The sequence below is a fragment of the Nannobrachium achirus genome, assembly GCF_963921795.1.
Source record: "Nannobrachium achirus genome assembly, chromosome: 9".
Classification (NCBI taxonomy): Eukaryota; Metazoa; Chordata; class Actinopteri; order Myctophiformes; family Myctophidae; genus Nannobrachium; species Nannobrachium achirus.
In genome coordinates, this window is record NC_137818.1 from 63,433,073 (window position 1) to 63,577,251 (window position 144,179).

Below are 144,179 nucleotides of genomic sequence, written 5' to 3' on the forward strand. Positions count from 1 at the left end.
GATTGTGGTTTAATAAATAGCTAGGCTTAGGCCTAAAGAGATTATATTTTAATCGGCAATAACGGTCTCTCCTCTGCTGCACCGTTTAACGGTCCCGTCTTACAAAGTCTCTCTCTCTCTCTCTCTCTCTCTCTGATTGATAGAGTTACATTCGTTTAATGCTGAGAGAGAGAGAGCGCACCACACTCCCGACGATTCCTCTCCCCTCTCCTGCTCTAGAAATAGTTCGCAAATTTATATTAAATTAATGTTTAAATAGCAATTGTGCATGTTAAAGTGTGAAGATTGTGAAACTTGGACGATGCACAGACTATATAGCTGCTGCAACGATTGTATGAGAGCAGGGGGACACGGCCACCTGCTTCGGTGACGCGCAGACAGGGATTTATAGCGTTTTGATAATACCGTGTGGACACACATATTTTTCTACACGGGCCTGTGTGGAGGCCTAGAGGTTTCAAAACGAAGTCAGAAACCCCCGGGGATTTTTTAGGTATAGTCAGGGCCTAAATCATGTAGTGGGGGGGTGGGGCGCGGTCGAAATGGGGAGGGGGGGGTCGATTTTGGGGGGGGGGGGGGGGGGGGGGGGTCGAAGTGGAGGGGGGGTTGAAGAGGGGGGGGGGGGGGTCGAAATGGAAATCTGTCCCCTAGCCGAATAGGGCCAAAACTGAAGTAACACGCCCCCAGGAAATGAGGGAGGGGTCTGAAAATTTGAACCCCGTCATTTTCTGATAGTTTGGTCCCTATAGAAGCCAAAACAGCCAAAAAAATATCTATTTTAGCAAAAAGATCCTATTGGAATACATAGCCGAATATGGCCAAAACTGAAGTGACCCGCCCCCAGGAAATGAGGGAGGGTCTGAAAATGTGAACCCCATTATTTTCTGATAGTTTGGTCCCTATAGAAGCCAAAACAGAAAACAAATCAATTTTAGCAAAAAGATCCTATGGGGAAATTGGGAATACATAGCGGAATAGGGCCACAACTGAAGTGACCCGCCCCCAGGAAATGAGGGAGGGGTCTGAAAATTTGAACCCCAACATTTTCTGATAGTTTGGTCCCTAAAGAAGCCAAAACAGCAAACAAATCAATATTATCAAACAAACCTATGGAAAATTGGGGATACATAGCCGAATAGGGCCAAAACTGAAGTGACCCGCCCCCAGGAAATGAGGGAGGGGTCTGAAAATTTGAACCCCAACATTTTCTGATAGTTTGGTCCCTATAGAAGCCAAAACAGCAAAAAAATATCAATTTTAGCACAAAAATCCTACGGGAATACATAGCATACCGCACTATCGGGGGAACAGAGGGCAGAGATGGGCACTCGAGTTGAAGACTCGCCATTCGTGGCCACTCGAGTGCCAATTTTGGCGACTCGTCACTCGACTCGGACTCGCCCCTCAAAGACTCCAGACTCGACTCGGACTCGAGCTCATAAGACTCGTGGGCATCACGAGTCTTATGAGGACAACCCGTTTAATCCCGAATTTTTCCCAGACATAAAAATATTCATTAGTAACCCTTTGAAATAATCAATCATATTTTTTTGAAATTTTCATGAAAAAGTAGGTGAAAAGGTGTGTTTTATGATAATGTGTTGTATCAACCTATATATAGAGTATATAGTCAATATAGTTATCCTAGAAAGTGAAAATCTTACACCAAAGGCCATAACTACCTACCTACAACCATACTGCATCCCTCATTAAACTACCTACCAGTAAGACACCTAAGGGTGAAAAGCGACCTCGCCCTTTAGGGCGAGGTCGCACCATATCTTGGTCATCTGGCCAGTGATATATATCGGACCAGTTACCCATATATAGAGACCCCTGGTACCCATAGATATTAACAGATATGGGCATAATATTGATGACATCATCAATATTGATGATGAGATTGATGATGTCATCATCATCAATATTGATGACATCATCAATAAAATGGATTTGGTTCCCCTGGCATCACAGGGATCTCCATATCTCCATATATGGGCATAAAAGGGATTTGGTTCCCCTCACATAACAGTGATGTCAGAGCGTGATGTCAGAGTGTGAGAGTCAGCATGATGTCAGAGCGGCAAACCCATAGACCGTAAAAAAAACGTGACGGACGGACAGACACGGACATGATGTGCCGTATTTCATAATAAACTGCGGTTTCAACCATCCACCATTTAACTATCTACATACCATGGTAGTGCATCCTTCATTTAAAGACCTACAGTATCTACCACCATACTGGGTCCCTTATCTAACTACCTACCTACCACCATACAGCAGCCCTCATACAACTACCTACCTACCACCATACAGCATCCCTTCATCTAACCACATACATACCAATCACCATATTGCATCCCTCATCTAACTATACCACACCATACTGCATCCCGCATCTAACTACCCTCTTACCACCATATTGCATCCATCATCTAACTACCTACCTACCACCATAATGAATCCCTCATCTACCTACTGTACATACCTACCTACCACCAAACTGCATCCATCATCTAACTACATACCACCTTACAGCATCTATCACCTACCTACCTACCTACCTACCTACCTACCTACCTAACTACCTACCTACCTAACTACCTACCTAACATACTGCATCCATCATCTAACTACCTACCTACCACCTTACTGCATCCATCATCTAACTATGTACCTCCATACTGCATCCCTAATCTAACTATCTACCTACCAACCACCACAGCAGTATGGTCTAAGTACCAACCTACTACCATCATCCCTCATCTAACTAACAACAGTACCACCAACATACTGTATTGCATCCCCCATCTACTACCTACCTACCACCATACAGTGTCCTTCATCTACTAACTACCAACCACCATACCGCATCCATCATCTAATTACCTACAGTACTTACCATCCACAATACTGCATCCATCATCTTACTACTTACCTACCACCATCTGTGTGGCTGGTTCTACAGACAGGGATCTCCATATATGGGCATAAAAGGGATTGTATGTATGATGTCAGATGTCATAGACGTCATAGGACTTTCACATAACAAATAACTGAGTATAAGCATGTTTGGGGTCTCACAGCATATACAGTACAAGGATCTCCATATATGGGTACCAGGGGTCTCCATATATGGGTAACTGGTCCAATATACATACATAACTGGTCAGATGGCCAAGACATGGCGTGACCTCACCCTTCATGGCAAGGTCGCTTGTCGCCCTTAGGCGTTTTACTAGTAAGTCATCGTTCCACTCATCTACTTGCATAAATTCAGCACGTGCATTCAACAGCCTGGCTTGCCCCTAATAACCTGTTTTCCCCTAGTAGTCCATGTCTGACACATCACAATCACTGAGGACAGCATCTTTCTCACTTTGAGACAATGCAATGTACATGCCTTGTCTGGGAGCAAATTTTCATCCAACATACCAGTAAGACTCAATAATTGGGAGATAAGCGACCGTCAGGTGGCTCGGGGGGCAAGTTAAGGCCCTTTTAGCAGGCTGCAGTGGCGGGGTCCGCCACAAGGTGGTGCTCTATGCACGGCTGTCTCCGCGCCGCCGAGGCGGACGCGTGGGTACCGGCCCCAGCTCTCCCGTTCGCTCCTAGCCTGAGTTACAGCATTTTATGTGCGCTGCCGGCATGTTATGTGCGCTGCAGTGGTGGGGGTCCTCCAATAGGGGGCGCCACTTTTGCATCCATTCTGGAGCACCAGGAGTCGGTGGTCCCCGGGAATTCCCCAGTTAAAGTAAAAGAAAACAGCAGAAAGAGAATAATTTGCTATGTGTATTAGTATGTGTATAGCTACAGTAGTTGCTAATGTATTATCCCACCGGTCACTATTGTTGCCGTCGATATGTTTGTTCGTTTTATGACCACACTGAACACATTTGAGTAATTGCAAAGGCATACACCAATACTAGACATCTTAAAGAAGATGTGTACCAACAATCATGGTCCTATCTTTATGTTAAGATACTTTACTAACATTTTCTTTTTGGGCTTTGATGCTTCCATCCTCTCCTCTTGGTGCAGACAGGAAGTAAACAGCTCTGGTCATGTGACAATTTAAAGTTAACATGTGACACTGCACATATTTGATTGGGACCCTTTAACCTTTTCAATAATTGCTGGAAATGCATGAATATATCATTCAATAACATTTTATAGCCTCATAAATGAAGAAAATAATTACGGTCACTATTGTGACCAGTGGGATTAAACGGGTAATGAATGACTGTCTAGCCCGACAAATATTGGCCTTTCCTTCTCCTTTCTTTCTTCTCCGTTGCGCGGCTGAGCGCTGCGCGGACAGTCTCAGACTTGCAGACAGAGCTGCATGCATCCTTTTATCTTAAGATTTAAATATTAAAACGGCGAAATAAAACACATATGTTTAGCTCATCATCAGCTATTCTACTTCAGTTAACTTGGCATTTGTTTAATCATTTGATAAGATGATAGGATTATCTGTGAGAACCTGCTTTTCTAACGTCGGCTTTCTCTTTTGCGCAGTGCGTCCTCATCATTGATCACCAGCTGCAGCAGAGCTATACTAAATACCTTATTAACCCCACGTAACCTTGTTCAAAGCATTGGCCACGATGCCCACGCAATGTTAGGATTATTAAATGATTTGTTATAGCCTAATGGGGCCGGGGTCCTCTGTACTCAATTCATAAGAATTGTTGAAAATGACACAGCAGCTCATCACCAGCGATCTCTCTCTCTCTCTCTCTCTCTCTCTCTCTCTCTCTCTCTCTCTCTCACACACACACTGACTCTCGCTCTCTCTCTCTCTCTCTCTCTCTCTCTCTCTCTCTCTCTCTCTCTCTCCCCCAGAGAGACGCAACACGCAAGCGAAGCAAAGTCGCACAAAATAAGTGCACAGAAATAACTGAGTAAAATAAGTTGCTTTGGGAACGGGAGACACTTTATTGTGAAGGTATAGAATGGAAAGGATAGTTGTGTGTTGCTGGGTCCTAGTTGTCACACACAGTACACTCACTCACTGGTATCGGTCGCTGGCTTCATGGCTTTGGAATAGCGCGCAGTTTAAGTTCCACAGGGAGGATGGACAGTCAAAACAAGTTGTATTATCAGTTAGAGTACGTTACAGACACTTTGAAACGAGAGGGCACTTTGAGTAAAGTTGGCTATAGTTGTCCAGCCACTGCAGCACACGCATTTGAAAAAACAACAACAACAACAACAACAACAACACCCACAACATGGATGAATGACTGTCTTCACAACACTGGACTGTGCTGTCCTATCCAGAAAGATGAAACACATTATCATGTCAGGACAGTGGAAAATGTCACCGTGGCTTGAACGCGGAATATATTTGAGGAGGCACACATGCTTTTGTCAACTGAACAGCTCCTAAACCAGACGCGGGGACGCCTTTATCTAGCTTGTGAGTAGCCTATACTTTATGACCTTATGTCAGCTGAAAGCTGAAATACATATTTCTGTCCTGCAGGCTATGCAGGATCAGGATGCTTTGTTTCTTATTATGAAGGAAATGTGTTCTCACACAGTAATGCAATGTTCAGGTGATTGAGCAACCATATACGCACGCCGTTGCGCAAATGGTAACGTGGTTAATTAATGTATTTGTGCAAGATGGCCCTAACATTTGTGTAGATACTTATTATGTTTATTATGTTCAAACAGTAACCTATCCAAAATGTAAAGCTTAGGGCTGTGTGCTGCATTTACACGACCTGCTTGTCATTAATGCATACAAATAATATCTATGACCAATATTTTTGTCAGATGTCCAATTTTAACCATGCCGGTCACGATGACCGAGAGTTTAAAATCCTAGCGCAATCACTGAGCTGTATACTGAGCTGAGTACTGGTGATCATGATGAGCCATATAACTTTTTCAGCTGGAGGCTAGATCATTATAAAAAATTATAAAAAAAGATATATATATATTTATATGTATATAAAGACTCGTGACTCGACTCGGACTCGTGATGAAAGAGACTCGACTCGACTCGGACTCGTGCCCCAAAGACTCGACACTCGACTCGGACTCGTCCCTCAAAGACTCTTAACTCGACTCGACTCGTGATCACGAGACTCGTCGGCATGTCTGACAGAGGGCTTCTCCCTCCTCCTTCGAGGGAACGGTGGGCTCACTAATGGGAGCCTTCGGTTTCTGTTTCTCAGACACAGGAGGATCCGGTGCTGCTTGAGCACGACGAAAACATCTCAACGAGAGTGGGCTGGCGACCAGGCCCACTCGATGGTGTCGGCTTGGGGTGTTTGCTTTTAGCATCACGGTTGCCTACCATCTTTCCCTTTCTATCTTTCCCTCTCTCTCTCTCCTCTCAATCTACCACCTCGCCTCACTCCTTTATATATATATATATATATATATATATATTTGACCTTTTAGGATTTTATTTTATAGGATTTTTATCCAACAAGAAATCCAATCAGATTTAATTTGATTCTTGTATTGGAATCCTTCAAGATATTTAAAATATGATATGTTATTTTGGAATCCTATAGAATCCAATACTTCAGCTGCTGCTCCAGGGTCCTACGATGCTTTTCTTCCAACGTTACCAGTGCTGGTTGAGCAGCCACCATGGTGGTGGGGTTGGGTTGGGTCAGATGTTCCTCCTCCTCCACATAGTCCAGGAACACAAACTGCTCTTCTCTGTCTGGGTTTACCATGGAGGTGTAGCTGTTAGGACTCCTGTTCTTGTCAACAGCCTCCCAGGGTGTTGCTCTGTCTCTGTGGACACTGTAGCACCTGAAGCCCCCGGTCCTCCAGACCCCCAGAGCGGCCTCACGGTGGACAGTCTGCCCGGGAACAGAGGCAGGTCGCACCCAGCCTCCCGTTGTCTGCTATTGGTCAACAACGCAGGGCAGGCAGACACACGACAACAAACATGTCTGGAACAACAGACTCTCAGAAGCGGAGCTCGTATTAAAGTGAACATAATGTTGTTTATACTAAAATGTACGTTCATCACACTGAAAAAAGAAATGGGTCGGCGTGTCTGAAATCCAATCAGATTTAATTTGATTCTTGTATTGGAATCCTTCAAGATATTTAGGAATGTGATTTGTTATTTTGGAATCCTATAGAATCCTATAGGATCCTTAGCTAATCCTTAGCTAATATACTAACTAGATATATTGTACTATATAATATGTATATTCCCATTTACCTGTAGGCTTCTGAAAGAAATGAAAGCAAACATAATTGAGCCCACACTGTTTCGTAGGAACAGTATTTCTATTGGTAATATATTCCACCTCTGGGGAGCAGTGACTGCTCATTACCTTGGAGTTGGAAGTCATTCATTGTTAAGTAGAAAAGCCTAACCCTAACCCGCCCGTCCTTTCCCGGTAGCTGCGATGTCCCTGGGACACAGTATAATGTAGAAGATGCAGTAGGTCATCTTTGCATTTGATGTTATGTGTTTATTCTAAGTTGATTTGATGCACATATTTACAAAAGTGTTTGATATTTTATTTCAGGTGAGGATGAGTTGGACAAGTCTCTACCTGCACCATCTCTTGGCCCTACAAGTGTCTACCTCGATAGAGGGAGTTAGCCAACTTTCTGTGACTATTATCACACAGCTATTCTTCGCTGTCTTATCTTCTGCCACCATGAGTCCATTTTGATCACTATCGATCTCGCATTTGTGAGAAATAGACTCTTAATTGCCGGTCTGTTTGGATCATGCTTCAGTCTGGCTAGCACTCCGCCTCTACCACCTCCTCCTGCGTTTCCCAGCGGGAAGCGGGATCCTCGCTTCTCTTGGACATATTGTGATCTCCTCTGGAACCTTTTGCTGGCATGCAAAAGCAGCTGAGATGGGCTGTTCACATCTTAATCCGATCTCTAGTAGGTTGTGTTGAGCATACAAACCCTTCGCCCAGCAAGATGCTGTCAGGGCGAGTAAATAAATACAACAATAACAAAAAAACAACGCGCTTCTAGGGAGAGCTGTAGACGTCGCGAGCGATCACGCCACCATCTTGCCTTAAGAATAGGGTTTTGCTAAATTATGTGCTATTCTTCTTCTTCTTGACTGTGAGTCTCTGTGCTCCCTTGTGGGACAGTGTAGTGTCCACTAGCACGGGGGCTTGGTGGTCTTGTAGGCAGTGAATTTCCTGATGCGCTCCCCCCCTTCAAGGTGGTGACGTGTGGCAGCAGAGGAGGGGTCCTCAGACCCAGGCTGGTGCCCTGCGGCCGGTGGGCCCTGAGCAGCATTCTGTCCCCCTCCACCCCAGTCACAGCAACCCAACCTGTTGAGGACATGGTGAGGTCAGCACTGGCAGTCATGTGACCCTGTCCCTCCAGGGTAAACTCCTCCCACACCAGAGGAGGAAACTCCTCCATGCGCTCTGAGCCTCCAAAGGGCACCCCCAGCAGAGTGTGTCCGGCGTGCTTGAGGTAAACACTGTCAGCTCTCTCCAGACTGGTGATGTGAACTGGAAGCAGGTTGGAGGCCACCACACTCAACCAAATGGACTTAAATCCATTTAAGTAATTGATCCTTCCCACAGCTCCCAGGAACAGGGTCATCCCAGGCTTCAGAACGTATGTCCTGGGAACGATGGCCCTGGTGGCAACGACCACCTTCACCTCATCCTCTCTCAGCAGGTTGAGCAGATCCTGTTCCTTCATGATTCCAGGCGTGTCGTAGAGCCAGTGAGCGTCTTTCAGCTCGTTGTGGGTGAACTCTACCACTGGTACACTGGAACCTGGTCTACTGTCCTCTCCACAGTCCTTTTCACTGTAGGCCAGACTGTTTGGATCAAACTCTACTTGATGTCTGCTCCGATCAGCCTGCTGCACCCTGTCCTGCCTACACAACCCACAAAGTACCCCTGTTTGCTGAAGTGCTGCAGCCTCTTTTAGCTCTTTAAGGGAGAGATCGCCCTCTGTCTGCGAGGAGGCTACCTGCATCCTCTCCTGTCTCATGAACATCCTGTATGGAGTAGGGTTGATGATGGGAAACTTCAACAGGTTCAGAGTGGTTCCAGGCCAGGGTGAGATGGTAGCTTTATGGATGACATCAGAGCCTTTAGACTTGCAGTAGTCAGAGTCCAGCAGGGTGTTGCATAGGGAGGACTTTACAGTGTTGGCGGTGCCCACCAAAAACACGTCTCCCTGGTACCTCCAGACCTCTGCAGGCTGGAGATCAGCTTCTCCACGCCTTAGCCCGTCTTGGCACTGATCATCATTTCACACATTTCCAAGATTTTCCCTAGAACAGTATCACCGTCTAAACACACCTATGTCGTCACTCGTTTCCTTCTTCTGCAGCAGGGATGTCAGGCTTTGCTGCAGTGCTATTTAGTGAGGCTCTTGTATGTGCCAACTTCTTCATCCAGTTTCTCTTTTGCAATCTCCAATTCATTCATTGCATCGTAAAGCATGAATGTCTTGAGTCACATGCAGCTTATTGCCATATTTCCTGTCCATGGATGTGGCCAACAAAGCCATGTTCTGAGGATCTTTCTCTCTGGACACCCATAGCGTGGTGTTGCTGCTGTGAGCAAACACCTCCTTGCTGTTAAAGCCGGCATTATTATACATTTAACTTTGTTGGGACAGTACCAATTATTTACCTCCTTCAGTTTCTCTTTTGCAATCTCCAATTCATTCATTGCATCTTAAAGCATGGCCTTACTTATTATCTTTACTATCATTACTATTGTTTATTCTATGCATAGACTGATGGTGTTTCTTCTCTTGCAGGTAGGACAGCCGGGCACAAGAGGACAATCTTGCCTTGGACTGTCTGTCTCTGGACGTTGCTGTGGCGACGGAGGTGGGGACATCTGCCCAGAAGGGAATTGGCAATCCTATCGGGCGCTGCATTCTCACTGGCAACGGCCACGGACATTGTGTGCAGAGAGTTCTGTTAGCATAAAGCTTCAGTGTGAATTTGGCTCTGTGAGAGGACACATCACATAACTGTCATGGGGGAACAACTCACGCCCGTTTTCTCTCCACCTGCTTATTTGCCTTTCTTTTATAGCTCCTTCAGGAAGAGCTAGTTTGTTTTGTTTGCCTTTGTATAGTACGTTCTTTTCGTTAATAACCTATACTACTTATTTTTGTTTTGTTTTGCATTTCGTTGAACCCTGTAATTACTGGACTTTGGTTTATTGAGCGAGTTGACCTAAATAACTGTACGTTGTATTTCCACCATCTATTTATATTGTACACTATTTATTGTATTTGCTTATCAACCTTTTGTACAAACATCCACCACTAATCTAAAAAAAAGAACAGCAGTAATAAACATTTCTGTTTTAAATATGTCCTGGCTTTATCATGCAACTGAATGTTAATATTATTCATCGCTTGCTTAGTTTTGAGATGCTGTAGGTGCACCTCCAACTCTTTGGCCTTCTGGGCATGACTTCCTTCCATCCTCGTAACAGCCAGACTCTGGGACCCGGCCATAGACAACTCATTACGATGACATAGTTAGTCACTTTGACCGAAAGATTCCTTTACGCAGTCAGTAGCCATCAGCGCAGTCACATTGTTGGCAGAACAGCAAATATGTCTTTAACAGATTACAAAAGTGCAAACCCTGTTGTTATTTTTTAATTTCGCTTAATGCCGCTTTTATTTGCGATTTGTGAACTTTGTTGAACCCTTTGTTGTCTACGGAATCATATCATAGAGCGTATGTTGGCCAGAGATTAATTAACAACCAGGTGAATTAACTACCCGTTGAAGGGGCACCCTGACATTTAAGTTTTATTTTTTTAAGTTGTATTTTTTTCCCTGTATAGTAAGTGAATGGGGCCCAAACTTGAACCCGTGAATTTATCTTGATCCAATAAATACATAATTCACAACTTTTAATATGTTATTTGGATGACCCAATGGATCACAAAAAAACCCTGAATGATTACTATTGCAATTTCTTTTGGGTCAAACCACATATTGACTGGAGTGTATAGTATGTGTATTGTATTCTTCCCAGGCAAAGGAATACCCAATAATTCAGGAAATGATCAACATGGACAACAACATCACCAGATACTGTATATCGAACCTGACTTGTGAGCTAGATTGGCATGACAGGAGCTGTACAAGCTTGGAACGCACATAGCATTCACAGTTGTGTGGGGTCCATTTTTAGCCCAAGGTATGTTTTTCGTGCAAAACAAATGCTTGCATTCAGAATCATGAAAAACTCCTAGTTAGACTCCGCACATTCTGCTTAAAGAAGATTTTTTTGGGGGGTCTCTTTTTTTCCCTGTATAGTAAGTGAATGGGGCCCAAACTTGAACCCGTGAATTTATCTTGATCCAATAAATACATAATTCACAACTTTTAATATGTTATTTGGATGACCAAATGGATCACAAAAAAACCCTGAATGATTACTATTGCAATTTCTTTTGGGTCAAACCACATATTGACTGGAGTGTATAGTATGTGTATTGTATTCTTCCCAGGCAAAGGAATACCCAATCATTTGGCCACAGGAGGATGTCCAAAGAAGCTAAGAGAGGAGTTGTTGCCATATGCCTCCCCAGCTGCAGACCAGCACATGTTTGGCTCTTCGCCAACAACAGTCTCCTGCTTTGGAACTGACCCCTTCTCAACTGAGGAGGACAAAACAGCAGCAGAACCGTTTTGACGAGTACCACCCTGACATTTAAGTTTTATTTTAAAACGTGGTTATTGCTTTGCCTGATAGCCATTTCAAAGGAATATGCATGAACATAAAGAAATACAAGATGACACCGGATATTTTGAACAAAACTGTATTGCATTATTTCAACACTTGTGCTTGTGCTGAGGAGCCTGTTATAGGAGACAGCTCGATGCACAGGAAATGTGTCCTCATCTCATACTGGATCCTGTGTTTTTTTTTGTTTTGTTTTTTTTAAATGTGGACAGACTTCAAAATGTGCCATAAGATGTTGGCAATTGATTGTGGTATTATTGTTAATGCCAAGACAATCTAGTCATTTTCCTCCCCATATTTTTTGCTCATTATCATCAAAGTGGAACTGATTAACTGACCGAGCATGCTGTCTGTTTGGCCCTTTACCCACTTTCATGTCAGCAATGATTACACCATACCCAGGGGGCAAACCAGCCTTTTTTTAGGAAACCTGCATTTGCCCCGACATAAAAAGTTGTCCACCAGAAATATTATCTATGACCCAGTAGGATCACAACCTATATGGACAACCCGGTCAATTTGTACAACAAAGTCCAATATGGCCGCCTCAATATTAGCCCCTATTAGTTTTAATGGGGGGTGAATAGGGCAAAATTTTAAACTGAGGGATATTTCCACGAAACTTCACAGGTTGATCAATGGTATACATATGAACATTTTTTGTATTGCAAGTTTCCATGAAATCCAATATGGCCGCCACAATATGGCCGCCATAATGTAAGGACCCAGAAAATTGCCTCTAACTTCTGAACCAGATGAGCTAGAAACGCAAACTTGGTGTCTATTTCATGGTGTCTGACCATGGGAGACTCAATGGAATAGCTAATTTTATTATTGGGTGTGTCTGGACCTTTATTGTGCATATTTGCAAGATGGTGGATTCCCAAAATAGAGCTTTAACATAATTTCTACCATGATTTTTGACTGCTTTTGCAAATACAAGCAATATGAATCCATTTGCTAAGATTTATGGCACAGAAGGGACTTATACCTGTAATATTTTTGAGTTTGCATGTTGTCAAAATGGCTGTAAACGAGATATTATATTTCCTGTCCGATTCTACTGTATGTAGTTGTAGCAATGACTTCAGATAAAATCAGAGACCAAAACAATGTATCTTAGAAATTATTTTTTTATTAAAAAAAAAGAAAAAAAAAAGAGAGAGATTATCTCAATGAAATAAATGCAACTGCCTTTTTGGGTCTTTCACACATAGACATGCACACCCACACGGAAGAAAAATATATGAACATATATGTTTTTAATATATGCATGCATATATGTCTAACATATATGCCACATATAAAAAAATGGCCGCCTATATGTCATATATGTCATATATGTGTGCATATAGACATATATGTACATATATGTATATATGCACACATGTTTATATATGGTCGCAAGATATATGCACATAGCCTACCAGTCAAAGGTTTGGACACAGCTTCTATTCAATGTGTGTTTGAGAAGCTGTGTCCAAACCTTTGACTGGTATGTACACATATATATGCACATATATGCACAACATATATGTACATATATGTGTTAAATGATACACATACCATACTCTATATATACCTACAGGAATACAAAATAAAACACACAATCTTGAAGTCATTATTAGCATTTATTCACATACAAGCAGAACTCAACTGACACTGATACTGTATGTTCCATTTGAAAACTGAACTGACGACATATTGACTGCTGTAGCCTGGCACATTAATGGCCACACATTGTGTGTGTGTGTGTGTGTGTGTGTGTGTGTGTGTGTGTGTGGGGGGGGGCAGTAATTAACATACAGGCACATACTTACAGAGAATGCAAAATGTCCATTGGTCAGCAAAGCCGCACAGGAACAGTCAGTAACAATTATTCCAGTTAAGTTACAGTTGTCCAACCGCTGTGTCTCTCATTGTATAACATTCACAAAGGACTTTCCCAGTCTCTCACATCTCCGTCCTGGGTAGATGAATCTATCGGATCCTCTGTCTATCCAAGGAAGGTGGAGGGGGTGGGAGGATATCCAGCGTCCTAGCCATTTGCATCCTGGCCAATTAATCCTCCACCCCCTACAAGGAGAACCCAACAACGGAGCCCGCCTTCCTCACCAGTCTGTTGAGTTGAAGGTGTCACTCGCTCAGTTGTTCCTCCCCAGCACGTTATTCCACATTAATAAAAAAAAAACTGTTTGGTGGCAAAACGATCGCAGTCTTCTCAGGAAGAACAGCCTGCTCTTCCCCTTGCTGTGAATCACCTCAGCGTTGTCCAACCAGTCTTGATGTTTCCACCGATACTGCCTTCCATCCAGCTCCGGTGCTATACCGTAAGATTGGAGACAGAGAAGATGAAATTAGCTATAATAGCACATTAAACATGTTTTCCCCTAGCCCATATAGAACCTCTGCTGCATACTGTTATGCACCGCGGGATGGAAAATCATACTCTGGGAGCATGGAACTACCTTTACTTTTTGGATAGAACCTCTACCTCGGCGTGGAGGCATTCTACTGCAGCCCAGGGATATCCGCTTAGGACCTCATCTTGAGGAGCACAACGGTATGCAGCGGAGAGTGAGGTTCTATATGGGGCTAGTTTTCCCCATGTTCGGTCCTTTGCTCAGTCAGTGGGGGATGTTACAATATTACATTAAAAAGTATTTGACTAGACTGGGAGAGACTCTCACCACTGCAACATCATGTTGAAGCTGGGCAGCATTTCTTTACTAACTACTGCACAATGTGTCAGACACATTATTTCCCACATATAACCAATGCAATGGTGACATCATACTGTATATCTGAATATACTTTACAAAACGTGTAAGTGTAAGATAAACTTACTTTGAATCTTTTCCACTTTGGTGGGGTCCAGCATATGTTTGCCCTCGAGCTCTGGAACAACACCATGCCTCCCTGTGACTGCATCCTTCCAGTTCTTCAGTCGTGAAGAATTTGTCAAACAGCTGGTGGAACAGGCGACTGCAGTCCTTCTTAGCACTGTGTTGAATGGCTACCTGTTCCAACGAGAACACAGAGTCCACAGCCAGTGAACAAAGATTCCATGATTAACACATTTCACAAAGTTTCTGCTCTTCAAGTGGACCATGGAAACAGACCATTGTGTGATCTAATTAGGCCTGGTTTACACTGGCAGCCAAACCCAGCCTGAATCAGATCTGTGTCACATCCGGGTTGGAATCTGATTGGTTCCATGTGACCATTTAAGCCAATCGGATTCCAATCTGAATGTGACTCAGATCTGATTTAGGCTGGATTTGACTGCCAGTGTAAAGCAGGCCTAAAGTAAACTTAACTTTCTTGCTCTATCAGATCACAAAGCGTAGTATGGGATATAGTTAAGATAGTTAATCTTCTCACTGTAGTGTGAAATGTATATTGAACATGTTCGTCTACCTCCCAAATTTTTACCTGGACTATAATCGTACCATCAAAAATGTAAAATCCATTATACATTTATACATACCTGGATATAGCTCTTGCACCTCAATGGCCAACACCTAAACTTTTCACATTGGATCTGCCATCTCCATGTCCCCAACCATCTCAACAAGTCCCTGTAGAGCTTGCAGGTGTTCAATGCCTGGAATGAAGAGGAAAAAATATTATGACAATCCCAACATATTCAAAGGTTGAGTACAAATAAGTGTTAAATAGCGCTATATTCTGATAACAGTCATTGCTATGCCATTGCTATGGAATATTTATTTTCTCAGTAGCAGGGATTGTCATGTTCAACGGCAACCTTCTCTCCCCATCTCTCCAGTAAACAGAAAATGTAAAGTTTCAAGTGAGACAAAGAAATGAGCTGACAGAATTGACAACTGCAACACTATGCTTCATTTTTTGTGAATGGTGGGTGACCCAGCCAGGGTAGGGGATATTTATAACAACACACCCGGGGGTCTAGAGTAACTTAAAGAGATATTTCAATTTCAAAATTACTTTTTGTCATTTTAGCATCTAATCAGGCTTTTGGGAACACCCAGGACAGTTTTTGAATTTCTTCATTCAGTATTTAGATTTAGAAGCAGACACATATCAGTCGCTGATTACAGATGAGCATGGTCATCGCATAATTTCAGAAAGGTATAGTTTTAAGGGTGAATATTAGGGACAGTACAGTGAGCCATCTTAAAAACTTTAATTGAACTGTAACCTTACCTAGATAAACTTCAAAAGGTGGTCAATGGCTTGTCGGGCTGAGAGCTTTCCTGGTCTCGTTGCGGCCTTGAGGTGAGGGTGGCATGTGGTGGATAAGGCAAGATGGAGGACATCTCACTGTCCCATCCTGAAAATACAAGGGTGGGGGGAAACAAAGACATTTTTACTAAAATCAGTTTACATTTTGGTTTCAAAACCATCCCCTCTTCCATTAGTATTATTCCTTTAATTCCAGCGTACCATTTTCCAGTTCTTCTGTTGTGGATTCAGCATTATGAAGCAGATCTACATGGTCGCCTGTCTGGGCGAGTCCACAGCTTTGTTCAAGGACTTACTGCATGTAGTGAGTAAGTAGGCCACTTCTGCAGCGATGTCATCACCAAACATCAGACTGAAATCCTGTATCTGCAGACAGGATGGAATACAGACAACATGGCATACATTTTAATGGGTTCACCCTATGACCAGGGATGTGATCTGTTTAAAGTCATTTTTCATTTCTGTTTGACTTTAAGGCAAGACAGTTAAAGAGCGACATACCAGCTGCAATGTCAAGAAATCTTGTAAAGGTGGTGAATATTTCAGAGGACTTCACTGGGTCATGAACCATTGTTTGGCGATGGGTGAAGGTCTGTTTCATCTTCTCCTTGACCATCATCAGTGCGATGCCCTCAAGACACTGGGTTTCTGTCATTAGCTGAAGAAACCCACTCCCATCTACTGGATTGTAATACTGCTCCTAAAAAACAAGAATGTCTTTTATTTTTTCTCCTTAAAAACTAAACACATGCCCTTGTCTGGAGAATTGCTAAAATCAAGGTCAACAGGTCTGATATCTGTGACGATCAACTTGTTGGGGTTAGGAGAAAGGTATGTACTTGTAGGGGTTAGGAGAAAGGTATGTTGGGACTTGGGACTAGTTCTGACCAATGGGCCATGGCTTGGAGCAGTGGTTCCCAAACTATTAGCTCAAGAGAAATTATGCCCAGGACCCAAGCTAGTGAAAACAGCAGATCTACAAGCTCACAATGCGGTGCGACGCATTGTGAGCTTGTAGATCTGCTGTTTTCACTAGTTTAGGCCATTTTCACTAACTACTTTTTTATACAAATATAAGGGACGTTAAAAAATGTGTCTGCGACCCACATTTGGATCCCGACCCACTGCTTGGGAACAAGTGGCCTAGTGGGCACCCACGCGATTTGCTACAATGTGATGTTGGGTTTAGTTTCTCAAAAACGTTAAGACAGTTTTTACCCCTTACACCAGAGGGCCACTTGTCTTTTTACTGGACCCCCTTGCGATGCCCACCACAGTAGCAAAAATGCACTATAGGCCTATGCACATTAAAAAATTATTTAACATGTGAAATTTAACTATAATCAAAATCACATACCTGTCAGTGGCTGAGTGTTTCTTCTCTTCTTTTGTCCCCCTGAGGCTTAGTTTTGAAGTGTTTTCACTCTCCATGCAAGAAACCCACTCCCATCTACTGGATTGTAATACTGCTCCTAAAAAACAAGAACGTGTTTTATTTTTTCTCCTTAAAAAACTAAACACATGCCCTTGTCTGGAGAATTGCTAAAATCAAGGTCAACAGGTCTGACATCTGTGGCGATCAACTTGTTGGGGTCAGCATATAGAAAATGTGTTGAAATTTAGTTGAAATCTCACTCTTGTCTTTTCGAGCAATTCCAGGAGGGGGAGTAAGGAAGTTAGACTTGTATTATGTACTTACATAGCCCAAAGTGCCCTAGGGATCGGCCAGGTATGGAAACAAGGCAGTGATTTGCGTAGTCCTCTTTAACACGCCTTGAAGGACTCTTCCTACAGTGTGCACGCGCACACACACACACACACACACACACACACACACACACACACACACACACACACACACACACACACACACACACACACACACACACATTATCAATTAATTAAACCAATTTGATTCCAGAAATTAAATTAAATGATCTGACAAATGATGATGGATCAAGCACATGCCTCCTTTGAGTGTCAGATGTGTGTCATTTTGTCTGGCTGGTGTCAGTGGTGTTAACATCAGCTCCACTATACGATCTAACATCAAAAGTAAACAACACTAAATACAAACTGGTCAAACATTGGCCAAATTGTCAGCTGATATAAGAAAGAGGCAACCAGTGTGAAAATAGCAGATCTACAAGCTCACTGCAGTCCAAGTGCTTGGTGGGTGGAGGGTCCCCAGTTAAAATGTGAATATTTTGGGAGGTCCCCATGCAGTTCAAATGTGATTATTTTGGGGGCTAACAGTCAACAACAGATTAAAATGTCAAGGTCTCCCCTTAACTCTAACAGTGTACAAATGGAACCAAATTAACCTGTTAGGGGTTGTTTGGTTCCATTTGTACACTCTCTGCTACCATTGAACAACTAGCAAATTGACATTAGCTAGCTAGCTACAAACAACACATGCTGCTAACATGGAACAATTGCTAACTAATGTTAGCTTATAGCCACACATACTACAGTACACAGCAAAGCACCTATGATAACACAAAACAAAAAAACTGCCACTTCTATCAAAAGGGCATAGTATAAGCTATTCAACACAGTTGGAACATTCAGTTCCTTTAGGATGTACTGTAATAACTTTAGCATCAGTTAGCATTAGCTTTGTATTTGTCTACTGGTTAGCATGGGCCCTTCAGGAAACACCACAGACAAAAACACCACAGACAACATTCTTAACATACATTATCCAGTGGTATAAGTATTGTTTACATTTCACCTACCAAAAGGAGATGATGGAGAGGAGAATTTAGTCCATGAGAGAGCCTTCAGCCTGCATTCACACTCACTGGCAGTGGCAGTGAGTCACTGAAAGCAATTCAAACAAACCGGTTCAATCCAGTTTCACTCTGCAGGCACATCAAAGCACTGTGTGATGTCACTGGTCTAACCAAGTTTGGGAACTTAACCCTGTAACTGCTGATGCAACAATGCATTGTTTCTCATGTGATGAACAACACTTATGCAAAGATTATATTAGATAATAAATTGATTGATAATGATAATAACAATAATTATTACAACTATTATAATTATAATACATACTATAAATAATTTTAATAATATAATTAATAGCCTATAATTATATTAATAAATCCGGATGTTATTTTACATAGGAATGTTATATTAGTTTTATATTAAAAAACACACAGCATCAATTATATATTTTTTCAGATAAAATACACTTATTCTGACTTGATTTTTGACATTGAGTCCGATGTAGTTGGTCCCGTCGCGTGAAAATGCTGGCTGTCCGTCACGTCACACTTTTCCCCAACTCATATCTCTGCCACCGTTGCCCCATGCCAAACTTTGCACACACAGTCCTTGCCTGGCAAACCACAACCTCCACCCCTCCCAGGACCCCCGGAGCTCCAGGGACCCCCTGTTCCAGCTGCCAAAAAGTGCAAAAATGACCAAATGACCACCCCAACAGGGCTGCTCATGGGGAATTCCCGGGGGGCCACCGACTCCGGCTGCTCCAGAACAGATCCAAAAGTGATTGCACCCCCTAGTGGAGCACCCCCTCCACTGCAGTGCACATAAAATGCCGTAACTCGGCCTAGGAGCGACCGGGAGAGCCGGGGCCGGTATCCACGCGTCCGCCTCGGCGGCGCGGAAATAGCCATTCGTAGACCGCCACCTAGTGGTGGACCCCTGCCACTGCAGCACGCTAAAAAGGCCATAACTCGGCCCCCCAGCAACCGGGGTGACCTGCATTAAGTAGAAAATAAGTACTATGCATGATAAATTGTGTTATATAAAACTTATATGCACATTATTTTGCAAATAAAAGTGAGATGTAGGCATTATGTATGGCATATATGCAAAAAGTCAGACATATATGAGCTATTTATGAGGCATTATATATGACATATATGCATAAGGTCAGACATATATGAGCTATATATGAGACATTATGTATGACATATATGCAAATATATGACCATGACTATGGCATATATGTTGATATATATAAGCCATATATGACACATATATGTTCCTATATATCCACATATATGAACATATATTACCCTGAATATGGCATATATGCAACATATATGTTTCATATATGTCACATATAATATCATATATGTGCATATATTTCCTTTCCGTGTGGGCATGCTTTCCAACAACTTCAGCTTCAGGGAAATTATAATGAACACATGATTAAAACAGGCTGCATTATAATGCAAATAATTGCTAGTCACTATCACTGTCATGTGTACCTATCCTGCTGCATCTTGTCTCCAGTCCTTGGCAACAACACCCCAAGTAGCATGCAATTCCCTTCTTCGCACATGAACAGTTTTTCTGGCAGCCTTTGATACAGCTACATGATATTGCCTTGTCCATTGATATAGGCCAGGCTGGCTCTGTAGATGGACAGGGGACTGCCTTCCCATGGCGGCAGCATGATATAGGCATCTATATCATGCTGCCACCCACCTACTAGACCTTCCAGAGCTGTGGGTGAGAACAGAGCAGGATGCATATCTTCCTATCCATCACATGGTCTCAGCCCTTGGACTCGCACAGTGTCGTGCCCTGCCCTTTATTCACAGCCTGAGTGGCAGAGATACCACCAGCTATCCCTTTTTCACTGGAAAGAAGGCATGGTTCAAGACCAGCATGGGTCTAGATCTCCCTGCACTTCAGGAGTTTGGTGAAAATTCCTCTTATTCCCTCTCAGAGGATGTCAAGAATCAGGCTAGAGACCTCACAATAGCTGTATATGCATCAAAAGCTGACCATTCGGAGGACTTTGACCTGGCAAAGCTGAGAGTGTACAAGTTCCTAAATAACCGATCAACCCTGTTGAAGCTGCTGCCACCTACAGAAAATGCCTTTGGCCTGCACCTGAAAAGAGCTGCTCTTGCAGCCATAATAGATAAAACTGCACACATCGCGAAGCCAGACATCCCTTGCTTCACTGAATATGGATGGTCTCTCAGTGATGGGAAGGCAGTCCCCTGTACATCTACAGAGCCAGCCTGGCCTATATCAATGGACAAGGCAATATCATGTAGCTGTATCAAAGGTTGCCAGAAAAACTGTTCATGTGCCATCCATCCATCCATCCATCTTCAACCGCTTATCCGGAATCGGGTCGCGGGGGTAACAGTTCCAACTGAGACTTCCAGATTTCCTTATCCTGCGCAACTTCCTCCACTCCCTCTGGGAGTATACCGAGGCATTCCCAGGCCAGTCTGGAGATATAATCCTTCCATCTGGTCTTAGGTCTGCCACGGGGTCTCCTCCCAGTGGGACGTGCATCGAGGACCTTCCTAGGAAGGCGCTCGGGGGGCATCCGTACTAGATGCCCGAACCACCTAAGCTGACTCCTTTCCAAGTGAAGGAGCAGCGGTTCTACTCCAAGTCTCTCTCGGGTGATTGAACTTCATGTGCGAAGAAGGGAATTGCATGCTACTTGAGGTGTCGTTGCCAAGGACTGGAGACAAGATGCAGCAGGATAGGTACACATGACATTGATAGTGACTAGCAATTATTTGCATTATAATGCAGCCTGTTTTAATCATGTGTTCATTATAATTTCCCTGAAGCTGAAGTTGTTGGAAAGCATGTGCATGTCTATGTGTGAAAGACCCACAAAGGCAGTTGCATTCATTTCATTGAGATAATCTCTCTCTTTTTTCTTTTTTTTTTTAAATAAAAAAATAATTTCTAAGATACATTGTTTTGGTCTCTGATTTTATCTGAAGTCATTGCTACAACTACATACAGTAGAATCGGACAGGAAATATAATATCTCGTTTACAGCCATTTTGACAACATGCAAATTCAAGAATAATACAGGTATAAGTCCCTTCTGTGCCATAAATCTTAGCAAATGGATTCATATTGCTTGTATTTGCAAAAGCAGTCAACAATCATCGTAGAAATTATGTTAAAGCTCTATTTTGGGAGTCCACCATCTTGCAAATATGCACAATAAAGGTCAAGACACACCCAATAATAAAATTAGCTATTCCATTGAGTCTCCCATGCTCAGACACCATGAAATAGACACCAAGTTTGCGTTTCTAGCTCATCTGGTTCAGAAGTTAGAGGCAAAACCTATTTTCTGGGTCCTTACATTATGGCGGCCATATTGTGGCGGCCATATTGGATTTCATGGAAACTTGCAATACAAAAAATGTTCATATGTATACCATTGATCAACCTGTGAAGTTTCGTGGAAATATCCCTCAGTTTAAAATTTTGCCCTATTCACCCCCCATTAAAACTAATAGGGGCTAATATTGAGGCGGCCATATTGGACTTTGTTGTACAAATTGACTGGGTTGTCCATATAGGTTGTGATCCTACTGGGTCATAGATAATATTTCTGGTGGACAACTTTTTATGTCGGGGCAAATGCAGCACACCTTCCTTTGCCCCCTGGGTACCAATAGTGGGAGAAATATGTAACAAAAAAAGGCAAATGTGTTCACTTCCGGCAGAAAGCGTGAAAATTTGCACCTAGGGGTATTTTTGTGTGCTGAATTAAAAAATTGACGGTCCCAAGCACTTTTCCCATGGGATCTGGTGGCTCTCATTCACTTACCATACTAGGGAAAAAAGACCCCCCAAAAATCTTCTTCAAGTAGCATGTGAGGGGTCAAACTAGGTGTTTTTCGGGATTCTGAATCCATTGCAAGCATTTGTTTTGCACGAAAAACATTCCTTTCCGAGAAATGGACACAACAAGACTTTGAAAAGTGATGACTCATCACTAAACCATAGTTTGTGGGGTCCATTTCTTCCCCAAGGAATGTTTTTTGTGCAAAACAAATGCTTGGAATGGATTCAGAATCATGAAAACCCCCTAGATAGACCCCTCACATGCTACTTAAAGAAGATTTTTGGGGGTCTTTTTTTCCTAACCCTAACCCTATGGTAAGTGAATGAGAGAAAAGTGAATTTGAGAAAAGTGCTTGGGACCGTCAATTTTTCAATTCAGCGCACAAAAATACCCCTAGGTGCAAATTTTCGCGCTTTCTGCCGGAAGTGAACACCTTTTTCACATATTTCTCCCACTACAAGGTTAACTTCCCCTTTCTTCTGAGCCTCAGCAACTGCCTTGTGGTTCCTCAGTTGTCTGAGAAGCTCGGATTGAGAGTGGCAGCAGCGGCTGAGGCAGCTGCAACAAGTTCAGGATTCAGCATGTCACTCTGGACTGATGCCTCCTCTGTGGCCCTCTGAAACATACTCTCCATGCTCTGCATAGCTGCTGGCTTGGGGGTGGGTATGGAACTTTTAAATACTTTTGTGTTTTTTTTTTCTTCTTACAGGCGACATCCACTTTCGTGGCCCCCAGGAGATTCAGCAGACTCTCCTTGCTACTCTTTGAGTGCCACAGTGTGAGAACACTGTGTATGTTCTGTGTTCTTTATCTCTACCACACTAAACCTTTCTGTTAGGATCCTTTCGGTGGGATCCCTTTCTGGGAGGACCCCTCCCCCGGATCCTCTCCCCCCCTTGCTGGTGTTGGTGTTGGTGTTGGTGGTGGTGATGGTGGATGCAGTAGCGGATGAGGACCCGTCTTTCCCGACCTCCTCCTGGACTGAGGCTGCTACTGTCATCATCTGTGGAAATAGCGTTGGCATTAACTGCATTGTTTAACTGCATGCCTTTTGAGGTTACAATAAATTCACATTTAGCAAGCTGTCAAAATCCCATATTAAATAAACTGCCACAAACACACGTCCAAGAAGTAAACAATCTACCAAAGTCAGATTAACATACACAAGTGTTACTAGTTACATTTTCTTATAAAGTGCTTCTGAATTGTTCCAGTGTGCTGGTTCAATGAGAGCATCCCGGAAGAGCGATTCTCCTTCAGATGAAGCGCAAGAGCGCCCTCTAGTGTAAAATACAAAACAGAAAAAAAGAAAAAAGAGGAATTTCCCGAATGGGATAAGTACACAAGAAGTGGTTCAGAAATCCAGAATTAGTTTGGGATAGGCACTCGAATGCACTTTTGTGTCGTGATATTTACAGTTAAATTTAGAACATGGTGTAATCATATGTATGTATTAACTTCATTAAGTTTAAATATCTTTACAGTCCCCAACCAGCATCTTCTTCCTTGCATGGACGTCCATATTCAAACTGGACAGCTTTACCTTGAGATTAACAATGCGAGCAGAAGGGTTTCTACTACGCGAGGACCCAGCTGAAACATAGTGCATGCTCTCTACCTTGATGGGGAAGTGTTCATCACACGCAGCATCAGTCTCCAGAGCTGAGGGCCACTCTATGCAGAAGGGTTTCACCCAACAAGTTTAAATAAAGGGATATGGAGTTCTACCTTTGGAGCTGGTTTCCCCACACTGGGTCACACAGTTTATTTTGCCCTGGAGAAGCAAGAAATTATTTTGTTAAAATGTGTTGTGCAAACTCCAAACCATTTATGGAGAGTTTATTTGCCACGCTAAAATGTACCATTTATATCAGCTATAACTTGAAGTTGGTCGTACAATTGTGTGTGATTGTGAAGAGATGCATCTCTAGTCGTTTTGGAGCCCTAGATGAGACTAGATGAGATTTACACGCTGCTGTGCCTGCACTCAACATGAATCAGATGAAACATAAACCTCTATCCAATCAGGATTTTTGTAACAGCCCTTTGGTGTTAACTTTGATAATATTTCATACAATTAGCCCTTTCATATTTTGGAAAATCTGCCAATCTCAAACTGTAAAACATGCATAGGCTGCACAATATTGTATTATGCATTTCAGGGTTTGGGACTTTTCTTTCTTTTTCTTTTTTTATTCCAATGAAGCGCTTCTTTATGGACCTCACATCTAGAGCTCTGTGCTTGTCCAATACTTTTACTTCCCACTTAAGCCCGGCAGCCTCACTTCCTGAACCTTTATAGTTGTTCCTGTTACCTCACTTAATGGAAGAGGACAAAACAGCAGCAGAACACCACTTTGACGAGTACCACCCTGACATTTAAAGGCATATTCAGGTTTAATGAAAATGTGGCTCCTCTCCAGCAGAGGGCGCGGGAGAGGAGTTTTTTGCCGCATCACAAGCACGCGCTTTGCCCAGCAGTTTCCTGTAATGGCGCCCAGTAAACAAACTGAAACAAACAAACTAACATCTTTACTCTATACAGCATGGATCGATTAAGCTCTACACATTCCAATCGGTAAGTGAAATAAAAAGTCATCTTTATTTACAAATGCAAACATATTTAGACATGTAACAATTACATTTAACTAACGCTACCGTATCGCTTGGCATGCGGCCGTGTTATAGTCCTCTTACTGGCCTTACAGCTTTGGAAATGTATATTTTTATTACACCATTATAATGTTCTCATTTTGATCACAAGACACAATTACTGAGTATTGGTAGGCCTACTTCTCTAGCTTTAGAATATGTATGATACTGATTTATACGAGACAGGCGCTGGCATTTTATTAGTTCAGTAGTTTATAATCTAAGCATAATGATTAGCAGACTCAAAACTTGTATTTGGACCATCATAACTAACCCGAACACTACGGTCCTTTTGATTTACAGACCTGTTTGATCATTCAGGGCTAGCGCTCTGCCTCTCTGGTAAATAATACTGTCTGGTAAATTATGTCTGGGGCAAAACAATATATATTTTGACACAGTATGTCCACACAAGCCGACGACGACCCTGTATCTGGATTAATAATTTTGGAGCTGCTAAATGATCTATGCTGCGGGTCTAGCGATAAATGAATAACGCTGCAGTTGAGGCATTTATTATGACTGCTAATCTAATCATTCTTTACCCTTTTTTTCATACAGGTACCTTGTTTCATCATCGCTGGATCTGGATTGATCTTCGCTCGTGAAGAGCACAACAAGAAAGCATACATAATGCTAACTAAAAGGCTTTTATTTTCTGAGCAGTCGTTACCATCACTAATGACCTGCATGAAAGACTGACATGATCTAAACATGATTAATAAAATGATGCTTTGATATACATAAACTGTAATGTCTCGATTTCATTTTGATCTAGTCAATGGTAAATGTTTTTTTGTATGTGGTAAGTTATTTGAATGTGTTCTGACCTCTGAAAGCTTACAATGATGGTCAGTTGTAAACATTGTGAAAACGCTATATTGTATTGTTTCATACACTAAAGCATTTTGGTATGAAACCCCATTTAAATGCAATATCATATCGTTTAGCTGCATAACATTTCTGGCATTTGTAATAAAAAAAAAAGTTTCAGGTTGACAAAACTTGTTTATTTAGGAACCGGTTTGCAGGTGAAAATGGGAAGTGGAGTGGAGTCTAGCATCTTCCAGACTGTAGAATAGCCTACCCTATTTGTGTGTATAGATTGCCTCATTATATATACATATATATTTTTCAAATGTTCAACGTTTATTGGTGTCATAATTGTAGTGTGATCGGATGTACAGCTGCTCTTCTTCAGACATCAAATTGGGGTCCCTGCCTGTATAGAAATAAAGGAGATGATGCTTAGATTAGATTTTCATGCAGAATAGATTTGCAGAATCGGTATATCTCTTATGTAGAAACTAGAAAGTCTTGCATGTAGAAGTACATTTGAATTGGTGAGACTAAAATAGACACAAAAGTAAATTTTACAATTTGTCATAAAACAGTACAATACATTGATCTAATGGCCTAGTGCAGTGTTTCTCAAAGCAGATTTCAAGGTCTCCCTTTATATCTGACAGTGTACAAATGGAACCAAATGAACCCTTCAGGGTCCAGAGTTACAGACTTGTATGCATTGACATGCAACCCCCCCAATTCGCACCTCGCTAAGGCTTTAGTATCACAATGGGATGTTTGAACAAAGAAACAAGCATTGCACAGTACCTATGCATATCAATAGACCTCCTGTAAGTAGCTAGGTGTTGAGCGACCCCCTCCAAACATCACTATGCACCACTGGGACAACAATTCATCTTTTATATAATGCTCTAATATATAAACCAACAGAATAACGTTCAGATCTTTCTGGAATAGCAAGCGTGGGTCTAACAAATGCGGCGTTGATATCATAGAGGTATAAAATATAGGATGACTTGATAATATGGGCTATGTTGTGAATGTACCTTACGATGCTAAAAGTAGTTCTGTAGATGCGTTTTACGTCAGCCGTATGTTGTGACTCACGTTGTGTTTATTCATGGCTGCAGCCATAGCTAGCTAGGCTGAAGTAACTTACAAGTAAAGTCTATTTGTCCTTTGTGTGGACATTGAAATCATTTACAAGTTATATACAAGACATATGTCTCATTTCATGGCCCCTGTTTATTAGATCAATGTATTGTTTTTAGGGCGGATTCACCCACAATGTGGCCAACTTTAAAACAAAACTTTTTACAAGAAATATAGCCCCAACCCCTTCAAAGATCCCAATGACAAACCCACCTAACAAACGTTTACTTAGGAAATAGATTGCTGCACTCTGACAATTATAAAATATTTCTTATTTACCTCCTTTCTTTGTTCAGCATCTCTCAGCCTGTTGTCCACATTCAACTTCCTGAAACTCTTCCCTTTGTAAAAAGTTAAACTGTCTAAGACACTAATCGATAAAAAACGAACGCGAAATAAAGTAAACATACAAGCAGAGACTTGAAATAGAAAGAGTAAATTAAAAAATAGCAAGTTAAAGCAGTTAAAACTGCCGCGGAATGTAGCGTAGTGGCTCAAGTGCCATTGTTTACAGAATGGAGAAACTGTGCACCCGCGCTTCACTGAGGGTGGACGCGCAGAGGAACAGACTAGAACGCGCACTGAGGCCATTCTCTATCCTGATTGGTGGAGATCTTTGTGGCGAAGGGAAAATTTCGAGCGAGCTATGCTCGTAACAGGGGACAGGGTGGAAGTCCATATATGGTCAGCGCACCTTATTGCGACGAAAACTAATGGGAAATGTGCAGACTGGATTTTTATTTGAATGAAAAACAAGTCCTGAATATGCCTTTAAGTTGCATTTGAAAATGTGGTTATTGCTTTGCCTGATAGCCATTTCAAAGGAATATGCATGAAGAAAATACAAGATGACACTGGATATTTTGAACAAAACTGTATTGCATTATTTCAACAATTGAGCTTGTGCTGAGGAGCCTGTTATATGAGACAGCTCGATGCACCGGAAATATGTCCTCATCTCATACTGGATCCTGTATTTTTTTGAAAATATGGACAGACAAAATGTGCCATAAGATGTTGGCAATTGATTATTATTATTATTGCCAAGACAATCAAGTCATTTTCCACCCCAGGGTAGCCGCAGGTGTGAACCACGGTGGCGTGGCTTGCCACGGGAGAGACCAGGAGGAGTAGACAGTCACTCGCCGCTCAGGTGTTCACCCTGGGAGGAGAGCGAGATGGAGCTGGAGTTGTGCGAGATGCTGCTCTCGGAGATGGAGGTTGGGTTGGCGGAGGGGGAGCCCCAAGATGAGCGAGTCGCTCCAGTGCTGCGCCCCAGGGGCTCAATTATGCGCTCAAGTCCTGGAGGGACTCGATCAACTCAGTTGGCAAGCCTTCCCAGCTGAATCTCCAGCATCCGGAAGCCCACCTGCTGCATATCCAGGAAGGGTCTGGCCTTATCCCTGGCGAGGTTCTGGTGGGAACATAGATGTTGACAATTTGCCATATTTTTTGCTCATCATCATCAAAGTGGAACTCATTAAACTGACTGAGCATGCTGTCTGTTTGGCCCTTTACCCACTTTCATGTCAGCAATGATTACACCTAGGTTAACTTCTTTTCTCCTGAGCCTCAGCAACTGCCTTGTGGTTCCTCAGTTGTCTGTCTCGGATTGAGAGTAGCGGCAGCGGCTGAGGCAGCTGCAACAAGTTCAGGATTCAGCATGTCACTCTGGACTGATGCCTCCTCTGTGGCCCTCTGAAACATACTCTCCATGCTCTGCATAGCTGCTGGCTTGGGCTTGGGGGTGGGTGTGGAACTTTTAAATACTTTTGTGTTTTTAAATTTCTTCTTACAGGCGACATCCACTTTCGTGGCCCCCAGGAGATTCAGCAGACTCTCCTTGCTACTCTTTGATGAGCCACAGTTTTTCTCACACTGTGTATGTTCCGTGTTCTTTATCTCTAAACCTTTCTGTTAGGATCCTTTCGGTGTGATCCCTGTCTGGGAGGACCCCTCCCCCGGATCCATCTCCTCCTCTGGCTCTCCCCCCGTTGCTGGTGTTGGTGGTGGTGATGGTGGATGCAGTAGCGGATGAGGACCCGTCTTTCCCGACCTCCTCCTGGACTGAGGCTGCTACAGTCATCATCTGTGGAAATAACGTTGGCATTAACTGCATTGTTTAACTGCATGCCTTTTGAGGTTACAATAAATTCACATTTAGTGTACATTTCTTTCCCCAGCGTAATCTTCGTAAGAATAGGCCTAATGCTTTTTTTAATTGTGAAATTGTGTATTATAATACGTTTTCACATGTTTCTGTTACTATTTAGAAACAGATCATTTTATTTAATTTCCAATGCTATTTAGCTGCCTCCATCATATACAGTATGTGTTGGACTACATAATTGACTTGTGCATTATAGTAGGCTAATGTCCGTTGTTTCTGACAATCCTTATTACACATGGCTTTACCTTGCCCTCCCACTCCCCAAATAACCTAACCACAGGTGGAATTGTAAGGATATTGCATTACCAGGTACCCCGCCGACCTCGTACCCCTCAAAACCTTCTATTTCAGGGGGGAGAACAGAGGCGGCGAGATCATCCGTGCGTGTCAAAACCTCAAACGTGGAAGGTCCTCCTCCCATGGCTGTCTGTTGTCGTCGGTTAGCGCTGACCTTTGAAGTGAATAATTGGATCATTTTAATGAATGGCAGGAGGTAAGGCTACGATACAAAGAGCCACGTGTATTAATCGCCAAGAGACATAAATATTCATCTATACAGGCTACAAACCTATCGTTTTCCGGATATTCCCCGAAATGTTTCTTTTTTTATTATTCTGCTTGGTGGTCCTGGGGATACCGCTAACCGCAACAACAGCCACTGTAAGCTCAGTTCACCCCCACTTGGCTACCTCAAGGTGGGGGGGTGGGGGGGTTGTCTGGCTGTGCCACAGATGAGGCGTGGCATGCCTTGACCCGATTGAATATTGATTGAATATTTTATTAGAAGTTTGCATAGCCTATAAGGTACAGGACAGTTGAATACCAGTAGAGTCGCTGGAATGAAAGACGCCAGGAATAGTCCGGCTGCCAACTTAGCATTTATGCTAAGTTGGTATCATAGGTATGATATTTGGTATATAGTTTTTTTATTGGCCAAAAATGTTGTCTATATATATACGTTCATGAAACCACCTGCTGACGGCCTGTCAGCATTGAGCAATTTCTTTTATAGGGGGTAAAAGTTTGGGCCCATCACTTACTATACACTATACTATAAAGGAAAACAATCTGCTTTAAGTAGCATGTGAGGGGTCAAACTAGGAGTTATTTAGTTATAATTATCCTGAATCCATTGCAAGAATTGGTTTGGCATGAAAAACATTCCTTGGCCTAAAAACAGACGCACAAAAATATGATTTCGTGATGAGTCATCACTTTTGATAGTTTTGTCGGGGCTGAGGTGGGGTATGGAATGTGACCGCCTATCAGCATTGAGTAATTTCTTTTATGGGGGTAAAAGTGTGGGGCCCATTCATTTACTATACACTATACTATAAAAGGAAAGAAATACCCCCAGAAATCTGCTTTAAGTAGCATGTGAGGGCCTGAGCAAATTAGGAGTTTATAATTATTCTGAATCCATTGCAAGCATTGGTTTGGCATGAAAAACATTCCTTGGCCTAAAAACAGATGGTAAAAAAAATATGTTTTAGTGATGAGTCACAATTTCGTGGTGGGCTTTTTAAGCCCAAGAAAGGTTTTCTGTCATTTACTCGAAATGCACTCCTCTTGGGTTATCGCGCCTCCTAGCGTGCGATACAGAGCTACACATATGCTCCCGAATGACAAAGTCGGAGGGTATGCCAGTCAAAACGCCCCGCCCCAACCGAGGGCATAAGGCGCGAGACTGGCATGTGTACTTCCTCTTCCGTTCCTCTGCACGCATGAGATACGGACGTCTACACATGTTACTCTACGACAATATTTAATTCTACAAGTTACTCATTCTAAAGATCAGTTCGAATTCAACTTTAGCCTTAGCGGTGAGTAGGACCATCACCCACGGGTTTCGTTCAACTTGGTCTGTTCTTCTCTGGTTTGTTCTTCGCTGTTTTCTTCTAACGATAGCCAGCGGCTAGCCTAGGTTAGCTTAGCTTACCTTCGTCATGTCTAGCGAGGGTCTGTTTACACCACCCCTCCCTCGACGCTGCGGGGATCCGGAGTGCAGCCGCTTCATCGCCGCTGAGGACCCGCATTCCATCTGCCTGGGCTGTCTGGAGCTACAACACGCATGGCAAGGTTTCTACTTCCCAAACAGCTGCGTGTTCTGCGCGACGATGGACGCGGCCGTTCTTCACCAGCGTCTGCTGGTGGTCATGAACATGGACGCTACAAGGCCCAAACAAAGCCACGTCGCTCGGGGAGCTCAGATGGAACACGGCGCTCAGATCCCCGCCACGCCAGGACAAAGAAGCGGGCCTGTTTCCAGCACCGCAGCAAGGTTTGTCCAGGCTGCTCCTAGTGTTAGCGAACCTATCCGCAGTAGCTTCGCTCCGATGTACACTATTTCTACCACAGCGCACAGTGGTGGACCCGGCATGTTCGGCTCCACCCCGCGCTTCTCCTTCACGCCCGGTCCTGGTTTGACCAGCACCGGGCCTCTCCAGGCCTCCGCCGCCCTGCAGGCTAGCCTCCAGGGACCACTCCAGGCGGGGCCATTGTCTCCGGTCGCCGCCGCGGCGGCCACCAGTGGGACTCCTCACCCCACCAACCCGTTCCTGATGACTCCCAGCCCGGTCACCGCCCCCCCCTCTTTCCCCCCTCTCTTAACGTCCCAGCAGAACGTACCACGTAAAGTGCCTCGCGGCTCGGACGAGTTTGGCACCTCCGAGGAGGAGGAAGATGCCATGGAAGGAGAAGAGGAGGAAGATGAAGAGGAGGAGGAGGACGGTTTGGTTCAAGAGGAGACAAGTGAGGACATTGTGATGCTAAGCCCCCGTCATGGCGGCACCCCTCGCACCTCACCCCAAGCCCCCCCCATCGCCCCTGCCAAGAAGGCAGCGGTGGATAAGGAGAAGGTGGGCGCCACAGCAGAATCCACCCCACAGGAACTGGACCTGCTGGCAGTGGTTGAGCTGGCGGTGGCCAAGATGGGCCTCACTATGCCAGTGGAGCCTCGCCCTGCGAGCTCAACGGAGATCAAGTTTGCGGGCAAGAGAGAGGTACAGACATCAAAATGTTGACGAACGTAGCGCTGTTGCGCTCGATCAGAATCAACGATTATTGGACGTCCCTCGATTTGAAGGACGCGTACCAGCATGTGGGAATTTACCCCCCACACAGAAAATTCCTGAGGTTCGGTTTCGAGGGGAAAGTGTACGAATACACTGTTCTCCCGTTCGGCCTCTCTCTGTCTCCCCGCGTGTTTGTCAAAGTGACACAAGCGGCTATAGCTCCCCTGCGGCAGCAGGGAATCCGACTTGCGACGTACCTGGACGATTGGTTAATAAGCGCAAGTTCGAGAGAGGAGGTGACGCGTCTCACCAATGTGGTGATGTCGCAGTTAACCTCTCTGGGGTTCAACATAAACTTCAAAAAGAGTATGTTAACACCAGCTCAGCAGACCACCTTTTTGGGGATCTCGCTGGACTCAGTAAATATGACGGCTCGACTCTCACAGGAGCGAATAGTCAAGATCGTGGCCTGCGCGAAATCTTTTCGCGTGGGCAGAGTGGTCACGTACAAGCGCTGCATGATTATGTCAGGGCTGATGGCCTCAACTATCCATCTACTCAGGCTGGGCAGGCTGTATATGAGGCCTTTTCAAAAGTGGATGTTGGCACTCAAGATCCACTCGACACAAGGTCGCCGCAAGGTCAAGGTGTCCCCAGGGTGTGTGTACACACTGAGACCGTGGGTGGACGTGACTCTTCTGTCCCAGGGGGTCAGTATGGGCGTGGTGGTGTCACGGAAAGTGATCACAACGGACGCCAGCCTCAGTGGTTGGGGCGCAACGCACGAGGGCCGTTCGGTGAGGGGAGTTTGGGACTCCGCTCTACAGAAGCGGCACATCAATTTTCTGGAATTAAAGGCAGTGTTTCTGGCGTTGAAACATTTTTTGCCTTTCGTGGAAGGGTGTCACGTGTTGATCAGGAAAGACAACACGACGACCATGTGCTATATCAACAAGCAGGGGGGCCTCTCCTCCCCGGCTCTCAATCAGCTGGCGCGGGATCTGACGCTGTGGTGGGAACCACGTTTGGCGTCGATCAAGGCGTCGCACATTCCGGGGCTTCTGAACAGCGGCGCAGATCTGCTGTCCAGGGGGGAGCCCCTTTATGCGAATTGGTCCCTCCACCCGGGAGTGGTGAGACAGATTTGGAGCAGGTTCGGTCAGCCTCAAGTCGACTTGTTCGCGTCAGCAGAGAACGTGAAGTGTACACTTTTCTTCTCTGCGACGGGGCCAGCCCCACTGGGGCTGGATGCTCTGGCTCACGACTGGCCGAAGGAACTGCTGTACGCGTTTCCTCCGTTGGAACTGATCCCCCAGACTTTGGAGAGGGTCAGGCGGTTCGGCCTCAAACTATTGTTGGTGGCTCCGGGGTGGGGCGTGTGGAGGTCGGAGATATCTCCCCTCCTTTACGACAACCCGTTGCCTCTGCCGCCAATCAGAGATCTGCTACGGCAGGCAGGGCAGGAGATCTTCCATCCCGACCCGGCGAAGCTAGACCTACAGGTTTGGCCCGTGAAGGGGAGTCTTTGAGCGCTTTGGGTCTGACGCCAGGGGCGGTTCAGACTATTCAAAGTGCTAGGGCTTCGTCCACGCGGTCGGCTTATGATAAGAGGGGGAGGATCTTTGAAGACTGGTGTGCGGAGCGTACGTCGCCGGTGGTGGCGTTTGAGGCTCCGGTCCAGCTTGTTGTGAATTTCCTTCAGGAAAAGCTAGAAAGTGGTCTTGCCTTTTCTACCATTAAAGGTTACTTGGCGGCGCTGTCAGCGTGCCATGTGGGCTTTGAGGGTAAGACGGTGGGTAGACACCGTCTGGTGGCTCGGTTTTTAGCGGGTGTGCACCAGCTTAAACCGGTTACTAGGTCCCTTTTCCCATCGTGGGATTTGGGTGTGGTGTTGGACGGGCTGTGCCGTCCACCGTTTGAGCCTCTGGAGGCGGCGAGCTTAAAGCTTTTGAGTTTTAAGACTAGTCTTTTGTTGGCTTTGTCTACAGCCAAGAGAGTCAGTGATCTGCATGCGTTATCGGTGGACCCGGTGTGCATGAGATTCTGTGAGGATGGCAAGAAGGTTCTGCTAAAACCCCATTTGGCGTTTGTCCCAAAGAACCGTGTGATTATACATGAGCCAACCGAGTTGGTGGCTTTTCATCCTCCTCCGTTTTCTTCGGAGGAGGATAGGCGTCTACATTGTCTTTGCCCGGTAAGATCCTTGAGGATTTACTGTGAGAAGACGAGGGCTATTAGAGCGTCAAACCAACTGTTTGTCACTTTTAAAAGTGGTCCTATACGGAAAGCGGTGGCTAAAGCTTCACTTTCAAGGTGGATTGTGCAGGCCATAAAGATGGCCTACACTTGTGCTAATGTGGCCAGGTCAGGGTACACTGGGGTTGATGACGAGTATTGTGGGTGGGCTCCTGGCGTCAGCGCGAATTTCAGCGCAGCCAGCGGACAGTTGGAACACACTTCCGTGAGAGGCGGCAGCAACAAACTGTTCCCGAGGGACACACGTCTCGAATGCGTGCGGAATTGATATTACGCTGGTGAGTTGGAATTGCAGTTTACTCCCGCACTATCGCTAAAAGACGTGTAGGTTGCCTGTCATCTTTCGCCTAGTTTGACATGTTGATTGCGTCGTATTCTCTAGGGAGAAAAGCCGCCAGCCGATACAGGGACGGGAGAAACGGCTGTGAGAGCTGTGTGTAAAACACAGCGTGCCGTGGCCCATGGTGGCGTGTCGTAACGCCGGGCGTTAAGTCATTTATTGAAACGTAAGTCTCTGTTTTGCTATATGGCCGTGTGGCTACTGGGCTATGGTAACGATATGTACTGTTATTCTGAGTAACTAAATGGGACAACATGTTTGTGGTTCTGTCTAGTGCACAGCACAAGGAAGCGTGAAGCCACGTTGAGTTTCGAGTGTGAATCAGTCAGCTGTTGTGTCTCGGTGAGTCCGTGGCTAATTCATATGCATGTGCTGTGTAACGTATGATAATGAGGGTTCATAAATGGTCATTGTGCTCATGTGCTGTGATGTTTATTATGTTTATTTCTGTGCCATTACAGGTGGTGATCATCCGTGGTCACTGCTTTTAGTTTTGCTTTATTAGATCAGAAACAGGGGTTTGTTAGGTTGAAGTTGATTTATTGTAAAGTTCCATTTGTCTCTATTATTATTGTTGGTATTGTGAATTGTGATTACTGCACTGTGCTTAATCTTATTGTTGAAACATATTCTTGACTCTATATTTTTATATCTTACAATCATTAATAAAGATTATATATTTTAATATAAAGTCGTTGTATTGCCTGTTACATGTCCGACGCCTCTTGTCACAGTTTGGCGCTGTGAGCAGGGTATTTTAAGTTTTTTTGTGACTTAGGCTAAGGGCATATAACAGTGCATAGAGAGACAGATGGAACTGGCATTTAGGGTGAGTTTAGTTATAGCATAAAAAGCAGTGACCACGCAGCGTCCACGAAGGAAGGCCGGGGAATCAGCCACCAGAAATCTGCTATCACAGTTTCCTGCCAGGCCGGGTGGACGAAGACCGTTGGTGAAGAGATCCATGTACTAAGGTGGAATTGAGACACACAAAAAGAAAAAAACAAGAATTGACACAGTCAATATAAACTCTGGTGTTCTGCCGCTTCCACGCATCGAAAAAGGAAAAAAACAAGAATTGACACAGTCAATATAAACTCTGGTGGATTGGTGTAAAAACATGAGTTTGGTGGACTTGCAACAGGAAGTGGCTACGCTTAAAGCCAGAGTGCAGGCTGATAAAGAGACTATAAGTCAGTTGAAAGATGAGAATGAAGCCTTATCGCAGAGAGCTGAGTCTGACTCAAGTAAACCTCCTGAGACTGCTCAGTCCTCCACTAATCAGGGGTTGGTGGGGGGGCAGGGTGGGACAGCGGGGGGTGAGAGCTTAGCTGGGGGCGCCAGAGAGCGCATTGTATATTTGCCAAAAGAGAAAAAATGTACAGTGTTCACTGGTGGGTCCAGTGCTATGTTTTATGATTGGCTTGATGAACTTAATGCCACTTTGATTTATCGTTCTTATACTGAAGCTGAAAAAGCCGCCTACATTTACGAGCAGTTGGGAGGTGAAGCAAGGCAAGAGATAAAGTATCGCCCTCATGGTGAACGGTCAAACCCAGTGTGTGTGTTGAATATTCTCAAAGAGATATATGGGCAGCCCCAGTCCCTCACTAAGTTGCAAAAACAGTTCTTTGATAGAAGACAGCGAGAGGGGGAGTCTGTCCGGGAATATTCACATGCATTAATGGCTATTATGGAAGAGATAAATCATTGTAATGTGAAAAACGCATGGTGTGGCGATTTTGCTTTGCGTGACCAATTTGCAGAAAACGTGGGTGAGGTTGGCCTACGTCGAGAGCTAAAGAAAACAATCCGTCAGAAACCAACCATTTCGTTTTTCGAGCTCCGCAGGGAGGCTTTCCAGTGGGGGGAGGAAGCTGATTGTGGGGTGGAACGTAGAAGGCGGGTGGGGGGTTCCTGTGAAGAAGCGGGGGCCACATCGGTGGAAACAAGTGTGGTTACTGCAGCAATGAAGCCTGACCCGACGCTTGCCAAGGTTTTTGAGATGTTACAAAAACAACAGGGTCTAATTGATGACCTATCACAAAAAATGGCCGCTACAATGTCGGTATCGGGACCCAAGCGAACAGAGAACCGTAAATGGCAACCTCGGTACAACGCGTCGGGTCAGCCGATTTGCTTTAAGTGCCAAACAGCTGGCCATATTGCGCGGAATTGTGTGGCGCCGCGGCCTAACCAGAGTCGTGAGCGTTCAGCGCATGCAGTGCCCGCCGGGCATGACAGAGCAGTGCAGATGTTAGAGCATCAGGGAAACTGTCCCCCCCTGTGGTGAAGAGTCAAACCACAGGTGGGGTGCAGCCAGGCTCAGTAACTGTCCCTCACATTGACCCACAAGTGTACGAGTGTTTGGTGGGGAAGTGTGACACTGTGGAAGTTTCAATGGGGGGGGTGAAGTTTCATTGCTTAATCGATTCTGGATCAAATGTCTCGTCAGTTACTGAGAGTTTTTTCTTTAAGCATTTACTGCCAAAATGGGGAAAAAGGTTGTCTGAATGCGGGTGGTTAACATTGAGTGGGGCTCATGGGTTGAATATTCCATACCTGGGCTACTTTACAACTGATGTGGAGGCGGTAGCGCTGGGTAGGACCATACCGCAGAGAGGTATATTAGTGGTGAAAGACCCAATTGGACAAGCTGCAAAAGAGCGTAAACAAGCAGTGCCGGGCTTGCTCGGGATGAATGTCATTAAGACATGTTATCAGCTATTGTGTCCTGCGCAGGGTCCTAGCCCACCGCTGCCCCTCCCAGACGCTCCTGGTTGGCAGACTGCCTTGGCAGCCTGTCAAAACGAACAAGCCGTTACATTGAAAAGTAAAATGTTTGCTGCAGCCGCCTCTCCTTTTACGGTGCCTGCGGGCTCTGTGTGTTTTGTTCCAGCGACCGGACCTAATAGTCTGTGCCTGTCGAGGGCATCAGTGTTAGTAGAGCCGTTAGGGTTGGAGGAGGGTAGCTTGCCAGGGGGGTTGCTGGTCTCCAACACGTATGTGGAGGCGAGCAATGGACATTTGGCTGTCCCGGTAATCAATGTGGGCTCCTCAGACATTAGGTTAGAGCCACAGACACGCCTCGCATCGCTGCATCTAGCTGAGGTGGTGGCTGGGGAGGGTGGCGCTGTGCATTTTGAACGGGTGGGTCCACAGGAAGAGCAGGTTATGATTAGGGAGCAGCATGGTTCACAAGGAGACGGGGAGCTGTCCCTTGAGATCGCTGCACTGCGCTTCCCGGGTTTCTCGGAGGATCAGGCAAGACAGGCAAGGCAACTGTTGGGCAAATTCGCTCACGTATTTGCATCCTCAGACAGTGATCTAGGATGCACAAACCTTATTTCTCATGGGATCCCAGTTGTTGATGACGTCCCTGTGAGCCAGAGGTACCGAAGGATCCCGCCCAGCCAGTATGAGGAAGTTAAAAACCACATTAAGAAGTTGTTGGAGCAGAAAGTGATTAGGGAGAGCAGTAGCCCGTACTCTTCCCCATTGGTGATTGTTCGAAAGAAGGATGGCTCGATGCGATTGTGTGTAGATTATAGGCGGTTGAACGCAAAGACCCGCAAGGATGCATTTCCGCTTCCACGCATCGAAGAGTCTTTAGATTCACTGAGTGGCGCAAGGTGGTTCTCTACGTTGGACTTGGCGAGCGGGTATAATCAGGTGGAGATGGTCGAGGGTGACCGGTCGAAGACGGCTTTCTGTACGCCTTTTGGGTTGTACGAGTTCAACCGAATGCCATTTGGGTTGTGCAACGCACCGGGAACTTTTCAAAGGCTTATGGAGCGCATCTTGGGTGATCAGCGATTTCAATCCTTGTTGCTTTACCTGGACGATGTCGTGGTCTTTTCTTCCACCTTTGAAGAGCACCTACGTCGGTTGGAGCTGGTCTTGTTACGGTTCGAGCAGTGTAACCTGAAAGTGAAATTCAGTAAATGCTCGTTTTTCAAGTCAGAGGTGTCATATCTTGGGCATGTCATCTCCTCGCAAGGGGTGTCGACTGACCCGGCTAAGATACGTGCAGTGGCAGAGTGGAAGAGTCCCCGGAACGGGGCGGAATTGGCCTCATTCTTGGGTTTTGCCTCCTTCTACCGCAGGTTTGTAAAGAACTTTGCGGGTCTGGCAGCGCCCCTTCATGCTCTTTCTGCACTTGGTTCCCCAAAGAAAGGTGGGCGTCCTCTTCCGACGCACGTATTCCAGAGGCACTGGAGCCCAGCGTGCGAAGAGGCATTCCAGAACTTGAAGCAGAAGTTGGTGTCTGCACCAGTCTTGGCATACGCGGACTTCGCTAAGCCGTTCACGCTGGAAATAGATGCCAGCCACCAGGGGCTGGGAGCGGTGCTGTCCCAAGAGTCTGGGGGCCGAAGAAGACCAGTGGCGTATGCCAGTAGAGGGTTGCGGTCATCAGAGCGGAACATGGAGAACTATAGTTCAATGAAGTTGGAGTTGCTCGGTCTTAAATGGGCAGTGACAGATACGTTTCGGGAATATTTGATCGGGAACAAGTTCACCGTGCTGACGGATAACAACCCGCTGAGCCATTTGCAGACGGCACGGTTGGGGGCCGTAGAGCAGCGATGGGTATCCGAGTTAGCGCGGTTTGATTACGAGATTGTTTATCGACCTGGTCGGCAGAATGGGGCTGCAGATGCGTTATCGAGGCAGTATTCGAACGTGGTCTCGGAATTAGAGCCTGTACTGAGTTGCCCGGGCTTACACCCGAGGGACGACTCCCCCAGGCCAGAGGAGTTACGCGCTGCATGGAATGAAGAGCAAGCAGTGGTGGACACTCCAGCAAACGTTTCTACGACTACCTTTCCGTCGTACAGTATGGATTCTCTGGCTCTGCTTCAACAAGCGGACCCGGATGTGGCGTCGTTCCTCAAGTACTGGCGGCGGGGGGAAAGGCCAGATAAGGGGGCGAGACGGACAGAGTCCACTAGGGTTCTAGAACTGTTGCGTCAGTGGGAAAGAGTGGTAGAACGGGAGGGAGTTCTGTACCGGATGCGGACAAATCCGAGAGAGGGCCAGCAAGAGCAGGTCATCTTGCCGAGGGCTTTGCATAAAGAAGTGTTGGTCCAGATGCACGGTGGGCATGGCCACCAAGGGATTGAGCGAACCTTTAAATTGGTAAGTGGAAGGTGTTATTGGCCCGGGATGTACCGTGATGTAGAGGATTTTTGTAAGTCCTGTGAGCGGTGTATTGTGTCCAAGGCCCCGCAACCAAGGGTGGTGACAGCAATGGGAAGCTTGCTGGCATCCAGGCCACTTGAAGTGGTAGCCATGGATTTCACTGTCCTGGAGTCGTCGTCTGACGGAAGGGAGAACGTGTTAGTCTTAACCGATGTGTTTACGAAGTTTACAGTTGCAGTTCCGACTCGGAACCAACAGGCTGTCACGGTGGCCAAGTGCTTGGTTAAACACTGGATCCAAACTTATGGGGTCCCAGCCCGGCTGCATTCCGACCAAGGCCGGTGTTTCGAAGGTGAGGTGGTGCGGTCGCTTTGTAAGTTGTATGGGATGAAGAAGAGTAGGACGAGCCCTTATCATCCACAGGGCAATGGGCAGTGCGAAAGGTTTAACCGAACCCTCCATGACCTGCTCCGGGCTCTGCCCCCGGAGAAGAAGAGGAGGTGGGCGGAATACCTGCCGGAGGTGGTGTATGCTTACAATACGACAGAACACCAGAGCACGGGATATTCCCCATATTTTCTCTTGTTTGGCCGGTCTCCTTGCACTCCCCTAGACCTCATGTTGGGGGGAGCGGATGAGGAGGTGGGAGGTGTGGGAGAATGGGTGCAGAGGCATCAAGAGCGACTGCAGGTAGCTTACAAGCAGGCTAGTGGCCAGATGCAAAAGGCAGCAGAGTCTCGCCGTCGGCATTGGGGGCCAGCATCCAAGGATGCAGATTTACAGCCAGGAGAGTTGGTTTATGTGCGGAATCGGAAGGTGGTTGGTAGGAATAAGATTCAGGACTTATGGCTCTCGAGTCCTCATATAATAATCAGTCGGTTGAGTCCCAAAAAGCCGGTGTATACTGTGATGCCTGCTGATGCGATGGGACCGCCCAGGACTGTGCACCGCTCGGAGCTCCGGCGGTGTGGTAAGGGCGTAAGGGAAAGTGAAGGTAGGGTGGTACCCCGAGCAGAAAGCCTAGGTGAGGAAAGTGAAGACGACAGCTTGTTGTGCGTAGGTATTGGTAGTGGGTCAGAAGAGGGTCGAATGGTGAACGCCGATCCCGCAGATGAGGGGCCGGAAAGGGAGTCGGACGACTCGGAGGAGGATGAGCGGTCCCGTCAACAAAGTGTCTCAGAACCCGAGGAGGAGCAGTCCATTCAAGGGGCGCAGGGCGCAGGCTCTGAACCAGTGGAACTGTCTCCACGCCCTGAGGTGCGTCGGACACGGCGATGCAATGCGGGGACGCATTCTAATCCCTATAATCTACCGCGGTCAGCCATCCGTAGCCAAGGTGGAACGAGTACGGGGGTAGGAGTTAGGGCTGTGCAGTTGGAGCAGTGGCATACGGGGGCGGGGTCCTTCGGTGCCAAAGGCAAGCAGGGATATCAGTGGGACACTGATAAGTTCTCTAGGGGGGTGAGTGTGGCCAGGTCAGGGTACACTGGGGTTGATGACGAGTATTGTGGGTGGGCTCCTGGCGTCAGCGCGAATTTCAGCGCAGCCAGCGGACAGTTGGAACACACTTCCGTGAGAGGCGGCAGCAACAAACTGTTCCCGAGGGACACACGTCTCGAATGCGTGCGGAATTGATATTACGCTGGTGAGTTGGAATTGCAGTTTACTCCCGCACTATCGCTAAAAGACGTGTAGGTTGCCTGTCATCTTTCGCCTAGTTTGACATGTTGATTGCGTCGTATTCTCTAGGGAGAAAAGCCGCCAGCCGATACAGGGACGGGAGAAACGGCTGTGAGAGCTGTGTGTAAAACACAGCGTGTCGTGGCCCATGGTGGCGTGTCGTAACGCCGGGCGTTAAGTCATTTATTGAAACGTAAGTCTCTGTTTTGCTATATGGCCGTGTGGCTACTGGGCTATGGTAACGATATGTACTGTTATTCTGAGTAACTAAATGGGACAACATGTTTGTGGTTCTGTCTAGTGCACAGCACAAGGAAGCGTGAAGCCACGTTGAGTTTCGAGTGTGAATCAGTCAGCTGTTGTGTCTCGGTGAGTCCGTGGCTAATTCATATGCATGTGCTGTGTAACGTATGATAATGAGGGTTCATAAATGGTCATTGTGCTCATGTGCTGTGATGTTTATTATGTTTATTTCTGTGCCATTACAGGTGGTGATCATCCGTGGTCACTGCTTTTAGTTTTGCTTTATTAGATCAGAAACAGGGGTTTGTTAGGTTGAAGTTGATTTATTGTAAAGTTCCATTTGTCTCTATTATTATTGTTGGTATTGTGAATTGTGATTACTGCACTGTGCTTAATCTTATTGTTGAAACATATTCTTGACTCTATATTTTTATATCTTACAATCATTAATAAAGATTATATATTTTAATATAAAGTCGTTGTATTGCCTGTTACATGTCCGACGCCTCTTGTCACACTAAAGTCCCGGTTCCTGAGAGCCTAAGGGCTCATGATACTAGGGGAATGTCGACCTCCTGGGCTCTAGCCAGGGGTGTCTCGATCCAGGAGATCTGTTCGGCGGCTAACTGGTCGACTCCGTCGACTTTTGTGGTTTTTTACCATTTGGACGTGGCTCCATCTTCATTGGCGCATTCGGTCCTGGGTGTTGCCGCCTCCTCTAGTTAAAGACTTTTTCCCCCCTTTTTTATAGCTGAGACCAAGTCCCTTTGCTCTCGGTAAAAGGGGGGGACCCTGTTTCCTTATAAAACGGCTGCTAGTGGGCCTATTAGTGAGTAGGCGGGCTCCAGCCTGTCAGGGTTTTATGAGGCGGACCTGGTCGGCCTATTAGTTCATGAGGCGGATTTCGGTCTGTCAGGGTCTTTCTACTTTCTTCCGCTCTCGAGTCCGGTGGGCTCGGGGCTCCGTGGGGGAGGGGCCACGCCGGGGGTGTGGTCTCCTGTCAGGCGGAGCGGGCGGAATTTGAGGGTGTGCGCTTCCGGGGGTTTATGTGACCCAAGAGGAGTGCATTTCGAGTAAATGACAGAAAACGAAAGGTTTCGTACGAAACCATGGTTTTCTTAGTTTAGGAGAAATGCACTCCTCAAACGCCCCTTCGCGCGCATGTTGCGTGCAGAGGAACGGTGTTGTTAAGAGGAAGTACACATGCCAGTCTCGCGCCTTATGCCCTCGGTTGGGGCGGGGCGTTTTGACTGGCATACCCTCCGACTTTGTCATTCGGGAGCATATGTGTAGCTCTGTATCGCACGCTAGGAGGCGCGATAACCCAAGAGGAGTGCATTTCTCCTATACTAAGAAAACCATGGTTTCGTACGAAACCTTTCGTTTTTCATGCAAGCACTGGATCACAGACAGCGTCTTGGCGTAGTGCCCAAATTACCACACTCATAATAGCAAAATGGCAAACTGGCACGTGCGATTCCCTTTCCAGGGAATCTGGTCTGTCTGGACGCCTGCGGGGATCGATACGTTGAGTAACTCATCGAGGCCATCTGTTCTCGCTGTGCCTCCTATAGAGCGTCTTGGGCCACAGAAATGAACAGGTCAGAGTGGATGTCTGCACCGTCCCTCCTGAACACTGGGCTCTTCTGGACCCGGAATGTGATGAACACCTCCTTCTTTTTGCCGATGGGCATCTTAACTGTCTGTCCGTCCTCCACCCCTGCAGGCACAGGGACAACCACCGTCTCCCTCCGTTTGGTCTGTCCTCTCCCGCGGCAGGAGTGGCAGGGGGTGGAGGTCACCGTGCCTCTTCCACATCAATGCAGACAAGGCATAACAAAGGGCCCTGTGTTAACAGTGTCCCAGCCAGACCCGTTGCAGTAGTGGCAGTGCTGGACCTTGGTCCCAGGCTCGTGGCCCTTGCCGTCACAACGCTGACAGGTGTCGTCCAAACTGACACACAACGCTTTTTTCAGTCCCTTTTCCGCCTGAGTGAACGTCAGCTCCGTGATGTACTCTTGTGGGTGAGAATACTTGCGAAATATCACAGTGAATTCTGCCTTGGTTGCTGCTAAGTAACTGCTCAAAGCATATAAGGATAGCATTGAAGTCTTCATCCTTACTATGAATATATCAATAGGTTAAAGGTGAAGTCATCTGAGTGCTCTGTCCCTTGTACCAATAATAAATGAAACCAATGTTGCTCTGGGTAATTATCCACTTTTCTCAGTGCTTCCACCGGCCCTGCCCGTGTCTATAAGACACGGGCTAATTCTGTAAAGAGACATAAGGTTACTACATTTAACTGTTTTTCTCCATTAAAAGGTAACACATAAAAATAACACAAAACTGGGGGCGTGTTTAGTGGCGAACCTTACAGTTACCCTCCCTGGCTTCTATGGTGTTTGCTTCAAGTTCTCACTTTATACCGTAGCTAACTGAAAAAAGGTTTGCCTTGTAGGCTACACAATCTTCTGTCACACAGGGCCGGTGGCTTGGGTGCCAGGAGGCACTTTTGGCCAGTGTGGCTTTGAGGATTATCTTAACAGAATTCAGTTCCCATCTTCTGTTAAACTGCTTGCAATGTCACACTAATACAATTGATTGCAGGCATGTTCATCGGACAAGAAAGAGTTCTCTCATACAGTCATACTATGGGTCTTCTCTCAGCATGTCAAATGTTTAGTACTTTTCACCGCCTCACCTATGAATAAGTATTTATTCTCCATCAAGGCCACAAGCTCAGAAGAGAGTTAACAAATAAGACAAAATATATTTAGGCTAACTCAAATGGGACAATTCCCATTCCATGTTAATTATATAAATTGTCCAAACCAGTGATTCAAACCCTTAGTTGTTAGTTACACCATGCCAATTATATTAATTATATTGTTCTCATCGTTTTAAAACAAACACACTGTATCTTTAAAATATAGTTGTCTCCTGTTAAGATAAATATTGTCCTAAATGTAGTCGTCTGTTAAGATGCATAGCTTCCTCCTTGTCTGTCAGCTGATCTGGATCAGTTTCTGCCATACTTATTTATTTAGTTGTATTTCACTTTCACAACAAATAGAATGGATTCTATACAAGTCTTGCCTCTTTATTCACTCTATTATTATTCACAATTTGGCCAATGTTTGACCAGTTTTTCATAGTAGCCTAATAGTTTATAATAGTTACTTTTTTGTTACTTGCCTGATCCTGGGTTCCATGCTCACTGTAGACCCTCCCGTCAATTAACTCTCACGTCAATTTTTGAAAATCCAAAACCCAACAGTGGATGAATGTTTGAGAAGAACACCTACGATTATGCTAGTTCGACCACCACCCCGTCTATGTCCTGTTCAAAGCAGAATCTTTGTTGGCTTTCCGTGATAGGGACGAAGACAGGGTGAATGGCACTGCATCAACCTGCCTTTGTAGGAACTTTCCTACGTCCCCCAAATTCCCTGAATGGTGGACTGTGTGGATGGAAGGTCAAAGGCCTTCTGAAGTGTCACCTCTTCAACAACACGCACCTTTGAAGTCTTCATCCTTAATGTATGAATCTCTCAGTAGGTTAAAGGAACATTCCATATGGACCTTGTTTTTAACACATGTAGATCCATCTTAAGTACAATGAATGCTGTGATGTCAGGGTGCTGCTGAGCCAGGCATCTGATTAACGCTGCATACCCAGGGGGCAAACCAGCCTTTTTTTAGGAAACCTGCATTTGCCCCGACATAAAAGGTTGTCCACCAGAAATATTATCTATGACCCAGTAGGATCACAACCTATATGGACAACCCAGTCAATTTGTACGGCAAAGTTCCAATATGGCCGCCTCAATATTAGCCCCTATTAGTTTTAATGGGGGGTGAATAGGGAAAATTTTTAAACTGAGGGATATTTCCACGAAACTTCACAGGTTGATCAATGCTATACATATGAACATTTTTTGTATTGCAAGTTTCCATGAAATCCAATATGGCCACCACAATATGGCCGCCATAATGTAAGGACCCAGAAAATAGGTTTTGCCTCTAACTTCTGAACCAGATGAGCTAGAAACGCAAACTTGGTGTCTATTTCATGGTGTCTGACCATGGGAGACTCAATGGAATAGCTCATTTTATTATTGGGTGTGTCTGGACCTTTATTGTGCATATTTGCAAGATGGTGGATTCCCAAAATAGAGCTTTAACATAATTTCTACCATGATTGTTGACTGCTTTTGCAAATACAAGCAATATGAATCCATTTGCTAAGATTTATGGCACAGAAGGGACTTATACCTGTATTATTCTTGAGTTTGCATGTTGTCAAAATGGCTGTAAACGAGATATTATATTTCCTGTCCGATTCTACTGTATGTAGTAGTTATAGCAATGACTTCAGATAAAATCAGAGACCAAAACAATGTATCTTAGAAATTATTTTTTTATTTAAAAAGTTAATAAAAAAAGAGAGAGATTATCTCAATGAAATGAATGCAACTGCCTTTTTGGGTCTTTCACACATAGACATGCACATGCTTTCCAACAACTTCAGCTTCAGGGAAATTATAATGAACACATGATTAAAACAGGCTGCATTATAATGCAAATAATTGCTAGTCACTATCACTGTCATGTGTACCTATCCTGCTGCATCTTGTCTCCAGTCCTTGGCAACGACACCCCAAGTAGCATGCAATTCCCTTCTTCGCACATGAAGTTCAATCACCCGAGAGAGACTTGGAGTAGAACCGCTGCTCCTTCACTTGGAAAGGAGTCAGCTTAGGTGGTTCGGGCATCTAGTACGGATGCCCCCCGAGCACCTTCCTAGGAAGGTCCTCGATGCACATCCAACTGGGAGGAGACCCCGTGGCAGACCTAAGACCAGATGGAAGGATTATATCTCCAAACTGGCCTGGGAATGCCTCGGTATACTCCCAGAGGGAGTGGAGGAAGTTACGCAGGATATGGAAATCTGGAAGTCTCAGTTGGAACCGTTACCCCCACGACCCGATTCCGGATAAGCGGTTGAAGATGGATGGATGGATGGATGGCACATGAACAGTTTTTCTGGCAGCCTTTGATACAGCTACATGATATTGCCTTGTCCATTGATATAGGCCAAGCTGGCTCTGTAGATGGACAGGGGACTGCCTTCCCATCACTGAGAGACCATCCATATTCAGTGAAGCAAGGGATGTCTGGCTTCGCGATGTGTGCAGTTTTATCTATTATGGCTGCAAGAGCAGCTCTTTTCAGGTGCAGGCCAAAGGCATTTTCTGTAGGTGGCAGCAGCTTCAACAGGGTTGATCGGTTATTTAGGAACTTGTACACTCTCAGCTTTGCCAGGTCAAAGTCCTCCGAATGGTCAGCTTTTGATGCATATACAGCTATTGTGAGGTCTCTAGCCTGATTCTTGACATCCTCTGAGAGGGAATAAGAGGAATTTTCACCAAACTCCTGAAGTGCAGGGAGATCTAGACCCATGCTGGTCTTGAACCATGCCTTCTTTCCAGTGAAAAAGGGATAGCTGGTGGTATCTCTGCCACTCAGGCTGTGAATAAAGGGCAGGGCACGACACTGTGCGAGTCCAAGGGCTGAGACCATGTGATGGATAGGAAGATATGCATCCTGCTCTGTTCTCACCCACAGCTCTGGAAGGTCTAGGAGGTGGGTGGCAGCATGATATAGATGCCTATATCATGCTGCCGTCATGGGAAGGCAGTCCCCTGTCCATCTACAGAGCCAGCCTGGCCTATATCAATGGACAAGGCAATATCATGTAGCTTTATCAAATGGTGCCAGAAAAACTGGCACCAAGAAGGGAATTGCATGCTACTTGGGGTGTCGTTGCCAAGGACTGGAGACAAGATGCAGCAGGATAGGTACACATGACAGTGATAGTGACTAGCAATTATTTGCATTATAATGCAGCCTGTTTTAATCATGTGTTCATTATAATTTCCCTGAAGCTGAAGTTGTTGGAAAGCATGTGCATGTCTATGTGTGAAAGACCCAAAAAGGCAGTTGCATTCATTTCATTGAGATAATCTCTCTTTTTTTTATTAATTTTTTAAATAAAAAAATAATTTCTAAGATACATTGTTTTGGTCTCTGATTTTATCTGAAGTCATTGCTACAACAACAGGTTCTCACCCCTAATGCTTCATACAACCGACGCAATCTTAAATACCGAATGCTTCTCACCATAGACGCGGACGGATTGCCTAATGTCTCAAGGGTTAGACGCATTGGGTGGTCTAAGAAGAAAGAAAAAAAAGTAGTTCCTGATGCGGGATTCGATACCGCTCTGAAGGCTTCTTGGTTTACCAGCCACCCATCGCTACCGTTCACGCCACTATAAACGACGGAGCGGCGCCGTCTCAGGCGCCGATGACCCCCGTGAGTCGCCACCGAGGCGAGCGATAGCGAGCCGAGTTGCCGCGACGAGCGGTGGGAACGGCGCATGAGCCGACTCAGCCGCGTTACCGAATTACGTGCCGTTATGGACAGAATAGTAAATCTTGACCAGGGGACTGCTTCCGCCTCCGAATGTGGCTCAAAGAAGGGACTACATTATCATTCCACGTTTTGTCAAAGATAAAAGCACAAAAAAAAAGGTACTTCCCAGACACTCTGGTTAGCTCAGTCGGTAGAGCATGGAGATACAAATCCAGGGATCGGGGTTCGATTCCCCGCGACTGGCCGTCAGTGAAAAATATTCCAGTAAACACATGTCGGCGCATGCGTACCAAGACTCTGTCTCGTCCAAAAACTCTCCGTCGCACCCTAGACGCAATAGTCACTCCCAAAACTTCACAGGGGTAAAGGAAAGCAAAGACACGGCGTCGGGAGGGTGAAGCAAAGGGAGTGAGAATGGGTTGGCTACAACTACATACAGTAGAATCGGACAGGAAATATAATATCTCGTTTACAGCCATTTTGACAACATGCAAACTCAAGAATAATACAGGTATAAGTCTCTTCTGTGCCATAAATCTTAGCAAATGGATTCATATTGCTTGTATTTGCAAAAGCAGTCAACAATCATGGTAGAAATTATGTTAAAGCTCTATTTTGGGAGTCCACCATCTTGCAAATATGCACAATAAAGGTCCAGACACACCCAATAATAAAATTAGCTATTCCATTGAGTCTCCCATGGTCAGACACCATGAAATAGACACCAAGTTTGCGTTTCTAGCTCATCTGGTTCAGAAGTTAGAGGCAAAACCTATTTTCTGGGTCCTTACATTATGGCGGCCATATTGTGGCGGCCATATTGGATTTCATGGAAACTTGCAATACAAAAAATGTTCATATGTATACCATTGATCAACCTGTGAAGTTTCGTGGAAATATCCCTCAGTTTAAAAATTTTCCCTATTCACCCCCCATTAAAACTAATAGGGGCTAATATTGAGGCGGCCATATTGGAACTTTGCCGTACAAATTGACCGGGTTGTCCATATAGGTTGTGATCCTACTGGGTCATAGATAATATTTCTGGTGGACAACCTTTTATGTCGGGGCAAATGCAGCACACCTTCCTTTGCCCCCAGGGTAGCATGTCCAAATCTCTGCCACATCCACCATGATCACCTTCTTTGACCGTGTTCCAGGGATCCACAAGGAAGGATCTCTCCAAATGGTGTCTTTTGACTTTTGATGGAGTGGCCAGGAGTGTCCAGTAGAATTATTAGTGTGTGACTTTACTGCATTTGGGGAACCTATTACAGACACTCTCAAAATCACACATTCAATCCACCATTTAATGTCTGACATCACATGTAGATTCATTTCAGAGCTTAGATTGTCTCACATAACTTTGTGTTTCTGTGTCCACATTCTTTTACTATTTAAAGGACAACTTTTTTACAACAAGGGTTCATATTTCAGATTGCATTTAGAGAAACTAAAGGATGACTGTTAAAATGTTTTCATTTACTGCTTTCTATTGTTTTAGCGATATCAGTGGGTGGGAGCATGCTTACAAGTGGATAGGCTAAATATGTATTGTATTTTTAGACACAATAAGCCAATTCCCAAGATGCACCACAATCTTTCATGGGCAGATGTGACTTATGGGGCTAGTAGTATTACTGTAAATAGTACTAAATAAATCACCTGCTTATTGTGTCTGAAAACTATTATTTAGCCACTTGTATGCATGCCCCACTCACTGAAATCGAGTTGTGTCGTCAAACGTTGTTGTCTCCCCTGTGAGCAGCTTGAGGGGCTCTCTAGGTCGTCCTCAGACGAGCCTTCCATCGTCGCTTCCAGTCATCCCGGTTCTCCATACATCTGGCCAGCTCGTTGGTACTTTGCGCTCCTACGTCTTTCTTGAGTACATCCACGTATGTTATTGTGGGACGTCCTCGTGACCGGTGCCCATGTGTTGGTTCCCACAGCACCAGTTTGCTGGCAGGAAGCTCCTGGTGTCTTTGGCAGTGTCCTGTCCTGATAGTCTCATTCTTCTGTCAGCAATTTTCTCGCTCACCCTTGGTATTCCCTCATACAGGCTCTTGTTGGTAACATGTGCACTCTTACTGATGTTAAGTACTGCACGCAGCATTCTAGTGTAGCACCCGTCAAGAGTCTTCTGCAGGGTTGGCTTCAGGGTCCAGCATTCACTGCCATAGAGGAGAACAGACTCCACTGTTGCAAAGAAGAAGCTGAGTTTAATTTGGCGGGGGAGGTTGGAGTTCCATACACTGTTCATGCCATTCAAGGCCCTCCATGCAAGTGCCTTCCTCACTTGAAGATCTTTCTCGGTTGAGTTCCGGAGGGGAAGTGGATAAACCAGGAGTGATAAACCATTCCCCCCTGTCCTGCACGCGGCGAATCCCTTTCTGACATGAGATGACACAGTTTCATGTTGGGCAGAAATAAATAAATAATAGCTCATTAGGATCATTAACATTCAATCCACCATTTAATGTCTGACATCACATGAAGATTCATTTCAGAGCTTAGATTGTCACACCTTTGTGTTTTTGCAATGGTTTCAATTACACTTATGCATGAACTTGTAACTTGTTAACCATTTAACTTGCAATAACTACAATGACAATAAAAATAAAATAGGAGTGGCTTGGCTTATCCTACACAAGCCCCAGTTGTCTGACCTGGACCAACTTCTGTTTTCAAATTTAGCAAGGAGCTTGCAAATGTTCCTGGCTGATAAAAAAAAGTCAGGCCATGTTTGGACTCAAATCGAATTGCACCTGGATAGTGCACCATGAAGTGGTACTGGATAAAATTGTTTCCAGGTACCAACCATCCCCTCTGCCAACAAACCCTCGGAGGCCCCATGACCAGCTGTGTCGTCAAACGTTATTGTCCCCCCTGTGAGCAGCTTGAAGGGCACCAGCGATGCCCTCCTTCTAGGCGCAGAAGGAGGTGTGTCTGGTGCCCATTGGTCCAATGGCGGCTTGGGGCACGAGGAGGTGGAGGCGCCTGTGGTGCCTTCCTGGGACCGGTGGTGGAAGGAGGGGTGGAGGTGGGTAAGGATGAGGAGGCTCTAGAGGAGGGTCCTCGTCCGTTGTCACACGGTAGTCGTCTTCCTGCAACATGAAAGCAGTTAAACCTAGAATAACCATCATGCAAAATCATGATCAAAATGCATCACCCTTCGCCATTCACAACCTTTTTGTTGTACTAGTTAACTAAAACAAAGCTAAGCCTCATCACATTAAACTTGGTTCATTTAGGCCTGACCTAAGTCAAATACTATTGTGTGTTCCCGGCATGAATGGGTTAACTCAAGATTCGTTCCCACTTCCCAAGTATTATTAATATATATATATATATATATATATATATATAATATATATATATATATATATATATATATATATATATAATATATATATTTTTTTTTTTTACGTTTCCTAAGTACCTTCCTATGCAATCTTCTAATGAAGTTTCAAATCAAAACGTGTGTGCGTGTGTGTGTGTGTGTGTGTGTGTGTGTGTGCGCGTGCGTGCTTGCGTGTGTTTGTGTGTGTGCAGCTTTTACACTGCCACCTGGTATCTGTCGTGATGCCCATTTTTAGGCACACCTTGCACTTCCTGCGAGGGCCAGGTTCCTGTGGTGGTGGGCTACTGCACAAGTCAGTTCCCTCTTCCTCCTCCTCCCAGGCTGTGGTGATGTTTGAAGGGAAGCCGCGGTCCGTTCTGTACGTCAGAATATCGCCATGAACAATCCTCATTCTGTCTGGCACTGCCTTCCTCCTTCTCCACCACTGCTGACAGCTGTTTCTCCGCTCTCAGGTTGTACAGTTTGATCAGCTCCTCTATGGTGGGCAGTGGAGGCAGGCGGAACCAGGAGCCTGCCATGTTTCTCGCCAGCACTGTGGACAGTCCTTCTCCTGTCACTACTTGCTACTATACTGCTAGCGTTTGCTTGGAGGAAACGAGGGGCAGACAGGCTATCCAGCAACGAAACAACAGTGTCCGGGATTTAAGAATACACACCACTATAATGCTTCAGGTTGAAGCGGCAGTGTCACTCAAAATGTAACTTTTGATCCTGTATTTGATAGACTTTCGGACGGCCACGCCACTTCAGCATCCATTCATCAGTGATTATCTTCTCACCGGGGGCAAACATCTCACGGAACTTGGCCAGCAGGTACTCGACGACAGGTCTGACTCTGTAGAGCCTGTTACTGTGGTCAATATTGGCTTCATCTCAGAAGCGCAGAAAACGCCAGATGATCTGGAAGCAGTTCCTGCTTATTGTCACACCGAAATGAGGAGTGGTAATGACGGGATTAGTGGACCAGTGCTGCTCTATCTCTGGTTTGTGTGCACGTTCGCTGTGAAGAAGAGCAGGCCGAAGAAGTTTTCCAACACTCCCACCGTCACCTCCTTCCATGCATGGATTCTGGCGTGTGGACGCGGAACTCCAGACGCTGCTGCTCTGGACGGCTCTGCTCTGATGCACGCCACTCCATTCTGGTTGGTCTGCAGACAGATGACCCAGAGCAGCTCATCGGTCAGACAGAGCTCCAGGAAGTCCGCCGGGTCATCTAACTGGAGCTCAGCAGCTGCGTTGCGCGGACCAGGAGTGGCAGTGAAGGGGATTGCCGTTGGCTGCCAGTTCTCTGTCGTCCACACAGAGTCTGCTTCTGCAGCCGGACCGCTTCGACAGGGCCTGCCAACTGTAGATGATAGAAAAACCAAATTAATAAATTATAGTGTGTATGTATTTTATAATTATATAATTAATATTTGTTGTATTTGTGTAGTAACTGTGCAGATGGCACTGCAGATGAGGTCCATCTGGTTGTCTGAAATCACAAAACATAGGTTGGTAACTATAAATGTAAGATGTACAAAATTTCAAATCAATTGTTTTCACCCACAGCATAACTCCTGTGGCGCAGAAAAGGGTTATTACCACTTGTAGGGCCAAGAGATGGTGCAGGTAGAGACTGGTCCAACTCATCCTCACCTGAAATAAAATATCAAATACTTTTGTAAATATGTACATCAAATCAACTTAGAATAAACACATAACATCAAATGCAAAGATACTGCATCTTCTACATTATACTGGGGTCATACTGGGGCCAGGGCCCAGCATGTTGTCCCCACTATACTGCATTTACTATAACAGTAGAATATGCAGTGAGCCATACCTGCATTTGATTATGTGACACACACAAACACTGGTCCCTGGTCACTATCCGGGCAGTGGGCTTCCTCACCCTGCCACGAACCGGATCCCCGGCGTCGCCTGGTCCACTAGCTGTGGGCTTCTCCTCCTTTGGGGGAACAGAGGGCTTCTCCCTCCTCCTTCGAGGGAACGGAGGGCGCACTAACGGGAGCCTTCGGTTTCTGTTTCTCAGACACAGGAGGATCCGGTGCTGCTTGAGCACGACGAAACATCTCAACGAGAGTGGGCTGGCGACCAGGCCCACTCGATGGTGTCGGCCTGGGGTGTTTTCTTTTAGCAGCACGTTTGCCTACCATCTTGCCCTTTCTATCTTTCCCTCTCTCTCTCTCCTCTCTCAATCTACCACCTCGCCTCACTCCTTTATATATATATTTGACCTTTTAGGATTTTATTTTATCCTACAATAAATTCAATCAGATTTAATTTGATTCTTGTATTGGAATCCTTCAAGTAATTTAAAATATGATTTGTTATTTTGGAATCCTATAGAATCCAATACTTCAGCTGCTGCTCCAGCGTCCTATGATGCTTTAATTCCAACGTTACCTGTGCTGGTTGAGCAGCCACCATGGTGGTGGGGTTGGGTTGGGTCAGATGTTCCTCCTCCTCCACATAGTCCAGGAACACAAACTGCTCTTCTCTGTCTGGGTTTACCATGGAGGTGTAGCTGTTAAGACTCCTGTTCTTGTCCACAGCCTCCCAGGGTGTTGCTCTGTCTCTGTCTGCCCGGGAACAGAGGCAGGTCGCCGGGCTGCCGTCCACCCAGCCTCCCGTTGTCTGCTATTGGTCAACAACACAGAGCAGGCAGACACATGACAACAAACATGTCTGGAACAAAAGACTCTCAGAAGCGGAGCTCGTATTTAAGTTGAAAATAATGTTGTTTATACTAAAAAGTACATGTTCATCACACTGGGGAAAAAAACTAAACAAACAATGGGTCAGCGTGTCTGAAATCCAATCAGATTTAATTTGATTATTGTATTGGAATCCTTCAAGTCCTTCAATATTTAGGAATATGATTTGTTATTTTGGAATCCTATGGAATCCTATAGGATATTGTATCTATATAATATGTATATTCCCATTTAACTGTAGGCTTCTGAAAGAAATGAAAGCAAACATACTGTAATTGAGCCCACACTGTTTCGTAGGAACAGTATTTCTAGTGGTAATATATTCCACCTCTGGGGAGCAGTGACTGCTCATTACCTTGGAGTTGGAAGTCCATTCATTGTTAAGTAGACAAGCCTCCCGCCCGTCCCTTCACGGTAGCTGCGATGTCCCTGTCGAGCCGGCAGGCTGTGGGACCTGCTACCTCGATTGCCATGTCCGGGATAGAGGGAGTTAGCCAACTTTCTGTGACTATAATCACACAGCTATTCTTCGCTGTCTTATCTTCTGCCACCATGAGCCTCACCTCGTCCATTTTGATCACTATCGATCTCGCATTTGTGAGAAATAGACTCTTAATTACCGGTTTGTTTGGATCATGCTTCAGTCTGGCTAGCACTCCGCCTCTAACGCCGCCTCCTCCTCCTGCGTTTCCCAGCGGGAAACGGGATCCTCGCTTCTCCTGGACATATCGTGATCTCCTCTGGAATCTTTTGCTTGCATGCAAAAGCAGTTGAGATGGTCTGTTCACATCTTAATCCGATCTCTAGTAGGTCGTGTTGAGCATAGAAACCCTTCTCAAAAAATCAAACCTCGGTTTGAAGTGAAGCGGTGAATTTTTATTCTACAGGTATGTGTTCTAGAGCTACGAAATCTGTGTTCTAGATCTATACATTCTGTGTTCTAGATCTATACTTTCTATGTTAGTTCTATATTTTTAAGAATTCTGAACGAATGAATGATTTTGTCTGGAGGGCCAAATTGTCATGTGAAGCTTGACCAATCCTCAATTCTGCATGCACGGGACATGTACGGGACAAAGCCACTCCTTGAGAATCTATGGGAATCCTCAAAAAAAAAAACATGTACGGGACAGACAAAGCCACTCCTTGGAAGCGGCTTTCACCGCTTCAACAACGCACTTCTAGGGAGAGCTGTAGACATCGCGAGCGATCGCGCCACCATCTTGCCTTAAGAATAGGGTTTTGCTAAATTAAGTGCTATTCTTCTTCTTGACTGTGAGTCTCTGCGCCCCCTTGTGGGACAGTGTAGTGTCCACCAGCGCGGGGGGCTTGGTGGTCTTGTAGGCAGCGGACTTCCTGATGTGCTCCCCCTTCACGGTGGCGATGTGTGGCAGCAGTGGAGGGGTCCTCAGACCCAGGCTGGTGCCCTGCGGCCGGTGGGCCCTGAGCAGCATTCTGTCCCCCTCCACTCCAGTCACAGCAACCCAACCTGTTGAGGACATGGTGAGGTCAGCGCTGGCAGTCATGTGACCCTGTCCCTCCAGGGTAAACTCCTCCCACACCAGAGGAGGAAACTCCTCTATGCGCTCTGAGCCTCCAAAGGGCACCCCCAGCAGAGTGTGTCCGGCAGCCTCTCCTGTCTCTTGAACATCCTGTATGGAGTAGGGTTGATGATGGGAAACTTCAACAGGTTCAGAGTGGTTCCAGGCCAGGGTGAGATGGTAGCTTTATGGATGACATCAGAGCCTTTAGACTTGCAGTAGTCAGAGTCCAGCAGGGTGTTGCATAGGGAGGACTTTACAGTGTTGGCGGTGCCCACCAAAACACGTCTCCCTGGTACCTCCAGACCTCTGCAGGCTGGAGATCAGCTTCTCCACGCCTTAGCCCGTCTTGGCACTGATCATCATTTTACACATTTCCAAGATTTTCCCTAGAACAGTATCACTGTCTAAACACACCTATGTCGTCACTCTTTTCCTTCTTCTGCAGCAGGGATGTCAGGCTTTGCTGCAGTGCTATTTAGTGAGGCTCTTGTATGTGCCAACTTCTTCATCCAGTTTCTCTTTTGCAATCTCCAATTCATTCATTGCATCTTAAAGCATGAATGTCTTGAGTCACAGGCAGCTTATTGCCATATGTCCTGTCCATGGATGTGGCCAACAAAGCCAAGTTCTGAGGATCTTTCTCTCTGGACACCCATAGCGTGGTGTTGCTGCTGTGAGCAAACGCCTCCTTGCTGTTAAAGCCGGCATTATTATACACTAGCCCTTACCCGTTCAAAGATATGAGCTCCAAAATGATGTGCAGTGTGTGGGTTATGGGATGTGCACTGTGCATACAGTATATGAGGGATGGAAAGTAACTTTAACTGGTGCTTGCATGATAATATGTAGGAGCATCAATGTAAGAAATACCCGTTTCGTTTAATGGCTAACCCCCCCCCCCCCCCCCCCCCCGCCCGCCCGCCCGCCTGCACACACACACACACTCCCCCCCCCCCCCCCCCCCCGTGTGTGTGTGTGTGTGTGTGTGTGTGTGTGTGTGTGGGTTTGTGTGTGATTGTGCATGGCCTGAACAACAGCGCCCCTCCCTTAACATGTGTGGTCACAAAAGGTACTTTAGGCTAAATAGATATAGATACACCATAAAAATGCTATTATACAGCATACGATTTGTGAAAGTGACAAACGGGCTTCACAGTTATGTCAGGTGTGTTCATATGCTGATGGTGATGCGATTTCAGATCAATTGCTCCAGCCACCGAGGAGAAACGCTGTTTCATACAGACAGACACTCACTCACTCACTCAGACATTCGCAAAATTATAGTATAGATTTAACTTTGACAGGTGAAGTCAAGAAGCGATGCAACACAGAGGCTGCCATCTTGGGACAGTACCAATTATTTACCTCTTTACTTCTTCCTTCAGTTTCTCTTTTGCAATCTCCAATTCATTCATTGCATCTTAAAGCATGAATAGGGTACGTGTGACGGCCGCTGGCCTTACTTATTATCTTTACTATCATTACTATTGTTTATTCTATGCATAGACTGATGGTGTTTCTTCTCTTGCAGGTTGGACAGCCGGGCACAAGAGGACAATCTTGCCTTGGACTGTCTGTCTCTGGACGTTGCTGTGGCGACGGAGGTGGGGACATCTGCCCAGAAGGGAATTGGCAATCCTATCGGGCGCTGCATTCTCACTGGCAACGCCCACGGACATTGTGTGCAGAGAGTTCTGTTAGCATAAAGCTTCAGTGTGAATTTGGCTCTGTGAGAGGACACATCACGTAACTGTCATGGGGGAACAACTCACCCCCGTTCTCTCTCCACCTGCTTATTTGCCTTTCTTTTATAGCTCCTTCGGGAAGAGCTAGTTTGTTTTGTTTGCCTTTGTATAGTACGTTCTTTTTGTTAACTCATTTAGTGCCAGCGCCCTCTAGGGGCCATAGAATGCCAGGGTATCTCTCATAGGCGAGCGCTTTAGCTTCCAGGACCTCACCTTCCAGGACCTCACGTGCTCACGTTCATGAACGTCATGGAAAGGTCCCGGATGATAATGCTAACAGAATGGCTATTCCCATTTTGTCATCTAAAAGATCATTTTTGGGCGATTTCGCCGTAAATAAACCTCGCGCCGCTTCCCTAAAGACACAATCCAGAGATATAAGCCTTCAAAGATGTGGTCTTTCATTGGATTAGGCGGAGATTGGCGATTTCGTTCGCAAATAACGGCCGGCCGGGAGGTTGCTAGCTTTCGGCTAGTAGCTAGAAAAATCAGGCCAGGCTTCAGAAGGCCTCTTATCATTTTATTCATTTCATTAAATATCCCGGACTAGTTCGGGATAGGCACCCTGGAATACGTCGCGCCGCCTACAATGAACATTGGGTGAACATTGGGGGGGTCTAAACTTTATTTTAAACCATTTTCAATTGAATAAATCGTCGGAGCATCTAGCGTCTCTCGTTGGTGAGCGCTGGGCGAGCCGGGACCACCCACGTTGCTCCAAGCAGCTCGGGGTAAGTAAAATAGCAAATAAAAAATTGTTTTTGATCCCGAATATCCCGAACTAGTTCGGGATAGGCACTTAAAGAGTTAATAACCTATACTACTTATTTTTGTTTTGTTTTGCATTTCGTTGAACCCTGTAATTACTGGACTTTGGTTTATTGAGCGAGTTGACCTAAATAACTGTACGTTGTATTTCCACCATCTATTTATACTGTACACTATTTATTGTATTTGCTTATCAACCTTTTGTACAAACATCCACCACTAATCTAAAAAAAAGAACAGCAGTAATAAACATTTCTGTTTTAAATATGTCCTGGCTTTATCATGCAACTGTTGTTGTTAATATTAATTAATATTAATATTATTAATCGCTTGCTTCGTTTTGAGATGCTCGAGGTGCACCTCCAACTCTTTGGCCTTCTGGGCATGACTTATCCTCGTAACAGCCAGACTCTGGGACCTGGCCATAGACAACTCATTACGATGACGTAGTTAGTCACTTTGACAGAAAGATTCCTTTACGCAGTCAGTAGCCATCAGCGCATCACATTGTTGGCAGAACAGCAAATATGTCTTTAACAGATTCCAAAAGTGCAAACCCTGTTCTTTTTTAATTTAGCTTAATGCCGCTTCTATTTGCGATTTGTGAACTTTGTTGAACCCTTTGTTGTCTACAGAATCATATCATAGAGCGTATGTTGGCCAGAGATTAATTAACAACCAGGTGAATTAACTACCCATTGAAGTGGCACCCTGACAATTAAGTTTTATTTTTTTAAGTTTAATTTTTTTCCCTGTATAGTAAGTGAATGGGGCCCAAACTTGAACCCGTGAATTTATCTTGATCCAATAAATACATAATTCACAACTTTTAATATGTTATTTGGATGACCCAATGGATCACAAAAAAACCCTGAATGATTACTATTGCAATTTCTTTTGGGTCAAACCACATATTGACTGGAGTGTATAGTATGTGTATTGTATTCTTCCCAGGCAAAGGAATACCCAATCATTTGGCCACAAGAGGATGTCCAAAGAAGCTACGAGAGGAGTTGTTGCCATATGCCTCCCCAGCTGCAGACCAGCAAGATGTTGGCTAGCAGTCTCCTGCTTTGGAACTGACCCCTTCTCAACTGAGGAGGACAAAACAGCAGCAGAACCGTTTTGACGAGTACCACCCTGACATTTAAGTTTTATTTTATAAAACGTGGTATTTGCTTTGCCTGATAGCCATTTCAAAGGAATATGCATGAACATAAAGAAATACAAGATGACACTGGATATTTTGAACAAAACTGTATTGCATTATTTCAACACTTGTGCTTGTGCTGAGGAGCCTGTTATATGAGACAGCTCGATGCACAGGAAATGTGTCCTCATCTCATACTGGATCATGTGTGTGTTTTTTTTTTATGTGGACAGACTTCAAAATGTGCCATAAGATGTTGGCAATTGATTGTGGTATTATTGTTATTGCCAAGACAATCTATTCATTTTCCTCCCCATATTTTTTGCTCATTATCATCAAAGTGGAACTGATTAACTGACCGAGCATGCTGTCTGTTTGGCCCTTTACCCACTTTCATGTCAGCAATGATTACACCCAGGTTAACTTCCCCTTTCTTCTGAGCCTCAGCAACTGCCTTGTGGTTCCTCAGTTGTCTGAGAAGCTCGGATTGAGAGTGGCGGCAGCGGCTGAGGCAGCTGCAACAAGTTCAGGATTCAGCATGTCACTCTGGACTGTTGCCTCCTCTGTGGCCCTCTGAAACATACTTTCCATGCTCTGCATAGCTGATGGCTTGGGCTTGGGGGTGGGTGTGGAACTTTTAAATACTTTTGTGTTTTTAAATTTCTTCTTACAGGCGACATCCACTTTCGTGGCCCCCAGGAGATTCAGCAGACTCTCCTTGCTACTCTTTGAGTGCCACAGTGTGAGTTTTTCTCACACTGTGTATGTTCCGTGTTCTTTATCTCTACCATACTAAACCTTTCTGTTAGGATCCTTTCGGTGGGATCCCTGTCTGTGAGGACCCCTCCCCCGGATCCTCTCCCCCCGTTGCTGGTGCTGGTGTTGGTGTTGGTGGTGGTGGTGATGGTGGATGCAGTAGCGGATGAGGACTCGTCTTTCCCGACCTCCTCCTGGACTGAGGCTGCTACAGTCATCATCTGTGGAAATAACGTTGGCATTAACTGCATTGTTTAACTGCATGCCTTTTGAGGTTACAATAAATTCACATTTAGCAAGCTGTCAAAATCCCATATTAAATAAACTGCCACAAACACACGTCCAAGAAGTAAACAATCTACCAGTCAAGTCAGATTAACATACACAAGTGTACTAGTTACATTTTCTTATAAAGTGATTCTGAATTGTTCCAGTGTGCTGGTTCAATGAGAGCATCCCGGAAGAGCGACTCTCCTTCAGATGAAGCGCAAGAGCGCCCTCTAGTGTAAAATACAAAAAAGAAAAAAAGAAAAAAGAGGAATTTCCCGAACGGGATAAGTACAAAAGAAGTGGTTCAGAAGAGGCATTAGAGGGTCTAAATTGGTTTAACTGAAGTAATAGGCTATTGATAAATGTATTATCAATAGCCTAAATCTAAATTTATTCAAGCAAAATCTTAATGCAAAACGATTGTCTTAAAAGCTAAAATAAATAAGGTTGCATTTCATTGTTTTCAAGGTGAGAAATGTACCTTATGTCACAATAGTCTGACTAGACTGTTCCTTTCAAATATTTAAGGGCAAAATATTACCTCATGACACTGCTGCTGTTGTTTTGGCTTGTAAAGCCTCTGTAAGGGACAATGTTACATACTGTATAGCCTACATTCCTGTTGCTTAATGTACTTTGTGAAACTATCAGAGGAGACTAGGACTAACGATCTTTAACGGGCTCCACCTGGACATGCATTGATTAATCCAGCGTGTGGACATACACACACGATGACACCACAACAAAGTGAACTGATTTCTTTTTCAACAACAGAGAAACGAGGTGGTTTTCCTTTGAAACTGGCTAAAATAAAGGGCCATTTATAGGATGTCTTTTTCTGTAGCTTGCAACAGCTTTTGCAGTACTGTTGCATTCTGTTAAGAAAGTTAAAGTAAACTCCTGCATAGACCGTCTGGACGCAGGAAAGCCTGGTGATGTGATTCTTTTTTTTTTTTAGACGGCATTGACACAGCCAGGATTATGGAATATATCCTTACATTGCAAAGATAATCAGCACCATCTAAAGGTAATCAGCACCATCTGTGTCTGACACATGCATGGATTTAACTCTCCTACTGCCAGATTATTTATTTATTTATTGGATCTGGTGCCATCAAAAAGCGGCTTACCTTTGCGACGTTATAGTAGATAGACAGACATTTATTTATTTATTATTATTATTTTTTTTGATTGTGCAATAGTGCACTTTGGTCTGCCAGGCAGCAGAGGGCGGCGTCATGCGAGAATGAATGTGAATTTGCCTGTTATGTGTTGCCGTGCATTCAGACCAGTCACTGGCCACAGAGCCTTACAGCCAGAGGAAATCAACAAGGAAGTGAATTGGTCTCCGTTGACGCATAATGGATTTTTTACACCATCACCGCGGAAAATGTGTTTACAGTACACGGCGGCGCGACCCCTCATCAGCTTCAACAAGGTAAACGAACGAACGAACGAACGCGAACGAGCGCCGTATTGGCGCGGAGGTCTCTTGAGAATTGGGGCGAACAGGAACGTCCAAAGCAGTATAAGAGTTAATAAGACGTTGTACTCTCTCTCTCTTTCTCTCTCTCTCACACACACACACACACAAACTCGGCCCCCCCTCTGCCTGCTTGTGACTGACACAGGAAGATTCAGCTCCGCATGCATAAATAACGCAAAAGAAACGGAGGAACGCAGCATGTGTAACGGTAACTGAGTTACTGATTTGAAAAAAGAACGCGTTAGAGTATGCGTTCCTGAAAAAAAGAACAGCGTTACAGTAACTAATTACTTTGTAACGCGTTAGTCCCAACACTGGATATCAGTGTATTTAGACCAGTAATATTACAGTTATATGTATTATGGCAGACCATGGTTTATACAGGACAAGATTTGTCCTGTATGCCCAATCATTTAATGATTGGGCATCCAATGGTTTCTGAGAGACTCCCGCAACTTCCGGGAGACTTGGGGTGTCTGACTTTTAATCATGGGTTATATCATCCACATTTTAGTTATAAATGTGTACCCCTTTGTTGTCTACAGAATCATATCATAGAGCGTATGTTGGCCAGAGATTAATTAACAACCAGGTGAATTAACTACCCATTGAAGGGGCCCCTGGCGCAGCTGCAGGATCAGGAAATGATCAACATGGACAACAACATCACCAGATACCGTATATCAAACCTGACTTGTGAGCTAGATTGGCATGACAGGAGCTGTACAAGCTTGGAACGCACATAGCATTCACAGTTGTGCGGGGTCCATTTTAGCCCAAGGTATGTTTTTCGTGCAAAACAAATGCTTGCATTCAGAATCATGAAAAACTCCTAGTTAGACTCCGCACATTCTACTTAAAGAAGATTTTTTGGGGGGGTCTCTTTTTTCCCTGTATAGTAAGTGAATGGGGCCCAAACTTGAACCCGTGAATTTATCTTGATCCAATAAATACATAATTCACAACTTTTAATATGTTATTTGGATGACCCAATGGATCACAAACCACATATTGACTGGAGTGTATAGTATGTGTATTGTATTCTTCCCAGGCAAACGAATACCCAATAATTTGGCCACAGGAGGATGTCCAAAGAAGCTACGAGAGGAGTTGTTGCCATATGCCTCCCCAGCTGCAGACCAGCAAATTTGTGGCTCTTCGCCGACAACAGTCTCCTGCTTTGGAACTGACCCCTTCTCAACTGAGGAGGACAAAACAGCAGCAGAACCGTTTTGACGAGTACCACCCTGACATTTAAGTTTTATTTTAAAACGTGGTTATTGCTTAGCCTGATAGCCATTTCAAAGGAATATGCATGAACATAAAGAAATACAAGATGACACTGGATATTTTGAACAAAACTGTATTGCATTATTTCAACACTTGTGCTTGTGCTGAGGAGCCTGTTATATGAGACAGCTCGATGCACAGGAAATGTGTCCTCATCTCATACTGGATCCTGTTTTTTTTTTGTTTTTTTTTGTTTTTTTTATGTGGACAGACTTCAAAATGTGCCATAAGATGTTGGCAATTGATTGTGGTATTATTGTTATTGCCAAGACAATCTAGTCATTTTCCTCCCCATATTTTTTGCTCATTATCATCAAAGTGGAACTGATTAACTGACCGAGCATGCTGTCTGTTTGGCCCTTTACCCACTTTCATGTCAGCAATGATTACACCTAGGTTAACTTCCCCTTTCTTCTGAGCCTCAGCAACTGCCTTGTGGTTCCTCAGTTGTCTGAGAAGCTCGGATTGAGAGTGGCGGCAGCGGCTGAGGCAGCTGCAACAAGTTCAGGATTCAGCATGTCACTCTGGACTGATGCCTCCTCTGTGGCCCTCTGGAACATACTCTCTATGCTCTGCCTAGCTGCTGGCTTGGGCTTGGGGGTGGGTGTGGAACTTTTAAATACTTTTGTGTTTTTAAATTTCTTCTTACAGGCGACATCCACTTTCATGGCCCCCAGGAGATTCAGCAGACTCTCCTTGCTACTCTTTGTTGAGCCACAGTTTTTCTCACACTGTGTATGTTCCGTGTTCTTTATCTCTAAACCTTTCTGTTAGGATCCTTTCGGTGGGATCCCTGTCTGGGAGGACCCCTCCCCCGGATCCTCTCCCCCCGTTGCTGGTGTTGGTGTTGGTGTTGGTGGTGGTGGTGGTGTTGGTGGTGGTGGATGCAGTAGCGGATGAGGACCCGTCTTTCCCGACCTCCTCCTGGACTGAGGCTGCTACACTCATCATTTGTGGAAATAACGTTGGCATTAACTGCATTGTTTAACTGCATGCCTTTTGAGGTTACAATAAATTCACATTTAGTGTACATTTCTTTCCCCAGCGTAATCTTCGTAAGAATAGGCCTAATGCTTTTTTTAATTGTGAAATTGTGTATTATAATACGTTTTCACATGTTTCTGTTACTATTTAGAAATAGATTATTTTATTTAATATCCAATGCTATTTAGCTGCCTCCATCATATACAGTATGTGGTGGACTACATAATTGACTTGTGCATTATAGTAGGCTAATGTCCGTTGTTTCTGACAATCCTTATTACACATGGCTTTACCATGCCCTCCCACTCCCCAAATAACCTAACCACAGGTGGAATTGTAAGGATATTGCATTACCAGGCACCCCGCCGACCTCGTACCCCTCAAAACCTTCTATTTCAGGGGGGAGAACAGAGGCGGCGAGATCATCCGCGCGTGTCAAAACCTCAAACGTAGAAGGTCCTCCTCCCGTGGCTGTCTGTTGTCGTCGGTTAGCGCTGACCTTTGAAGTGAATAATTGGATAATTTTAATGAATGGCAGGAGGCTACGATACAAAGAGCCACGTGTATTAATCGCCAAGAGACATAAATATTCATCTATACAGGCTACAAACCTATCGTTTTCCGGATATTTTCAAATCCCCGAAATGTTTTCCTTTTTTATTATTCTGCTTGGTGGTCCTGGGGATACCGCTAACCGCAACAACAGCCACTGTAAGCTCAGTTCACCCCCACTTGGCTACCTCAAGGTGGGGGGGTTGTCTGGCTGTGCCACAGATGAGGCGTGGCATGCCTTGACCCGATTGAATATTGATTGAAAATGTTATTAGAAGTTTGCAAAGCCTATAAGGTACAGGACAGAAAGACGCCAGGAATAGTCCGGCTGCCAACTTAGCATTTATGCTAAGTTGGTATCATAGGTATGATATTTGGTATAGAGTTTTTTTATTGGCCTAAAATGTTGTCTATATATATACGTTCATGAAACCACCTGCTGACGGCCTGTCAGCATTGAGCAATTTCTTTTATAGGGGGTAAAAGTTTGGGCCCATCACTTACTATACACTATAGGCCTACTATAAAGGAAGAAAAAAAATACCCCCCAAACTAGGAGTTTATAATTATCCTGAATCCATTGCAAGCATTGATTTGGCATGAAAAACATTCCTTGCCCTAAAAACAGACGCACAAAAATATGATTTTGTGATGATTCATCACTTTTGATAGTTTTGTCGGGGCTGAGGTGGGGTATGGAATGTGGTATACAGTTTTTTTTATTGGCCTAAAATATTGTCTATATTATCAGCATTGAGTAATTTCTTTTATGGGGGTAAAAGTGTGGGGCCCATTCATTTACTATACACTATACTATAAAAGGAAAGAAATACCCCCAAAAATCTGCTTTAAGTAGCATGTGAGGGCCTGAGCGGTCAAATTAGGAGTTTATAATTATTCTGAATCCATTGCAAGCATTTAGCCGGGGAGCCACTGTGCCAAAATGAGAGAAGACATGTGATGTCATGACATACTCCAAATTTTAGTTTTTCCTATTAATTTGGTCAATAAGGTACACAGAATGAGAGGCCTGCTCTGCCGGAAACACTGCGAAAAAAAGTTTCCCATTGACTTCACTATACTGGAAAAATACACACCAAAAAAAGTAGCATGTGAGGGGTCAAACTAAGGGTTCTTCATGATTCTGAATCCATTGCAAGCATTTGTTTTGCATGAAAAACATTCCTTGGGCTAGATTTCAGCCTCTCAAACCTGTGAAAAGTGATGAGTCATCACTTTTCACCGTTATTTTGGTCCGTTTTCTAGCCCAATGAATGTTTTTCATGCAAAACAAATGCTTGCAATGGATTCAGAATCATCAAGAACCCCTAGTTTGACCCCTCACATGCTATTTAAAGCATATTCTTTTTGGTGTGTTTCTTTCCTGTATATTGAAGTCGATTGAGTGAATATACAAATGGCCATAACTTTTTTTCGCAGAGTTTCCGGCAGAGCAGGCCTCTCATTCTGTGTACCTTAATGACCAAATGAATAGAAAAAACAAAAATGAAAAGTATGTCATGACGTCACAGGTAAAACCCTATTCTTTGAGCTTTTGGGCCTGTGGCTCCCCGGCTAATTGGTTTGGCATGAAAAACATTCCTTGGCCTAAAAACAGATGGTAAAAAAGAATATGGTTTAGTGATGAGTCATCACTTTTCACAATTTCGTGGGGGGCTTTTTAAGCCCAAGGAAGGTTTTTCATGCAAAACAAATGCTTGCAATGGATTCAGAATAATTATAAACCCCTAGTTTTTTGGGGGGTATTTTTTTCCTTTATAGTTTAGTGTATAGTAAGTGATGGGCCCAAACGTTTACCCCCTATAAAATAAATTGCTCAATGCTGACAGGCCGTCAGCAGGTGGTTTCATGAACGTATATATATAGACAACATTTTAGGCCAATAAAAAAAACAATATACCAAATATCATACCTATGATACCAACTTAGCATAAATGCTAAGTCGGACTAGAAACACGGAAGAGTCACCCGGGAAATATTCCAAATAGCGATGGAATTCTTGCACCCCAGATTTGGTATCCTCGCTCATAGGTTCTCCATCTCGCCGCGTGACCGTTCAATCTTGTACTTTCACTCCACACACACACAATCTTGTACTTTCACTCCACACACACACACACACACACACACACACACACAGACACACACACACACACACACGCACACACACACACACACACACACACACAAAACCCTAACCCAAGAGTATGAAATACTAAAGTATAAATACCTGCGGTACTCAAGTACATCAAAGTGGTGAAGTCACACTTTGTGTGAATGGGTAGAAATTGACGAAGGGCACATTAATATCTTCCATTAGCATGTGATCTAAAAGCACTGGGTCACAGACGCGTGATTGGAAATGACACCCGGGCTCCAGACGGAGCCGCTTGATTGTCCACGACACTGCAAGCGGCGCGAAGGCCAGCGGACCTTGGTCCTGCTCTTCGCCCCCGAGCGCCGCAGGCGCGAGTGGCCGCAATCGTTATATTTATGCCCAGGCCGTAAGGCCTGGGCAAGCCCACGATAAACGCCCTGTCCAAGCGACTACAATTGAGCGCTCCCTAGCTCCGCTTCAGCCAATCAAAAGCTTCGGTGGGCGGGGTTTCCCTGGAGCCCGGGTGTCATTTCCAATCACGCCAGACAGCGTCTTGGCGTAGTGCCCAAATTACCACACTCATAATAGCAAAATGGCAATTGGTCACCACCATTTTGTACTCCACTACAATTATTTGACATACATTTTGAGCCGTAGCCACTGGCACGTGCGATTCCCTTTCCAGGGAGAAAGATTCTCTGGTCTGTCTGGACGCCTGCGGGGATCGATACGTTGAGTAACTCATCGAGGCCATCTGTTCTCGCTGTGCCTCCTAGAGCGGCTTGGGCCACAGAAATGAACAGGTCAGAGTGGATGTCTGCACCGTCCCTCCTGAACACTGGGCTCTTCTGGACCCGGAACGTGATGAACACCTTCTTCTTTTTGCCGATGGGCATCTTAACTGTCTGTCCGTCCTCCACCCCTGCAGGCACAGGGACAACCACCGTCTCCCTCCGTTTGGTCTGTCCTCTCCCACGGCAGGAGTGGCAGGGGGTGGAGGTCACCGTGCCTCTTCCACATCAATGCAGACAAGGCATAACAAAGGGCCCTGTGTTAACAGTGTCCCAGCCAGACCCGTTGCAGTAGTGGCAGTGCTGGACCTTGGTCCCAGGCTCGTGGCCCTTGCCGTCACAACGCTGACAGGTGTCGTCCAAACTGACACACAACGCTTTTTTCAGTCCCTTTGCCGCCTGAGTGAACGTCAGCTCCGTGATGTACTCTTGTGGGTGAGAATACTTGCGAAATATCACAGTGAATTCTGCCTTGGTTGCTGCTAAGTAACTGCTCAAAGCATATAAGGATAGCATTGAAGTCTTCATCCTTACTATGAATATATCAATAGGTTAAAGGTGAAGTCATCTGAGTGCTTTGTCCCTTGTACCAATAATAAATGAAACCAATGTTGCTCTGGGTAATTATCCACTTTTCTCAGTGCTTCCACCGGCCCTGCCCGTGTCTATAAGACACAGGCTAATTCTGTAAAGAGACATAAGGTTAGTGGTTACTACATTTAACTGTTTTTCTCCATTAAAAGGTAACACATAAAAATAACACAAAACTGGGGGCGTGTGCGCACACACACACACACACACACACACACACGCACACACACACACACACGCACACACACACACCTATATACTGTAATATTGCATTCATGGCAGATTTTTTTAGTGGCACCAATAAACCCCACCCACAACAGTTTCCCTAACCTGACTGCGCCCGATAATGGCAGCAGTGTGTATGCCTGGCTGCGCTGCATATCGCTCTTCTACCTTCATCTGGGATCCCTCCGGCAGACTCGATGTAAGGGGCGGGCCATTTTTTGAAATTCTTTAGCAGGTGATTGGATGGGGCCGTCTCTCAATCACAGTCTGGGAGTGCCAACTCCAACCACTCATCCGCCTCCTGGGTTTCCACGTGGTCTGCAATCAGACTCTATTGGTTCAGAGCCGCTCAGAGCCCGCCCGTAGCTGCCGCTGATTGGTCCGGCCCGGGGCTTTACGAGCGTTATCAACTCCCACCGAGAGATCTCAGATGGTAAAGTAGGGCGGTAGCCTACGCACTACTGCCACCATCTGACGCAAGTCAGGTTACAGTTTCCCTAGTTCCATTTTACCTGAACCAAAGCTTCAATGGTCTTGCGGTTAGACCCTTAATCCTAACTCTAGCATGGGTCCACTCACTATGTGAGAGGCTTGTGTATTTTTTTTTGTTTTTGTTTTTTTCAAAAAGTGTCCATCGCAATGGATGGATATATGTTAAAGCGGGTTAGTTTTAGGCTCGGAGTAACTTCCAGCATTGGACATTATACACTAAGAAAAGTATTTCTGTCCCATGTCCCATGACCTGAAATATTCTTCTATTCTTTTATAATCCTTAATTTAATGCATTTTGATGTTCTCAATGTGAGCCAATAAGTGACACACTACAGATATTGCTTTGCTATAATTTTATGTTGAGGAATAGCTTGTTCCATGCTTGTTTCCTGGAGCATTATGTCTGTCCTCCGCAACAGAATAAGAAACAAAGTAGGAATCATTCAAGATACAAATTTCAAGATGTTTATTGTGAAAAGGAAAGTGTAGGCTATACCAGGGGTTTTTAAAGTGGGTGATGGGGCACCCTGGGGTGCCGTGATGGCAGTCCAGGGCCGTGCCGTGAGATAATTTGATAATATTTGGAATTCATTTAGACACTTAAAACAATATTTAGTATCATTTTAAACAAAGTTATTTTCAGTTAGTTCTAATCAAAATGGCTAGAATCTCAAAATCTTTGTTGGGAGTGAAAATTATTAATATAATGTTGGGGTGCCTCGGATGAAAATATTATTTATAGGGGTGCCCTGAGCCAAAAAACATTTGAGAACCCCTGGGCTATATGGTGAGCGTGTTCTATATTTTATATTAAAACATAAATGGGACTATATTAAACATAGATGGGATCTAAATTTGATTAGGTCCAACCTGTGTTTCATATTGGGTATTTGAATGTAATTTTTGGCCAATTCTGACAAAGCTTTAAGCCATGAACCCCCATCTAATACAATTGTTATGTCCGGGACCCCAGTCTACAAACTCTACATCTTAAAATCCACAAAATTATTTTCTTCCACCTTCTTCCACTTTGTATAAAGTGATATTCCTCTGTTGACATAAAAGATAAAGGAGCGCTGCCTGTGACTTAACCAATCTGAAAACAATCATAGGTCAAAACCTTAGTGGTACTTCCCTTTGTAAAGATCAAAGTGAAAAGTATTGGTAACACAGTGACATTCCAACTACCTGATCTTACTTTTCAGTAGATCCATCTCTAGTACAATGAATGCTGTGATGTCAGGGTGCTGCTGAGCCAGGCATCTGATTAACGTCACATGAAGATTCATTTCAGAGCTTAGATTGTCACACCTTTGTGTTTTTGCAATGGTTTCAATTACACTTATGCATGAACTTGTAACTTGTTAACCATTTAACTTGCAATAACTACAATGACAATACAAACTAGAAAAATATTGTTCCTTCGAAACAATTGTGGGCTCGCTTCAAGCCAGAAAACAATGGCTATAAAAGTACAAAATGTCAAGATCGCAGGCAGTGCTCTCTTTGACGTTACTGACGTCAAAGATTGGTCCATTTTGTTCCAAAAATGTGTTGTGCCAAAAGTTGACCCGCTGGTGGCGCTATTATAACAGGCCAATGTAAGAAGGGTGGTATCTGTTCCTTGACCTATTGGGAATGTGCTTGCAAGATTTCACTGACATTGCAGGCTGTGTTCATGATTTGAGGTGTTTTTGGCTTTGGCCACTTTATCGCTGCTTGCAGCTATATTTGTTATTATTTTTCTTTTTGTGTGTGTGTGCACTTCATAGGCATATTAGATAAAGGTCCTTAGATTGTGTGTAGAATGTTTCATGCAAATTGCAAAAAAAATCCTAACGGGTTTAAGCGTTTCACAAACTGCTCAAAATGATATAGCGCCCCCCTTTGGCCAATTGGAGTGAGATTGGATTTAGTGATATTTGGACTAACACTCTACATCTTTGCCAAATGCCATGAACATGTTACTTTGCATGTATGATTTAGAGGCAGAAGAATAATTTGCATAAAACTGCAATATTCATTGAATTATTAAAAAAGCATGTTTCAATTAAAAAAAAAAATCCGATCTGACAGATCTTTAGATATTGGTCCAAAGTTCACGTAAAAAAAGTTTTGTGCGCGTGGAGCGAAAATTCCAGAATAAAAGCGGGTTTACGCGTTTTACAAACTGCTCAAAATGGCGGAAAATCGAAGGGCGGAGCTTACTTAACAAAGACACAGATGTCTTCCGCTCGAGTCAAAGCACGCGTGTAAGCAAGTTGCATGTCTTAAAACGAAACGAGTCATGACTTATGCCCGTTTGAAGTTTGAATTTTCAAACGCTTCGTATAGCGCCCCCCTTTGGCCGATTGGACTAAAATTGGTTTCAGTAATACTTTGACTAACCCTCTACATCTTTGCCAAATGCCATGAACGTGTAACTTTGCATGTATGATTTAGAGGCCGAAGAATAATTTGCATAAAACCGCAATATTGATTGAATTATTAAAAAATTATATTTCACTTCAAAAGAAATCCGCCGAGACTAGTTTGACCGTATTGGTCCAAAGTTCATGTGAAAAAAGTTTTGTGCGCGTAACGAAAAAAACCCAGGAGGAGATAGATTTTTACTGTTTTTCATATAATTCCAAATTGTGGGAGATCTAAAGGTCAAAGGTCAAAAGTCAGAGCGTAAAAGTTGTTCGGCATGAGGAGACGCATACGTGTATACAGGTTTCATGGCTTTACCTCAAACACAGCATGAGCTATACCTGTTCAAAGTTCGCACTTTCGAAGGCTTCCTACAGCGCCACCATTTGGCCGATTGCTGTAAAAAGTAATAGCACACGTCGCCACAGTAAGCTGAACACATTGATGTTTTTATTTTCATTTTCTCACTAAGTATGTAGGAGTAGAAAGGAACCGAAGTTTTTTGATACTTGCACTGACTGCCTGCCTAGTATAGAAATAATGACAATATCTAAAGTGTGCTCGCCTTATAGGCGAGCCCACAATAAAATAGGGGTGGCTTGGCTTATCCTACACAAGCCCCAGTTGTCTGACCTGGACCAACTTCTGTTTTCAAGTTTAGCAAGGAGCTTGCAAATGTTCCTGGCTGATTAAATTTTTTTCAGGCCATGTTTGGACTCAAATCGAATTGCACCTGGATAGTGCACCATGAAGTGGTACTGGATAAAAAATGTCCAGGTACCAACCATCTCCTCTGCCAACAAACCCTCGGAGGCCCCATGACCAGCTGTGTCGTCAAACGTTATTGTCCCCCCTGTGAGCAGCTTGAGGGGCACCAGAGATGCCCTCCTTCCAGGCGCAGCGTAGTCTGGTGCCCATTGGTCCAACGGCGGCTTGGGGCACGAGGAGGTGGAGGCGCCTATGGTGCCTTCCTGGGTCCGGTGGTGGAAGGAGGGGTGGAGGTGGGTAAGGATGAGGAGGCTCTAGAGGAGGGTCCTCATCCGTTGTCACACGGTAGTCGTCTTCCTGCAACATGGAAGCAGTTAAACCTAGAATAATCATCATGCAAAATCATGATCAAAATGCATCACCCTTCGCCATGATCAACCTTTTTGTTGTACTAGTTAACTAAAACAAAGCTAAGCCTCATCAAATTAAACTTGCTTCATTTAGGCCTGACCCAAGTTTTCTGAAAAAAGTCAATTATTATTGTGTGTTCCCGGCATGAATGGGTTAAATCACGATTGCAGTCGTTCCCACTTCCCAAGTCTTCTTAATATATATGTATATATATATATATATGTCACGGTTTGTTAGAGAAACAGGACGGTCGAGAAACGGAGCACTCGTGGTGCCGCACGGGGCGGAACAAGCGGTCGCCCACAACAACGTCCTCCAGGCGGAGCCGCTCGATTGTCCACGACATTGCAAGCGGCGCGAAGGCCAGCGGACCTTGGTCCTGCTCTTCGCCCCCGAGCGCCGCAGGCGCGAGTGGCCGCGAAGAGCGGGCCAGGGCCGCGCGGCCGGCGGAGCGCCGCGCGAGTTACGAAGCCGTGGTGAATGCAATCGTTATATTTATGCCCAGGCCGTAAGGCCTGGGCAAGCCCACGATAAACGCTCATAGTAAGCTAATGGCTAAGCTAATGGCTAAACACCGCCCAGCTAGGCTAGTAAATAAAGAAAGAGAGTCGCAAACGAGTGACGTCAGCGCCTGCACTAGTGAATGGCTGTCTATGGGCTGTCGTCGCCATCTGGTGGTGATTAGTGTGTGGTGAACGACAAAACAAGCGCTCTTACTCTTACCGTCCTGAGTTACCCAAACATACTGTAACATCATATATTTTTTTTTCCTATGTACCTTTTTCCTATGCAATCTTTCTAAATCAAAACGTGTGTGTGTGTGTGTGTGTGTGTGTGTGTGTGTGCAGCTTTTACACTGCCACCTGGTATCTGTCGTGATGCCCATTTTTAGGCACACCTTGCACTTCCTGCGAGGGCCAGGTTCCTGCGGTGGTGGGCTACTGCTCAAGTCTGTTCCCTCTTCCTCCTCCCAGGCTGTGGTGATGTTTGAAGGGAAGCCGCGGTCCATTCTGTATGTCAGAATATCGCCATGAAGAATCCTCATTCTGCCTGGCGCTGCCTCCGTCCTTCTCCACCACCGCTGACAGCTATTTCTCCGCTCTCAGGTTGTACAGCTTGATCAGCTCCTCTATGGTGGGCAGCGGAGGCAGGTGGAACCGGGAGCCCGCCATGTTTCTCGCCAGCACTGTGGACAGTCCTTCTCCTGTCACTACTTGGTACTATACTGCTAGTGTTTGGTTGGAGGAAACGAGGGGCAGGCAGGCTATCCAGCAACGAAACAACAGTGTCCGGGGCACACCACTATAATGCTTCAGGTTGAAGCGGTAGCCTGTTGCAGTGTCACTCAAAATGTAACTTTTGATCCTGTATTTGATGGACTTTCAGACGGCCACGCCACTTCAGCATCCATTCATCAGTGCTTATCTTCTCACCGGGGGCAAACATCTCACAGAACTTGGCCAGCAGGTACTCGACGACAGGCCTGACTCTGTAGAGCCTGTTACTGTGGTCAATATTGGCTTCATCTCTGAAGCGCAGAAAACGCCAGATGATCTGGAACAGGGGCATAGTTCTGCCGATTTAAAATGACTCCAATACGGAACTAAAACTTCCTATGATTGGCCGCTAGTTGCGCTGTTTTCCCCCCCGGCCGATCGCAAAAAGAATTGCCCTCCATTGGATCCCATTCATTTTCCCCTTTCGTTTTCTAACCTTAATTAACATAGACAGATACAGTACATTAACATGAATACTGTATGGTTCCTATCGCTAGTTAAAAATTGCCTTTCAATCACCATCATATTCGTTTTGTCGAAATGTGGTCCAATGTATTTTAAAATAAATTATAAAGTTGCGGGGGGGCGTGGCCAACTAAACTGATACCAGCTGGCTGTGTTCTTCTTCGTGTGCTGTATTTCGGGAGGCTCCGACCACATTCTCCCATGTATCCCTGCGTTGCACGTGACCGTTGGCAGCCAATAGCATCTCTGATGCCTTTACAATTCTATGATGGCGACACCCATTCCAAGGGGTAGAAAGGGCCATTTGCGCTGCATAGAAACCAATGGCTTCGCTTCGTCCATATTTTTCTACAGTCTATGATCTGGAAGCAGTTCCTGCTCATTGTCACACCGAAATGAGGAGTGGTAATGACGGGATTAGTGGACCAGTGCTGCTCTATCTCTGGTTTGTGTGCACGTTCGCTGTGAAGAAGAGCAGGCCTAAGAAGTTTTCCAACACTCCCACCGTCACCTCCTTCCATCCATGGATTCTGGTGTGTGGACGCGGAACTCCAGACGCTGCTGCTCTGGACGGCTCTGCTCTGATGCACGCCACTCCATTCTGGTTGGTCTGCAGACAGATGACCCGGAGCAGCTCATCGGTCAGACAGAGTCCGCCGGGTCATCTAACTGAAGCTCAGCAGCTGCGTTGCGCGGACCCGGAGTGGCAGTGAAGGGGATTGGCGTTGGCTGCCAGTTCTCTGTCGTCCACACAGAGTCTGCTTCTGCAGCCGGACCGCTTCGACAGGGCCTGCCAACTGTAGATGATAGAAAAAACGAATTACTAAATTATGTTGTGTGTATGTATTTTATAATTATAAAATAAATATTTGTAATTGGGTTAGGGTTAGTGTAATTGTGTCGTGTGATGAACAGAAACAAGTTTTTCTCTCACCTCTTTAACCAAATTAATAAATTATAGTGTGTATGTATTTTATAATTATAAAATTAATATTTGCTGTATTTGTGTAGTAACTGAGCAGATGGCACTGCAGATGAGGTAGAGGGCTGTTGCTCCATCTGGGTGTCTGAAGTCACAAAACATTGGTTGGTAACTATAAATGTAAGATGTACATGTAACGTCTACTTGTGCCACAAGGGGATGAGTGGCACTTGTGGTTGTAGTTTGCAGCACCTATAAGGCACCAAAGTGTAATCTGGGCTAGTTATCTACTAGGTAGACTGCTGGAGCTATGGGGAATGCTTAAATGAGACACAGACAACAAGGGTTTAAATGTTAAATGATTGCCGGCAGTTATTATTGGAAATATAATGACAGAAGACAAACAACATGTAAACATACAGTAGGGGAATACAATTAAATTGGTACCAACACTCAGTAGCAATTGCTTGGCCACTTTAAATGATCAAGTTCACTTTTATCTAATTAGTTGCACCCTTCTAAACTTGAATCCTAAGTTCGCCTTTAACCTTTAATTCAAGTTGTTCTGTTTCAGTAAAATAAAATAAATCAAAATGGACAATTACAATCTTCAAACTCGACCCTTCACAAAAGGTAAGAATTTCACCACCCAGTCACGTGACCCAATTCAAGGGATGGAGAGGTAAGGTAAGTGTAGTGTAGTATCAGTATATGTGTTAATGTTCAGAGTTCCATGGTTACCACAAAGGTTACGATGTCAGTATGTGTGAGTTCCAAGTGGGTTTGGATATCAAAGTTCCAAAACTGGAAGTTTCAAAGAGTTCCAAAGTTCCAAGGTGAGTATGTGTGTGCGTGTGAGGGGAATAAAGGGGGAATTGGGGCTACTGCAGCTGGGAGTGGGGGGAGTTGCAGAGATAGGCCTACCACACCGCAGAGTGCAGTATGATCTGTCCAGTGGTCACCAATGTATTTTGGAATACTCTCTCTGTCTCTAGATCCTGGTTGGGAAGCTCGCCGTCAACTGGAAAAGATCCAATCCAAAAACCTGACATGTCATCAGACAGCTAGGGTCAGAGGAATCCAATCAGTATCATAGTATCTACTGTCTGCGCTTTTAACGTTTTTAACCATGAAATAGCATTACATGAACTTTTTTAATGAAAATAATAAATGAAATACTGTATGCAACTCTTTGTGCATTTTTGTAGGCCTATAATGAATTACTTCCATTTAGTAATCAATACTTCAAAACATAAACTCCATTTGTAAACCATTACTCTTCAAAGTGTTCACAAGTAACTCAAAAGTGCAAAAAGAAACAAAACATATGAAAAGAATAACCGATTCTGTGAAACAGGCTGGGCACAACATGTGGCTGCCCCAGTGACTCCACAAGTGGGTTCTATAAATCAAACAATTCCACACATCAAAACCAAAGTAATTTCCACTTAATTGTTACTCTTACATGAAACCATAACAGTGGGTGAGTTGCCTTGCTTCTCAGTGGTTTGTATTCGGGTGGGTGACGTGACGTAACGTTTTCGCTGTCCTCGGTGTCAATCATGTATAAATAAAAGATATATTTGTCAAAAACCTTCTGAATATTGTGCAGAACAATAAGCTTTATGTGAACTTACTCAAGATTAAAACATTTCATTCCTCATTTCTTCAGAATTTTCAACCAAACATGGCAAAACTCATATGGTGTGACTGTCCTGACCTTGTTTCTCAAAGTGGGAACTTGAATAAAACTAAGAAAAAGAATTGCTAAAAATCATTTGAAAATGAATTTAGGCTAAAAAAAAAGTCTATTTTGAGCCTATATCTTTTCAAAGTCAAAGCATAATGTTTTCAGTCATTTCTGATCAAAAACATTTTGTCCCCCAAACCAAAATCATTTGGTGTGACACTAGTTTGGACAAATTAAACAGGCAATTATTTGGACACCTATTGGCTAGAGAGGTCCTTCTTCTGTAAGGCTATTCAGCACTCCCAGCACAACTGCAAGACAGGTGTCTGAGGTGAGTTATGATTTTAACATTTTCATGAAATGCCATCTTGTTGAAACTTTGACAAACTCACCATTCTGGATGTCTTTTGGTGTGACACCTTTTCATCATAAAAAGCTTAAGTTATTTGAAGTTTTGGTCATATTTCCATGTAGATCTAGGTTGCTTTGTTATAGCTAGCATGCTGTTAGCATGCTAATGTGTACATAGTAGCCTCAAGGTAAACCTAAATGGAGAAAACAGTAATATGGTGTGACACTTAATCATATGGTGTGACATGTCTGCTGTCACGCCATATGACTTGATTGTCACACCATATGATTTATACTGTATTTAACTACAGATATAACAATAAATAACAAAGTTCCTTTTGTACATTTAAACATTTGTTTTAAACATTTTTACATAAAATGAAATTTAGATTCATTCAGTGATACTTCAAATTCATCAGAAAGAGCAGAAACCCCTTCACAGAAACCTTAACATATTGTTTCAATCTAAACAATATTTTCTCTTTGTCTTAAACTATACATTCCATTTTCTTTTGTCAGCTGGAAAATGACAAGTGCTGAGAGAACGAGAAAGTACAGGGAGAAACTAAACAATGACCCAGCAAGGAGAGAGGAGCCAAAGGGGCGAGACTGCATTTTCTACGAAGAGCAGGAGGTTGTCTGTGGCATAGCAGAACCGCAACAAGGCAGCCGGTTTGCTACCCTCACCAAATACGACTGGCTGATGTACAATACAGTCTAAATGTATAATCTAATCTGATCTAATACTTTTGTACTTTCACTCACTGGACTGGACAGTGGACAGTGTTAAGGTAGGACCCGAGACAAAACTAGCGAAAATAGCTGATCTACAAGCTCTCAACACGTTGTGCTGCGAGAGCTTGTAGATCAGCTATTTTCGGAGTTGCGCAACCCAGCACTCTTTAGCTAGTGGAGATGTGGTGTAATGTCATGATTCCTAATTACATTTGTTCAACACAAAATGCTGTGTTCAAGTTCAGGAGACTTCGGAAAAAAGCTATTTACCTGAATGCTGAGTTCTGTTTCCACTAATTGGTGTTAATAAAATGTTGCCTTGGCTCCAAGTGTGGCTATGCGCCTTATTGTCTCTTTAGGATCCTTCTGCCGTGGGCCGGCAGAAGACTTAGGTGTGCGTAGCATTCCTGTGCACATCCTCATCATCCATCTACTACTACAATTCTTTCTTATCCCATGTTAAAGCCCTACAATAATATCCTGTTCAGAAATATTAAGGCTATGTTATCCTGGGTAATTGTTTAATCAATCAGTAAAGTTCAGTACTCACTAATAGGTAGGTTAAAACACAGTTTGCTTTGACACATGAAGATATGATCATACGGTGTGACACTAAATCATTTGGTGTGACATTCCAAATAGTGAAAAATCATACCTTTATTAATGATTAAACCAAAAAAATGTTTATGGATTACATAGAGAATATTATCAGGAAGAGTCACAAATATTTGTGTAATTTTAGAGATAGTTTTGACAGAATACATTTAAAATATGTTGTAAGATCATGAACATGGGCCTCACACAGAGTGTCGATTATGAAAAAAATATACAGATATAATTAATTTTCAAAAAACTATAGTGGATCACTGGTTAGTTATGATAAAGGACTTTGATAAAGTGAGTAACTTAAGAAAGATGTACTCCATTTTCATTTTATGAACAATTATTTTCATGTCACACCATATGACGATTTTAGGCACAAGTACAACAAACTGCTGAATAAAGTCTGATTCCAATAAAATATCTAAAAACAAAATGTATTTCCATAAGGTTGAGAGTGAGTAGAACAAAAGTAAATAACTTTTATGCCTGCAATTTAAAGTTTTTTTAAAAACACATTTTTGGGGGCGTCACGTCACTGACCCATTCATAAAATTAGTCAAGAGTTCAACAATTCTCTGTCTCTCTGTGCTGTGTGCACTTCTCATCTGCTCTGTGAGTGAGTGAGTTTCTCTCTGTCTGAACCTACACAGGTGTACTGACTCAGCTTGATTAGAGAACTGACTCTCCAACTCTTTGATCAGTGCAGGACTGCAGGTCACTCTGTCTCTGCTAATTAGTGATCATTAGCCCATTTACAAGGTTTCTGCACCACACAGTGGTCAGGTATAATTAGTGATCATTAGCCCATTTACAAGGTTTCTGCACCACACAGTGGTCAGGTATGAGACTGAATTAACACAACATAGCAAATCTAGGAATAATTATGTGGCAAAAGCACACATCTACGGCGACTGCATGGTGTGTGTCGATATGTGTGAATGTAATCTGTAATCCACCATATTATGTGTGTTACATACAAAATTTCAAATCAATTGTTTTCACCCACAGCATAACTCCTGTGGTGCAGAAAAGGGTTATTACCACTAGGGCCAAGAGATCCAACTCATCCTCACCTGAAATAAAATATCAAATACTTTTGTAAATATGTACATCAAATCAACTTAGAATAAACACATAACATCAAATGAAAAGATGACCTACTGCATCTTCTACATTATACTGGGGCCAGGGCCCAGTATGTTGTCCCCACTATACTGCATTTACTATGACAGTAGAATATGCAGTGAGCCATACCTGCATTTGAGGTATGTGACACACACAAACACTGGTCCCTGGTCACTATCCGGGCGGTGGGCTTCCTCACCCTGCCACGAACCGGATCCCCGGCGTCGCCTGGTCCACTAGCTGTGGGCTTCTCCTCCTTTGGGGGAACAGAGGGCTTCTCCCTCCTCCTTTGAGGGAACAGAGGGCGCACTAACGGGATCCTTCGGCTTCTGTTTCTCAGACACAGGAAGATCCGGTGCTGCTTGAGCACGACGAAACATCTCAACGGAGTGGGCTGGTGACCAGGCCCACTCAATGGTGTGGCTTGGGGTGTTTGCTTTTAGCAGCACGTTTGCCTACCATCTTTCCCTCTCTCCCCCCTCTCTCAATCTACCACCTCGCCTCACTCCTTTATATATATATATTTTACCTTTTAGGATTTTATTTTATAGGATTTTTATCCCACAAGAAATCCAATCAGATTTAATTTGATTATTGTATTGGAATCCTTCAAGATATTTAAAATATTATTTGTTATTTTGGAATCCTATAGAATCCTACAACATATCATTTTAAATTGAAAAATAGAAAATTACCCTCCAAAAATAAAATAAAATAGAGCTCTTTAAGTTTTAGAAATCGATTTCTAAAACTTCGCGTGGTGAACCCCTCAGCACCGCACCTACTCTGTAAAATACATTATTTTTGTCATGAAATAAAACGCACCCACCTCGAGCCACCTAGCGGCCACCGCAGATACAATGGTTCACAACCCGGAAATAAGCGGCGGTCGAGTTGGATGCACTCCGCCCATCTTTTATAAGCACTATCCCATATGGTTGGAATAAATTCTATGTTCAATGCAATGGGCATGGCTCTTGATAGAGCCACGGCTCTCTTTAATTGTTTTTGAATAGAATCCCCAATTTTCAATGTATTTTTAACCCATATATGTTTTATTTTAAAAAAATTGCGTGACTCTAGACTAAGAAATGGGAGCGTGGATAGTGCAATCAATACCTGGTAATGCATTTTGTTCGATCGATACCCATCCTGTCTCTACGTCTCTAGACGCCCACGCCACCACGGCACACATTTGTGCTGCCCAGTAATACAGTTTCATATTCGGTAAACCTAACCCTCCTTTCTCTTTTCCAGACATAAGTATTTTCAGCCTTATTCTTGGTCTCTTATTTTGCCAAATAAAATTTTAAATACAATTTTCTAATAATTTAAATAATAGTTGGGGAACTAAGATAGGGATAGATTGAAATAGAAACAGTAATCTTGGCAGAATGTTCATTCTGATTGTCTCTATCCTTCCAAAGAGGGACAGAGGCAGCAGGTCCCATATATTCAAGTCCTTTTTTATTTCTTTAACTAATTTGTCATAATTTGCCTGATATAACTGTGTAGGTTTAGGTGTAAGGATCACCCCCAGGTATCTAAATCCCTGATTAGATCTCCTAAATGACACCAGGTCATCTAATTGAGATGGCCAATCGCCTGCTATCATCATCGCCTCCGTTTTGGTTGTAGGCCTATTGATCTTGTAACCTGATACTGCACTGGTATTCATTGAGACTTTGTAGAAGGGCTGGGACCGAAGTCAGGGGGTTTCCAGAAATAATAATATATCGTCTGCGAAAAGGGATAGTTTATGTTGATCATTTCCTTCCTTTAAGATGATTCTTAAAGTGGCAGTAACCCTTTAGGTGACAGCCCCCCTTTAAGTAGTCGATCCTTCCCTCAGCTCCCAGGAACAGGGTCACCCCAGGCTTCAGAACGTATGTCCTGGGAACGATGGCCCTGGTGGCAACGACCACCTTCACCTCATCCTCTCTCAGCAGGTTGAGCAGATCCTGTTCCTTCATGATTCCAGGCGTGTCGTAGAGCCAGTGAGCGTCTTTCAGCTCGTTGTGGGTGAACTCTACCACTGTAGTAGAGTTCACCCCAGGACAGTGGAGAGGACCACTGTCCTCTCCATAGTCCTCTTCACCGTAGGCCAGACTGTCTGGATCAAACTCTATGAGATGTCTGCTCCGATCAGCCTGCTGCACCCTGAACGTCCTGCCTACACGACCCACTAAAAATAATTCCTATTTCCTTCACTTGTTTCCTATTTCCTTGTATGTTAGTCCCGCCCACTGGGAGTTGGCTTATCACCTGTGATGTTGTCATCAGAAATGGCCAATGGGACGTCTCCTCTTCTCTATTTCCTCAATGGGAGGGACTAACATACCAGTCAGGCATGCATGCATATGTTGCAAGTCAAATTATTTCCCTCAACTTTTATCTTTTTTTTTAATCTTATTTCTCTTGCAAGAGTTGGCTTGTTTGTGGAGGTGTGTTGGCTTATTAATCTCACAATTTTGGCATCCCTGCCCAGCAGAAAAGGATTATGACAACAAGGGGTTAAATGCAACATAGATTTTTTTACCAGCTGTTTGAGTGCTAGCAGATGCGTGGTGCAGTGCTGGCAGGGCTATATTCTCGAATTGCAACGTTACTGCTATCTTCCTTATTTATATACTTTCTATACTAGTTAATAGAATGGATGCCATCCTTATGTCCTAAACTGATCATATGAGCACCCCCTCGCAGCACGAACAACAACAACAACTTTTAAGGTAAGCTAAGCTAGTTAGCCTGTTAGCTACGATCTTTACACTATAGAGGATAAATACTCTTATTACAAGTAAAAGCTAGTTTAACTTAATGACAACACATCATTGATTATAATTGAAATAAAAGCTCTTCACTTTTGTACACCTGTGAATGCTATTGCATTGTTTACTATCTTTCAGACGGTGACATAGTCCAACCAGGACCATTATGAAGGCAGCTTTGAGGGTCTCATAGCAAATATTTATTGCAATAAAAGTATATATAGTCCATGCCTTTTTTTTAACTGTTGAGAGGGTTTCAAATGTTGTACTGTATGTTGTGTTATTGAGATGATAAGGAATGTTCCCAATGATGCTTTAAAAGTTTAAATGAAGGAACATAATGCTTTAAATACACACTTGTCATTTTCTAGTAATCCCATTTGTAGGCTATTTGTAGCTATTAAAGCCAAATGTATTAATTGTTTTGAAAGTAACAGATAGGACTTAAATGAAGATTAAATATGAAAGGATATTTATATTGGCTTGATTAGGATTAAATCGATGATGATTTACAATGATATAGTGAAGTAATGAACACGCATAGGCTGCAGATAACTGACAGGGATATATATTTGGGCTAATATTAAGCATGTCTGTCCGTTCTGGAGTGGGTTGAGTTGTTGACATGTTTTAGGCTTATTTGTAAAAACGTAATGCATATCACACAACACAAGCCAACGGTGTCTTCATGATGACGTCCCAGAAAAGTGGAGAATGGATAAGATGACATGACCTGATCAACGAGCGTCCCGTTATGGAATCGGAAGGGGAAAGGTTTGCTAGCAGTCATACAAAATGTGCTTCCACGAAATACTGATTTGGTTCAATACTTGCTTTCAAATAGACCTACACAATCTGTTTATTTGTAGACCTATATCAGTTCAATTCAAATGAGCTTTATTGGCATGAGAAGACATAGCCTACGTTTACATTGCTAAAGCAAGTGTCAAATAAAATAAAAACAGTTGAAAATGGGTAATTATGATCAATACTGGAATACAGAGCTATGTTGCATTGTGACATTTTATATATATATATATATATATATATATATATATATATATATAGGCTTATATACAGGGTATAAAGCTTTTGGAACAATTTAAATAGCATTATTTTTTAACTGTTGTAGTTGTTGCCGTGGGGAAACTGGTAAACATTATTACCATGGCCGTCATTAAGTATAAATATCTACATATTGTTTGTACTGCAGACTGAAGTATTTATTAGAAGTTTGCATATGAAAAATCAAACCTCGGTTCGAACTGAAGCGGTGAATTAGAGCAGTTCCAGATCTATGTTTTTGATTCAGATGGGTCCCAGGGACATTTTATGAGTCCCGTTTTTACTGGTGTGTGTGTGTGTGTGTGTGTGTGTGTGTGTGTGTGTGTGTGTGTGTGTGTGTGTGTGTGTGTGTGTGTGTGTGTGTGTGTGTTTTTTTTTACCGCAACGTGCTCTCTCTCTCTCTCTCTCTCTCTCTCTCTCTCTCTCTGTTTTCACCGTGCGGTTTGTAAGTTTCACTTTCGGTTTAGAAATCAGCATCACTTGCTCTGTCTGGCTCTCTCGGCTCTCTCTCTCTCTCTCTCTCTCTCTCTCTCTCTCTCTCTCTCTCTCTCTCTCTCTCGCGCGCGCATGCGCAGATCCTGTTCATACTGGTGAGTGAGTGAGTGAGTGAGTGAGGACAAGGCATGGGACAGACATGAGCATACATTGGAAGCGGCTAGTCACCGCTTCAAAAAAGGTACAGTTTCATGACAGTACACTGGTACAAGGTCAACTGAAAGCATATACCCAAGAAAGCCTATCCTTTTTTTTTTTTTTTTCTTCTCCAAATCATAACATTGAATGACAGACAGAACGGGTGTGCAACGCATTGTCACAACTCATTTATCAGCTGAGTGGATGAGTGTTGCCATTTAAGTGACATTGTTAACATAAGTTACAGAGTAAAATTACAAGGTAAAACAATCCCATCTCATCAGTTAAAACTGATGAACGTAAACAGGACATCGCTAGTAGAAAAAGCCCAAATAAGGGGGGCGTGGCCAGGAATAATGTGTATAGTACCCCTGTTTGCTGAAGTGCTACAGCCTCTTCAGCTCTTTAAGGGAGAGATCGCCCTCTGTCTGCGAGGAGGCTACCTGCAGCCTCTCCTGTCTCTTGAACATCCTGTATGGAGTCGGGTTGATGATGGGAAACTTCAACAGGTTCAGAGTGGTTCCAGGCCAGGGTGAGATGGTAGCTTTATGGATGACATCAGAGCCTTTAGACTTGCAGTAGTAGTCAGAGTCCAGCAGGGTGTTGAACAAGGTGGACTTGCCAGCATTGGCGGTGCCCACCAGGAACACGTCTCCCTTGTACCTACAGGACCTCTGCAGGCTGGAGATCAGCTTCTCCACACCGTAGCCCGTCTTGGCACTGATCAGGTGGATGTCTTTGACATTGTCTCCCAGCCCGGCCTCAGATTAGTACTGGGTCAGCTGGCGACGGATCCTCTGCAGGTAGTTGGGGGAGTCCCCGGGCAGCAGGTCCACCTTGTTCCCCAGGACCACCAGATGTTTGTTCCTGCCCACCAGAGGAGTCTGGAAGGTCCAGGAGGTCCACGATCAACAGCACCAGAGCCTTGTGAGACTTGATCCCGCTGACCACACTCCTGTAGTCCTCTTTGGACATCTTGACTGCAGCCTTCTTGTGGTGGGTGAGGAGGTAGCAGCGCTGGCAGGCAGAGCTCCTCAAGGCTGTCCTCCTGGGCCTCCTGAACCAGGGGTTTGAACTTCTCCTAGGGCACGTAGCCCGCCATGTGCTGGTCCGTGCAGTGCAGCACAGCACCACAGCCCGAACAGCACATACTGCTGCAAGGTTCGTCCACGTCCGGAGTGCCGAACACCTTCTGCTCTCCTCTGGCTTTCATATTCCTCCTCTTTATCTTGGCGGTCTTCAGCAGGTCTGGGTCCAGAGGGAAGTGGACGTCGGTGAACTGGATGGCGGACAGGTCTGGTTCCACTGGCTCCTCAGTCTCTGGCCTAAGAGACTTGAGCTGCTGCTCCAGGGTCCTACGATGCTTTTCTTTCAACGTTATCTGTGCTGGTTGAGCAGCCACCATGGTGGTGGGGTTGGGTTGGGTCAGATGTTCCTCCTCCTCCACATAGTCCAGGAACACAAACTGCTCTTCTCTGTCTGGGTTTACCATGGAGGTGTAGCTGTTAAGACTCCTGTTCTTGTCCACAGCCTCCCAGGGTGTTGCTCTGCGGACACTGTAGCACCTGAAGCCCCCGGTCCTCCAGACCCCCAGAGCGGCCTCACGGTGGACAGTCTGCCCGGGAACAGAGGCAGGTCGCCAGGCTGCCGTCCACCCAGCCTCCGCTGTCTGCTACTGACTCCTGTAGTCGGCTCTCTGCAGGTTTTTTGTGTCATCCCCACAAAGAATGGGAGGGCCAATCACCACTGGTAGCTACGAGGTCCTCTGTGTTTGGCCCACAGGTAGCACGTTCTGCTGCAAGGCTCGTCCACGTCCGGAGTGCCGAACCGCGGTACTCTACCACTGGTACACTGGAACCTGGTCTACTGTCCTCTCCACAGTCTTCTTCACTGTAGGGCAGACTGTCTGGATCAAACTCTATGAGATGTCTTCTCCGATCAGCCTGCTGCACGCAGAACGTCCTGCTGGCCTACACAACCCACCAAGGCCTAGGCCAGAAGAATCTGGATATTTCATTATATCCCAGATTTTCAGATATCCACATAGAAAAATATCTAGGTTCACACAACAAAGATAGCTATAGGTCTAAAATAATCGGAGTCCCCAAACATCCGCTAGGGGGACAAGCACACACACAGTAGAGTTCTCAACGGGCCTGAAAATTAAGGCCCGGCCCTAACTGAGCCCGACAGGGTCGGCCCGAGGCCCGGCCCGACCCTAACTAGTTTCATCATCTTAAGCCCGAAGCCCTAAAAAGCCAGAGTGAAAGAAAATAAACAAATTTAAAAACGCCTCCAGGTGGCGCCACGCCGCCACCGTGGTGACCGTACCATGTGTTATTATAGCGAGTAGTAGGCTGAGAGAGTGAGATTAGCCTACCTTTCCACTTTTGGTTCGGCAATGTTAGCATGTTCTCTCATGAAGAAAAGTTTAATCCTTAATCCTCCTCATCTTGTTCACACGGTGCAACGCATGCATCTGTCTGCTCTGCATGTGCCGTCTCTGTCACTCAACTCTCAGTGAGTCTCTCTCTCCTCCACTTTCTTTCGTTTCGTTTCGGACAAATTAGGAGTCGACCTGTTGTAACCCCACCATCGTATAGCTGCTGCTGTCGCTGATTTATGACCCTGGGCCTGGCTGGCCTGGATAAGAGATGCACTGATCTGCAAGTTCTAAACAAGTCAGATCGTGATGCAAAGCAGACTTCAGTGGGTTTGCAGATTGAATGGTGTTTTGGTGCGCAACACCAGCCTGCTATTATTAGCAACCTGCTGCCAGCATCGCTGACTGCGGCTCTCTGTCTCTCACTCACTGTACTCTGCCTCGTCTGCTGCCAGTGGTGTGCTGCTCCGAGTGCTCGTACGGTCACATAGTAAATAAGCGAGTGAAACGCCAGTCAGCGCCATGTTCTTTATCTTTATTAAATATGAAAAAAAATGAACTTTTTTTTTTTTTTTTTTACTTTTTTTTTACTGAACCCGAGGCTCGGCCCGACCCGACTAATTAGCATAAATTTTGAGCCCGGCCCGGCCCGAAAATGTCGGGTCGGGTCGGGTAGGGTCGGGTTCGGGCCGAAATTGAGAACTCTAACACACAGTAAAGTCTTCAGAGATATCCGTGTTCCATCGTGTAATGTGTAAATATTACTTTTTTGAGTTAACGGACCCCAACTCTGGTGGACAGTATCGAACCTTTTGTGTGAAAATTAGACAAGAAAACAAGCTTAAGTTTTGTTTTAACATGGGCGTCAATGGTAAATTGTGACATCAGAACTTTTGATATGTTGTTACTAACATAGGCCTATTTATGAAAGAAAACAAGTTGAAAGACAGAATGCCTGCACTATAGTGCCTGCTTAAAGGTACCATATGTTCATGCATAAGTGGCTGTGTTTGACTGATTCAAGTAAAAAGGGAATACTTTCAAGTATAATGTGGCATCAGTCCCGCCAGCTCTCACTTGCAAAGCCAGTGCTCTACTATCTGAGCTAACTCCCCTCATACAAGCAAGTTCCGCAAGGGAAATGTTGAGAAGTGTTTTATCAAAATGAGATGCACTTTGGCTATTCTCAACCAGCACTTATACAAATGCGATTATTGCCCATATTTTTATTTTTATTATTGCCCGACTGAAACCAGTCATTATCCAGTTATGTATTTGTAGAATACGGGTATCGATCCTGTCACCTCTCTCATGCTAAGCGAGCACAGTTGGGCCATAATGTCTAATCGACCGGCTTCATCGGGAATCGACTCCTTATATATAGTTTAATTTATATTAATTTATTTGCACATACATTTTTATCAATTTACTTTAATTAAAATGTTAACTTTTCCCAAATATGGGTTAGGGTTAGGGACCAAAACATAAGACCCATTTTGTCTAGGGGCTAGGGAATCCTAACACATTCATTCAGACACCAAAATTGCAATAATATTATATTTATTTACATTTGAATGCAATTTTTGAGCGGCATTATTTACATGATTTGTCAGAAACAAAAATAAATAAATAAAAGATGGATATATAATAGAAGATCGGAAATAACAAAAAGGAGGGCTAACAACAACAAATGATTAACTACAACAAAGGCATAAGGCAATCTTTTCCGGAGGGATTCAACTCAAAATCTAATGGTCAGCTGGCGGGGGAGTTATGGTCAGCTAGCTCTCACTCGGAGCAACAATGCTTCCCCAAGGACGGTCTGGTGAAGATTGGCTTTTATAGCCAAAGTGCAAAGAGCGCTCCGTTGTCTGTCTGTCTCCCACACCGACAGAGGAGCCCATTAGACGCTTCCCCCCCAATGTTGCTTATACCCTTTCTTTCAGAAGTTGATTTAATGTTTTCCATTTAATGATTTCCTTTATCGTCATCTTCCGCTAATGCACGCAACTGTTTTCGCCAGGTTTTAAGGTCTTATTAAGTGTGCCTGCCATGCAATGGCAAAACACTTATTGTAATCCGCCATACTTAATTAATTAAGTCATTAATTAAGTAGTTAGTTTCGCCACAAAGTTCGGCACGTAATAAGTGCCGCACGATTTACGCCACCGCCGCAATATATACATCAAAACGTGCGGCTCGGCCGGGAATGGGGTGCTATTACTTTTCTAAGAGAAAAGTTGTATCGTTTAATTGATATTAATTTATTAGTGAATTAATTTTACCCATTGACTTATAATGGGAATCGCAAAAACTCACATTCAATATTTTTTTTCTCGCAAACCATAAGGGCTACAGTTTCAAAACTTGGAGAGGAGATTTATAATGATATCAAGGATTAAATAAAAAAATATTTCGTCAGTTGGCCTCATGGTGGCGCTATAACAGTCCACTTTACCTTTCGGCCTGTAACTCTTGAACCGTGGGTCGGAAAATTAAAATTCCTTTTTCCCTGGATTCCTTGGGTCATGACGCATCTCCTCATATAGGCCACGCCCATTTGCGTTAGGATAGATTTTCCGCCATTTTGAATTTTCTTCAAAACACACTTTTTGCTCCTTTTCCTACATATTTTCTCCAAATGTCACAAAAATCGATACACACGATCTATGGACTCATGCGATAAACATATTTAAACGATATTTTGATAGTCCATACCGTTCTTCCGTAACAGGGTTCCAAAGTTAGCGGGAGGAGCCCGTTTTGTAAGAAGTAGCCATAAATCACAAACGAAACATCCAGTCAACACCAAATTTTAACCACAAGTGGGGGGCGCTATACTGAACATATACCCAAAAGCATTTCCACTTCGACCCATAGGGGGCACCAAAAACGCGCAAAACGTAACCGTTTCATGCCAAAACGTGTTTTTCAGGGGGAACGACTCTCTCAAAACGAAACACTAACACCAACCGCTACACAAGGTTGCACAGACTTAGCGAGCTGCAGGCACACTTAAAATTTCGTAGAAATTTTCTTTTCTAGTTTTAGTTGTTTCTCATAAGCTCCCAACCCTCCTTGCCCATCGGCCCGCCCCCACCTTTGCGCACAGGTTCACCAGGAAATACGCGGTCGCGGCGGTACTGGTGTACCCGTCACCGCTACTGGTGGTGGGGGTTGGTGGATGCTGGGATACGTAGTCTGGATACTGGCTGTTCGAGCCTTGTCCCCGCCTCCTCCCCTGGTCAGATGCTTGAGTCTCAGCTCCTCTCTGAAGCAGTAGTCCATGAGGCCGGGAGGCTCCCGGGCACAGAGTTGGGCATAGGCGTCGGCCAGCGCCCGGAATTTAGTTACGGTGAGCTCTGTGGGCCGCAGGGTGGGGTCCACGTCAGCCTCGTGCATCATGGCCGCCGCCAGCTCCATGCGCCGTGCCTCCGGGAACAGCATTTCTATTCCCTTGTGGCAGTACTTTCTCCACCAGCTTCAAAGGCTGTTCTATCTGCGGACGAGCCAGGGGAGTGAAATGAACCTCTCCCACGTCCACGTCAGGTTTGGGGACGAAGGCTCGTCCACGGATGGTGAAGCAGTCGTGAACGGAGCACAGATATGGGCCATGACAGACAGATGACTCCTCTGTCTACTGGAGGTGGAGGCTGTCAGACGCACGGCTACCTCCTTCTGGAAGGTGAGTGTGAGCCGTGTGCCTCCGTAAGCAAAAGGCCCTCAGACTGCCCGCTTGACGCACTAGACTGCCCTCAGATTGCCCGCTTGACGCACTATTTTGTCCGTCAGCTTCATGTCCAGCAGAAGTTCTGTAGCTGATTCAGTCCCTCCCACATCAATGCCTTGGTGTAGTTTTGGACAAAGTCCTCCACTGAGCCATCAGCTTCACATTCTGGTGAACAGTACCACGTGTCTGCAGAGAAAGATCAATACAATGGCATTTTCACGTAAAATCCATATTTTACATTTTATTATAAACATACCAAGGCTTTATAATAAAAAGTAAAAAGCATACCCTCTTCATCAACTCTGTCAGATGGCAAGAGGCACTTTGTGTGGTTGTGTGCTAGCAGCAATAAGACTTCCAGACAGTGGTCAATTTCTTAATCTCTTCAGAATAAGAGTATCCCTGGAAACATTGAAATATGATTTAATTTGCATGATTCATTAAAACTATAAATTAAACATTAAAATTAAATTATAAAATATATATATATGTTTTTGTGTAACAACCAAACCATTTTGGAACCGAAATAGGAACCATTAGGAACCGGAACCATATATATGTTTTTGTGTAACAACCAAACCATTTTGGAACCGAAATAGGAACCGTTAGGAACCGGAACCGATAAGCAGAACTGGAAACCAGACTCATAAAAGTCCAAACGATACCCATCCCTAATATTCATACTGTCCTGTTTTACGTGAGAAATTCAGAGATTAGCAATCTGCCTTTAGGTTCCTACCACTGAATTAAAGATGACATCCTCATGCAAAAAGTACATTTTGAGTGGTACACAGAAGGTGTCTTTAATAGTGTGTAATACCGTCTTACAAAAAAGCATAGCAATTTATTAAGTACTATACCTGTAGAAGAAGCATCTCTCTGTGGAATTCGTGAGGTGTAGGTGTAAGGAGTCCGAGCTCCACTTGTCAGTTGCTTGCATCCAATCATCCTCTCCACACTCAGTCCATCGCCACAACAAAGAATGGGCAACGGTTCTTCATCAGCTACAGGAACATACTCCTGCATTTGAGCTGCGGTTGGCCGATAACACACCTAGGTTGACCTTTGTAACAGAAATGTATAAATAAGTAGGTTGATTAAGCTTACAATTATACTAGCACCTTATTCATTTAAAACAACATTTACAGAAAAGTATATCTTAGGTTGCTTTTGGTGTTCATTTCTTTGGTGTATTTGTGTGGAATGTGTTATTCCACCGTCTTTTAGATTTTTGACTCTCATGACCAGGATTACCATTCGTTCACGCAGTCTTTGAAAATCCTTAAACATAAAGAATGGTGTGTTTACGTTATTTATAGATTGTGCCGCCCTCGTTATATAGCTGGGATAACTTGGCAGTGAGCGTAAACACCTTCCCTCTATTAAGACTCTGGAGACGTCTTCTCTTTGACCACATGTTTTAATAACAGAAAAGAAGGGTAAAACTGAAATCAGAAAAAAAGCATAATCAAAAACTATGCTTAACGTAAACAATTGCGTGTCAACTAAATTACTCCTGTACTGTATCACAATGCACATGAATAATATATAACAGACAGTTCTGCAACAAAATGACATAATCATCACAGGTGAGCAAAAATAACATACAGTAGGTAGGAAGATTATAAGACTAGTGTAACTGTAACATGTTACAAACACATTGCATGTAAATAATGTCTCATGTAACTGTCCCAATTGCATACGTATGCACATTAATTACAGACACATTCTATAAGGCAATTACTTTAAAGCTACTAAAGCCTGCACATTAATGCCAGAATTAAAATAAGAAGCACCAATGTTTCATTGGCATAAACACAGTTGTTGTGGACAATACAAAATATACAGGCCATTCTGCAGAAAACAACAACTCACTCAGTTACTGTAGGTACAGGTGGAAATCACAGGTGAGAATTAGACCAAACATACTAGACAGGCCTTGCAGAATAAACTTCACAAAAACGTTCTTCCATACAACAAATAATGATCTACAATCATAGACTAGAACCAAGGCAGTCAATACAGTATACCAACGATGCTACGGTAGGGGGAATAATAAGGCAGATGTTTGCAGATACACACAGGAGCTTTAGCTGTCCTCCCATGTGACTTCTTCTTCTTCTTCGTGTGATTTCTGGCAGACTAGATGCCTTGCGGCACATTGCTGCCTCCCTCTGGCCGGGAAAAGTCCTCATTTTGTCCTTTGTCTATATTCCAAGGCCTGTAGCGGCAATGAACTCCAGTACTGCTTTCACAGCCCTTGGCTGGTTTTCTGTGGGACTCAGGAGACTCTTGAGAGTTATTTCGCTTGCGGGCTCACTTACCACTGCTGTGTACAAAGTATTTTCTTTCTTCTGCAAACCGCCTGCACTCCAAGAGGACATGTTTCACTGTCTGTTGTTGTTGACACGTGTCACAGAGTCCGTCTGGGTGTTTCCCCATTTTTACCAAGTCCCAGGCCAGTCCACAGTGTCCCATTCTCAGTCTTGTCATTGTCACTGTCTGTTTTCTCTCAGCCCCTAAGTATCTCTGCCCTTTATTAACACTTTCCTGGATACTAAAGTAGTGTCTTCCCTTCTTTTCCATTTCCCACTGCTTCTGCCACTCTGAAGTTACCTTTCTTTTAATGATGGATCTACATTCATATGCTCCTATCGCTAGGTCTATATCCACCTCCTTTCTGAGAGACCTTTTGGCGACTTTATCCGCCATCTCATTTCCTTCCACCCCCACATGAGCTGGTACCCAGAGGAAACCTACTTCCCCTCCTGCCTTCTCAATTCTGTAAGATGACCAATAGCTCCACCATCAGGTCTGACCGGGCCCCCAGCCCTCCTTCCCCCATGGCCATAAGCACAGCTGCAGAGTCTGAGCACACAACTACCTGCCCTGGCTTCACCTGCTCCACCCACTGCAGTGCCCAAATTATGGCCATCAGCTCTGTCGTAAATACTGACACCCCTTCCGACAGCCTTTTGCACTTTGACATCCCTAAGTTTGGGATTACAAAAGCAAAACCTGCCTTTCCTGACTTATAGTGTGGTATGCTATGTCCAAAATACAGCTCCTGTAGGATTTTTGTGCCAAAATTGATTTTTCTGCAGATTTTGGTTCTATAGGGTCCAAACTATCAGAAAATGACGGGGGTCAAATTTTCCGACCCCTCCCTCATTTCATGGGGGCGGGTCACTTCAGTTTTGGCCCTATTCGGCTATGTATTCCCAATTTCCCATAATATTTTTTGCTAAAATTGATTTGTTTGCTGTTTTGGCTTCTATAGGGAACAAACTATCAGAAAATAACGGGGTTGAAATTTTCAGACCCCGCCCTCAATTCCTGGGGGCGGGTCACAGTTTTGGCCCTATTCAGCTATGCATTCCAATTTCCAATAGGATTTTTTTTTTGCTAAAATTGTTTTGTTTGCTGTTTAGGCTTCTATGGGGACCAAACTATCAGAAAATGACAGGGTTCAAATTTTCATACCCCTCCCCCATTTCCTGAGGCGGGGAGGGGGGTTTCAGTTTTGGCCCTATTCGGCTCTATATTCCCATAGATTTTTTTTTTCTTCTTTTCTGTTTTGGCTTCTTTAGGGACCAAACTGTCAGAAAATGAGGGGGTTCACATTTTGCATTCAATGGAAGATGCCAGGGCAGAGCCCCTGTAGGAAGATCTTCCATGTGTCCCATAGCATGATCTGACGGAGGACGATTATTCTATCAAAGTTCTTATTGTTGATGCCATGGGTTTGCTTCAGAACATGAAAAAGACAAAAAGCTGTCAGATCTTCAGGATGCATTCAACAAACGCATCATAACGATGATGGCTGGCTATGTTGAGGGTCAAGTTGTCTTTGATAGGTAATATTAGGTATATGGATCAGTCGAAAAACACAAAGTCTTCATCCAGAGATGAAGCTCACTATGTCCATCAAGGAACTCCTGACTGTGTGATCAACCAAGGAGAAGTTGAAATGTGTTAGGCCAGGGACTGCTTGAGTATTTCTCAAGGGACAGTTCTTTCAAGCTCGTTGTCATATATGATACCTTCATTAAGGGACATGATTTTGAGGAGGTGCACACATCGAAGAGGCTGCTGACACCGATGTCCAATTGCCCTGAGCCCTGAGCTTCCACCAATTGAAGAGAATTGGTGGAATTCAGAGAGTGGAGGGTATGTTCCAGTCAGGTGTCTTCTGTCTTGCCCTCCCTGCTCCAAAGGCAATACTTGAGCTCATCACATGTGATGTGGGTGCAAAGCAGGTTGCAAGGGACAGTCAGTCTCTGCAAGTGCATGAGACTTTGCCAACAGTATAAAGGCCCATTCTCACTGGGCCAGATTAACAGATAAATAAATATCTTTCTCCATTCAAGTGGATGGTAAGACACAGCTAAAAAATATCTGTGACAGATATTTTCTTTTATCTGTATCTTACCATCCACTTGATAACAGTGATCATTAATAGATCCTGTATTTGACTAGAATAATAACAGGTCAGAAGTATAAATGCTACCCCATCCTCCTCACTTGAACTGTTCCTACCTAAACTATTGAATATCCTCAGAATATACTGTGAAGTTGTGTATAAAGTACTGTAAAGTACTCCCCCCAGGATATGAGGGAGGGGTCTGAAAATTGGAACCCTGTCATTTTGTGATAGTTTGGTCCCTATAGAAGCCAAAACGGCAAAGAAATCAATTTTAGCAAAACACTCCTATGGGAATACATAGGTGAATAGGGCCAAAACTGAAGTGACCCCCCCCCCCCCCCCCCCCCCTAGGAAATGAGGGAGGGGTCTGAAAATGTCTACCCCGTCATTTTCTGATAGTTTGGTCCCTATAGAAGCCAAAACAACAAAAGATAAAATATGTTTTAGCAAAACAATTCTATGGGAGATTGGGAAAACATAGCCGAATAGGGCCAAAACTGAAGTGACCCGCCCCCAGGAAATGAGGGAGGGGTCTGAAAATTTGACCCCCATTATTTTCTGATAGTTTGGTCCCTATAGAAACCAAAACAGCAAACAAATCATTTTTTTGCAGAAAACTCCTCTGGGAAATTGGGAAAACATAGCTGAATAGGGCCAAAACTGAAGTGACCCTCCTCCAGGAAATGAGGGAGGGGTCTGAAAATGTAACCCCCATCATTTTCTGATAGTTTGGTCCCTATAGAAGCCAAAACAGCAAAAGAAATCTATTTGGCAAAAGAATCCTTTGGGAAATTGGGAAAACAAGGCCGAATAGGGCCAAAACTGAAGTGACCCGCCCCCAAGGAAATGAGGGAGGGGTCTGAAAATTTTACCCCCGTAATTTTCTGATAGTTTGGTCCCTATAGAAGCCAAAACAGCAAAAAAAAGCCATTTGGGCAAAAAAATCCTATGGGAAATTGGGAAAACAAGGCCGAAAAGGGCCAAAACTGAAGTGACCCGCCCCCAGGAAATGAGGGAGGGGTCTGAAAATTTGACCCCCGTCATTTTCTGATAGTTTGGTCCCTATAGAAGCCAAAACAGCAAAAAAATCAATTTTGGCAAAAAATTCCTACAGGAATACATAGCATACCGCACTATTAGGATCTTTGGCCCCATCTGTAAATATTTGCAGATGCTGTGCCCAGGTGCTTTCTAACCTTCCTTCTACCATATTATTATATGAGTCTTAGCTGCTGATCCATAACAAAGACAGTCTATTCTTGACCCACCATTGCTCTATATATCATGATTTGGGTAACTTGGTCTGCACCCCATGAGCTTCCAGATAGACACCTCATCACATTAATCACCTTTCCACATTTCTCTATTATGCTGTCAATATGTTTTTTCCATGTGAGCCTTTCATCAAAATGTACTCATAATAATTTAAAATCCTTAACCCTCTCTATTTCCTGCCCATACATAGTCAAGCCCTCCCCCTTGTTCCACTGATATTTTAAAACCCCACCTGCTTCCCCAGTCTGTTATTTTATTTATAGCTCCCTGCATTTTCTTTATTATGTGCTTGATGTCTCTCCCTCTTTTCCACACCGCTCCATAATCTGCGAACAGAGAGTGCCCGAAGCCTGGTCCTACCTCCTGGTATATATCATTTATCATAACATTAAATAACACCGGACTGATTACACTTCCCTGCGGTGTTCCGTTCTCAATAACTGTCCCATCTGATAATGCTTCTCCCACTCTAACCTGTATAACTCTGTTCTTTAAAAAGTCCTGAATCCAATTCAGTAGGCGCCCTCAAATTCCTGCGTTGTATAACTTTATGGCTAACCCCTCCTTCCACAGCATATCATAGGCCTTTTCTATGTCCAAAAACATTGCTACCAGTCCTTCTTTATTTATCATGGCTTTCTTAATATCAGAGTCCAGGGATATCACTGCGTCCATCGTGCTCCTACCTCTACGGAAGCCACTTTGCACTGGATTGAACCACCCCTGCTTCTCCAGCTTATATACTAGCCTGTCAGTCACCATTCTCTCCATTATTTTGCATAACACTGCTGTTAAGGCAATAGGCCTGTATGATCCTGGCTTTGCAGGGTCCTTCCCTGGCTTTATGATTGGGACAACAACTGCTTGCTTCCAGGCTGCGGGAAGGGTTCCTTCTTCCCATATTGTATTTATGAGAGCCAGTATCTCATCCAACACCAAATCTCCTAGTCCCTTAAATAGCTGGTAGCTTAGCCCATCCTTCCCTGGTGCAGTTTTCCCCCCATTCTTTATGGCCCTTCGTAGTTCTGTCATAGAAAAATACAAATTAACCACATCAGTGTTATCATTGTTTACTCTGAATTTGGAGATGTGTTGCCTTAATGTTTCATTCCTTTTCATTATTCCTTCCTCCCCAATATGTGTTCCACTGTGCACAGCCTTAAACTTGCTCTCACACATTTTTGCTTTCTCTATATCCTTTTTGGCCACCACCCCATCCTCCTCTAACACTGGCATTAGGGTTGCCACCTTTCAGAAATTGAAATAAGGAACACCTCTTCCGGGCACGCGGTGCGTGCGTTCTGTGCGCGTGGCACAGCCGCCGGCCGGCGAAAAAATGCAGTCCCAAACCCATGAAATGCATAGAATAGTTATAACTATAACACACAACATGGTATAACCTATATTGTTTTGCAGTTTGAAGTGGCCAATTGTTTCTAAAATATGAATAAGTTAATTTTGTATGAAATAAAGCAATGTATGAATGATTTGAACCTGGCTCTTGTATTGGGTCACTTGGTGGTCAGTAAAGAGAAGGTAGTCAAGAAACCATTAAGTCATATACTTAAAGTTTAACTCTAGCTCAACCGCAGCCTGTACGCTCTTGAAGAGACACGGCAACGACAAAACACCAAACAACCTTCCATTGAGAATGCATTAGTACGGCGCCCCCAGTGGCCATTCTCAGACGATAAGGAGAAGATGTTTCACGCATATGTCTGTGGTGCGCCCAAAGGAACAGGTCGATAACTTAAACAGGACACCAAGATTTGCAAAAAACTAGAACGTTTATTCACATGATGGCAGTTTATCCAGATGAACTGTATTGTTTTACACATGTAATTGGGGTAATAAAGAACATTGGAAATGTGACTCAATCAGTAAATAGATGGAAAAACGGAGTTCAAGAAGAGCTTGACACAAATTGATGTAACACTTTGGGATGAAGATGCAGAGAAGTTCGATACAACTCCTACAACTATAATAGCAATCTCAGGATGTTTGCTAAAAGACTACAGAGGCAGATCTCTATCAATATTAAAAACATCAAAGATAATAATTGATCCACAATTCCCGGAAGCTTTTACAACATAAAGAATGTTATAGGAATTTGGATAACATGCTAAACAAGAGATCTATAACAGAATATAGCGCAAAGAAAAATAATTACTAGGTGAAGTCCAAAAGTTTGTTAAATACTTTTAGAAGAGATTGCAGTTGTAATTAGAGCATTCAAATGAAACCTAAAAACATACAATCTTTTTATTTTTTCAGGAATATATGTTTTAGTTAAAATCTTTTTTATTAAACGCATTAATGTATTAATTACATTACATTATTTAATTTTACACTGTCCTATTCAAAATATGCCAGATAATGAAGGTATCTTTTATTCCAGTATTATTGAAAGATATGCTGCAAGACCCTATATATTGGAAAGTATCTGTCTACCTGAATTTGCTGCCAACTATACTGCCCTACAAAGGCAGAGTGCAGTAACTACGTTTTGGGACACACCGACTTATTTGTGTCGCCCAACGGTCAAATTAGCCTTCATGATATTGGGGGCTGAACAATTACCTCAAGAACAGATGTACAATCAGTGTAATATCACTTTTATATCTTTATCTCATTTGGCTGATAAGCTGTCACACTTTTAAACCCATTTTTTGGTGAAATTCAAAAACGTAGTTACTGCACTCTGCCTTTGTAGGGCAGAAAAACAATGTTACAAACAACATAGAAGATGATGAAGCTGACAGAAATAATGTGATGTATCTAATGATGTGATGTATCTATAAAAAGGGATTAGGCACCATGTACAAACGATGGAAGCTGTTATTCGATAAATATTATTGTGCCCAGTTAATGTACTGTGGAGAGGCGAAAACAATGATATACAAAGTGGACATCTGACATTCAGGAACATTATGTGGCTTTGAAAACAAAGGCCCACCGGAGCATAGTTGGGACAATATTACACCTTGTATGGAACATGACCAATTGATTCGACATGAAGGTGAAGAAGTGGAACGAGAAGTAGAACGAGAAACAGAACAAGAAGACCTTGATGATAATAAGAGACCATGGCACTAAACAAACTGTTCTACAGACTGAGACCAACGGCAGCAAAGGTCCTGCTCAAACACACCAGTCTTTGTGAGCAGCAGGAGGTCTGGCCTTGGCGCCTGAGCACACACGGTAACTTCTGTTGGTGTTCAGAACCCAGGAGACTGACCTCTGTTCCTTTCTCCCTTCCCGACCACAAGCCCTGCTGTGGCCACACCTGGCACCAGTGTCCACAGGCCACGCCTTATTTTTCCTTCCCTCCCACCTCCCCCTGACCCTCAAAACCATGTTCCCCGACGGCTGTTGCCTCGCTTCCAGCAGGTGAAGACATTCAGTGAAGCCTGTGTGATTAGGGCGGGTCATACTTTTTTTATTTTGGAAATCCAAACGTGTTGGGTGTCCATTTAATGTGTTTTTTGATGGGGAATTCAAATATGACATTATTTTTGTGATAGGACAACTCTAAGCTACATCAATTTGCATTTTTACATTGTTAATTGTACCCGTTCTATCTCATTTATAAGATAGAAAAATCCAAATGAAATCTTAACATGTGGGGTGTCTAAATTGTGTGTTTCTTTATGGGGAATTCAAATATGTAATTCTTTTTTGGATGGAATAACTCTAACCTACATCATTTTGTACTTTAAAAAGGGAGAAATGTGCAATTTTTACCGCTTTTTAGGATATTTTTATAAGACACAAGGGAAATGTTTTATAATGACAAAGCCAAATCAAATGTACCTATTTATTAACCATTTAAGTGCATAACAGTGAATACACTTAAGGATATCAAATATCACTTCCAGAATGTTGCTAAGTTGAACAAGTCCTGCTTTGACTCAGCCTTGGACATCAGCCTCCTGCTGGTATCCTGATCCCTGATACCTCCATCCCTCTTTTCCTGGGAGAAGTAAAGTATTGGAGGAAGCTTCAGTCACCATTTTGACAACCCTCTCAATACTTTGGGTGTGGCATGTTGGCCAGTGAGGTACCTCCATGGGGGTGTTGATAACGTTATTCAACTCTGAGGTGTTTATTGTACAGGTGCGAGGTGGCTCTGCACATCTTCTGACTAGCTAATCATTTCAGCAATGCTGGAAGCATCATCATTGGTGTCTTTCTGCTTTCTCCAGACAATGGTGTTGTCTGACAGATTAGGACCATCGAGTTCAACAATGACCACCTGGCGGAGGGGAAGTTCACCAGTGTGTACCAGACCAGCAGATCCTCACCAACCAGACCAGCTTTCTGCCTATAGGTGCAGCTCCAGCTTCTGCATTACTCCAGCTTTGACACCAGTGTTAAGATTTGTTGAGTCCCCTCCAATGGCCCGTAAGGTCTAATCAAAACCCCACTCTCTCAGCCATGCAAAAAGCTTGGCAATTTGCTCTGCATGTGGCTCCTCTTTAGTCCCTTTTTCTGGGGTATTGGAACAGATAGTTGCTGCCAGGCTCACTGGCAATACTGTGAGCCTGGCAGCAACTACTCCTCAGTAAGAAGCAGAAAGACACCTGAGATCAATGATGATGCTTCCAGCATTGCTGAAATGATTAGCTAGTCAGAAGATGTGTAGAGCCACCTCGCACCTGTACAATAAACACCTCAGAGTTGAATAACGTTATCAACACCCCCATGGAGGTACCTCACTGGCCAACATGCCACACCCAAAGTATTGAGAGGGTTGTCAAAATGGTGACTGAAGCTTCCTCCAATACTTTACTTCTCCCAGGAAAAGAGGGATGGAGGTATCAGGGATCAGGATACCAGCAGGAGGCTGATGTCAAAGCAGGACTTGTTCAACTTAGCAACATTCTGGAAGTGATATTTGATATCCATAAGTGTATTCACTGTTATGCACTTAAATGGTTAATAAATAGGTACATTTGATTTGGCTTTGTCATTATAAAACATTTCCCTTGTGTCTTATAATAATATCCTAAAAAGCGGTAAAAATCGCACATTTCTCCCTTTTTAAAGTACAAAATGATGTAGGTTAGAGTTATTCTATCCAAAAAAGAATTACATATTTGAATTCCCCATAAAGAAACACATAACTTAGACACCCCACATGTTAAGATTTCATTTGGATTTTTCTATCTTATAAATGAGATAGAACGGGTACAATTAACAATGTAAAAATGCAAATTGATGTAGCTTAGAGTTGTCCTATCACAAAAATAATGTCATATTTGAATTCTCCATCAAAAAACACACAAAATGGACACCCAACACGTTTGGATTTCCAAAATAAAAAAAGTATGACCCGCCCTACTGTGTGATGGTCAGACAACCTGCCCTAGAGATCATCTCCTACCTGCAGAGAGCCGACAACAGCAAACCTGCCCTCAGATACCTGCTGTATGGATTAAAGGGCTCTGGAAAAACCATGTCCCTTTGTCACACTGTCCACTACTGCTCATCACAAGGATGGCTGGTGCTACACATACCTGATACCTAGCTTGTAGCAGGAGGAATTAGAAATCATGGAGGACATCTCGACACAAAAGACAATACCAGAAATATGTTAATTCACCAAGAATACTGCAAAAATGTTTAGATAACTAAACACCAAGCAAAAACAAATGATGGATTACTATCGTCAATGGTGTAAAAAATACAGTACTTAATACAGTACATAAATTAAACAAGAAAAAATACCTGTGCCATACCACATTTTCCTCAGTGAATCAGGTTTAGGAAAAGTTAATCTGATTGCATTGATCCATTATGAGATTATTAAAATGAGTTGACTTCATCAAACCCAATGAAGTTATCTCTTTGCTCACAGCATCAACAGGAGTAGCGGCTTTTAATAGGTATGACACTCCATGCAGGCTTATGTCTGAAATCATCCCAATCAGGATGCAGTTATTTACCACTGACACAAGAAAAGCTAGCACTACTACAAAAAATCTTTTTATAATTGATGACTTTCTACTCCAAGTAATAAAACTTTTGTGTCAAATCAAAGGCACACACATATTTTTAAAACAGACCCAGCTTCATGTACTATTGAAGAAAATGCACATAACCGATTTGGCACTATTTCAATTCTAGCAGTCAGTGATCCCACCAGTAAAGCAAAATTATATATTTAAAAAAAAAAACATAATAGCAAATATATGTGGTAATGGATGGGATTTGTTAAAGTTGTTAGAACTTGATGAGATTATGCGACAAAAAGATGATCAAAATGTTGCTGAAAATGTTAAACCGGCTCAGAGAGGGAAAAACTACAGATGAAGACCTCCAACAATTGAAATCAAGAGAAATAAAACCTTGGACACTAACTACCCAGAAGAGGCGCTTCATGTGTTTACTGTGAATACTTCTGTCGATGCTCACAATGACTTGACACTTTCTAAGTAAAACTTTTTTCATAGTCTTTGGACACTGTCAAAGACAAAGACATAAGGCTAATAACTCTAGTCTGCACTTCAAAGAAGATATTCAAAACTGGAGGTCTATGGACAATGCTTAACATTGCAGTTGATGTGCTGTTCACTACTAATGTGATGGTTCCTGATGGATTAGCCAACGGTGAAGACATTCAATGAAGCCTGTGTGATGTTCATACCATCTGCCCTAGAGATAATCTCCTACCTGCAGAGAGCGGACTATAGCAGACCTGCCCTCAGATGTCATGTTTCGGGCAGTGTCACATACTGTGGTTGACATGAGCATTCCAGCAAGCAGCATAGGCAACCGAAGCAGCAGAGAGAGAATACATTCATCCCTTATTGTGTGCCTTAACCACCACCTCCACACTGCCTTTGGACTTTGACTTTCTGCCGACCCTACAACTGACAGGCAAGACCATGGCACTTCACAAACTGTTCTACAGACTGAGACCAACGGCAGAAAAGGTCCTGCTCATACACATCGGTCTTTGTGAGCAGCAGGAGGTCTGGCCTTGGCGGCTGAGCACACACGGGAACCTCTGTCCGTGTTCAGAACCCAGGAAGCTGACCTCTGTTCCTTTCTCACTTTCAAACATAAACACAAGATATTCATTTTTAGAAATCATGGATAACGGCAATGTGGACTTGTTCTTTCCTTTAAGACAGAGTCTAACATTTTCCTAATTTCCAAAGCTACAGTAAAACATGTCAGCGCCAAATACAAAAGTCAATACAGGAAATACAAAATGACACCAAAGAACTTAACTAAAACTGTAGCCTGTAGTTTCAGTATCAATTCATATCTTTGTTTCGGTAATGTCAAAAACCAGCGTTAATCAACTGAGCTATTTGGGATGAAGCTGCAGAGAAGTTCGATACAACTCCTACCACTATAATAGCAATCTCAGGATGTTTGCTAAAAGACTACGGAAGCAGATCTCTATCAATATTAAAAACATCAAAGATAATAATTGATCCACAATTCCCGGAAGCTTTTAAAAAAATAAAGAATGTTATAGGAATTTGGATAACATGCTAAACCAAGAGATCGATAACAGAATATAGCACAAAGAAACAGAATTACTGGGTGAAGTCCAATAGTTTGTTAAATATTGTTAGAAGAGATTACAGTGGTAATTAGAGCATTCAAATGAAACCTAAAAACATACAATCTTCTTTTTTTTCAGGAATATATTTTTTAGTTAAAATCTTTTTTATTAAACGCATTAATGTATTAATTACATTACATTATTTTATTTTTCTCTGTCCTATTCAAAATATGCCAGATAATGAAGGTATCTTTTATTCCAGTATTATTGAAAGATATGCTGCAAGACCCTATATATTGGAAAGTATCTGTCTACCTGAATTTGCTGCCAACTATAGTATAAAAAACAATGATACAAACAACATAGAAGATGATGAAGCTGACAGAAATAATGTGATGTATCTATAAAAAGGGATTAGGCACCATGTACAAACGGTGCGAGGAAGCTGTTATTCGATTTCATAAACACAATCGAAACAAATAAAGAGGAAGATATTATTGTGCCCAGTTAATGTTATATCTACTGTGGAGAGGCGAAGACAATGATATACAAAGTTGACATCTCACATTTGAAGAACTTTATGTGGCTTTGAAAACAAAGGCCCACCGGAGCATAGTTGGGACAATATTACACCTTGTATGGAACATGTCCAATTGATTCGACATGAAGGTGAAGAAGTGGAACGAGAAATAGAACAAGAAGACCTTGATGATAATAAGAGACCATGGCACTTCACAAACTGTTCTACAGACTGAGACCAACGGCAGCAAAGGTCCTGCTCATACACACCAGTCTTTGTAAGCAGCAGGAGGTCTGGCCTTGGCGCCTGAGCACACACGGTAACTTCTGTTGGTGTTCAGAACCCAGGAGACTGACCTCTGTTCCTTTCTCCCTTCCCGACCACAAGCCCTGCTGTGGCCACACCTGGCACCAGTGCACCACAGTCCACAGGCCACGCCTTATTTTTCCTTCCCTCCCACCTCCCCCTGACCCTCAAAACCATGTTCCCCGACGGCCTGTTGCCTCGCTTCCAGCAGGTGAAGACATTCAGTGAAGCCTGTGATGGTCAGACCACCTGCCCTAGAGATCATCTCCTACCTGCAGAGAGCCGACTACAGCAAACCTGCCCTCAGATACCTGCTGTAAGGATTAAAGGGCTCTGGAAAAACCATGTCCCTTTGTCACACTGTCCACTACTGCTCATCACAAGGATGGCTGGTGCTACACATACCTGATACCTAGCTTGTAGCAGGAGGAATTAGAAACCATGGAGGACATCTCGACACAAAAGACAATACCAGGAATATGTTAATTTACCAAGAATACTGCAAAAATGTTTAGGTAACTAAACACCAAGCAAAAACAAATGATGGATTACTATCGTCAATGGTGTAAAAAAATACAGTACTTAATACAGTACATAAATTAAACAAGAAAAAATACCTGTGCCATACCACATTTTCCTCAGTGAATCAGGTTTAGGAAAAGTTAATCTGATTGCATTGATCCATTATGACTATGAGATTATTAAAATGAGTTGACTTCATCAAACCCAATGAAGTTATCTCTTTGCTCACAGCATCAACAGGAGTAGCGGCTTTCAATAGGTATGACACTCCATGCAGGCTTATGTCTGAAATCATCCCAATCAGGATGCAGTTATTTACCACTGACACAAGAAAAGCTAGCACTACTACAAAACAATCTTTTTATAATTGATGACTTTCTACTCCAAGTAAACAAACTTTTGTGTCAAATCAAAGGCACACACATAGTTTTAAAACAGACCCAGCTTCATGTACTATTGAAGAAAATGCACATAACCAATTTGGCAATATTTCAATTCTAGCAGTCAGTGATCAGTAAAGCAAAATTATATATTTAAAAAAAAAACATAATAGCAAATATATGTGGTAATTGATGGGATTTGTTAAAGTTGTTAGAACTTGATGAGATTATGCGACAAAAAGATGATCAAAATGTTGCTGAAAATGTTAAACCGGCTCAGAGAGGGAAAAACTACAGATGAAGACCTCCAACAATTGAAATCAAGAGAAATAAAACCTCGGACACTAACTACCCAGAAGAGGCGCTTCATGTGTTTACTGTGAATACTTCTGTCGATGCTCACAATGACTTGACACTTTCTAAGTAAAACTTTTTTCATAGTCTTTGGACACTGTCAAAGACAAAGACACAAGGCTAATAACTCTAGTCTGCACTTCAAAGAAGATATTCAAAACTGGAGGTCTATGGACAATGCTTAACCTTGCAGTTGATGTGCTGTTCACTACTAATGTGATGGTTTCTGATGGATTAGTCAATGGTGAAGACATTCAATGAATCCTGAGTGATGTTCATACCATCTGCCCTAGAGATAATCTCCTACCTGCAGAGAGCAGACTATAGCAGACCTGCCCTCAGATGTCATGTTTCAGGCAGCGTCACATACCGTGGTTGACATGAGCCTTCCAGCAAGCAGCATAGGCAACCGAAGCAGCAGAGAGAGAATACATTCATCCCTTATTGTGTGGCTTAACCACCACCTCCACACTGCCTTTGGACTTTGACTTTCTGCCGACCCTACAACTGACAGGCAAGACCATGGCACTTCACAAACTGTTCTACAGACTGAGACCAACGGCAGAAAAGGTCCTGCTCATACACATCGGTCTTTGTGAGCAGCAGGAGGTCTGGCCTTGGTGGCTGAGCACACACGGGAACCTCTGTCCGTGTTCAGAACCCAGGAAACTGACCTCTGTTCCTTTCTCACTTTCAAACATAAACACAAGATATTCATTTTTAGAAATCATGGATAACGGCAATGTGGACTTGTTCTTTCCTTTAAGACAGAGTCTAACATTTTCCTAATTTCCAAAGCTACAGTAAAACATGTCAGCGCCAAATACAAAAGTCAATACAGGAAAGGAAATACAAAATGACACCAAAAAACTTAACTAAAACTGTAGCCTGTAGATTCAGTATCAATTCATATCTTTGTTTCGGTAATGTCAAAAACCAGCGTTAAGCAACTGAGCTATTTGGGATGAAGCTGCAGAGAAGTTCGATACAACTCCTACAACTATAATAGCAATCTCAGGATGTTTGCTAAAAGACTACGGAAGCAGATCTCTATCAATATTAAAAACATCAAAGACAATAATTGATCCACAATTCCCGGAAGCTTTTACAAAATAAAGAATGTTATAGGAATTTGGATAACATGCTAAACCAAGAGATCGATAACAGAATATAACACAAAGAAACAGAATTACTGGGTGAAGTCCAATAGTTTGTTAAATATTGTTAGAAGAGATTACAGTGGTAATTAGAGCATTCAAATGAAACCTAAAAACATACAATCTTCTTTTTTTTCAGGAATATATTTTTTAGTTAAAATCTTTTTTATTAAACGCATTAATGTATTAATTACATTACATTATTTTATTTTTCTCTGTCCTATTCAAAATATGCCAGATAATGAAGGTATCTTTTATTCCAGTATTATTGAAAGATATGCTGCAAGACCCTATATATTGGAAAGTATCTGTCTGCCTGAATTTGCTGCCAACTATAGTATAAAAAACAATGATACAAACAACATAGAAGATGATGAAGCTGACAGAAATAATGTGATGTATCTATAAAAAGGGATTAGGCACCATGTACAAACGGTTCGAGGAAGCTGTTATTCGATTTCATAAACACAATCGAAACAAACAAAGAGGAATATATTATTGTGCCCAGTTAATGTTATATCTACTGTGGAGAGGCGAAGACAATGATATACAAAGTTGACATCTCACATTTGAAGAACTTTATGTGGCTTTGAAAACAAAGGCCCACCGGAGCATAGTTGGGACAATATTACACCTTGTATGGAACATGTCCAATTGATTCGACATGAAGGTGAAGAAGTGGAACGAGAAATAGAACAAGAAGACCTTGATGATAATAAGAGACCATGGCACTTCACAAACTGTTCTACAGACTGAGACCAACGGCAGCAAAGGTCCTGCTCATACACACCAGTCTTTGTGAGCAGCAGGAGGTCTGGCCTTGGCGCCTGAGCACACACGGTAACTTCTGTTGGTGTTCAGAACCCAGGAGACTGACCTCTGTTCCTTTCTCCCTTCCCGACCACAAGCCCTGCTGTGGCCACACCTGGCACCAGTGCACCACAGTCCACAGGCCACGCCTTATTTTTCCTTCCCTCCCACCTCCCCCTGACCCTCAAAACCATGTTCCCCGACGGCCTGTTGCCTCGCTTCCAGCAGGTGAAGACATTCAGTGAAGCCTGTGATGGTCAGACCACCTGCCCTAGAGATCATCTCCTACCTGCAGAGAGCCGACTACAGCAAACCTGCCCTCAGATACCTGCTGTAAGGATTAAAGGGCTCTGGAAAAACCATGTCCCTTTGTCACACTGTCCACTACTGCTCATCACAAGGATGGCTGGTGCTACACATACCTGATACCTACCGGTAGCTTGTAGCAGGAGGAATTAGAAACCATGGAGGACATCTCGACACAAAAGACAATACCAGGAATATGTTAATTCACCAAGAATACTGCAAAAATGTTTAGATAACTAAACACCAAGCAAAAACAAATGATGGATTACTATCGTCAATGGTGTAAAAAAATACAGTACTTAATACATTACATAAATTAAACAAGAAAAAATACCTGTGCCATACCACATTTTCCTCAGTGAATCAGGTTTAGGAAAAGTTAATCTGATTGCATTGATCCATTATGACTATGAGATTATTAAAATTAGTTGACTTCATCAAACCCAATGAAGTTATCTCTTTGCTCACAGCATCAACAGGAGTAGCGGCTTTCAATAGGTATGACACTCCATGCAGGCTTATGTCTGAAATCATCCCAATCAGGATGCAGTTATTTACCACTGACACAAGAAAAGCTAGCACTACTACAAAAAAATCTTTTTATACTCGATGACTTTCTACTCCAAGTAAACAAACTTTTGTGTCAAATCAAAGGCACACACATAGTTTTAAAACAGACCCAGCTTCATGTACTATTGAAGAAAATGCACATAACCGATTTGGCAATATTTCAATTCTAGCAGTCAGTGATCAGTAAAGCAAAATTATATATTAAAAAAAAAAACATAATAGCAAATATATGTGGTAATGGATGGGATTTGTTATAGTTGTTAGAACTTGATGAGATTATGCGACAAAAAGATGATCAAAATGTTGCTGAAAATGTTAAACCGGCTCAGAGAGGGAAAAACTACAGATGAAGACCTCCAACAATTGAAATCAAGAGAAATAAAACCTCGGACACTAACTACCCAGAAGAGGCGCTTCATGTGTTTACTGTGAATACTTCTGTCGATGCTCACAATGACTTGACACTTTCTAAGTAAAACGTTTTTCATAGTCTTTGGACACTGTCAAAGACACAAGGCTAATAACTCTAGTCTGCACTTCAAAGAAGATATTCAAAACTGGAGGTCTATGGACAGCAGAGAGAGAATACATTCATCCCTTATTGTGTGCCTTAACCACCACCTCCACACTGCCTTTGGACTTTGACTTCTGCCGACCCTACAACTGACAGGCAAGACCATGGCACTTCACAAACTGTTCTACAGACTGAGACCAACGGCAGAAAAGGTCCTGCTCATACACATCGGTCTTTGTGAGCAGCAGGAGGTCTGGCCTTGGCGGCTGAGCACACACGGGAACCTCTGTCCGTGTTCAGAACCCAGGAAACTGACCTCTGTTCCTTTCTCACTTTCAAACATAAGCACTGCCGTGGCCAGTGTTAGGACTAACGTGTTAGAAAGTAATCAATTACTGTAACGCCGTTCTTTTTTTTTCAGTAAGAGTACTCTAACGCGTTCTTTTTTAAATTCTGTAACTCAGTTACCGTTACTACACAGTGCGTTCCTCCGATCTTTTGCGTTATTTTATGCATCTAGAGCTGAGCTGAATCTTCCTCTCTGTCACTCACAAGGCAGAGAGGAGGGGAGACACCGACACGAAATGCCAGACAGAGCTCTGGTCCCGACTCGCGGTCAAATCTGTTGTCGGGTCTATTTCATTAAGGCTCATCAAACCATTATTTTGTTGTTAGAGAAAGAAAGCCACAGAAAGAAAACTTCCTGTGGTCGTAAGGTAATTAATTTTCCCTCAAGTTTTTTGCTTGTAAGGCATTGTATTTCATTTTTTGTAGCCTACATTACTTGCAAATTAAAAAATAAATGTCAACGTTATTTTGTAAGTAATTCTATGAATACATTATAAATAAAATAAAATAAAATCCATAAATTAGAACACAAATATTTAAGAAATAGTGAAAATAGCTGATCTACAAGCTCACAACGCATCGCAAAGCAATGTCTAATTTCTCTTTTGGGTTACAAGCTATAAGTTTAACCAGGCTATAAGGTCATTACTAAAAATTACTACGGTAGGCCTATACTAAAAAAATAAAAGTAACTAAAAAGTTACTTTTCACCGTAACGCATTACTTTTTGGTGTGAGTAATCAGTAAAGTAACTGAGTTACTTTTGAAATGAAGTAACTAGTAACGGTAACGAGTTACTATTTTTCAGTAACTTGCCCAACACTGGCCGTGGCCACACCTGGCACCAGTGCACCACAGGCCATGCCTGCTTTTTCCATCCCTCCCACCTTTGGACATGCCATTCCGGAGGCCTCAACCTGGCTATGCAACTTCAAAACCTCCAACGACCACTTGCTGTGACCTGTCCTTAGATGTGGAGGTTCACTATTCCAGGAGTACCACTGCCAGTTCCCTTAAAACCCTGTTCCCTCACGGCCTGCCGCCACCCAACAGCAGGTGAAGACATTCAATTGGCCACAATCGCTGCAAGGCTGTGGCAGTGTAACCTGGCCACCTACTGGGGCTACATAGACTTAAACTTTAAACTTTACTGCCGTATATTTGAAGGCAGGGGGGCCGTTCCATGCAGCCTTTGTGGCAACCCCGCTCACCCAGCCAGTCAGTGCATCTTCACCGCTCCCCGCCCATCAACACCCCAAGCCACCACTTCCCCTCCAACCCCGACTCACACTCGCTACTCTGCCTCCCCTGCTTTCCCTCACACCCATTTCAAGGACGCCAGATTTAGAAATGACTGGGCATCCAGAACACCATATGGAGCTGCCTGACTGACACATGAAATCATTGACTCCATATATGGGCATGGCTGACCTTGGAACTTCATTTACGGTATGGAGTTATGGAGCCAACTAATTGTGACATCACATAGTTGCGACCGTCAGGGAGCGACCGTCAGGGAGCAGTTTACTATGAAAACCTCCACACGCCACACGTCACACGTCACACCTTTGCCCTGCTCATATCTCCGCATCAGTATATAGGGCTTGTTTGTTTATTGTATGACATCACGCCACATCATCAGCTGTGGACTCTGTGATGTCATCGTATCGCATCAGTATATAGGGCTTGTTTGTTTATTGTATGACATCACGCCACATCATCAGCTGTGGACTCTGTGATGTCATCGTATCTCCATATATGGCCATCTCCGTATATGGAGATATAAGTCGTCCATGCCCAAGTATGGGCTGGTGAGGTCAGACTTTGTGTGATGCGTAGGTTATCTCCATATATGGAGATTCAACATTCCAGGCAATGCTCTCTTCCCTGGTGAGAATTGCCCCTTTATATAGGGCTTGTTTGTGTATTGTATGACATCACGCCACATAATCAGCTGTGGACTCTGTGATGTCATCGTATCTCCATATATGGCCATCTCCGTATATGGAGATATAAGTCGTCCATGCCCAAGTATGGGCTGGTGAGGTCAGACTTTGTGTGATGCGTAGGTTATCTCCATATATGGAGATTCAACATTCCAGGTGTAACTATGGCTACCCGTATGACGTGAGAGGTGGAGGTTGTGATATTTGTGGAGATAAGCGACCAACGGTCGCTTATCTCCCGATTAGGGAGTCTTACTGGTGTAGTTACATTAGAAATGATGATTAGAAATCATGGAGGAATCTCTACAAAAAAGAGAATTACCAGAAATATGTTAACTCACCAAGAATACTGCAAAAATGATGAAATCACTAAACACCAAGCAAAAACAAATGATGGATTACCATCGTCAATGGTGTAAAAATACAGTACTTGCGTTAAATCAAGGAAAAATACCTGTGCCATACCATATTTCCTCAGTGAATCAGGAGTAGGAAAAAGTCATCTGATTACACTGATCCATTATGACTCCACTATTGACTTTCTGCCATCCCTACATCCACCGACATGCAAGACAATGGCACTACACAAACTATTCTACAGACTAAGCACAACGGCAGCACAGGTCCAGCACCACTTCCTGCCCAAGCTGAAGACGACACAACGGTACATGTGACCTGTCCTTAGATTTGGAGGTTCACTAATCAAGGAATACCACCGCAAATTCTCGGCCACAATCGCTGCAAGGCTGCTGCGGTGGCCAGGTTCCACTGCAGCAGCCTACATGGACTTAAAGGGGAAGACCACCCATTTTCAATATTGAACTATGTCATTAATATACCTTAGAGGAGTTGTGTGTAAAAAAAAAAAAAAAAAGTTACCCCTCTTCTGTGTTGCCTAGAACTGGAGGATTGATTTTGGTGTTTGTATTGCAAATCGCAACGTGATGACATCACACCGTTGTACTTAGATTCAATAACAATAACAATAGCAATTAAAGATTCAAGCAGCGATGACCAGGCCCTCACTGCTCTACTCAAGTCACAAGGGGAAGCAGCCACCATAAGGTCACCACAATTAAAGTCTATTTAGTAAGCAGGGCCGGATTAACCATAGGCCTCGTAGGGCATGTGCCCTGGGGCACACATGCCAATGGGGCACAAAAAATATTTTGGAAAAAAAAAATATTTTTGAAGATTTTTATTTATTTTTTTATTTTTTTAAGCTGAGGGTTAAATAACAACTCGAAATGGATCAGGGGAGCATCAGGTACTTGTTTTATTTATTAAGCTTGCATAATGTATCTGCCACTGGCTTAGCTGCATGTGGAGCCCCATAGCCTACATTAGCAGGAGGAGGAGGCTTCACAGAAATAAATCTTAATCAAACACACCAAAGTTTACATTTACCAGTTGGAAAGGCTTAGATAAGAACTTGAGGTTGTGATGAGATCATTTGAGAAATGGTTCATATATTTATAATGGTGATATGGTCTGCTGCTTAGCTCTTTGACCTCACTGAGGCCCCATATAAAAATCATATAAAATCAATCAGTGGATTAAAAACGCCAAAGTTGTCATGGTCAGGTTGGCAAGGGTTAGACAGCAACTCGACCTTGGAATTAGAGCATTTGCTCCATTTTTGATGAATCTGTGATATAATTTCTCAGTTAGCCTGGATTAGCTTGTGGGCTAAAAAAACGTCTATTTAAAATGTGGCAGAATGGGGTTGTTTTGGCTGCTGGGGGAACACTTAGAAGATGAAAATGGCTTGGTTTGGGTCCAGGGTCTTGTGGCATATTTAAAGCATATTGTTCAAACATGTTGTGTCCATTTTAAGGGTGGAAAAAGTCATTCTTCATCATGTGGTGAAAACAAAATACTCTACAGGTTGTGGTAGGCCTACAATGTATATATTTATAGTATGTTTTATATATGTGTGTAGGCCTCCATAATGTAAAGAAAAGTAGCCTAGTTCTCAATCATTCCCACACTGAGTCTGTGCATTCACATGATTCAGCCATTCATTCACTGACATGACCTGTCACCTGCATGTGCCCCTCCCCTCCCAAATGGGTGCTCCCACGCTTCCTGTATCCTGACCTGTGCCCACAATGCCCAGCTATTTTGGCGGCATTTCAGTGAAAACAACAATTCAACATGGGAAGGAGAAAACAGTTAAAGTTATACCATGTAACTTTTTTTATAAAACAAATCTTAAAATTGTCCTAACTGTTAAATCGCTAAAGTTTTAGAACCCCCACTCTGTTATTTTCAGCTTCTGAAGCCTTCTCTTTATATGTTTTCTATGAGTTGTGAGGGGGGGAGAATTTCCCGGCAAAATGATGTCATCTCCCACATGATACACTACCGGCCAATCACAGCGCCGATCATACACCACCGGCCAATCACAGCGAGTCTTGCTGTCTCTAAAGGAAGTAGCTTCCCTCAGCAACTGTGTTTACATTGGTGAAGGAATCTTGCTTGCTACTCCCTCAATCCTGGTCTAAAAATGATGGGAGACGGCTCTACGGAATCGTATCGGCGAGGCGGAGGTGCTCGCGACGGCCGCGGGGGTCCGCGGACCCCCGTTCCGGTGGTCCGCGGCGACTCCGGCCGAAAAAAGCAATACCGCTACTGACCACTAGTTGAGCAGCTTCCACAGTACAGCTTTAAGCGGTTGTGCAAAAAGACAAAAAACAGCAGAAAAAAGCGCGGCATAAAGCAAGATGCGATTCCACCAGCGGCGTAGCCACCGGCACCGCAGCCGTGAATGAGGCGGCCTTGGGCTTGGCCCGCGAGACCGTGGCCGACCCGGCATAGGGGGCACTTGAACTTGGTCGCCCTGGGGCACCACACAGGGTTAATCTGGCCCTGTTAGTAAGGGTGCCGGAAAAAATCGATATGAATCGATTATCGGTTTCAACACTAGCGATACGGCCGCATCGATGCGCGTTTACCCGGATCGGTCCAAATCGCGTCCGTATCGGTCGATGTATCGGTCCTAAAGTAATTAATCGGATTAATCGGATTTTAGCATTAAATAATTAACCTGCTGTGAAATTCTGAACTTACTTACTCATCGTTTACTGTTACAAATCATTACTTCAAAAGTGAGCGCTCTGCTAGCACAGTCAGTGCTGCAGTGCAACGGAAAGAAAAAAAAGAAAAAGCTGACTGCTGCTCTGTCCTCCAAATAGAGCTGGGTTTCTGCGTACTGCAGTCACTGTCCTGCGGGAAGCCGCAGATCTACAAGCCCACAGGGTGTTGCATGTGGATGGGTTGTAAACTTATAGATCTGCTACTTCCGATGCAGCGTGTATGACGCTCGCATGTGCGACACACAGCGACTTGTAAACAAACCAACAACGTGGTAGTTGAGTTCCATCACTATGGATTCATTATTCCAGTGGAGAAACACAAGTTTGGATGTTATAAGATTGCGACAGTAATGGATTGGATAACACTTTTCCCAGTGGAACCATCAGAAGTCCCTGCACTTCGACAGCAAAGGTAATAATCACAGCATCAGCTTTTATTGCAAAGGGCGAGTATTGGTTTTCAAAGTGGGGTCCGGGGACCCCCAAGGGTCCTTGAGGGAGTTCTAGGGGGTCCTCGACGAAATGATAGGAACCAAATGGACCCTTGGGTATGTGTAACTCAGGGGAGTGTACAAATGGAACCAAATGGACCCTAATGGGTCCATTTGGTTCCATTTAAACTTAAGACAAGAGCCTGATCTATGTCAAACTGGGGGTCCTTGACATTGATTTCTTTTTAGAACTACTGCAGTAGAGCCATAAGATAACAAGAAGACATGATGTGTGCCAGACTTCAAATGTTGCACTTACTTTATACTGCTGTTGTTACTGTTGTAAAGTGGATCTTTTTGAAATGATCTTATTGACTGAATAACAGCAGGCTCTTTTACTAGTTTTATTTGGTGATCTGATCTGTGGCATTGCTGAGGATTGATCTGATCTGTGGCATTGGTGAGGATGTAATATTTTAGTGTTTCAGTGTTATTATAGCAGCTTTGCAAAGTACAATTATTGCACTGTACTGAAGCCTGAAGGGCCAGGCCTTTTGTGTGTTTGTTTTATATTTCTCCACCTGACCAACTGTAACTGCTAAAGTGAAGCTCTTTGAAATGGGTGTGTGAGACAGATTTTCAAACCATGTCAGTAGGCTTTGTAGTTTACATTAATTATTTTTTGTATCTACATGTCTGTGTCTATTTAGAATGAACAACAATGACATGATACTAAAATGATTTGTCATCGATCTTTCTTTACAATTTTCTGTTATTCCTTGGTCTTTTATGAGATATTCATTATTTGAAGGTCAGCAATGCTACTTTATAGATTATAGCTTCTTAATTGAATGGAAAATTAATGTTTCATTAAACGTATGTATCAGATCACACCGTATTGCATCGAATCGTATCGAATCCAATCGAATCGCATACAATTCCTCGAAATCGTATCGAAATTGCACCGTATCGAATCGTATCGAATCGTTCTGTATGTAAGATGTATCGTCTCTGAATCGAATCGGAGCCCATGTATCGGATACGTATCGAATCGCCATGTAAGGGATGGATACACACCCCTACTATTTAGTGTGACACTATTAATTTATTAAACTATTACACTAGTACTCCATTACACTATTACACCTATTTAGCCAGGGACCCAGTCACCTAGAATGTGAGATGACCTATGATGTCATGCTGTACTTTTTATTTCTGTTTTATCTATCAATTTGGTCATTAAAGCAATTCTATGCAGGATTAAGCCTAAAAATTTAAACTATATATGGGTCAGTGACGTGACGCCCCAAAAAACATGTTTTTTAAAAAACTTTAAATAGCAGGCATAAAAATTATTTACTTTTGTTCTACTCACTCTCAACTTTATGGAAACACATTTTGTTTTTAGATATTTTATTGGAATCAGACTTTATTGAGCAGTTTGTTGTACTTGTGCCTAAAACCGTCATCTGGTGTGACATGACAATAATTGTTCATAAAATGAAAATGGAGTACACCTTTCTTAAGTTACTCACTTTATCAAAGTCCTTTATCATAACTAACCTGTGATCCACTATAGTTTTGTGAAAATTAATTGAATCTGTATATTTTTTTCATAATCAACACTCTGTGTGAGGCCCATGTTGTCGATCTTTCAACATATTTTAATTTTATTCTGACAAAAACTTTCTTTAAAATTACACAAATATTTGTGACTCTTCCTGATACTATTTTCTATGTAAACCATACACATTTTTTCGGTTTCATCATTAATAAAGGTATGATTTCTCACTATTTGGAATGTCACACCAGATGACTTAGTGTCACACCAGATGACCATATCTTCATGTGTCAAAGCAAACTGTGTTTTAACCTACCTATTAGTGAGTACTGAACTTTACTGATTGATTAAACAATTACCCAGGAAAAACAGCAACAGTAAAATTGCTTTAACATTAAATAACATGGCCTTAATATTTCTGAACAGGATAGTATTGTTGGGCCTTAACATAGGATAACAAAGAATTGTAGAGGTAGATGGATGATGAGGATGTGCACAGGAATGCTACGCACACCTAAGTCTTCTGCGGGCCCACGGCAGAAGGATCTTAAAGAGACAATAAGGTGCATAGCCACACTGGGAGCCAAGGCAACATTTTATTAACACCAATTATTGGAAACAACTCAGCATTCAGGTGTATTACTTTTTTCCGAAGTCTCCTGAACTTGAACACAGCATTTTGAGTTGAACAAATTTATTTACGAATCATGTCGTTACACCACATCTCCACTAGCTAAAGAGTGCTGGGTTGTGCAACTCCGAAAATAGCTGATCTACAAGCTCTCGCAGCACAATGCGTTGAGAGCTTGTAGATCAGCTATTTTCGCTATGTTTGTCTCGGGTCCTACCTTACCTCATTGTCCAGTCCAGTGAGTGAAAGTACAAAAGTATTAGATTAGATTAGAATAGACATTTAGACTGCATTGTACATCAGCCAGTCACATTTGGTGAGGGTATAGACATTTAGACTGTATTGTACATCAGCCAGTCACATTTGGTGAGGGTAGCAAACCGTTTGCCCTGTTGCGGTTCTGCTATGCCACAGACAACTTCCTGCTCTTTGTAGAAAATGCAGTCTCGCCCCTTTGGCCAGACAAAACCATTTTTCATTTTTCCAAGTTGATTCATGCAGTTTATCTCTAGCCCCTCCTTATTAATGGTAACAATCTGCCCCACATATGGCTTTCCCTCATATTTGATTATGACAAACTGTCACTGTATTCATCTGAGGAGGTGTCTGAATCCTCAGCTTGGGCCTCTCCAATAGATGCACTTGTGTCCAGCACCTGAGTAGAAGACCTTCAGGAGGAGACATTTAAATGTAATTTATTTGTCAGGTAGATTGTTTTTAGTAGTAAAATGTAATTACTAGCAAGTCCTCAAGTTTGCCAAGTATGTTATACTCACTGAGCTCCGGAAGCTGTTTTGGGCCTGCAGCTGACCTGGGAAGGGGGCAGTTCCGCAGATGGGCCACCACTTAGTTAAGGAAGAAAAGGAATGAATGGATGACATAAGTTACTTTATTGTCATTAAACAGGTACAATTACAGGTATCATAAAATTGGCAAAGAGAATGATTTAGTTATACTTACTCATCACTTGTCTTGTCACCTGGCACCTCAGCCCTGGAGACTTGGTCGAACTGTAATTTCCGTGGGTTGTGACAGGTGCAGATCTGAGGAAACTGGCAGAAACAACTCAGGTCTCTGTAAACTATCTTTCCCGGGAAGATAGAAAGAACCTGGTGCGTAGTGCTGATGCCAGTCACTGGACGCACTGATGGAGGGACCATTTCATCCATGTTGGATATCTTCTCTTCTTCGATCCACATGACAGTGACTTTTTCAGAGGACTTCTGTAAATACTCACACAGATCCCTCGGTGTTTGTAGGTCACTGCCTCCGAGGACATACATGTCTGCCTTACGCTTCAGCACCCCTCCCACACCATCAGGTGCGCCCTTTCCATGGGAACGCTCTGAAAAGTTCCAGGTGACCCTCTTGAATCCCCATGTATAAGGAATGCTGCTCATGAGGAAGCAGTTTGTGCGATTCCGGTACTGGGTTGCTGGCCCATCACTGAGGACATGCAGGGTGTCAATTGCATTGTCTTGTTTTCCTCGGAAATCATCAATAACTGGCTTGATGTGTGCCCACACAGCACGCTCATCATGGCGTAAGGACTGTGAAATGGTGGCATAGCACTGGGAGCCACTGACTGAGTAGGCAACTCCGGTATGCACTGTTGCCTGCTGCCTATTGCCACCAAAATGAAACGCCTGAATCTCTGTGTTTAGTTTACATGCATAGTTCTCAGAAAAGTCTATATGCAAGACCATTTCAGTGGGTTGGATGCTCTCCTTGATGTGTCTGAACTGCTTCACCTGATGAAGCCAGTTGAGCTGATGACTTGCAATCGCACTGAGCCTCTGGTTGAACACATCAGTGAGTCCAAATTAATCAATTTATTTGAATTGTGCTAAATCTATAACTAGTAGTCCTACTTTTTTTCCTTCTTTTTTTTTGTTTTGCTGTATCCAAGTAAGGATAAGAACAGCTATGGTTTTGTTTAAATGCCCTTCCTCCATATCCATTCATTCATCACTATACAGTATGTTTGTGTATTTTGGAAATAATAAAATCACATTTTCTGTACCACCCATTTTCTGTTGTCAAGTGTCTTATATTAACTGCTTATAACGGATAGTTATTATAAAGTGTTACCACAATATAAGGTTTAGGTTTCTGTGAAGGGGTTTCTGCTCTGTCTGATGAATTTGCTGTATCACCGAATGAAGCTAAATTAAATTATGTAAAAATGTTTAAAACGTTGTTTTAAACATGTTAAAATGTTTTAAATGGACAAAAGAAACATGGGACTTGTTATTTATTGTTATGTCTGTAGGAAAATACAGTATATATAATCTGGTGTGACAATCAAGTCATCTGGCGTGACAAGCAGATATGTCACACCAGATGACGAAGTGTCACACCAGATGACGTTTTCTGCATTTAGGACTACCTTGAGGCTACCAGGTACACATTAGCATGCTAACAACATGCTAGCTATAACAAAATAACCTAGATTTACATGTAATTATGACCAAAGTTTCAAATAACTTTTGCTTTATTAATGAAAAAGGTGTCACACCAGATGACATCCAGAAGTGCCACACTTGTCAAAGTTTCAACAAGATGGCATTTCATGAAAATGTTAAAATCATAACTCACCTCAGACACCTGTCTTGCAGTTGTGCTGGGAGTGCTGAATAGCCTTACAGAAGAAGGACCTCTCTAGCCCAGTAGGTGTCCAAATTATTGCCTGTTTAATTTTTCCAAACTAGTGTCACACCAGATGATTTTGGTTTGGGGGACAAAATCTTTTTGATCAGAAATGACTGAAAACATTATGCTTGGACTTTGAAAAGATATAGGCTCACAAATAGACATTTTTTTTGCCTAAATTCATTTTTAAATGAATTTTAGCAATTCTTTTTCTTAGTTTTATTCAAGTTCCCACTTTGAGAAACAAGGTCGGGACAGTCACACCAGATGACATTTACCATGTTTGGTTGAAGATTCTGAAGAAATGAGGAATGAAATGTTTTAATCTTGAGTAAGTTCACATAAAGCTTAATGTCCTGCACAATATTCAGAAGGTTTTTGACAAATATATTTTTTATTTATACATGTTTGACACCGAGGACAGCGAAAACGCTACGTCACGTCACCCACCCACATACATATATATTTAGACCTTTTTCCCCTCTATCAGACACTATAAAATCATGGTGGTGTAAAACAAAACATTCAGCATTCAATTCCCCTTTTCTCCACTATTTTTGACTTACATCCGGGCATACGGGTCGAGAATGGAGCATGAATGGAGCAGTGAGGGGTGGTGTCGGTTGGTGGGGGAGATGGCCGTGCTAGCCAATGATAGCGTGACATCCGCCTTTCTGAATCCCTTCCCTATACAGTTCATTCATAACGTAGCCTTCTGGAGCTATGGCTTACGACAAAGGAGCTAGAAGTTGGAGTTGAAGGAGTTTTTTTTTTTTAAATAAAGCTAAGGCAGATGCTGCTCGAGCTAAAACGAGAGTAAATCTTGGTGTTGCTTTTCATCGATGGTGTGATTTGAAGGCCCGGCTGCAGAAGAGAAGTGATGCTGAGTTGGGAATGTTTCTCTTGGACCAGTAAGTTTCTACTGTTATGTTTATTCACATAATCCAACGTAGCTCTCCCTATTGAAACCATCAAGTATGTAGTAAACTGTGCTCGACTTTCTGGACACTAAAAAAAGGAAAGGAAAAAAAAAGTGTATCGTACGCAGTTTTCCATGAATGGAGCTAACTCTGCTGCTATTAGCAGCTAAGCTAACGATCTACAAGCTCTCAATGCGTCACGCCGCGTTGTGAGCTTGTAATCTGCTAATTACAAAGAGCGGAGTTATACATGAGGGCTAATGTGGCTTATGTGTGTTATAATATTACCATAATATATCTTCAAAGTAAAAGCAAACTAAAGTCAGTAAAAGTCCAACTTTTGGACAGATCTAGTAAGTGAAAGACAAGTATAGGAAATGTTCAAGTAAAGTACAAATACCTCAAGTGTATTGAAGTAAATCTAACTAGTAGTTACTTCATCTTTATCTTTTGGACAAGTACGTTTCTCTCTAGTATAGAGCCTACTGCAATGTTTTTCTTCACACAATAAAAACGTAGCACGCTCAATCTAAACCAACAAGTAGGCTGAGCTTGTATTATTGTGCAGCCTCAATTTATCTTGTTCTCCATTGTAAAAGATGCTAACGCTATTAGCTTGCATTGTACCGTGACTACATCAATAAATACAACTATTGAGTCATAGTCTATAGCTGGATTTGGGCTTGAAATTGAATAATATACTGTTCATGGAGACATAACCATATAGCCACAGTTTCTTTTATGAAGTGCTCATTATAACATAACCATGGTTATGGGGATGTTTCACTGGACAAATAAAATACTGTGAAGTGAAACATCCCCATAGCCATAATTTATTTTGTGAAGTGCTCATTATAAAAACAACATCGCCACATCCATTAATTTCTTCTAAATGTTCAGCAAACGAGTCACATTGCATTTTATGTACATTATCATAACAACGTTGCCACACCTATTAATTTAATTATTTATTCACCCCTCCTTGTGACATTCTGCTAAAATACTGAAAACAGGGGTAATGTTACTGCAATATTACTTGTCTGGTAGTATTCTGCTTGAGTGCAACATTAGAGTTGTTTTCAATCACATGCATCCATGCCTGCATCACCCATTTGATAACATTTAGGAAATAATTGTTGAGTGACTGACTGTACTAGCATTGTTGATATTGTGTATTTTTCTTGTAGGTCATGCTTCCTCAGAGGGACACGCCACACAACAAATGCCATTTCCATGGGTTGATACAAATGTGAATGAGTCAACTGCCACTCTGACTCTAGACAAACATTATACCATCATTTGTATGGCCTCATAAGTATACAGTAGCATAATTTCTTTCATAACTTCAGAGACAGTGAATTGTCTAATACAAACCTGATAACATCTTACTGAAAAAGTCTATTGGAGACCTGTCTGTATATATTGTATTTATAATGCTCTAATCTAACAAGGTGTTTTAGTTATTAGGCTGTGTCCTCATTTATTTTGCTCTTATCACCAACACCTGAAATGTACATGTATACCCAAGGTTATGTTAATAAAAGTTTTAAAATCATGGATTGATTCCTTCATTGACCAGGTCATCATAAGGTTATAGGTAGTTACCATGAATTTGAAAGGAATGTGTAAATCAATGTTTTATTTTTTATTAGCACATATATAAATACTGTATGATATTTGAAATTGTACAAAGGGTGTCAAGTGCTATTCCTCTCGCTTGACATGGTCGTGGAGGTTCTTGTCGCTGTAGCCTACATCTGGAGGGAGGTCTGCTCTTCACCCACCACTGGTCCTTCACCTCTTCATCTGCTTCTGACAAGACTGGATTGAATTGTCTCCTCTCCTGATAACAAAAGATACACAAGTCAATTTTGCCATGTTACAAGGGGTCAATGTCTGTACATGGACAAATGTGTCTGTGGCAAATCATTTGTAGATTTAGATTTTGCTTTACACAGCATTATAATATTTTCATCATAATACCCAATTACTGAATGTCAAGTCACTCCAGGCTGTTTATCCAGAATATGTATGACATTATTAGGCATTAGTGGTTCTCAAACGTTTTATTTGCAAGGACCTCCATAACTCTGTGTACAAATAGAACCAAATGGTCATTTGGTTCCATTTGTACACTGAGTAATAGAAGTCTAAAGGCCCATTCCCACTGGGCCAGATGACAGATAAAAAAATCTCTTTCTCCAGATATTTTTCCATTCAAAGTGGATAGTAGATACAGATAAAAAAAAATATTTGCCACAGATAAAAGTATCTGTGGCAAATATCTGTGGTAGATATTTCTATATTTATTATTTATATTTTATATTTATCTGTATCTACCATCCACTTTGAATGGAAAAATATCTGGAGAAAGAGATTTTTTTTATCTGTTTATCTGGACCAGTGGGAATGGGCCTTTATGGTCATTCAGGGCTTTTTGTGTTTCTGGTAATATTATTGTCCATTTAATTTTGTATGTCAGTGGTGATGGACATTTATACCTGTTGTTTCTCGCTCGACAGTATTTGAATTAGCCCACACTAGGCAGTATTATATATGGGCACATGATTTACTACAACACAAGTCCAAGGTCCAACTAGTACTAGTCTGGTTATTTGCAAAGACCACCATAACTCCGAGTGTAGTATTACCGGTCCATTTGGTTCCATTTGAATCGGCCACCAATATGTTACTACCATAGATGTATGTCTATGTAGGCGAGGCGAATTGCATGTTAGGACAGATATTATGACTAGCCCTAGCTCTGGTCCATAGCGTTAGTGGAGTTCTCGAACTCCACCAACGCTATGGACCAGAGCTAGGCTAGCCCATGATGCTAGTCACTGCTGTGCTTTGGCTAGCCCCATATAGAACCTCACCCGTCAGCACAACAGTATGCAGCGACGGGTGAGTTTCTATGGGGCTATGCTTTGGCTAGCCATGAAACATGACGGAGTGAGGATCTATATCAGGGGCTAGACCGTCTAGACGGCCGTCAAACCCACGATGTTTAGTAGCTACATACCTTTTCACCCTTGTCCAGCAACGTCCAAGTAAACGTTATGTCCGTCCTCCTCTTTCTTCTTTTTTTCCGGTTGATGGTGAATATAGGAGACGCTGAATGAAATGAAGTCGATATGGTGCGCGTGCGTGTGCACGTGCATGAGTGCGTGTGCAGTGCACGCGCGCATGCGCTGTTTAGGACAACAGAAACATGCGTTTGCCGGGGGGAGGGAGGGGGCGGGTGCTTCAGTGTGACGATGAGCGGGGGAGGAGTGGGGGGTGACGTGTAGGAGTGCGAGGGGTGGAGCCCTGTTTGAATTTCAGTTTGCCAACAGACATTGTTTGCAAACATTTAAATTTAGGCTGCTACCTGCATATTGCACCTTTAAGGTCCACAGAATGAGAGGCCTGCTCTGCCGAAAACATTGTGAAAAAAGGGGGTTATGGCCATTTGTATATTCACTGTCCCATCGACTTCACTATACAGGAAAATAAACAATATTAAAAAAAATTGAAATATCTGCTTTAAGTAGCATGTGAGGGGTCACTTTTCACAGTTTTGTGAGGCCGTGATTTAGCCCAAGGAATGTTTTTCATGCAAAACAAATACTTGCAATGGATTCAGAATCACGAAGAACCCCTAGTTTGACTCTATTTGACCTCTATTTATATTCCAGCCCATGGTAAGCCAGGATCCACCTATTAATTAATTGCCTACTCATGCTCACAACAATTAGTCAGCACTCACACCAGCTGGTAACCAATCACTCAATCTGCCATGCCATGATCCCTTGTAATGTCCAAAGTGCGGCCTGGGGGCCAAATGGTTTTAAACCGGCCCATTCCACAGAAACGGCACTCCTAGCAGTCACAGAAGCACTCCATGCTACCCAGGCTGCCTCCCACTCTGCAGTCCTGATTCTTCTGGATCTATCCCTTGTTGACCTAGGCATCACCGGGACGGCACTAAAGTGGTTCTCCTCCTACCTGTCGGACCGGACCTACCAGGTCTCATGGAAATGTTTGCTTTCATCCCCCCGAACCCTCCAAACGGGAGTCCCCCAGGTATCCGTACTTGGCCCTCTGCTTTTCTCCCTGTACACTAAATCCCTTGGTACTGTAATCTCTGCTCACAATCTATCCTATCACTGCTATGCTGATGACACTCAACTGTTTTTGTCCTTCCCCCCTTCTGCCACCCAGGTGGAAGAACGCATTGCAGCATGTCTGGCCGACATCTCACAGTGGATGTCAGCCCACCACCTCAAGCTGAACCCGGACAAGACGGAGCTACTCTTCTTTCCAGCTAAGTCTTGCCCCATGCAAGATCTCACTATTTCCATAGATAATGCATTGGTGACTTCAGTTCCTACTTCTAGAAACCTTGTTGTGGTCCTGGACAGCCAGCTATCATTCAAGGCACACATTGTATTAGTCACCCGGTCCTGTAGGTTCACACTCTATAACATCCGTAAAATCAGACCCTTCCTCACCCAGGAGGCAGCCCAGCTCCTCATTCAGACATCTGTCATATCAAAACTTGACTATTGTAACTCTCTCCTCACTGGTCTGCCGGCATGTGCACTTAAACCTCTCCAACTGATCCAAAATGCCGCGGCACGACTGGTCTTCAACCAGCCTAAGTTCTCACATATCTCTCCCCTTCTCCGCAGCCTCCACTGGCTCCCGGTTGCGGCCCGCACTGAATACAAAACACTGATGCTGACCTTCAAAGCAGCCAAAGGTATGGCTCCTCCATACCTCCAAGACCTGATCAACCCCTACACCCCCACCCGTTCACTTAGATCAGCCAACACAGGGATCCTGACAGAACCCTCGCTAAAAACTCCAGGGCAAAAATCCACTCGTCCAATTGAACACATGTATCCATCAGGTCACTAGGACTGATGTTGATGTGGGCATCTGCAGAAGACGCAGACGTGTGAAAGCAAGGTTTGTAAATACATGTTTTGGCAGTGGTAGGATTTGAACCCACACCTCCAGAGAGACTTAATCCAGCACCTTAGACCACTCGGCCACACTACCTATGTGCTTTGTGTTTCATTGATTCCGACTTGTTGCTCTCAACTAAGAGAAGGCGTGAACAACAAAGTGGACAAGGCCACAATTGTGGGTTTGGAACGCATTATTCAACCATCCCCAGAGTTCAACAGTATTTCGAAACCAACAATCCCTGCCTTAGGAGGGCAGTGCCTTATCCATTAGGCCACTGGGGCTACATAACACAGAAGGCCACTGGGGCTACGTAACACAGAAAGCAACAACCACACCATGTGAATGTATATAATTAAATGAACTGGCAGTAGAGACTGAGGCCTAAATCCAGCGCCTTAGACCACTCGGCCACACTAGCTCACAAAATCCAATTTTGTGTCCTTTGATCTTCATGGGTTTTTCACAAAGGAGAGTAATAATGTTTTCTAAGCGCAATGACAGTTCTCTTCATAATGCATGGGATTTGAACACATGTATCCATTAGGCCACTAGGACTGATGTTGTGATGAGAAATGCTGAAATCAGGAAAAAGTTTTTTTAACTTTACAGATAGCAGAGGATGTATTCGACCCATGGACATCTGGGTTATGGGGCAAGTACGCTTCCGCGGCTTTACACATCCCTGACTGGGATTTGAACACATGCATCCCACAGTTGTTGGACAACACGCTTAGCAGAGGATGGTTTCGATCCATCGACCTTTGGGTTGTGGGCCCAGCACGCTTCCGCTGCGCCAGGGCTGGGGAACAATTGCCTACCTAGGGGGGGAAGGGGGAAACAAATGGAAGGGGAGAGGGGAGAAGGGGGAAGAAGGAAAAAAGAGGAGAGAGAGAGAAAGAAAGAGAAAACGAGCATGGAAAGGATGAAAAATGCAACAGGCCAGTCTTCTTGTGCATATCCCCAGTGATCTGTCCAAGTAATTTATGAGTATATATGATAGATTCATGAAAATGTAGATTTTTGTCGATTTGTCGATAACCCTTGTGAGACTGTACTTCATTCATAGACATATTGTAGATCTATTTATATTCATTGTTGATAGATGTACACAGTATATATTAATTGATATTCACTGTACATGTTATGTATTGTTATTCAGAGATCCATTGCAAATGCAGATCAGTATTTCACTTGTCTATTATTTCATCTGGGTTTGGAACACATAAACTTAAATGTACCTTGTATTTCATTCTAACTAATGCTGCTGACATGATTATCTCCAATGGGGATCAACCAAGATCTACCTTAGGTCTCAAAATAGATGAATGCATGGTATGTTAGACATTGATGTAATCTGGATCCTTTTCATTTAGTAAAAAACTGCATTCAACTGCATGAAAGGTACATTTTAATCTATAAGATTCAAATACAACAGGTATTCCCACATACAACATAAACATTGTTACATATGTGCACACATCATCACTGTTGGGTGGAAACCCTGCATGTCCAAAACCGTTTATTTGTATTACTATTTTAAAACAATATTTAAAATTGTGAAAATAGTCGATCTACAAGCTGACAACAAGTTGGCACGTTGTGGGCCTATAGATCTGCTAACATGGTGAAAATAGACAAACTACAAGCTGACAACACATTGATGCGTTGTGGGCTTGTAGATCTGTTATTTTCACTACTTTTGTGCAACACTGATGTATGATAAAGCAGGGCATTCATTTACAATAAAATAAAAGGAATGGGACATGGTTTCTGCCTGACAGCGACAATATGTTGATGGCTCTGGTGGCATCACACTTTGCACAAGAATAATAAAACAAGTCTCAACATCACAAATTTAAGTAAGGGAAAGGCAAACATCTGCAACACAACTGCTCAGTTATTTGTTGTTGTCTGCTAGCGACTCCTCCTTTGATATGGTGTCTGTATTTTTGGGCAGTGTACAGTATTGTGTCCTGTTTCCTGTGTTCTGGACTGGCCACTTTCTGCATGAATTTGCCTGCACTGTCCGCTTGTTGAATCTGGCCGTGGAGACGCGTCGCCTTTGGTGAAGTGGTGCAGAGAGAACAGCTGAGGTCTGGGAGACAGCAAATGAGAAATAGAGAGAAATGTGTATAATCAATACAAATTCAGTGTCTCACACAAAGGTGACAGTTTGCTTGCCTATGTTATAACACAGTATGCCCATCACACATCAGATCCCACATGGCCTTATCTTTTGTTTAGAAGCTATCATGCAGGGGGCATCTATGTTTGTACAAAGACATTTGTATGTGGCAAAGATTTACACACTATTATAATGTTCTTATTTTAATCCAATTACAGAATGTCAAGACTCCATGCAGGTTTTCTTCAGAATGTATGACACTGATATATTGGTTCTCAGATGTTTTATTTGCACAGACCCCTAACTCTGAGTGTCTTTATGTTTATGGTTTTGATTGAATACTTTGTTAGCAGTTCACATAGGAAAAGCACAGTACAGTTCAGAATCAGATCCAAGGTCTACTTATAGATTTAAACCCAAGAAAGCACAATGTCTTGTTTACATGTGGGTCCTTTTGTACTAAATTCATAGAGAAACACATAGATATATATAAACATTTGTTTGTTATTATGCTTTGTTGATGAGCCAAATGTAGTCCCCTTTCCACTTTCATTAACAAACTAGGCTACAATATGTAAAGTTTTATATGACTCCTTATCTTAATGTTTCAATGACACTGACAATACCTAAAAAATTATATGTTATCGTTTATATGACTCCTTATCTTAATGTTTCAATGACACTGACAATACCTAAAAAAAAAATATATATATATAGCCTAATATTGCAATAGCAGGACAGTAACTTAGCTATCCATAGGATCTATTAAATTGTCTTTACAAATAAAGCATTAACTAGATAGTATTGGCCAGCCATGGATCAAATGAAAGACAGTAGCAGACACCATCACCATGCCTATTGCCTAGAAGAATGTTATTGTTATTGTAATGAATTCCATGCAGAAGAGGCCATTACCATAGTGATTTGAAGAAGTTACGAAACTTACCTTGAGTGTTAGGATAACAATGCCAGTGTCAGCAAGCGTCCATTCATCCAAAGGTCTCTAATAAGTGACCATTGTTAGTTTTTAACGTCGGGATCTGCATTAAGATATAAATGTGGTTCACGTCTTCTCTACCGCTGTTCATAGCCCTCCCGTGTGGTTTCTATTTGCTGCTCTGTGCTCAGATCTTGTCTAGAGCCCGCCTACTGTATCCGGTAATGTGTAAGCACACGTTAAAGCAAGTACCGTTTCCATATGCGCTTTGGGTCCAGACAGGAACAGCAACCTGAAAAGACGGAGCGTGATTGGTTGGAATCCCGCAAGGGACGGTGTGTTTTGATCGGGGAGGGAGGGGAGGGGAGGGGAGGGGAGGAGAAATGAAAAAGGAGTCCGGCGATTTTATTGGCAGACGGACGGACGTGCTACGGGATGCGTTCTGATTGGAAAGAAACCACCGCGGGGGAGATCTTCCATTGGCGACAATTGAATCCGGTCTCTTTTTATTTGGACGCGAGGAGCCCCGCGGTTGGCCAGTAAAGGAGGAAGCGAGGTAGGCGAGCGCTCGCCGGGTAGCGCCACTCTGCTTTGCACTAAGTTGTGTGGGATTTGAACACATAGTATCAATTAGGCCACTAGGACTGATGTTGATGTTGTGATGAGTAAGTGCTTAAATCAGGAAGAAGTATTTTTTTAACATTACAGATAAGTCTTTTAACATTACAGAGGATGGTTTTGACCCATGGGCACAGCACACTTCTGCTGCTTTACACATCCCTGACCCAGACGTTGGTTAACCCACTTAGCAGAGGATGGTTTCAATCCATCGACCTCTGGGTTACGGGCCCAGCATGCTTCCGCTGCACCACTCTACTTTACACATCCCTGAATGGGATTTGAACACATGTATCCATCAGGTCACTAGGACTGATGTTGATGTGGGCATCTGCAGAAGACGCAGACGTGTGAAAGCAAGGTTTGTAAATACATGTTTTGGCAGTGGTGGGATTTGAACCCACACCTCCAGAGAGACTGGAGCCTTAATCCAGCGCCTTAGACCACTCGGCCACACTACCTATGCACTTTGTGTTTCACTGATTTCGACTTGTTGGTCTCAACTAAGAGCAGGCGTGAACAACAAAGTGGAAAAAGCCACAATTGTGGGTTTGGAACGCATTATTCAACCATCCCCAGAGTTCAACAGCATTTCGAAGGAACTGTGGGAGAACTACAGTCTTAGCATGGATTCAGCCTGTGGGTTAATGAGCCTGGTATGCTTCCTATGCTGAAACACACCCCAGATGGGATTCGAACCCACAATCCTTGCCTTAGGAGGGCAGTGCCTTATCCATTAGGCCACTGGGGCTACATAACGCAGAAGGCCACTGGGGCTACATAACACAGAAAGCCACAACCATACAATGTGAATGTATATAATTAAATGAACTGACAGTGGTGGGTTTTGAACCCACGCCTCCATAGAGACTGGAGCCTAAATCCAGCGCCTTAGACCACTCGGCCACACTACCTGACAAAATCCATTTGTGTGTCCTTTGATCTTCATGTGTTCGAACACATGCATCCCGCAGTCGCTGGACAACACGCTTAGCAGAGGATGGTTTCGATCAATCGACCTCTGGGTTAAGGCCATCGCGTGTTTGTCGAGGTTGCGGCAACAGAAAATGAAACGATCCGCCAATCAGAGTAAACCGCACACACACTGGATAACAAGTCAACAAGATCGAATCCAGACAGAGCCTTTGTAGCCTATACCATAACGTAACCATAATGCATTAACATTAACATGACGTGTTACTATCTGAAGTAATGTTACTGCCCTGTCCCTGTGATTTTAATATGCAAACTGCTAATAAAGTAATCAATCAAAAGAACGAGAGATTTATCTGGGTGACTTACAGTGCGTGCGCCACGGTGCGTGAATGAATGTTTCTTTCTGACAACCACCTAAATATTGTCCAATTACCGTGATAGCAGACGCAATTTATATCCGACACAAATTGATTAGAAGTTTTCCCTGCCGGGAACTCATAGTGAAAACAGCAGATCTACAAGCTCACAACGCTCTTCACTTGCTGTGAGCTTGTAGATTGGATATTTTCACGAGGCCTCTTCTTATTCTTTTTATATGTAATTTCTTAAATGTGTTCGCTTGTTTTAAAACCATATGAATACATAATCATGTATGGATAGGCTATGCGGTCGGGTGAAATGACGCAAGGAGGAGGCATAATATAGGCCTATACACTGGACCCATATAGCCTACTGTAGCTTGTTATAGTCTTGAAATAAAACATAATTTAACCCTTAAGTTCTGTTCAGATTCACTACACCTTCGTTCTGTTCGGGTCATTTTGACCCGGGGGGTATTTGGTTTAAAAAAAACAACACTAATATACATTTTAACTTAACAAATCATCATGATACATTGACTTTGACTCAATACCAAACAATTCATATGATATATATGGTAAATGTTTGCATTTCTGCTTTGCTATATCACATTAAACAATGAAAGAGCTAGGCGTTTTTACTGATTTAGCTGAAATTCATGTAAAAAAAAATACTTTATTTAATACTGGGCAATATTTCTCATGCTTATAGGACAAAATGAAAATCAGACAATATTTTTATGAACAACATGCCCATTAATTGAATACTTGTGGTTCAACAGGACATCATTCTCACATAGAGGTTTTCAAACACTTTGGTCTCAGGGCACCCCTGTAAACAACATTTTCATCCACAGCACCCCTGAAATACAGTGTTACTTTCCAGCACCTTATGTTTATGTAAAATAATGTAAAATTTCCCCTAAGATACAGTACAGTCACAAGGAAAACTTCAGATAAGTGAGGTGTGAGGGGTGAGGAGGGGATGGGTGAGGGGTGAGGAGGGGAGGGGTGAGGAGGAGAGGGGGTGAGGAGGGGAGGGGTGAGGAGGAGAGGGGGTGAAGGGTGTGGGGGGGGTGAGGGCGATAGGAGGGGGGAGGGGGGGAAGGAGGTGACTGTGTGTCTGTGTTAGTATACATGCTTTCTTTTATTTCTGTGCATCTGGGGTGGTGGGGGGGGGGTGTGGGAGGGAGGTGGGGGGGGGGGTGGGTTGGGGGGTTTGGAGGGGAGGGGGTAAGGGCGAGGTGAGGGGGGTTGGAGGGGTGGAAGGGGTTAGGGGGTGATTGTGTATCTGTGTTTGTACATGATTCCTTGCATTTCTGTGCATCAGGGGTTAAGTGTGGGGAGGGGGGGGGGGGGTGCGGAAAGGGGGGGGAGGGTTCGGAATGGGGCTTCGTAAGGGGGGTGTTAGAAGTGGGGGTGACAAGTGGGGGTGACTGTGTGTCTCTGTTTTGGCATAATACTGTGTATTTCTGTGCATCTGTGCTTCCGGGTCAAAATGACCCGAACAGCACTTAAGGTTCAAAAAATATGAGGGGGGTGTAGCATGGGTGTAGTGCAAAAATATTTTTTTTACATGTTCATCTCAGAAGAATCTTTAAGGCCAGTGAGTTTCAGGTGGAAACAATTTAAACTTCTACCTTTTTTTTCCAAATGAAAATGTAAAACGGGTCAAAATGACCCGAACAGCACTTAAGGGTTAACAGACAAAACTATAGCCTGCATGTAGGCCTACTGACCACTGTTATTACAATCGGGGTTATAGGCTTTATTTCTTTATAAAGACAACGGGTAGCCTATTATGTCCATGGCGCGCCAGAGCGCCACAGCCACAGGCGTGATTTTTGATTGATAGCATGAATAGAAAGGGAGATAAACTATCACATGTCATACAAAAAATAAATAGAGAGTTCACAGAATAAATACAAATTTGAATAAGAGCAATTGCTTGAGAAATGACCAGGGTCTGGGAACTGAAGCAGCTATGGGGCGATCAACATTATCCTGCACCCGGCTTTACTCTATAGCTTTTTATTGCTGTCAGACTATATTTTGTTTGGTTTAAATAGGCCTATACTGTTACATTTCATAATGAAATGTTTGGCTATTTATTATGATATGGTTAAACCATGGCGTGATCATTTGCATTTGGTGCGTTGTATTATACCAATAAAAACACTATTTATGTTAGAAGCTGTTGTCATTGATTGTTCTTTAGATTCAGGAAACACCTATGAAGTGTTTTACTAGCTCAGAAATAAATCAATTAGTCTATTAAGTGTTTTGTAGCCTTATTCTATATTATTAACCGTAATCTACTTGCGTTCTGGAGTCATTCAATGAAATGTCGGGTTGATGCGCTGCCGTCTCCAATCTCTCCATGTGTCCAAAATAACAGATGTATAAACTGTCGACAGGCCATGACGCAATGCGTTGGTATCTTGCAACTCTGTTTTTTTTGTGTGGCGCACCGCGCATCGCGCACGATCACGGAGAAAAAGAAAGACTCCACCGTTTGATTCAACAATGGTTTGGTTTAAGCTATAAAAAAGGTATTCTCATTCTTTGGAAATCCCAGCATGACAATGACCGTGTCCCAGTAATCAGGTCTTCATTTGCTGTGCAATTAATGAATGAAACTGATGGAGCAAAAATTGCAAAATGGCATGCCACACAAATCATTTATTTGAATAGACTCATCTTATTTACAGAATTGACACAATGAACTGACACTCTATCACTTCTGCTAATTATATAGGTATTCTAGGACTAGGTATTATTATTAACTGAATGAGTGGTTGGTTTGATTTTATTTATAATTGAATTGAAGGTAGAAACAAGCATTAATTCATTATTTAATCGTGCGAAGACAGCCGACCCAAATTTGCGCAAGGAAACCCCACCTGCGGTTTTATTAGAATGCTATAAATAAAGTGTTCATGCTTCTCAAATAGACTACACAAATACAATAATTTGAGTTTAGCTATGCAGCAGGGATTATTAATTCCAGGGGTGATGTGTGGGGTGTAACCAAAACCAGTGTCTTTCTTTTCTTTTTTTTTTGCAAAGATGCATGCAGCAGCGGACCAGCGGTCCATAAATAATCAAAGCAAGCATGTAACATAATGATGATCAGTCAATCAAATTGGATATTAAAATGATGCCCACACAGTCTGTGTATTTTGGAAGGAGTCCGGTGCATCACATACAGCAGGCCATGACAAGTAACAAAATGAGAAAGGTAAATAGCCAAACATTTCCTCGTTGCAATGAACAGCTAAATGATTTCCAAATAGGGTCACATTAACAGCCACAGCAACTAGACCATAGAATGACAAAATAACAAGCTGACAAAGTGTCAAAATCTATCGAAATCAAACGTTATTTTGTATTTATTCCTTGTCTGAACGCGGAAGAATGGCTGAATGTCTGTTGATTCTGGAGGTGGAGGGGCTTGCTTGATTGCTGGTATTCAGGCCTTCCGCAGCTGGTACGTTTTCCAGTAAAGTCCAGGGAAACAAAGATCGCGCCGCCGAGATTGGCCGCTTTGTCAGACGCGCGAGAGATTTGTTTGGTCCTTTTTCTAAGACATGTCAGGGAAACGGGGACAGCGATTGGCGGCCCAACCTCGACAGAGAAGTCACAGCAGGCGCCATGGGCCCAGCACGCTTCCGCTGCGCCACTCTGCTTTGCACTACGTTGTGTGGGATTTGCACATGTATCAATTAGGCCACTAGGACTGATGTTGATATTGTGATGAGTAAGTGCTTAAATCAGGAAAAAGTTTTTTTTTTTACATTACAGATAGGTCTTTTAACATTACAGAGGATGGTTTTGACCCATGGGCACAGCACGCTTCCGCTGCTTTACACGTCCCTGACTGGGACTTGAACACAAGCATCCCTCAGACGTTGGTCAACCCACTTAGCAGAGGATGGTTTCGATCCATTGACCTCTGGGTTGTATCCATCAGGTCACTAGGACTGATGTAGATGTGGGCATCTGCAGAAGACGCAGACATGTGAAAGCTAGGTTTGTAAATACATGTTTTGGCAGTGGTGGGATTTGAACCCACGCCTCCAGAGAGACTGGAGCCTTAATCCAGCGCCTTAGACCACTCGGCCACAATACCTATGCCCTTTGTGTTTCACTGATTTCGACTTGTTGTTCTCAACTAAGAGCAGGCGTGAACAAGGCCACAATTGTGGGTTTTGGAACGCATTATTCAACCATCCCCAGAGTTCAACAGCATTTCGAAGGAACTGTAGGAGAACTACAGTCTTAGCATGGATTCAGCCTGTGGGTTAATGAGCCCGGTATGCTTCCTATGCTGAAACACACCCCAGATGGGATTCAAACCCACAATCCCTGCCTTAGGAGGGAAGTGCCTTATCCATTAGGCCACTGGGGCTACATAACACAGAAGGCCACTGGGGCTACGTAACACAGAAAGCCACAACCACACAATGTGAATGTATATAATTAAATGAACTGGCAGTGGTGGGATTTGAACCCACACCTCCATAGAGACTGGAGCCTAAATCCAGCACCTTAGACCACTCGGCCACACTACCTCACAAAATCATTGTGTCCTTTGATCTTCATGTGTTTTTCCCAAAGGAGAGTCATATTGTTTTCTAAGCGCAATCACAGTTCTCTTCATAATGCATGTGATTTGAACACATGTATCCATTAGGCCACTAGGACTGATGTTGTGATGAGAAATGCTGAAATCAGGAAAAAGTCTTTTTAACTTTACAGATAGCAGAGGATGTATTCGACCCCTGGACATCTGGGTTATGGACCAAGTACGCTTCCGCGGCTTTACACAGCCCTGAATGGGCTTTGAACACACGCATCCCGCAGTTGTTGGACAACACGCTTAGCAGAGGATGGTTTCGATCCATCGACCTCTGGGTTATGGGCCCCTGCTGTGACTTCTCTGTCGAGGTTGGGCCGCCAATCGCTGTCCCCGTTTCCCTGAAATGTCTTAGAAAAAGGACCAAACAAATCTCTCGCGCCTCTGACAAAACGGCCAATCTCGGCGGCGCGATCGTTGTTTCCCTGAACTTTGCTGGAAAACTGACCAGCTGCGGGATACCAGCAATCAAGCAAGCCCCTCCACCTCCAGAATCAACAGACACTCACTCGACAGCCATTCTTCCACGTTCCGCAGAAGCCAGCCAAGGAATAAATACAAAATAACGTTTGATTTTGATAGATTTTGACACTTAGTCAGCTTGTTCTTTTGTCATTCTATGGTCTAGTTGCTGTGGCTGTTAATGTGACCCTATTTGGAAACCATTTAGCTGTTCATTGCAACGAGGAAATGTTTGGTTATTTACCTTTCTCATTTTGTTTCTCATGGCCTGCTGTATGTGATGCGCCAGACCTGCCTCCCTTCCAAAATACACAGCCTGTGTGGGCATCATTTTAATATCCAATTTGATTGACTGATCATTATGTTACATGCTTGCTTTGATTATTTATGGACCGCTGGTCCGCTGCTGCTGCATGCATCTTTGCAAAAAAAAAAGAAAAGAAAGACACTGGTTTTGGTTACACCCCGCACATCACCCCTGGAATTAATAATCCCTGCTGCATAGCTAAACTCAAATTATTGTATTTGTGTAGTCTATTTGAGAAGCATGAGCACTTTATTTATAGCATTCTAATAAAACCGCAGGTGGGGTTTCCTTGCGCAAATTTGGGTCGGCTGTCTTCGCACGATTAAATAATGAATGAATGCGTGTTTCTGCCTTCAATTCAATTATAAATAAAATTAAACCAACCACTCATTCAGTTAATACTAATACCTAGTCCTAGAATACCTATATAATTAGCAGAAGTGATAGAGTGTCAGTTCATTGTGTCAATTATGTAAATAAGATGAGTCTATTCAAATAAATGATTTGTGTTGCATGCCATTTTGCTCCATCAGTTTCATTCATTAATTGCACAGCAAATAAAGACCTGATTACTAACGGGACACGGTCATTGTCATGCTGGGATTTCCAAAGAATGAGAAGACCTTTTTTTATAGCTTAAACCAAACCATTGTTGAATCAAACGGTGGAGTCTTTCTTTTTCTCCGTGATCGTGCGCGATGCGCGGTGCGCCACACCAAAAAAACAGAGTTGCAAGATACCAACGCATTGCGTCATGGCCTGTCGACAGTTTATACATCTGTTATTTTGGACACATGGAGAGATTGGAGACGGCAGCGCATCAACCCGACATTTCATTGAATGACTCCAGAACGCAAGTAGGCTAGATTACGGTTAATAATATCTATAGAATAAGGCTACAAAACACTTAATAGACTAATTGATTTATTTCTGAGCTAGTAAAACACTTCATAGGTGTTTCCTGAATCTAAAGAACAATCAATGACAACAGCTTCTAACAGAAATAGTGTTTTTATTGGTATAATACAACGCACCAAATGCAAATGATCACGCCATGGTTTAACCATATCATAATAAATAGCCAAACATTTCATTATGAAATGTAACAGTATAGGCCTATTTAAACCAAACAAAATATAGTCTGACAGCAATAAAAAGCTATAGTCCTAGAGTAAAGCCGGGTGCAGGATAATGTTGATCGCCCATAGCTGCTTCAGTTCCCAGACCCTGGTCATTTCTCAAGCAATTGCTCTTATTCAAATTTGTATTTATTCTGTGAACTCTCTATTTATTTTTTGTATGACATGTGATAGTGTATCTCCCTTTCTATTCATGCTATCAATCAAAAATCACGCCTGTGGCTGTGGCGTTCTGGCGCGCCATGGACATACCCGTTGTCTTTATAAAGAAATATAGCCTATAACCCCGATTGTAATAACAGTGGTCAGTAGGCCTACATGCAGGCTATAGTTTTGTCTGTTAAATTATGTTTTATTTCAAGACTATATAAGCTACAGTAGGCTATATGGGTCCAGTGTATAGGCCTATATTATGCCTCCTCCTTGCGTCATTTCACCCGACCGCATAGCCTATCCATACATGATTATGTATTCATATTGTTTTAAAACAAGCGAACACATTTAAGAAATTACATATAAAAAGAATAAGAAGAGGCCTCGTGAAAATATCCAATCTACAAGCTCACAGCAAGTGAAGAGCGTTGTGAGCTTGTAGATCTGCTGTTTTCACTAGTTGAGTTCCCGGCAGGGAAAACTTCTAATCAATTTGTGTCGGATATAAATTGCGTCTGCTACAGTAATTGGACAATATTTAGGTGGTTGTCAGAAAGAAACATTGTACGCACGCACGCACTGTAAGTCACCCAGATAAATCTCTCGTTCTTTTGATTGATTACTTTATTAGCAGTTTGCATATTAAAATCACAGGGACAGGGCAGTAACATTACTTCAGATAGTAACATGTCATGTTAATGTTAATGCATTATGGTTACGTTATGGTATAGGCTACAAAGGCTCTGTCTGGATTCGATCTTGTTGACTTGTTATCCAGTGTGTGTGCGGTTTACTCTGATTGGCGGATCGTTTCATTTTCTGTTGCCGCAACCTCGACAAACACGCGATGGCCTTGGCGCAGCACGCTTCCGCTGCGCCACTCTGCTTTGCACTACGTTGTGTGGGATTTGAACACATGTATCAATTAGGCCACTAGGACTGATGTTGATATTGTGATGAGTAAGTACTTAAATCAGGAAAAAGTATTTTTTTTAACATTACAGATAAGTCTTTTAACATTACAGAGGATGGTTTTGACCCATGGGCGCAGCACGCTTCCGCTGCTTTACACGTCTCTGACTGGGACTTGAACACAAGCATCCATCAAACGTTGGTCAACCCACTTAGCAGAGGATAGTTTCGATCCATCGACCTCTGGGTTACTGGCTCAGCACGCTTCCGCTGCACCACTTTACACATCCCTGAATGGGATTTGAACACATGTATCCATCAGGTCACTAGGACTGATGTTGATGTGGGCATCTGCAGAAGACACAGACGTGTGAAAGCAAGGTTTGTAAATACATGTTTTGGCAGTGGTGGGATTTGAACCCACGCCTCCAGAGAGAATGGAGTCTTAATCCAGCACCTTAGACCACTCGGCCACACTACCTATGCACTTTGTGTTTCACTGATTTCGACTTGTTGGTCTCAACTAAGAGCAGGCGTGAACAACAAAGTGGAAAAGGCCACAATTGTGGGTTTGGAACGCATTATTCAACCATCCACCAAGTTCAACAGCATTTCGAAGGAACTGTGGGAGAACTACAGTCTTAGCATCGATTCAGCCTGTGGGTTAATGAGCCCGGTATGCTTCCTAAACTGAAACACACCCCAGATGGGATTCAAACCTACAATCCCTGCCTTAGGAGGGCAGTGCCTTATCCATTAGGCCACTGGGGCTACATAACACAGAAGGCCACTGGGGCTACGTAACACAGAAAGCCACAACCACACAATGTGAATGTATATAATTAAATGAACTGGCAGTGGTGGGATTTGAACCCACGCCTCCATAGAGACTGGAGCCTAACGCCAGGTGCCTTCGGATCGGCCGGCTGGAAAGTTGATCAAAGTTGATCATTGGCCAATCAAGAATTCTTCCCCGTCAACATTCATGAACATTCTCCCCCCCAATCGAAATACGATCCATCAAAATGCATGAACATTGTCTGCTAATTAGAATGCCCCTATTCTCCCCCGTGAACATTTGACCAATCAGAGGCCGAAGATCTTGAAGTGGGAATATTCAATGGAGTTCTTCCACCTGTTCTGTTGTTGACGCTGCACAGAAGACATGGCGAAAGGAACCCAGCGATTCGTACCTCCTTGTTAGGTGAGTGGAAAGATTACATTATCTCATGCTGGTTAAAGCGCACAGGTAGGCTACATGGGGGGATTTTCGTTTGGAATTGGCTAAAATAAAGGGATATATAATATATTAGTGGCGTTTTAGCTTTTGCAATGCTGTTGAACAGCAAGTGAAGGTAAACTTGTGCATGTCGACCTTTTTTCCCACCTTGGAGTTGGGCTGTATGCATGATTATGGAATATATTTACATGCCAAAGAAGGTAATACATGCACCATCATACTGTTTATTTCGTTTTCTAGCCACGAGTAGCGAGCGCTCTCTCTCTGTATGCATGTGTGTTACACCCTCATCTGTGACCCATTGAAATGTGTGCCGCTAGAGGAGTTTATTGTAGTTAAACTTTTAAGGGGACATTTATTACTCGCGCGTTTCTGTTGCTTACCTTAAAATTCCAGAATGTGAGAGTAGGTTTAGTGTGCGATGTTTCATTATTGGTAGAAAGCTGAACTATACCGTTGGGAATGTAACCCTTTGCGATGGGTCACCGATGTGAGTGCGACATGTGCACGCAATCTGGCAGGGGCAAGATGATGTTGCTTCACGCTACTGAAGGCTAGATTTTGCCAGAGAAATTAGCTACAAAGTCAATGAAGTGCAAAAGACAGAGGAAAAACGAGTGTGAACGGGCTTATAATAATCAGGCCTGTTCTTTTCTTTCTTTTCTCCGTTGGGTGGCCAACAGTTTAGCTGTCTGTAGCTAGCTTAAAGGAATAGTTCACCCCCAAAATGACTTTTTCTATTGATTACTCACCCCGTGGAGACTTGAGTACAATCATATTTTTTTTGTTTTTGTCGCATTCCTAAGACAATAATTGATTCCGGATGGGGACCCAAATGCATTTGGGTCCCCATCCAGAATGAATGAATGAATGAAAAGTCATTTTGGGGGTGAACTATTCCTTTAACTTCAGCTCAACTTAACTAGCCCATTCTCCTATGGCCAAGGTAGTGGATTAAAACATCTAGGTGAATTGTTTTGCCTGATTTTGAACACAATCATTTGTTTTCACAGACATGGCTTCAAAGTCCCATAAAGGAATGTCCACTAGTGAATGGATGTCCCGTTTAAGAAGTTTTGCTTCTACTGGGACATGGCCATCAAATGCAGGAAAGCGGCCAGCACCAAGGCAAAAGAAGTGGCATGATCTTTATCAGAAGGTATGTCTATTATTGATTGCTCATAGTTACATTTTAACAGCTAATAGTGCGTGTGTTGACTATAAAGAGAATGACTTAACCACTTCAAACCTCAACATATAATTTATATTCACAGATAGACAAATGCCCATTGACTCGACGAAGGCAAACAACTTTGTTCCAAACCAAATCTCTACCCTGTGTCTGTGGGTTTCACACTTACAAGGTAATTGTCTGTGGGTTTCACACTTACAAGGTAATTTGTGTGTGTGTGTGTGTGTGTGTGTGTGTGTGTGTGTGTGTGTGTGTGTGTGTGTGTGTGTGTGTGTGTGTGGCTTGGCCGAATCCTCTCACAACTTGTGCCTGTGCATTTTGTTTGTTGGTTCATCACAGTACACAAATTAATTGTGATGTTTTATTGTTGGGGACAACAGAGTATGGCCGCAGTTGGTCAAGGCTCTCACACTGCAGTGCAACAGGCTGGAGCTGCCAGTGCCAGTCAAGGCTCTTCTGAGCTACACACAGCAGTAGCAGCAGCGTCTGGCTCCACGGCACCGCAGACGGCAGTAGCCGCAGCCTCTGGCTCCACCCTACCGCAGATGGTTGGTGATGGCTCCTCAGCACGACGTAGGCCACCACTGAGTTTCTCAATGGTAATTAATTATACAATTATTGACAATACATATTTCACTCTTCACTCCCTGACATTATGAACTAATCATACCATGGCCCTTTGCTTTGACTTACAGTTTGCCAAGCCAAGATTTGGTGGTGCTCATGTTTCCGCTGCCAAGCCAAATTTAAGTCTGGCCAGAAAAACAAGCCCGGTAAGAAATTGTATTGTCTGATTTGCTACTTACATGTCACATAGACTAATGTGAGCTTTGTAAACCTAATTCTTGAAAGACAGTGCATCTGCATCTTCTCCATCCAATCTTGCTATTGCATGTTACCCCTGTCATTATTATTATTTTTTGTATGTTAGATAAAGGTCACATGAATTAGGCACTTAAATAGAAAGTTTATCTCCACTAACTGCAAAGTGTTGTATCTACTTATAGGCTAAACCCCAGGGGCCTGTGGTGCACCAGCAGTCCATCACCCCAGACCCCACAGTGCGAGCCTCAGCTTCAAGCCAGGAACCAACGGGGCAGCAGTCCATTGCTTGTGAGACAATGCAACAGGCTCCAGCTTCCTCCACCCAGGATTCTACAGTGGAACAGGCCACAGCTGCTCCTATAGTGCAAGCCACAGTGCCTGTAGTGGCTGTGGATCCTCCCGTGTCACTTCCCCATCTGTGGGATGAAAATATCCCGCCGGAAGACAGGAAGTGGCTGTTGGCAGCACTGTGTCGACCAGGCACCACAGACCTGAAAGACAACCTGCAGCTGTGGTATCATCCCCCACCACCGGCCAACATCTCCCACCAGCCTGCGACTCCTGCCCGGTACTTCACACACGATCTTCTGCTGTAGATGCCATACAGGCTCTGGAAGGTCAAGTTTGTCTGCATCAACCCAGCGTGTGGGCAGAGACAGCTCAAAGGTAATGCTTTTTGAGCGGTGGTCACAACGCTCCTATACGTGGCCGTATGTGTGGGTATGTCTGTATGTCTGTCTGTCTGTCTGTCTGTCTCCGGGTCTGTAGCCTGCAGTAACCTTTTCTGACCACACATGTTAAGGGAGGGGCGCTGTTGCACACACACACACACACACACACACACACACACACACACACACACACACACACACCACTGCTCAGTTCACACGAGTGTGATTTTCTTTTTTTTGTTACTGTGATGTCTTTTTTTTTTGTAATGTGTTTCTCTGATGGGCTGTGAACACCTAGAACTTATGAAAAGACAAATAATTGTGTCTGTGTGTGTGTCTCTGTTTGTGTGTACGGGTTTGTACGTGTGTTTCTGTTTGTCTTTCTGTCTGTTTATGTATCAGGTGCGGGCCTGCACAAGAGGGCACGGCAGGTCTTAGACATCGACCGGGTCTACTTTATGGTGGGAGAGGACCTGGGCTGCTCCCAATGCAAGGCAACCTACGTCTCCTGGAGCCAGACTATACTGCAACAGCTCGATTTGTCTCACAGGCTTGAGTTCCGGGTTATCCTGACCCGAAAGTAAGTAGTGTCTGTTTCTCCTCTTATGCTGTGAAAAATTATGTTACATTTTTACCGATATTTGTTCATTTTTGACCAAGGTTTGCCTGTGACATTCGAGTGATCCGGCTTCTGCGGGAGAGGGGCTTAGGGAACAGCCCCACACGGGTCCTCAAACAGCTGAAGGAGAGCCACTCGGAAGAATGGTTGCAGCGAGTGGCGAGGTACACCACAGAATGTACGGCCTTCCTCCAGATGCCTGCACTGGTGCCACACTCGTTTCCAGAGCCTCCGGAGCCTGGTGTGGTGCCAAGCTGCAAGTGGCTCCTGTCCGTGTACACCCAAGACATCCTGACCAGACTGACGGACATTCAGGCTCATATCACGTCCACCTATGGAACCATCCTCAAGTTTGACTCTACTAAAAAGGTTAAACAAATCTTAGGTTCTTTAAAACAAGTTACTAAAATGAACTATTAATGATTAGGCTGATACAATTAATACCTATAATAATAATAATAATAATAATAATAATAATAATAATATCTACTATAATAATACTATTAACACCATTAAAATATTAATTATTTTGGTCTCAATTATTGTATGGAAAATACAGTTTGTCCTTACTAAAGGTGTATACATTTTGTGTGTTTCAGATCACCAAGAAGCTAGCTGGTACTGCCAAGGGAACTGCTCTCTGGATGTCATCTGTGGGCAATGAGTTTGGTGAGATTCTCATCAGTGTTCTCACTGCTCAGGAGGGAGCCGGATTGGACCAGATGGCCAATGACCTGGTAAAGAGGTATGAGGCTGGTGTGTTAATTTAACTCATCTGGTGCCGATCCCGAACTAGTTCGGCTTTATTTCAATCCAATACAATCTTTTTTTTATTAATTCACTTACCCCGAGCTGCTTGTAGAGTCGTGGGTGGTCCTGGCTCGCTAGCCGCTAGCCAGTTAGCCATTCTACTCTGTCCGACGATATATTCCATTAAAAATGGTTTAAAATACATTTTTGAGCTCCCCAATGTTCACCCGATGTTCGGCGCCGCTTCCGATGAGTACACGAGTGTGCCGATCCCGAAGTAGTTCGGCTTTATTTAATTAAATGAATAAAATGATAAGAGGCCTTCTGAAGCCTGGCTTGATTTTTGTAGCTACTAGCCGAAAGCTAACAACGTCCCGGCCGGCCGTAATTTGCGAACGCAATCGCCAATCTCCGCCTAATCCAATGAAGGACCGCATCTTTAAAGGCTTATATCTCTTTTTTGTGTTTTAGGAAAGCGGCGCGAGGTTTATTTACGGCGAAATCGCCCAAAAATGATCTTTTAG

General features: G+C 43.4%; 1 long non-coding RNA gene and 1 pseudogene across 2 annotated transcripts; both read right to left on the reverse strand.

Annotated features, from left to right (window-relative positions):
* Nucleotides 1-8,054: 8,054 nt before the first annotated feature.
* Nucleotides 8,055-90,280, reverse strand: LOC308291061 (nitric oxide-associated protein 1-like; annotated as a pseudogene). Its single transcript has 4 exons — nucleotides 89,978-90,280; nucleotides 86,208-86,420; nucleotides 85,023-86,065; nucleotides 8,055-9,084 (listed from the first exon to the last, which is right to left on the reverse strand). The product of its transcript is annotated as a nitric oxide-associated protein 1-like (transcript).
* LOC308291495 lies at nucleotides 15,260-16,278 on the reverse strand. Its single transcript, XR_013962338.1, has 3 exons — nucleotides 16,145-16,278; nucleotides 15,905-16,031; nucleotides 15,260-15,323 (listed from the first exon to the last, which is right to left on the reverse strand). It is a non-coding gene; the product is annotated as an uncharacterized lncRNA (long non-coding RNA).
* Nucleotides 90,281-144,179: the final 53,899 nt, after the last annotated feature.